Genomic DNA, 143,284 nt, shown 5'->3' with positions numbered 1-143,284 from the left:
ATCCCAGTCTGTAATTTCTCTTAGAGTGTCCTGGTCGTCATTTATATAGATATATAGATACAGTTTCATTTCAGTTTTTTTTCTTTTATAGTTTTTTCTTTTCTTATTTTTTTCTTTTTTAGTTTTTCTTTTTTAAGTTTCTTCTTTTTATTGATAATAAACCTCAAAATTTTGGGTATCTGTTTTAAGGTTTTCGAATTACCTTAATCTTTTGTCAAAATATATTGAAACATTTGTGGAAAGTTTTTTTAGTTTTTTCTTTTTTTTTAGCTGTTTAGGTTTTTTTTAGTTTTTTTTTCTTTTTAGTTTTTTACCTTTTTATTTTTTTTTACATTTTTCCTTTTTAAGTTTTTTTCTTTTTTTAATTTTTTATTTAGTTTTTTTTAGTTTTTTCTTTTTAGTTTTGTTTTTAGTTTTTTACCATTTTTGTTTTTTCGAATTACTTTAACCTATTGTCAAAATATTTCGAAATATTTATGCAATTTCCAGTTTTTACATTCTAGTTTGTTTTCTTTTATATATATAGAAGATATAATCTGGCGCAATGGACAGACAACTTATTTTTATATATATTGTCAAAATATATTGAAATATTTGTGCAATTCCCAGTTTGTTTAGTTTTTTCTTTTTTTTTAGTTTTTTAGCTTTTTTAGTTTTTTTTAGTTTTTTATCTTTTTTATTTTTTTATGTTTTTTCTTTTTGGGTTTTTTCTTTTTTTTATTTTTTCAATTTTTAATTTTTTTTTTAGTTTTTTCTTTTTAGTTTTTTTTAGTTTTTTACCATTTTTCTTTTTTCGAATTACTTTAATCTAGTTTTTACCTTTTTTAGTTTTTTTTAGTTTTTTAGATGAAAATTTTTTTTAGTTTTTTCCTTTTTTTCTTTTTAGTTTTTTATTGGTTTTTACCTTTATTTTAGCTTATTTTTCAGTTTTTTCCTTTTTTTTAGTTTTTTTTTTATTTTTATTTTTTTTAGTTTTTTACCTTTTTTTAGTTTTTTTAGTTTTTTTAGTTTTTAGCTTTTTTACTTTTTTTATTAGTTTTTAGTTTTTTTTTTGTAGTTTTTGCCTTTTTTTAGTTTTTTCAGTTTTTTTTAGTTTTTTTATTGGTTTTTACCTTTATTTTAGCTTATTTTTCAGTTTTTTCCTTTTTTTTTGTTTTTTTTAGTTTTTAGTTTTTTTAGTTTTTTACCTTTTTTTAGTTTTTTTAGTTTTTTTAGTTTTTTAGCTTTTTTATTTTTTTTATTAGTTTTAGTTTTTTTTGTAGTTTTTTCCTTTTTTTTAGTTTTTTTAGTTTTTTCTTTTTTTTAGTTTTTTTTTATTTTTTATTTTTTTTAGTTTTTTACCTTTTTTAGTTTTTTTAGTTTTTTAGCTTTTTTACTTTTTTTATTAGTTTTTAGTTTTTTTTTTGTAGTTTTTGCCTTTTTTTAGTTTTTTCAGTTTTTTTTTTAGTTTTTTATTGGTTTTTACCTTTATTTTAGCTTATTTTTCAGTTTTTTCCTTTTTTTTTAGTTTTTTTTAGTTTTTAGTTTTTTTAGTTTTTTACCTTTTTTTTAGTTTTTTTAGTTTTTTTAGTTTTTTAGCTTTTTTATTTTTTTTATTAGTTTTTAGTTTTTTTTGTAGTTTTTGCCTTTTTTTAGTTTTTTTAGTTTTTTAGCTTTTTTATTAGTTTTTAGTTTTTTTTGTAGTTTTTTGCCTTTTTTTAGTTTTTTTAGTTTTTTAGCTTTTTTATTTTTTTTATTAGTTTTTAGTTTTTTTTTGTAGTTTTTGCCTTTTTTTAGTTTTTTCAGTTTTGACGTCACCTGATCCAGTTTTTTCAGGTGACGTCACCTGATCCATCCACAGATCCACAGACAACTTATATTTATATATATAGATAGATATATATATATATATATATATCTATATATATAAAAATAAGTTGTCTGTCTGTCTGTCTGTGGATGGATCAGGTGACGTCACCTGAAAAACTGGATCAGGTGACGTCAAAACTGAAAAAACTAAAAAAAGGCAAAAACTACAAAAAAAACTAAAAACTAATAAAAAAAATAAAAAAGCTAAAAAACTAAAAAACTAAAAAAAGGCAAAAACTACAAAAAAAACTAAAAACTAATAAAAAAGCTAAAAAACTAAAAAAACTAAAAAAAGCAAAAACTACAAAAAACTAAAAACTAATAAAAAAATAAAAAAGCTAAAAAACTAAAAAAACTAAAAAAAGGTAAAAAACTAAAAAAACTAAAAACTAAAAAAAACTAAAAAAAAGGAAAAAAACTGAAAAATAAGCTAAAATAAAGGTAAAAACCAATAAAAAACTAAAAAAAAAACTGAAAAAACTAAAAAAAGGCAAAAAACTACAAAAAAACTAAAAACTAATAAAAAAAGTAAAAAGCTAAAAAACTAAAAAAACTGACAAAAGGAATGTTCGATTAGCAATCAACAAAGCACCGGGACACAGGGAGTATAAATGACGACCAGGACATAAGTAAAAAAAAAACTAACAAAACTAAAAAGAAAGTAAAAACTACAAAAAAACTAAAAAGAAAAAAACTAAAAAAAGGCAAAAACTACAAAAAAAAACTAAAAACTAATAAAAAAGCTAAAAAACTAAAAAAAACTAAAAAAAGGCAAAAACTACAAAAAAACTAAAAACTAATAAAAAAAATAAAAAGCTAAAAAACTAAAAAAACTAAAAAAACTAAAAAAAGGTAAAAAACTAAAAAAAAAACTAAAAAAAGGAAAAAACTGAAAAATAAGCTAAAATAAAGGTAAAAACCAATAAAAAACTAAAAAAAACTGAAAAAACTAAAAAAAGGCAAAAACTACAAAAAAAACTAAAAACTAATAAAAAAAGTAAAAAAGCTAAAAAACTAAAAAAAATAAAAAAACTAAAAAAAGGTAAAAAACTAAAAAAAATATAAAATAAAAAAAAACTAAAAAAAAGGAAAAAACTGAAAAATAAGCTAAAATAAAGGTAAAAACCAATAAAAAACTAAAAAAAAAGGGAAAAAACTAAAAAAAATTTTCATCTAAAAAACTAAAAAAAACTAAAAAAGGTAAAAACTAAAAGAACTAAAAAAGAAAAAAATAAATGACGAGACAAAAGGAATGTTCGATTAGCAATCAACAAAGCACCGGGACACAGGGAGTATAAATGACGACCAGGACATAAGTAAAAAAAAAACTAACAAAACTAAAAAGAAGGTAAAAACTACAAAAAAACTAAAAAGAAAAAAAAAACTAAAAACTAATAAAAAAACTAAAAAATCTAAAAATCTAAATAAACTAAAAAAGAAAAAAAAAGGAAAAAAATAAAGGAGAAAAACAAAACTAAAAAACGAATGTATATACAGACCGGGACACCGGGATACAAATGACGACCGGGACACAGGGAATATAAATGACGACCGGGACACAGGGACACAACTACAACGGGGACACCGGGGGAAACAGGGGGATATAAATGACGACCGGGACACCGGGACAGGGAATGGTCGATTAGCAATCACCATCAACAAAGCTCAAGGGCAATCATTAGAATCATGAGGTATAGATCTGAATACAGATTGTTTTCCCATGGACCATTATATGTTGCATGTTCAAGAGTCGGTAAACCTGACAATCTATTTATATGCAAAGACAATGGGACAGCAAAGAATGTTGTATATTCGCAAGTTTTACGTAGTTAAAACCATATATATATATATATATATATATATATATATATATATATATATATATATATATATATATATATATACATATATATATATATATATCTATCTATATTCACAGGTGGGACATAGGGACACAACTACAATAGCGCGTAACTATTATGGCGCGTAACGACTTACGCGCGCGGGGGGGCTTGGGGGGGGGCGCGAAGCGCCCCCACCAACTAGGTGTTGGGGTGGCGCGAAGCGCCACCCCAACAGCTAGTATATATATATAAATAAGTTGTCTGTCTGTGTGTCTGTCTGTGGATCAGGTGACGTCATTAATGGTATTTAAGACATGCGTTCACGGAAAAATGTTTAATTGTAAAATGACTGAAGAACCTACAATGGCAACAGCCGAGGAAGCTGCTCAAAGAGTCTATGCCAAAAAACTTGCTGCTGATAGAGAAAGTAAGAAAAGAAAGCGTGCCGAGGAATCACAAGAACAGCAAGAAAACAGGCTTGCAGCTGATAGAGAAAGTAAGAAAAGAAAGCGTGCCGAGGAATCACAAGAACAGCAAAAAAACAGGCTTGCGGCTAAAGAACGCAAAACCGCGCAGTTAGATGAAAATCCACCTGGAAAGCGAGAGTCAAAACATATCAAAACTGAAAATGATAGCGATGATGATTGGGTTTGGGATTTTGACTTGGATAAGGTCATCAATGCCTACCAGATTTAAGTTAAAAAACAAAGGTTCGGCGATATGTACTTCATAGTGACGCTGAAAAATAAAGAAGAAAAAAAAACTGAAAAAATGTAAAAAACTAAAAAAACTAAAAAGAAAAAACACTCAAAGATAAATTACAGACCGGGACACACAAATGACAACCGGGACACTGGGACACAGGGAATATAAATGACGACCGGGACACTCAAAGAGAAAATACAAACTGGGACACTAGGACACAAATGACGACCGGGACACAGGGAATATAAATGCTATTTATATGCACAGACAATGGGACAGCGAAGAATGTTGTATATTTGCATGTTTTACGTAGTTAAAAATATATATTTATATATATATCTCTATTCAAAGGTGGGACAGAGCTACAATGGCGCGTAACTAATATGGCGCGTAACGACTTACGCGCGCGGGGAGGCTTGGGGGGGGGGGGCGAAGCGCCCCACCAACTAGGTGTTGGGGTGGCGCGAAGCGAGTTGTGCGTATGCAAGTTTGTTTGTTTGTAAAAAGAGCGTTTGCATATGACGTCACTATTAGTACATAAGGCTTTGTATATGCACAGACATATAAATATAAATGCTATTTATATGCACAGACAATGGGACAGCGAAGAATGTTGTATATTCGCATGTTTTACGTAGTTAAAAATATATATTTATATCTATCTCTATTCACAGGTGGGACACAGGGACACAGCTACAATGGCGCGTAACTAATATGGCGCGTAACGACTTACGCGCGCGGGGGGGCTTGGGGGGGGCGCGAAGCGCCCCACCAACTAGGTGTTGGGGTGGCGCGAAGCGCCACCCCAACAGCTAGTATATATATATATATATATATATATATATATATATATATATATATATATATATATATATATATATATATATATATATATATATATATATATATATATATATATATATATATATATATATATATATATATATATAGCTGTTGGGGTGGCGCTTCGCGCCACCCTAACACCTAATTGGTGGGGCGCTTCACGCCCCCCAAGCCCCCCGCGCGCGTAAGTCGTTACGCGCCATATTAGTTACGCGCCATTGTAGTTGTGTCCCTGTGTCCCACCTGTGAATATAGATAGATTTATATATGTGTTTCAAACTACGTAAAAATTGCGAATATACAACATTCTTGGCTTTCCCATTGTCTGTGCATATACAAAGCCGTATGTACTAATAATGACGTCATATGCAAACGCTCTTTTTACAAACAAACAAACATGCATACACACAACTCGTTTTTATATAGATAGATAGATAGATAGATACAATACAAATTAACTGCGTAAAACTTGCGAATATACAACATTCTTCGCTGTCCAATTGTCGCTGCATATAAATAGATTGTCAGATTTACCGACCCTCGAACATGCAACGTAAAATTGTCCATGGGAAAAACAATCAGTATTAAGATCTATACTACATTTTTCTAATGATTGACCTTGAGCTTTGTTAATGGTGATTGCAAATGCTAATCGATTTGGGAATTGCAATCTTTTAAATTGAAAAGGCAGATCCGTTGGAATCATGGGAATGCGAGGAATAGGAACAGCCTCACCCTCAAAAGGCCCTGTCAAGATTGTGGCCTCTATTAGGTTTTCCATTGTTTTTTTTACGGCAAGTCGCGTGCCATTGCAAAGCTTTGGTGGGTTGATATTTCTTAAAAGTATTATTGGTACGCCTATTTTTAGTTGTAGCACGTGCGGTGGAAACCCTGAAGGATCTATGGAAATTAAAAATTCAGATGGATAATTAACCGCTTCACTTGGTTCCAAAACTGTGTCGACTGACTTGTAAAGGACTGCCTGGTCTCGAATCTTGGTCAAAACAATATTGTTGATTTCGTGGACGTCTATATTTTTGGGTGCGAGAATCGCTCTTTCCCTTAGCCATTTATTATTTTTATAATTTTTTTAGAATATTCGGAAATACTTTTTCAATCAATTCATTTTTGGACGTCACTAAATTACAGAAATCAGCAGGTAGTTGTATACGTCCTGAAATTGAGTCTACTGGGAGCTTTCCGTTTCCAATTGCCAGCAATTGATCTAAAAATGTTTGACCAGAGTCATCGTTTTGCAATCGGACACGCATATTTGTAGTTAATTTTAATATTTTTACGTGTGCCCATAAATTAGAATTTTTAAGGCAAGCATTCATTTCGTCTGCAGGAGTTGATCTAGGTATTATAGGTAATGTTTGCCTGAAATCTCCCGCAAGCAATATTAATGTGCTGCCAAAGGGTTTCGACTTCCCTCTCAAATCTTTCAAGCATTGATCCAGAGCCTCGAGCGATTTTTTGTGTGCCATTGTGCACTCATCCCAAATAATAAGTTTGCATTGCTGCAATACTTTACCCATCCCAGATGATTTGGAAATATTGCACGTGGGAGTTTCTGTAGAATGCAAATTCAGAGGCAATTTCAAAGCGGAATGAGCAGTTCTTCCACCAGGCAGCAATGTTGCGGCTATTCCGGACGACGCAATTGCCAACGCTACATCATTTTTTGATCGAATTGATGCCAGAATCAGTTTTATCACAAACGTTTTGCCAGTACCTCCTGGCGCATCCAAACAGAAAATTTCTCCAACGTTGTTATCGACACAATGCATTATCGTATCATAAATGTCTTTTTGTTCCGACGTTAACTTGGAAATGTTATTTTGTACATACGACAATAGATCACTCGTACTGTAACTTTGTTCACGATCCAATTCTACACATGTCGAAACAGCAGCGATACGGTTAGGTGAAGGCATTCCCAAATCCTGAAGAGGTTTGTTTGCCATACGTACGCACAAATCTTCTATAAAAACTAAAGTGTAGTTATAAATTTCTGATGTAATATCAAAAGTCATATCTGACGTCTCTAACTGTTTTCGATGGAGTATATCTTCGGACATTTTTGACTTATATTTTTCCCATAACTCCGTAGGAGCTGATGGAGAGCAAGTTGTTAAAATGATGCCAAACAATGCACGAATTTGACTTGGGGTTGACGTTTCGCACGCGTCATTGATGCAGTTATCCCAGTGTTGGTCATTCTCCAATAAATTCAGAGCTTGGCATGCACTACAGTAAGTGTCATGTATAGTACCATTTACAGTTCTCAAATACACAAAGGATGTTGGACCGGGTACATTCACCAAAAGCAGGCGTAGAAAGAAGCATTCATGTTGATTGGGGTGAACGGTGTAGAGTCTTCCTATCGTGGTATCTTTGAAGATGGTAGGTTGGCCGTCGACTGACTTACCCTGTTTTCGACGTTCAAATACTTTATTTTTAGTATTCCACGTGTAATACGAAGGCACTTCAGTATACAGCAGTTTTTTTGCAAAAGAATCATTTTTGCAAAGCGAAAAAAAAAGCTGTTAATGTTGTATCCGGTGGATTCAGGGCTCTTTGTTGCACGTTGGTTTCCGTGAAATATACACGTTGACCATTCTGTAAATGTACCGCTAAGTGAACAACAGCTGGACTACGTTCATGTTTCGGAAATGAAAGAATTCGCCAAACAGCTTCATTACTGCTTATGTATCTTCCAGCCTGATATTGTACAATTTCGTCTATATCTTTGATTTCGGACAAAAATCCAAAAACTGCCATGTCACTGCCTTTGTTGACGTATTTACATATGTATTTGATTACCTTTACGGAGTTACAGTATTCAACGTTTATGTGTGCATTAAATGTTTTTGATAATAATGGGGAATATGGAACAACCCACTGGTTATCTACTTCGATGGTGGTACCGTTACGCTTCTTTATTATTGCTGTTTTACCGCCATCTTCAGTAGATCTTCTTCTATATTGTGGGTAACCATCATTGCCAGTAATTGTGTTTGATACTAAAAGTCGAGGATATTGCTTTGTGCACCTTCCTTTGGCCATGCATGGTGAATTTTCGTTCAGTGCACCGCAAGGTCCATGTATCATATTTTTTACAATAATATCATGTAACCTCTATCGACATTTTTATCAGGTATTTCAGCGGAAATCACATCATCAATTTCGTTCGAAGTAATTTTTTTATGCAGCCAGATTAGTATATGTGCGTGTGGCAAACCTCGTTTTTGCCATTCCACTGAGTACATCCAGCATTGCACTGACCCAAACACTTCAAGTTTTACTATGTAGTTTATCAGTGAATTCAACTTTTGCCGGAAGACACGGGCCGTAATGTCATGCCTATGAACCGCCGATTGTCCTTGAAGTAAAAGCTGCAGTATCTCGTCCCAAGATTGATTACATGTAAATGTAATAAATAAATCTGGACGACCATAGAGACGAACATACGCAATAGCATCTTGAGCATATTCATGCATATGACGGGGACTGCCAGCATATGACGAAGGTAAAATTGTTATTCTTCCAACGTTTGTGGTATTACCGTCATTTATAACTGCATCTCGCAAATGAATGTATTGTTCAGAGCGGAGCTTGGTCTGATTCAGGCGGATATATAGCAAAAGTTCTGATTCAATTTTAGCATACATATCCACGACAAATTGGTGAAACAATTCACGGCATTTTAAAATATAATTTCCTTCATCCTGCCGAATCATTAGTCTATAGGAATAATAATGCATTGCACTGCATTTCTTATTCATTTCTTTGTTAGTGGCTGGATTCATCAATTTAATATTAAAGTAATAGCCGTCGGCTCCATCCCAAAAAATGATAGGATATTGTAGGGCATCGTAGCATCGATGAGTTTCAGCAATTCTTAACAACTGAGCATTTCGCTTATGAAGAATAATATCTCGAGGTAAAAACTGATCACCGACCATAACGATTGCCACTTCGTTGATAGTTGGAGCATTGTATCTACGCACATGTTGGCCAGGAGGCCTTTTGTCAGCGGAAATAACAATTTTATGCGTATCAGTAGGCATCAAATCGATGGCTGTTTTGAACAGACGCAGCAAATTATTATTTTCGTGGAAAAGATGTTGCAATTGGGAAACGATTGTCCTTTCAACGATGGGAGAAATTTCGCAACGAGCATTCAATTCAGAATTTCTATCACTGATGAAGAACAATTGTGAAAATTTATGATTCTCGCCTGAGAATGGTAGAAGGGACCCTGCTCTATGATAAATTTGCCCTTTTACTTTGAAAGTAGACATAAATTGATCTGGATTTTCGATTTGGGCTCCAAACGACGTCATTTGGAAACATGAGTTGTATTTTCTGATTTTTGACAAAAAACGCTTAGATTCTGACGTAGTTCCAGTAAAGAAAGTCTTCAATGGCTCTGGTGGTGCAGCCAATAGAGGAAGTTTAACTTTTCCTGAGGCGCAACACATTCCCATTGTTTCACCATTGAATTTCAAGGCCTTGCAATAGGGACAAATTTTAGACATTGTCCCGATTTGAACATATCTACTCAAGCTATAATCATCGACTGGGCTGTACCTGAATGCCAGGCGATAACTTTCAGGTTGCTCTGATTCCTCGGCACGCTTTCTTTTCTTACTTTCTCTATCAGCAGCAAGCCTGATTTCTTGCTGTTCTTGTGATTCCTCGGCACGCTTTCTTTTCTTTCTTTCTCTATCAGCAGCAAGCCTGATTTCTTGCTGTTCTTGTGATTCCTCGGCACGCCTTCTTTTTTCACTTTCTCTTTTAGCAGCAAGTCTGCTTTCGCGTTGCTCTGGTAGTTCCTCGGCACGCTTTCTGTTCTTTCTTTCTCTATCAGCCTCAAGCCTGTTTCCTTGCTGTTCTTTTGATTCCTCGGCACGCTTTCTGTTCTTTCTTTCTCTATCAGCCTCAAGCACGCTTTCTTTTCTGACTTTCTCTATCAGCAGCAACTTTTTTGGCATAGACTCTATGAGCATCTTCATCGGCTTTTGCTATTGTAAGTTCATCAGTCATTTTAAACTTAAACATTAATAGATTTCTACGTGAACATATATGTCTTAAATATCTTTAATGACGTCACCGTCATAGCAAAAATGACGACAACTAACTTCATGATTAAATATCTTTAATGACGTCACTGTCATAGCAAAAATGACGACAACTAACGTCATGACGTCAGTCGACACACAAACATGACGTCACCTGACAGACAGACAATTTATATATATATATATATATATATATATATATATATATATATATATATATATATATATATATATATATATATATATATATATATATATATATATATATATATACTAGCTGTTGGGGTGGCGCTTCGCGCCACCCCAACACCTAGTTGGTGGGGGCGCTTCGCGCCCCCCCAAGCTCCCCCGCGTGCGTAAGTCGTTACGCGTCATATTAGTTACGCGCCATTGTAGTTGTGTCCCTATGTCCCACCTGTGAATATAGATAGATATATATCTATCTATCTTCTTCTATTTATATAAAAATAAGTTGTCTGTGGATGTGTCTGTCTGTCGGGTGACGTCATGTTTGTGTGTTGACTGACGTCATGAAGTTAGTTGTCGTCATTTTTGTTATGACGGTGACGTCATTAAAGATATTTAAGACATGCGTTCACGTAGAAATCTATTACTGTTTAACTTTAAAATGACTGATGAACTTACAATGGCAACAGCCGAGGAAGATGCTCAAAGAGTCTATACCAAAAAACTTGCTGCTGATAGAGAAAGTAAGAAAAGAAAGCGTGCCAAGGAATCAAAAGAACAGCAAGGAAACAGGCTTGAGGCTGATAGAGAAAGTAAGAAAAGAAAGCGTGCCGAGGAATCAAAAGAACAGCAAGGGAACAGGCTTGAGGCTGATAGAGAAAGAAAGAACAGAAAGCGTGCCGAGGAACTACCAGAGCAACATGAAACCAGACTTGCTCCTAAAAGAGAAAGTGAAAAAAGAAGGCGTGCCGAGGAATCACAAGAACAGCAAGAAATCAGGCTTGCTGCTGATAGAGAAAGTAAGAAAAGAAAGCGTGCCGAGGAATCAGAGCAACCTGAAAGTTATCGCCTGGCATTCAGGTACAGCCCAGTCGATGATTATAGCTTGAGTAGATGTGTTCAAATCGAGACTATGTCTAAAATTTGTCCCTATTGCAAGGCCTTGAAATTCAATGGTGAAACAATGGGAATGTGTTGCACCTCAGGGAAAGTTAAACTTCCTCTATTGGCTGCACCAACAGAGCCATTGAAGACTTTCCTTACTGGAACTACGTCAGAATCTAAGCGTTTTTTGTCAAAAATCAGAAAATATAACTCATGTTTCCAAATGACGTCGTTTGTAGCCCAAATCGAAAATCCAGATCAATTTATGTCTACTTTCAAAGTAAAAGGGCAAATTTATCATAGAGCAGGATCCCTTCTACCATTCTCAGGCGAGAATCATAAATTTTTACAATTGTACTTCATCAGTGATAGAAATTCTGAATTGAATGCACGTTGCAAAATTTCTCCCAAAGTTGAAAGGACAATCTTTTCCCAATTGCAACATCTTTACCACGAAAATAATAATTTAGTATGTCTGTTCACAACAGCCATCGATTTGATGCCTACTGATATGCATAAAATTCTTATTTCCGCTGACAAAACGCCTCCTGGCAAACATGTGAGTAGATAGAATGCTCCAACTATCGACAAAGTGGCAATCGTTATGGTCGGTGATCAGTTTTTACCTCGAGATATTATTCTTCATAAGCGAAACGCTCAGTTGTTAAGAATTGCTGAAATTTCACCAATACGTCGTTGATATGTATGCTAAAATTGAATCAGAACGTTTGCTATATATCCACCTGAATCAGACCAAGCTCCGCTCTGAACAATACATTCATTTGCGAGATGCAGTTGTAAATGACGGTAATACCACAAACGTCGGAAGATTAACAATTTTTCCTTCATCATATGCTGGCAGTCCCCATCATATGCATGAATATGCTCAAGATGCTATTGCGTATGTTCTTCTCTATGGTCGTCCAGAATCATTTATTACATTTACATGTAATCAATCTTGGGACAAGATACAGCAGCTTTTACTTCAAGGACAATCGACGGTTCATAGACATGACATTACGGCCCGTGTCTTCTGCTAAAAGTTGAAATCACTGATAAACTACATAGTAAAACTTGAAAAGTTTTTAAGTTCGTTAAAAACATATATATATATACTAGCTGTTGGGGTGGCGCTTTGCGCCACCATGATGCATAAGCTCCTGAATTATAACTCTCTCCTTAAAATGAGCTATTTCAACTTGACCAGTCTGCCAGAGCTAGGGGGCATAGTCGGAAACTGTATCAGAAGAGAGCTGCCACTAGACTACGCAATAACTTCTTCACTTACAGAATAGTGAGTTTGAGGAATTCTCTCACTGAAAAAGTGGTCACTACCCCCAGCACTGCTGCCTTTAAAAGAGCCGTTGATGGAGAATGGTCATCAGATCCCTGGCGAACTGAGTGGGATGCCGTTGAGACGTCCAACAATCATCATCACTAACCAGCAATTCTACAGGATTTAATCCTTATTTTGCTGGATAATGCGATTTAAGGTAATAATGACTGGGGTACAAGGAAATGGGGTAAAATTTTGAGTTTACAATAAATAAGGTTCTTCTGGGTCCCATCCAATGTACCAGGCACTGAGGCAACAAGTGTCAATACCAACACAGGGTAGGGATGGGGTATGGGACTACAAAATAAATGTTTACAGTTTTGTGTTTTTGAATTGTTGTGATTCTCATTGTAACATGTTAAGTAAGTAAGTAAGTACTTATATTACCCAAAAAATCAATAAAATTACATCAGAGTATGAATGGAAAAAGAAAAAAAAATCACACTACAAACATAACCATAAGTATATACACATTATGTACACTAACAAAACTACTGACACATGATAGCTAGCCATGGGTTCGTCCTTCCCTTAGCCTTTTCCAGGAAATTTTCTATGACCTGGTTAATGCAAACTGTTGGATCAGACACTCTGTAATTACACATGATATAGAAGTTCCTCATCCATGGAGGAAGTCTCAGAAGGAACTTTGCAAATTGAAAAAACAGAACTCTTACTTTTGTACACTGGGTGGAGAAACAAACATTTCCAAAAAGGTGCTATATACAGTACATGTGGGAGGGCAATGGCATTATACCACAATGCAAGATATCTACAGCAGAACTGATGCCTGTTACGAATGATTGATCTGTAAGCAATCTTGATTTAGCCTCTACATGTCATACAAGCAACATTCCTGTAGAGTAGACGCTTTGACCAATTGGTAAACCAAGGTAGGTAATGCTCTCACATGGCTTAACAGCTGAATCACCTTATGGAATCTCTTCCTCATAATACCCACCTTGAATAACAGTATGGCCAATTTAGACATATTAAATGATAAACCTACTTTATTATATTCCCTACTAAAAAAACATCAAAATTCTTTGATAGTCAATTGGCAGACCTGTTCAAATTAAGTAGGTCATCAGCATACATTATCAACAAAATGTTGATCCCTTCTGAAACACAAGATGTGGCTATCTAGGCTTGTGCCAGCAGAACACTATTGTTATACAAACTCAGAGACATAATTGAACCTTGCCTGACCCCTTTACAAACTGGTACAACAATAGATTCAGCCGGACTTGATGGTATTTTGATTTGTGCTCTAAGGTTATTGTACAAATAATGCTCTGACAATACACAGATTTAGCCCTTGTTTGTATGCTTCAAAAAGGATCTGCATATGTACCAACAAGTCAAATGCCAGGCTTACATCAAAAGAACCAACAACTTATGGATCACCCTTTGCCTCAGAATCAGAAAAATAGCAAGAAGAGCAAACAGAGCATCAGCACAACCAAGACCTACTGTAAAGCCAAACTGGTTTGGCATTTGGCAACTGTTTCTAACATTTGACAATATTAGCATTTCAAAAAGCATACATAAAACTGGCAACACAGTAACTGGGCAAGAGGAGGAACAAGAGTTAGCTGGCTCCCCGTTTTTCAGGATGTCCTCTACAGAAAATGTTGGGCACAATACCGACTACAAATATGATCTGGTGCAATAATGTTAAAATTTCATACAAAAGACAAGTACTATTCATAAGCTGAAATGTACACAAACCATCAACTCAGCACAATTTTTTCTTTTTCCAATTGGAATTGCTTCTGATTGGTATTTGTTGCTTTGATTTGTTGTGGTTCTTGATTTTGGTTATCTTCTAACCAATGATTTCATCATAATTCATTTTCAAATCAATAAATACCAACCAAAAGCAATTTCCTTAAAATCCATGGTACATATGATAGAAATTTTACAAGAGTTGGAAGAAGTTGCTGTTTTTATTGTCATTAGCAATTGTTTTGCTGAGAGGGCTATGTCCAATCATGATTAGAGAACTACTGCAGTTAAACCCAACTGATATTTTTTTTCTATTTGTTGTCTTCTTTTTACTATAATAATATTCATCTGATAATCAGTTTTTCACATAGGTATATATATTTCCAATTCAGTTTATTAGATCTAGCCAAAAATTCTTAATTTTCCCTCTTTCTTCCAAAAGAAGCATGATTTTTCTTAAGTTGAGGTAGGGGTATGAAGTACTCAGTAGATCTAGCAAGCAGCTAGAGTGTATGAACTGTAAATAAGAAGGAACTTGGGTCAAAAGTAACTAAAAATCTGAAAAAGATGAAACCAGTTAATAGCCTATATCAATGAATTGGTTTTTACTGACTTCTAATATAAAACTTGCCAAGTTTAATGTTAGCCTATTTATTAAGAGCTAAAAGACTGAGAAAATGGCAAGCAATTATGATAAAAATAACACTATTAGATTCAACATATCAGAGAGCCTACATGTAGATGTTTTCAGCTTTTATCTACAAAATTCAAAATTTTGCATTTTTTTCCCAAAAGAAAGTCCACAGATGTACAGTTATTTGCTGTTGTTTCCCCAAGGGGTGATGGGGCAAAACTTATTGGTTCAATACCCAGGGTATTAGAGATTGAGAGGACTACAGTCCTAGAAGATTGAGAGGACTCAATCAAAGGCCCTGAAATTTGCCTACATGACAAGTCTATACCTATTGAAATTTTGACAAAACAAAATTTTACCTTAATTTTCAGTTACCAGTTGCCTTTTCTCTACCTTTAATTCTGAAAATGCAATTCCTATTATTTGAGTAGAATTCTGAGCCACATCAATGTTTTTTTTTTCAAAATTTAGGAAATGTATTTGTATATCTTTAAAACCTCATAAATTGGGATTGAGCAAAGTTGTGAAGCTGAAAACAATTATGTCATACTTCATTCAAGCAGAAGATCTATTTTGCAAGGTTTCACTTTTATAACACACATATTTTAGCCTTTAGACTCATCCCTGAAAGTTTCATTTTCCTAACCTAACCCCTTTCCAAGATAGCCAAAAGTCAATCAACTAGAATTTTACCAAAGATTGAGCTGCATGGGATAACTTTTCTTCCAAATTCAAACGTTATAAATCAGAAGTTTTCCAAAATTGTAGGCTAGTTAGCCAATCAAAACTATCCTAATTTTAACTTGCTTATTGGCCAATCCCAATTATCTAAACATATATATCTAATATTCAAGATCAGGAGCCTGTTTTCTCTGTGTAAGAACAATATTTTTAAATCAGTGTGTCTGTTCAAGATTAGACATTGGCTCAGTGGCCCACCCAGTAGTAGGGTTTACCCTACTTCCATTCTAAGCAGTCGAGACTAGATGAAGTTAAGTTTCACCAAAGTGACTTTGCCTTTGGTTACTTGATCATGACCATTAGCTTGACTGCTAATGTCCACTTAGCCTTGAGTCTAAACTTGCTAGAAATTTCTTAAAAGTATCTATTGACCATCTTCCCTTCTGATTAAAATGGCTTCCGATAAGTGAATAAACTACCTTTATTTTGGTACATCTCAAAAATGATACTAAGGCAGTACCATTTACTTTTGCAAGAGCTGGCAGTAAAATTAATCCGCTTTTAATCTATTTCTTCTTGAAATTAGAGTTGCGTTCGAATCGACTCGAAAAAGTCAACTTAAAAGTTGACTTTTTTCTCTGCTGCCGTTTTATTTAGTAAAAAGTTGACCTAGAAAGTCAACACAGAATTGCGAATCGAACGCTTCAATGGCGAAAAATTTAGAAATATGAAATTGTTTAGTCTAAAGAAAAGACAAGGAAATTGTTAATAGGCCTAGTGGAAATAATCTTAGCTTTTCAGTGACCTGTAAGTAATCTTATGCATATTCCTTAGGATTTAAAGGGTTTTTGGTGTTCTAGGCCTATCTTGCATAGGCTAAGCTTAATAAGGAATGAAAAGAAAAATTTTATGTTGTTAAAAACGTTGATTCCCAGGAAGGCAGCTATCACATTGGTGAGTTATTCTAATATTACCAAATCTAACAGGCTTAGTTTCTAAACCAACCTATAATTTTAGTTGAAAAAATTAAAAATTATAGGTTGGTTTGTAACTTTATATTATAGGTTAGTTAAAAACTAAAAATTATTGGCTTCTTTTCCCAGTAAAATTGGTGCAAACAGTATTACTGGCTTTCAAATAAAGTGAATATACCACTCCATGCCCTTTTTTATTCTCTTTATAAATATAATAATTGCTTCTACCACAAATTCAGATTTAAGCACTTTTTGACCTCTTAAAAATGACCTATATGTGGGGTCATTACAAATCTGTAATAGCTTAGAAACAAATTTGGGCTATATATTTGTACATCAAGGGGTGGGGGGTAAAGCATAGCATATATTAAATACGTAAACTAACCATTGGTGTATTTTTTTATGTTTGTGCTGTTGCACTGGTGATTTCTCTTCTCATTAAAATTCAATGTGCACAAACACATAAAAAAATATGGCAAAGATTAGTTTACTTATTTAATATATGCTATGCTTTACCCCCACCCCCCCTGATGTGCAAATATATAGCCCAAATTTGTTTCTAATCTATTACAGATTTTTTATACCCCATATTTAGGTCATTTTTAAGAGGCCAAAAATTGTTTAAATCTGAATTTGCAGTAAAAGCAATTATTATATATGTAAACAGCATTAAAACAGGCATCAAGTGGTATATTCACTTTATATGAAAGCCAGTAATACTGTTTGCACCAATTTTACCCTTTTCCCTAGTTATATAGTCTGTATTCATTGAGATTGCTGTTTAAACTAGATTTTTAACATAAAGTAGGGGCAAAATTTTACTTTGGCTACTTTTGACCATCTTTGAAAGAGGTTAGGTTAGGAAAATGAAACTTTCGGGGATGTGTCTGCAGGCTGAAGTATGTCCCAGGAAAGTATTTTGAAGTACCTACCTCCATTTCTTTTCCCTCTAAATGGTCCTGAAATTTTGGGTTATCAGTTTTTTTTTTCTCTGGCTTTAGTTCTGAAAAGACAATTCCTGTTGATTTGCCATACTGTTGTTGCCATAACACTGGGTTTTCTAAATTTAGAAATAATCTTTTATGCCACCTCACTATAGGTTAAATATTTGGCAGATATTATTTATTCTCCATGAATTTTTTTTTATTGGATTTCATATGATGTCAGTTGCTTTCTGTTAAACATACATTTATTTTTAAAAATCAAGCTTCTTTTGAGAAAAAATTTGAATTATTTTTCTCTGAAAAATATCACTGAAATATAAAGTGATATAAAATATGAGAAATATATGAGTGATATAAATATCACTGAAATTTTCTCTGAAATATCACTGAAAGGGGATAGGTTAGGAAAATGAAACTTTAAGGGATGGGTCTACAGGCTAAAGTATGTCCTGGGAAGATATTTCAAAGTACATATCTCTACTCGTTCTTGCTCTAGAGCACCCTGACCCTTGATGACCTTCAAAAATAGGCTATCTGTGTTATAAAAGTGAAACCTTACAAAATAGATCTTCTGCTGAAATGAAGTACAACAAAGTTGTTCTCAGCTTAACAACTTTGCTCAATCCCAACTTATAAGGTTTTAAAGATATGAAAAAACATTTCCTAAATTTTGAAAAAAAAAATGTTGATATGGCTCAGAATTCTACTTAAATAAAAGGAATTGAATTTTCAGAACTAAAGGCAGAGAAAAAGCAAATGGTACCTGAAAATTAAGGTAAAATGTTGTTTTGTCAAAATTTCAATAGGTATAGACCTGTCATGGAGTCAAATTTTAGGGCTCTCTAGAGGGAGAAGAAGTGGAGGTGGGTACTTTAAAATACCTTCCCAGGATATACTTTAGCCTATAGACCCATCCCTGAAAGTTTCATTTTCCTAACCTAACTTCTTTCTGAGATAGCAAGAAGTAACTCAACTAGAATTTTACCTTTTATCTGTCTGGTAAAAAACATCCTTCAAATTTTAGATATGCTCTAATTATACAGGGGCAAAAAAATTGCTTTTTAAAATTGCCATTATGAGGTAAGATATTAGCTAAAATGCCTGTATAAAGCAAACTAGCCTACCTAGGGAGTCAAAACACTTGAATTTGCTTACTGCTTCTTCAACAGTGGCAAAAGGTCTGACAATGAGTAAAGTATGGAATTTAAGTCAGAAACGCCTTTTATGCTTTTTCTATTCTCAACAAAATAAAACACAAATCCCATGTTGACTTGCACAAAAACCTCAAGATAAGTTGTAGTAATTGGTCCTTTAGCCTGATGTAGCTGCTATTTGCTGCTATGAGTGCATAGTTTATAATGGGAGCTTAAAATTGTCTTGGCAAGCTGCATGGTTGAGTATACAACCCTCTAGGCTATACTCTCTTTCTTTATGTGCATATTATTGTTTAAAAATGATCAAGCTTCACATTAATCTCCTTTCATGACCTATAGTTGAAATTTGCTAGGGAAATATTTATTCCACTAAAAACTCACCACCTATTTTTGAACTTCAATTATACAGCCCTGTTTTTTTTTTACCCCCCTTAAGCCTGTATCCAGTTTCTGATAGCCATTTAAATTTCATTTTGTCTGTTGCTCATTTCTTGTCAATATTACTGAGGGGTCACAGATAAGCACTAGAGTCCTCATTGATAAATAATATGTGCTTGTATATATATAGCTTGTTGCTACTTATTTTTCTCTGGGAATACAATGTTTGATGTGGCATAAACCAAAGAAAGGACCTGTAGGCCTAGAGAAAAATATGTTAAGAAAACCGATTTTTATAATTGCACAATAATTATAGCTTACATAATTTTACATGCAGTCCTGCTCTACTTTACCCCCAACCCTCCTAATATAGAAATATATAGATGAAGTTACATGTTACCTGTTGATTCTGCCAATCTATCCCTCAACCTTTAACTCCCTGTTAATTGAAGCAATTGCAACAAAGCAAGAATGGCAGAAAAGGTAACAGGTGACAGAATACATTGGAACTACATAATTTTGGCTATATATTTACACATTAGGTAGGTTGGAGGTAAATTATAGTATAAAGATGCATGTTTTTCCCTTTGGTATGTAGGCTAAGTAGAAGATCACTTGTACCTGATGCTGTCCCTGTTGTTTTTAATTGGATTGGAAACATCCAAAGAAAGTTTCCGAAAAGGAAAGGTGAGATTGCCCAAAAGTGAGATTGAATTTGTCAAAGCTTGGAGGTTTGCCCCTTCAGTCTGTTTAAAGGAAAATGGATTCATAATTGAAGCTTTGTTCATTTCAATCTTAAGGGTGACCAATATTTGTGACAATTCATTAAATGGTTGTAAAGGGATACTTTTGTTTATTCATTAGTCTTCTTTGTTTTCTAACAGTTTTTTTTTAATCTTTAAATTGATATCCATTTCTTACAAATTTTTATTGATACCAGAGGTCCATTTGCAAGTTTTCACCTACTTTGTAATCCCTGGTCTCACAATTACATTTAAATTTACTGAAGCTAGGACACACAGAACTCCTATCTATTTAAAGAAAATCAATGGATATAAGTAGGTTTTATTGTATTTAAGCCCTAGGGCCATGGCAATTAAAAACAAAATAAAGGAGATTAACTTTAAAATACTTGACATTAAATAAGTATAATAGCCACAAAGAAAAACAAATAACAAAATTATACTTCTGTGTTCAGTTGCCAACCTGAGCAACTGTCATAAATTTTTAAATCTTGCAGAACATTCACCCCCATTACATTCACAAGCTATCTCTCATGACCCACAAATTTGTCCATACATCCACATTTCAGGGAAATGGAAGGACCATCACACTGGTATTCTTCATTTCTACTTATATTTAATGGGTTTGCAAGAAAGTTTCCATGGCTAAGTCAGTAGGCCAGTAAAGGACCTGGTGGTCCTTTAGCCAGGTAGTGCAATAGGAAGCTAAGGACCAGCCAGCCTATTCTCTTGTATGCCCTTCCTCCTTACTGTCCCTAGATTTCCATCTGTACTCATTTAAAGTTGGGCCAATTCTAGCTGAGGTTAGTCATATCACCAACCCCTATCCAAAACCAAATAAACTCGCAATGCCAGGAATTAAACCTATACATCTTGGACAAAGCGTTCCAACCCAAAGTGCCTACCACTTAGCAAGGAACACAAATTTGACCAGAGAACAATAATTATTTGAAAAAAATTGCTATAGTTGTCCCACTACTGTTCTATAAATGCTATAGGCCCATTTTATTTACACAAATCAATTTAAGACAGGTATCAACAAAACTCCATCAGGGATTGTATTTGCTTAAAATACAATCAAGCTATGTGAATGCTCAGCTTTGTGATATTCTAGTCTTGAAATAATAAAAAAAGAGAAAATTTATATTTTCTATTTATTTTTCACCAACTCATTTGTGACAGCCAAATGCCCATGGTTGGCTTAGAACCTCTCTAAATGCTCTGCAACAGCAGGAATTAAAAAAAAATATACTAATCAGCATTAAACTGTCCCTTAAATTTGAACACGTGTATTTAATTTGAAAATGATGCTACTGCTAGTCAAGTTACTGTGCTGTTCCCACTGGCTCTACTGCAGTTAAAAAAATGGGCAGTTCCCACGCAGTAACTGCAGTTACTGAAAAACCATCAGCTGGAACACACCCATTAGCAATTATATCTGTATATTATATCAATTATATATCTTATATTATATTATTATATTATATATATATACATAAGCAATTATATCAATTATATCTGTAAAGAACATACAAAAAGGCATCAAGTAGTATATTCACTTTATTTTTAAGTCAAAATATGAAAAAAAAACAAAAAATTTACTCCCGACCTGCCTAATATGCTAATATATAGCCAAAATTTTAAATGTATTTTGCCACCTTTTAGCCTACTTATTTTTCCAGTTCTTGTTTTGCCACAGTTGCTTCAATTATCAGGTACTATGGTTGAGGTATAGATTGGCAGAATCAATAGGAAATATGCAATTTCAGCCTTAGATTTCCATATTAGGAGGGTTGGTGCTAAAGTAAAGCAGAGCTGCATACTTCTCTAGTGCTTAAGTATGACCCCTTAGCAATATTGACAAGAAATGAGTAACAGAAAAAATTCAATTTGGACTAAATGGCAATCAGGAACTGGATACAGGCTAAAGGGGGCCAAAAACAGGGCTGTATAATTGGAGTTCAAAGAACTCCAATTATACAGTGATTTAAAAAAAAATCACTGTATATAAGTGATTTTTTAGTCAACTAAACGCTTCCCTTGCTAATTTAGGACTTTAAATTGATTAGCCTACTGGAATTTACCTATCCTATGCAATTGAAATATTTTACCTTTCCAGAGCATTAAGACAATCCATCACAATAAAAAAAAAAAAAATATCAAAGGCATCTTGAATGGAATGACTAAAAGAAGACAAATGAAAATCACAATTTGCAATCTAACAATTAAACTTCTGGCCACACAAATTGTATTAGGATACCCAGCTCTGAAATAATTGCTCAAGTAGCTTTGCAGTAACTTTAACTAATATTGCAATAACTTTATAAGTTTTTTCTTAACCATTTTATTATCTACCTATCCCCCCACCCAGTAAAATATAAAACCCACCCACCCACACAAGAAAAAAGCCAGTTTTAACAAGGATAATAACATAGTTTCTAAGTCTATTTTAGTGCAACCTACCCAACAACAAAAAATCTGGCTCAATAACTCACCACACTGGTACACAAAAGTGGTGCCTTCATCCTGGATCCATCTGAACACATACTCCATGATTACCTATAATTGAAACTTTTGCCCTCTTTCCGAGTTAACTTGAGACGAACGTACAAAATGTAAAAGTTGTTAAAAGTCAACTTTTTATTAACTTTCAGTCAACTTTTACAAATCGAACGCTAAAAGTTAACTCGGAATCACAAATAAAACGTCAGAATGCTGGTTTCAGTCAACTTGGAATGTGATTCGAACGCAACTTAGCTCTGCTAAAAACACCTGAGTTGCGTTTGATTCACTTTTCAAGTTGACTGAAACCAGCATTTTAACGTTTTATTTGCGATTCTGAGTTAACTTCTAGCGTTCGATTTGTAAAAGTTGACTGAAAGTTAATGAAAAGTTGACTTTTAACAACTTTTACATTTTGTACGTTCGTCTCAAATAAACTCGGAAAGAAGGCAGAAGTTTCAATTATAGCTAATCATGGAGTATGTCTTCAGATTGATCCAAGATGTAGGCACCACTTTTGTGTACCAGTGTGGTGAGTTATTTAGCTTGATTTTATGTTGTTAGGTAGGTTGCACTAAAATAGACTTAAAAACTATGTTATTAGCCCAGTTAAAACTGGTTTTTTTCCTGTGTAGGTGGGTGGTTTTTTTCTTATACTGGGTGGGTGGGATAGGTAGATAATAAAATGGTTAAGAAAAATCTTATAAAGTTATTGCAATATTAGTTAAAGTTACTACTAAGCTACTTGAGCGATTATTTCAGAGCTGGTTATCCTAATACAATTTGTGTGGCCAGAAGTTTAATTGTTAGATTGCAGATTATGATTTTCATATGTCTTCTTTTAGTCATTCCATTCAAGATGCTTTGGATATTTTTTTATTGTGATAGATTGTCTTAATGCTCTGAAAAGGGAAAATATTTCAATTGCATAGGATAGGAAAATTTCAATAGGCTAATCAATTTAAAGTCCTAAATTAGCAAGGGAAGTGTTTACTTCACTAAAAAATAACTTGTATACAGTGATTTTTTAAGATTCACTGTATAATTGGAGTTCTTTGAACTCAAATTATACAGCCCTTTTTTTGGCCCCCTTTAGCCTGTATCCAGTTCCTGATTGCCCATTTAGCCTAAATTTCATTTTTTCTGTTACTCATTTCTTGTCAATATTACTAAGGTTTCATAGTTAAGCTCTTGAGAAGTCATTGTTAAACAACATGTGCTTATGTAGCCTATTTTTAGCTTATTGCTACTTATTCTTCTCTGGGTATACAATGCTTATGTGGTAAAAGCCAAGAGAAGGACCTGTAGGCCTATAGAAGAAAACCTGTTAAAAAAAAGGTGACTCTTTATTATTAACATAATAATTAAAGCTAATATGTTCTATATGCAACCCTGCTCTACTTTAGCCCCAACCCTCCTAATATGGAAATCTAAAGCTGAAATTATATTTCCTATTGATTCTGCAAATCCATCCCTCAACCCTAGTACCTGAGAATTGAAGCAACTGTGGCAAAAGAAAAACAAGTAGGCTAAAAGGTGGCAGAATACATTGAAAATATATAAATTAGGCTATATATTTGCAAATTAGGCAGGTTGGGAGTAATTTTTTTTTTGTTTACATTTTGACTTACAAATAAAGTGAATATACCACTTGATGCCTTTTTGTATGTTCTTTACAAGTATAATAATTGCTTATATTGCTAATTCAAACTTAAGCACTTTTTGACCTAAGCTAACAGATTTTCAAGAGCTCAAAAAGCACTTAAATTTGAACTTGCAATTGAAGCACTTGTTATGTTTGTAAAGAACACAATACAAGGCATCAAGGGGTATGTTCACTTTATAAGTCAAATATATGAACAACAAAAAAATTACCAATTATTAGCATAGAGTTGCATAATTTTCTCCTGGGTATGTAGGCTAAATGGGAGGTCACTTACACCTAATCCTGTCCCTACTGTTTTTACTTGGTTGGAAGAAAAATCCAAAGAAAGTTCCTATTGAAAAGGAAAGAGCCCAAAAGTGAGATTGAATTTGTCATAGCTTGGAGGTTTGCCCCTTCAGTCTATTTAAAGAAAACAGATTCATAACTGAAGCTTTGTTAATTTCAATCTTAAGGGTGACCTACATTTGTGACACTTCATTAAATGGTTGTAAAGGGATACTTTTATTTATTTGTCTTTTTTTCTACATGAATGCTTTTTTGAATCTTTAAATTGATATACATTTCTTACAAATTAATTAGTCACACCACAGTTCCATTTACAACTTTTGACCTACTTTGTAACCCCTGGTCTCAAAATTGCATATAAATTTATTGAAGCTAGGAAACATAGAACTCCTGTCTGTTATTCCTAAGGCAATGACTCCTGTCTGTTAACACTAAATTCCTAAGGCAATGGCAATTAAAACAAAACAGTGAAGATTAACATTAAAATACTTGATAATACATAAATATAACAATCACAAAGAAAAACCATTTGCAAAATTTTACTTTTGTGCTCAGTTGCCAACCTGAGCAATTGTCTCAAATTTTTAAACCTTGCAAAACATTCACAAGCCATTTCTTATGACCTACACTATTGTCTATACATCAACAATTCATTGAAAAGGAAGGCCCACCTTACTGGCATTCTTTCCTTTGTACTTATATTTAATGGGATTAAAAAAAAGCATCTATGGCCAAGTCAAAAGCCCAGTAAAGAACCAGGTGGTCCTTTAGCCAGGAAGCTAGGGACCAGTTATCCTATGCTTTTGCAAGCCCTTCCTGCTTACTGACCCTAGATTTCTCTAGGTAACCTTTCAAGGTTGGGCCAGTTCTGGCTCAACCTACACAGTCAAATCACTGACCATTGTCCCAAACCAAATAAACTGGTAATGCCAGGAATTAAACCTGTGCCCTTTGGACAAAGTATTCTCAACCTAGAGTGCCAGCCACTTAAGCAGGAACACAAACGTAACCAGAAAAAAAAATTATTTGAAAAAAGAAAATATTGGAAAAAAAACAACTCAAGTCATAGTTCCTACCATTTTTCACTGCTGTCCCATAAACAATATCTATTTTATTTAGACAAATTAATTTTGAGACATGTATCAACAAAACTCCCATCAGGGATTGTATTTACTTAAAATACAAATAGCAATATGAATGCTCAGTTTTGTGATATTCTAGTCTTGAGATAATAAAAAAAGAAAAATTATATGTTCTATTTGTTTTCCACCAGCTCACTTGAGCAAAATCATTTGTGACAAAAATATACCCATGGTTGGCTTAAAATCCCTTTAAAATGCTTTAAACAGAAGGAATTTTAAAAACAATTATACTGATCAGCAAGAAGAATATTAAAATAACTCTCTAAACTTGGCACTTTTTAAGACAATTTTTTAGCTGTGCAAATGCAAAACTTTAATAGTGTCCTAATGTATTCTAAAAAAAATAATATTAAAATGTGTCAGTTGTATTTTGATAGAAACTGCCTCAAAAACTTTTAGTTAAAATATATGAAATGAAGGGCCAGGCATTCCTTTACATTTTATGCAACATGTAAAAAGAAAAACAATTCAAATTTTTTATTTCACAAAAGAAGATTGATTTAAAAAAAAAATGTATTTTTAACAGAAAGCAACTGACATGAATGAAATGAAATAAAACAGAAATTCATGGAGAATAAATAATATCAGCCATATATTTAACCTACAATCAGGTGGCATAAAATATTATTTCTAAATTTAGAAAAACCCAGTGTTATTGCTTAAAGTTCTGTTAAATCAACAGGAATTGTCTTTTCAGAACCAAGGCCAGAGAGAAAGAAACTGATAACCAAAAATTGATGTAGCCAAAAATTTCAGGACCCTCTAGAGGAGAAAGAAGTGGAGGTAGGTACTTTAAATACTTTCCTGGGACATACTTTGGTTAATTTATAGCAAACAGTATTACTGGCTTTTGTATAAAGTGAATATACCACTTGATGCGTTTTTTTATGCTCTTTACAAATATAATAATTGCTTCAATTGGAAATTCAGATTCAAGCACTTTTTGACCTCTTAAAAATGACCTAAATATGGGGTATAAAAAAGGCTTAAAATATTTGTCTCAGGCTTTAAAACACTGGACTCAAACTTACCATTTCATTATGAATCCATTTTTTTAATGTTACATTATCCACAAGCAGTGATTTTCCACAATTAAATTGGATAAATAAATTTTATCAATGTTATGGTGCTTTCTTCTTCCTTGACAGCAAATTTTAAATAAAAGCATGCGTTTTGGGTTCAAATATGAAAGCTGGCTATTACAAATGACAGTTATACTGTTTGCTGTAAATTTAACTATATTAAATGCAGTAATGGTTAGTTTACATATTTAATATATGCTATGCTTTACCCCCACCCCCCTTATGTGCAAATACATAGCCCAAATCTGTTTCTAAACTATTACAGATTTGTGATTTCGAATATCTTATTATTTTGTAAAAAAAAATGACCAAAAACGCATGCTTTAATTGAAATTTCGGCAACAAGGAAGAAGAAAACACCATAATATTCAGTGCTTGTGGATAATATATCATTAAAAAAAATGGATTTATAATGAAACAGTAAGTTTGAGTTCAATGTTATAAAGTTTGAGACCAATGTTTTAAGCCTTTTTATACTCCATATTTAGGTCCTTTTTAAGAGGTCAAAAAGTGCTTAAAATATGAATTTCTGGTAGAAGCAATTATTATATTTTTAAAGAGCATAAAAAAACGCATCAAGTGGTATATTCATTTTATGCATAACCAGTAATACTGTTTGCTATAAATTTACCCATACTCTAGCCTCTAGACACATCCCTGAAAGTTTCATTTTCCTAACCTAACCTCTTTCAAAGATAGCCAAAAGTAGCTAAAGTAAAATTTTACCCCTACTTTATGTTAAAAATCCAGTTTAGACAGCAATCTCAATGAATATATACTATATAATATAGGCATTGACCTAACCATTCTAATTTTTTTCAACTAAAAATTATAGGTTGGTTTAGAAACGAGGCTTGTTTGATTTGGTAATATTTGAATAACTAACCAATGTGATAGCTGCCCTCCTAAAAACCAACATTTTTAACGACATAAAAATTTTCTTTTGGTTCCTTATTAAGTTTAGCCTATCCAAGATGGGCCTAGAACACCAAAAACCCTTTAAATCCTAAGGAATATGCATAAGATTCCTTACAGGTCACTGAAAAGCTAAGATTGTTTCCACTATTAACAGTTTCCCTGTCTTGTCTTTACGATTTCACATATCTAAATTTTTTGCTACTGAAGCGTTCGATTCGCAATTCTGTGTTGACTTTCTAGGTCGACTTCTTACTAAATAAAACGGCAGCAGAGAAAAAATTCAACTTTTAAGTTAACTTCTACGAGTCGAATCAAACGCAACTCTGTCCAACAGGCTCTCCCCGTGTTCTTTTACTTGTCCAATGGGATTTCCACTTATCGGGGTTTAACCCCTAAAAGATAACAACAAATACTTATCTGGCCAAGTGTCACTTGAAACGGCACGAATAACTACGAGAATAACCACATTTTTCGCATACAAAATAGCCTATATTATTGTTTTAATGCTATGTGAAGTTCTGACAAGGAAGAGGCTGGTGCTTCGGGCCTGTTTCAAATTTTACAGGCAAATACACCTTCAGCAATTATTTCAGAGCTGGGTAGCCTAATACAGTTTGTGTGGCCAGAAGTTTAATTGTGACCGTGTCCGAAATCTTATTTCACAAAGAATGCTGCATCGGGATGAAGGGTTAATTCTGAATACTCAGTCCGGAAGCTGTTTTCGTCATTTGTTCTATGAACCTCAAATCCCTACTCAACAGCAACTCAGTAGCAGGAGAAGAAACAGAAATCAACCATCAGATGGAAAACAGCTTCCATATAGCTCCTGACCACTTTGCTATTACTAAAGTACTGGACATTCTTTTGCTCTGTCTGATGGAGGAGGAATCTTTTCTCATACTCACTGTAACCTAGAAGTAAGTGTTTGCGCAACGGGTACAAACGATAACGTAAAACAACGAGGCACTTTCGTAATAACTAATAGAGAGTCATCTATAGTATTTTGATCCTCAAAAGTTACGGATAGCTTTATATTACCAGCTAGATTATATAAGATATCATTCCAAGTCTTGATCCATCACGATGTCTACGACTGAAAAGGATGAAGTTCAACTGGCTGCAAAGTCAAATTAGTCTCTTCTTTCGATATTATTTTGTTATTGTTGTTTTTTCAACGCTGAGGAATAGCCTTTGCTCATATGATTACTGATCGAGTTCTTCTTTGAACATAACGTTTTAAAAGCTTCGATAGGCTAACGATTTCAGCGTTTAACCGATAGCAAAGAAACAAAACCAAAGTGTTGTTATCGCAACACTTTATTCGGTGAAGCCGGACAAAGGTTGCCGCAACACTTCACGTTGCTCTGGCAACGTAGGTCTAGTTATTATAACATTGAAAAACAAGCAGAGTAGCGAAAGTTCTCGAATTTGTTGCAATTATATTTTACTAGCTGTTGGGGTGGCGCTTCGCGCCACCCCAACACCTAGTTGGTGGGGGCGCTTTGCGCTCCCCCAAGCCCCCCCGTGCGCGTAAGTCGTTACGCACCATATTAGTTACGCGCCATTGTAGTTGTGTCCCTGTGTACCACCTATGAATATAGATAGATTTATATATGTGTTTTGAACTACGTAAAACTTGCGAATATACAACATTCTTGGCTTTCCCATTGTCTGTGCATATACAAAGCTTTATGTACTTATAATGACGTCATATGCAAACGCTCTTTTTACAAACAAACAAACATGCATACACACAACTCGTTTTTATATAGATAGATAGATACAATACAAATTAACTGCGTAAAACTTGCGAATATACAACATTCTTCGCTGTCAAATTGTCTCTGCATATAAATAGATTGTCAGGTTTACCGACCCTCGAAGATGCAACGTACAATTGTCCATGGGAAAAACAATCAGTATTAAGATCTATACCACATTTTTCTAACGATTGACCTTGAGCTTTGTTGATGGTGATTGCAAATGCTAATCGACTTGGGAATTGCAATCTTTTAAACTGAAAAGGCAGATCTGTCATTGATGCAGTTACCCCAGTGTTGGTCATTCTCCAATAAATTCAGAGCTTGGCATGCACTACGGTAAGTGTCATGTATAGTACCGTTTACAGTTCTCAAATACTCAAAGGACGTCGGATCGGGTACATTCACCAAAAGCAGGAGTAGAAAGAAGCATTCATGTTGATTGGGGTGAACGGTGTAGAGTCTTCCTATCGTGGTATCTTTGAAGATGGTAGGTTGGCAGTCGACTGACTTACCCTGTTTTCGACGTTCAAATACTTTATTTTTAGTGTCCAACGTGTAATACGAAGACACTTCAGTATACAGCAGTTTTTTCGCAAAAGAATCATTTTTGCATAGCGAAAAGAAAGCAGTTAACTTTGTATCCGGTGGATTCAGGGCTCTTTGTAGCACGTTGGATTCCGAAAAATAAACACGTTGACCATTCTGTAAATGTCTTGGATATTCTTCCTTATCTCAATTTAGGGCATTTTGCCGATACACGGTCAAAATGCTGTTTAAACACGTGCTTTCATAATTTATATTTTAACCCAGTAGCGTACAGCGGTCCCTCAGCGTACATCTGGGAAATATGCAAAAAAGAAATTTTTTGAAAGCTATCTGCTTCTAGTGGAATATCAGGGAAGGCAAGTGGCTGAAACCTCTTGTTTTAGCGTTTTGTTGTTCTATTATCATCACTCTTCGAATCAATGAAACAATTGCGCCAAAATATCTACAAAAAGAAGCATGCAGTACCAGTTAACCAAAAATGTTCCCAACCGAAAAATTTCGGCGTTGCGCAGACCTAAAATTTTCCAGATGCTTTGTAGCAGGCGATCACTTCTGTTTTGCAGATGGGTCCCAAAAAATTTGCTTCTATTAAAGAAACTGTAGCTATGATATACGAAATAACATACGATGAGATAGACAATGATATGGTCATTATCTATTTAACCCCCCATAATTTCGGGGGGTGATATTCCACTAGAAGCAGATAGCTTTCAAAAAATTTCTTTTTTGCATATTTCCCAGATGGGACCACTGTACGCTACTGGGTTAAGTTATAAATTATGAAAGCACGTGTTTAAACAGCATTTTGACCGTGTATCGGCAAAATGCCCTAAATTGAGATAAGGAAGAATATCCAAGACCATCCATTTATGAAGCGAACAATATCATCACAAGAAAACGCTGTATATCTACTTAGGGTGTATTTTGAGAATATTTGTCTTATTTTTCACTGCTTAACAAGGAATTTTACAAAGAAAAAATTACCTAATTAGTTGTAATGAGAGGAATGCCCAGAATTGATCATTCAGGACTTGATTGAGTCCTGGATGTCAATAACAAAGCTGAATTTTTTTTTTGAAAATTAATTTTGCCTAGACACTGTCAATTTACTGTCGGCGAGTGTTGAAAAAAATATCATTTATTTTTGGTCAACTACCTTTACTAGTATTTTTTTTAAAAAGTTTTCTTTAACAAGAAAAAAACAATAAAATTTCTTTCAGATGCCTCAGGTCTGTCGTTTTCATCAGTTCAGGATGTTCATTCAAATTCAAATACTCTGACCATAACTTCAAGTTTGCCGTTACCCGTTGCATCTAGTTCTTACAAAGATTCGACTACAGATACACTGTTTACCAACCCCACCAAGGAAAACAAGCTGTCACTAGCGACTTTTTCCCATGATTTTGACACAAACATTGAAGTGAAACTTTCTGATCAACAAACAGAAGCATCGAGAGATGACACAAGAGCCAAGATGCGGCAGATGGAGATGATTCACCCAAACAGCAGTGTATCCTCCCCGCCTTACACTTGCATCACACCTTCCTCTGACTTCGGTTTCTCAGTGATACTAAAACAAACAAACCAACTAACATCTGGAGATATTGCGTTTTTTCTTAACGAAAGATGGAAGCCAAAGAACCAAGCCGAAGTTCCGACTTCAATACAAAGACGAAAGGGGGGTGAAGTTACTCGTAGACTTAACATTGAGCTCCTTTCCCGATTTCCCTGGCTTGCGGTGAGCCGTCACCAAGAACATGAGGGACTTTGGTGTAGTGTTTGTGTCATAATGAGAATATCCAACAGTGGCGGAGGGTGGTCGGCTCTGTCTGGGGGTGGGGGGCAAAAAATGGGTCGGCTCGTCTTAGAACCCCTGAAAGACTACTCAAATCTGACTGGAAAAGATGGTGCACTTACAAAACATGTCAATTCACAGTATCATATGAATCACCAGTGTAGAGCTGCAGTACTTTTAGCTTCGTTCAAGCAAGACCGTCAAGATATCAGGAATACCTTGGACTCTGAAAGAATAAAACAAATACACCAAAACCGTGAACTATTTACAAGCATTGTGGAAACAATTAAACTTTGTGGGGCACAGAATATACCCCTCCCTGGCCACCGGGACGATGGTAAACTCGACAATCAGGGCCCTAATGTAGTCGCAGCAGAAAATGATGGTAATTTCGGTCACCTACTTCGGTATCGTGTTCAGGGGGGCGATTCGCTGCTTCAAAGACTTGTAGAAACTGCATCTGGAAATACAAAATACAATATTAAGCAGATCAAAAATGAACTAATGAGAACGATTGGAGAACTTATAAAGTCCGAAACAGTCAGAAAAGTGAATACAGCAAGAGTTTGGTGTCTCATTGCTGACGAATCCACCGATAGACAGACAAGAGAACTCATGGTAGTAGCGGGTAGTTATGTTTACAAATCAGAAAAGGGTTACGTAATCCAAGAAGATCCTGTTGCCATATTCGACGCTTTTCAAACCTTATCGGGGCTCTCTGAAGATGAAGAGACCAACACCACCCAAAATGTTGAAGAAAGGCTAGACGGCAAAAGCCTCGGCAGGCTACTTTTGAGTGAAATCACCAAATCTGGCTTAGACATGACAAAGTGCGTCGGTCAAGGTTATGACAAAGCCGCTAGCATGTCAAGCTTGGTAAATGGAGCTGCTGGCGAAATAAAGCAGAGTTACTAACTTGTGTAAGCCATACACTTTCATTATGTAAGCCATGCCACTAATCTTTCATGCTCAAAGATAGTTTCTCTCCCAATTCTACGGAATGCACAAGATGTCGTACGAGAAACTATCTCTCATTTTAGCTCGAGTGCCAAACGAACAAGGCTTCTGAAGAAACATCTAATGTCAGACAACTGCAGAGCAGAGACCCTGATTGGTCTTTGTACCACAAGATTTATAGAGAGGCATGAGGCAATAAGTTGGTTTTGGGATTCCTTGTCGTTTATTATTTCCGCTCTGAATGAGATGGAAGGCTGGCTTGACCGGGAGGCGAGTAGTAAAGTACATCTAGTACGTTCTTGCATTGAGAAACCAGATACGTTGATCGGACTGGTCTGCTTGAATTTATTTTCATCTCTACTGAAACCATTGGCAGAATCACTTCAACAATAGGACGGCGATCTTGTGAGAGCTTTAATTAGCAGCGTCAAGACAACATTAGAGGAAATGCGAGCCCATGCAGAAACTGAGTTCCACTGTCTCTATACGGAGGTCGAGAACATGGCAAAAAAACATCGATATTGTCATGAAAGTCATCCAACCACGCATAGCCTTGCGCTCTGTGTACCGAACGGGAGTACCGAATCTGGATCCAGAAAGCCACTATAGGATGGCGGCATTCATCCCATCCATGGATGCCATTCTTCTTGATTTCTCGTTAAGATACAGCTCCCATTTTGCTCATGAGGTTAAACATTCCTCACTAATTCCAACAATTGTCCATTGCAAGAATTGGGTCGATCTGAAGGAAGGATACGAAAAGTACAAGGACCTTTTAAGTGGAACATGTACTGATTTGAAAATGGAATTCCAAATCTGGAAGAGCCACTGGTCGAACGTAGCAACGGAGAAGCGAAAAACGACTATTTCGGCTCTCAACGTCTGTCAGGAGCAAATTTTCCCGAACATCTTTGTATTGCTCACAATCCTTGCGACGCTTCCAGTTTCAATATGCGAGGCAGAAAGAATTTTCTCCAAGGTCGACATAACGTGTTCTGCACTCAGAAGCACAACATCAGAGGAAAGATTAGAGGTGCTGTTGTTTATGCAAGCATACAGGAACGAACTGCCGAAAACAGAAGATGTAATAAATTCGTTTTCGATCAGAAAAGCTCAGAGACTGAATCTGGTACTCAAGTATGGCCTTTTCTTTCTTTTATTACAATTTTTTGCACCTTGAATTTGATAAAAGAAAGGAGAATAACCCAGCTACAACTCTTCTTATCCCACGATACAAAACAAATCTACATAAACGAGACGTACAGACTAACCGAAAAATCTGTCAAGAAGAGAACCGGGTCCAAAAATAAGGAATGCTCCTAAAACTAGTAGTGATATTTAGATTAGGCGATTTAGGTGATCTAGAAAAGCATAAGTGGGACGGTATGATATAGATTATGGTACGGGGGGGCTTCTTATAAAGTTACGTTAATTGTAGGGTTTCTTATAAAGTTAAGTTGATTTATGAAGTTAAGTTGATTTATAAAGTTAAGTTGTGTATAACATGGGAGCTTTATAGTTAAGGGACATAGACTGAGAGGGTTCTGTTGACAAGTCTCTATAACTATGGAGACAAAATCATTATCATGACGTTCAGGTCTCCCGAGTTGGGCAGATTCCCTTGGGAACGATCCAGTTGACAATAGGAACTGTACCTGGTACCTTGACTCAAAGACAAACACAATTATTGACAATAATTTTATTTTCTTACTTCATATACAACTTCAGGTAAAATGACTTCAATGAGAGATAGCAATATAATGCGCATCAAAGACTGAGTGCAGAATAAAGACTGAATCAGGACTGAATTAATACTGAATATTACTCCTAGCTTTCGGTCTACCTTATATATCCAGAATCAACCCGGATTTCTAAATTAAGCACTGGGTAGACTGACTTCAGAAATGTTGCAATACAACTCTTCTTTTAATTATACAACATATGGCCTAACCTCCTTGCAAAGATTTATTACAACGAGGGTTTTCACCTCCAGTTTGTTGACCAGACCAGAAATAGAAATCTGGTTTCTAATTGGCTTTATGAATCTAATTTTGATAGTCTAAAAAGTATCATTTTTGCTTGCTGTAAAACTTATGCCAAAGTAAAAAGTATCATTTTTTGCTTGCTGTAAAACTTGTGCCAAAAGTAAAAAGTATCGTTTTTTGCTTGTTGTAAAACTTGTGCCAAAAGGCACAAATTCTATGGGATGATGAATTTACCTTTAAAATCTTTAGACATATAAGAGATTCTTATTTTAGCTTTATACAGTGAACAAAAGAGGGATTTGGTTTTGAGTTCTGTAAGGGGGAGGGGGGCTGCTGGTCCATATGTTACATATCCCAAATCCCGCTGTAGATTGACGCCCTCGTCAATCAGAACATTCCCTGTCCTTAAATTTTATCTTTCTTAAAGTTTCTTATTGTCAAAATATTTTTATTTTAATTCTCTCACCTCAAAAAAATGATTATTGAAAGAAAACGTATATATTCCTACACATTGTATTGAACCTACACCTTACACTTGAATTACATTAATACATCACTTGACATGAATAAGGTTTATACGTGAATACCTGATTCCAACTGTTTGTCTTTTATTTGAATTTTTTTCTTGTATTTATTTAGTTTTCAATTGATCCCAGGTATTCTTACAATAAAGTGTAAAATATACAACATTATATAAAAAAGAATTACCACTTGTACTTTTATTCAATTTAAACTATTAATTCACTATTTGGACATGTTAATTGTTCACTTATTTTTTTTGGAATATTATTTTTACACCAATCACAATTCTCGTGTCCTTGCCCTATTTAATGATTGAACTAATATAATGTCATTCTTTAATTTATCACCCTTAAGTGTTTTTGTTGTTTCAATATTTAGCAATTGTAAAGTCTGTCTTGTTATTACGCTTTTACAAAATGGGAAGTGCAGGACTTGGAACACCTATCCCAGCAGTTTAAGTACAAAGGTACCGCCGGTACTACGGCTCTTCCGTCCCATTCCCGCTCTCTTCTGCATTTTAAGCGTTATTCTTATTGTCTTTAATTCATCCTACTGAGGTAGTATTTAAAACCTTACTTTGTAGTTGATTCCAAAGTTTATAAAATTAGGAATTAGAATGTTCTGTTCTGAATCTTCATCTAGGTCTGTGACGTTGCTGATATTGGGTTTCCATGTTGAATTAGGTTATCATTTATGGTGTCTTCGTGGGTATGTTGTGGTTGAGTCCGCTGGCTGGAAGTTACGTCTTCTCTAGTTTACGGTATTCAGTCAGAAACATGAGAATGATTGCAGTACGATAGATGGTGCTATTTGAGGTGTCATGTGGGTGATAGCTCTCGTTGAATCAGAGGTGTTTTTGGGCATTCTTCGGCGGTTGATAAATCATGATAGGTGTTTTCCAGTTTTTGACCATGACGTATTGTCGGCCAATGTCAAGAGTATGACAAATTCTGTAATAAAAAATTTCCAGGCAGAATCATATGGTTATTAAACAGAATAGCAATAATAGTATATAATTATAAGCGAGGGTATAGAATATTGTAATTAGCATTAATAATTGTGACATTTAATTGCACTTGTTTCAAGGATGCTTGAGTATATGATAAGTATATAATTATATGATTAAACAAGTAACACTATTTAAAAGCGACAATTATTCACATGATTAATTTGGAATTTTTTTTTCTTTTGTATATTTCTAATTCTTTATACTCCCAACGCAAGACTTTGTAGAAAAGTGACGTCCTTTATAGCGTCATAGCCTTTCTATTGTCGTGTATTAGGAATATTAAGTTTAGGAACACAATATCGAAAATTACAAGAGACAACCTCCATTCTCTTGTTTATGTTAAAAAGGAACAAGTGATTTATACTTGTCAGAGGTCTAGATTTTACATTAAAATTTTCTGCCAAATATTTATATTTTGATGTAATTATGCCAAAAAGAAATACAATTAAATTGTATCTTAGCCTTTTAGCTGGATTACACCAACAATATTTATTAAGGTAGGGACGGGATATATGAATATACTGGAAAAAGACCTCGATTTTCCTGTACTGTTATATCCTTCCTTCATAATGGCTTAAATATCATCAGGAGCTGTAGGGTTCAATTGATGCATTTCTTGTGCATCAATTGCATCGTTTTGTATCTTTTTTCGTCTCAAGAGCTTTCCATAGTTTATTGTGAGTAGCGCTCTTATTGTTAGCGATATAAGAAATACCATAAATATTGTGATTATTATATTGTACCACGAATTTGGTGAGAATAATCCATATTGACTTTCCACGTACTTTAATCTTTGGTCTTCGGTCGTGAACAACGGTATTTGTAGGTCTAATGCCTCTTTTATTTTTGCTAACTGCATAGTACCCTTAATTTTTTCTATCTTGGGGCATATTGATATTTTTGATTCTTCGTTGTTCATGTTCGGTATTATATAAGACAAATTTATTCCTTAGAAATTTATTATTTTTGGGCTCATAACATTTGTGCTAGTTGTGATCAAAGGTGTTGTTGTACATATTGTACAGTTGTTTTCTTTGTTACGAGTCGGCAACCTTGTTTTATTGTTATTGTTCCAACGTCCTGTAATAGTATTTCAGTTCGATAACTGGGGTCAATCTTTTCTGTATTGTTGTAGCAGGATAGAGTTCCTACTGTCTTTTTGGGTACTATAAACAGCCATAAATCATTCCGTAAATTAATGAAGATTTCTCTTTTTGTACTTCCTACTAAAGCATCACATGAGTTAGGAATATCTTTAATCAATCAATCAATCAATTTATTAATACTAAAAGAAAACTATTACAAAAGTAAATTAGTTAATAGGCCCAAGAAGCTATGCTTGTAATGGGCCACAGAGAACAAAAATAAAACACTTATAAAAATATATACAAAAAAAAAATACTGGAACAAGACAAGGGCATTTAACAGATAGAAGATTTAGAAGGAGATTTAACATATAGCTGAAAATGATTTTAAAAGAAGAGAAGTGACATACAAATTGGGATAGAATTAAAAGAGAGACAAAAATTATTTAACTGAAAAGACCCGACGAAATAATGCCTTTGCAGAAGGAAAAAGAGGGACATCCAAAGGGATGGAGTTCCATAATAGAATTGACTGATATACAGGAGATATCTGAGCTGCTGTAGAGGATCGTTTTGGTAAAATAAATCGTCGAGAAGAATTACGCAAAGAAGAAAAGTACCTACCTGAGCCTGTCCTTGAGAAACACTACTGCAGGGTCGGTGGAAGAGTACCTAGAAAAGCAGAATGCGCTAAATAAAGAGTACTTTTACCTATAGTATGATCCAGCGGAGCTATTCCAGTATCATTATAAAGATCAGAGGAAGGGTAAAGCCGAGGGAGAAGAAAAGTAGCCTTCACTGCCCTATTTTGGGCTCTTTCAAGTGAGCAGAGAAGAGATTTATTAGTATTGCCCCAGACAGAGCAGCAATAAGAAAGGTAAGGATGAATAAAAGCATGATAAAGAGAAACCATAATATCAGGAGGAAGAAATGAATTAATCTGGTGCAACATTGAAGACTGGCGGAGGATTAAGGAACGGGTGTGAGTTATATGCGGTTTAAAGAAAGAAAACAGTCAAGATACACACCAAGAAGTTTCACCATAGTAGCTTGTGGTATAATATCATTCCCAAAAGTCAGGGTGATTGGCTCCCGTACGTCTCTCATGCGGTAAGGGGTCCTAAAGTTGACAATGGCACTCTTTCGGGTGTTAAGAGCCATACCATTTGACCAGCACCAATCCTTTAATTTATCAAGAAGATCTTGAGCTATAGAAGTGGCAGATGGCAGGTCCACCGCAGTAATGAAAAAATTACTGTCATCAGCAAAAAGAACAGGGTGAACATGGGGATGAAGACCTTCAAAAAGATCATTAATGTAGATTAGAAACAAAAGTGGTCCAAGCACAGAGCCTTGTGGGACACCTTTCAATACAGGCAAAGTAGTGGAAGAAGTATGGTTAACCAAAACATACTGAGATCCATCTGAGAGGTAGGACCTAAACCATTCTAGTGGGACTCCATGCACACCAAATAAGGATAGTTTAGACAGAAGAACATTGTGGTCAACCATATCAAAGGCCTTTGAAAAGTCAAGAAATAGACCCAAAACATACAAGCCCTTGTCCAGATTAACACGCACAATCTTTTGCTGTGATTCCTTTAGGAAGAGATCTAACATGCATGATCCGATTTTTACATTATATATAGGTAGCGTTAGTTGGCAGACTAAATTTTTCAAAGAGACGCATTCTTTTAAATCCTGTGCATTAGCTAGTGCATATTTTCTTCTGTCTTGATCAATTAGCATATATTCTGCTTCAGGCGTAATGCTCATGAAGGAGTTGGTTTTTTTTAATATTAATGGGAAAAGTAGATATTTTGTATAGATCAAATATGGACTGTTGATTAATTAGTGGGATTGTAACGACAGCAAACAGTTGTCATTAATTTCGGTGATATGCACCTTTAGTTTGGTATAATATAAAAACAAGTTAGCTACTTCTGGCTCTACCGGTAAGTGGAGACCAAAGGTTAAGTGAGTTTTTATTTCGCTTAGGATGTTCTTAAGGTCAGAGGGATCTACTAAGTCGTAAGAAAGGGATCCTCCTGTTAATTCAAATAACGCGAATTCAAATTTACTGACATCAGTGGCTAAGTTCAACAAAGACATAATAACAATGTCGAGTGACACCATTGTTAGGCTGGAATCGGAGATTACTCTGTCTACTTCATTTTTTAAATAATTCATAGTGTTGACTGTTCTTGAGATTTTCTTGGATATGGCCTCAATTTGTCTTTTCGATAGTTGGCGATACTTGCTTGTATTTTTTGTACATGGAGTGTTGTATTCATGGCTGTGTTGAGCCTTTTAACATTATCTCTTAATATATTTAAATCTTCTTCGGTTGACAAACCGAATAATCGAGACGCAAGCTTCCCTACTATTGGGATTAAACTTGTTGATCTTTTATATTTACTCCTACGGAAAAATACTTCAAATATACGTGTTGTGCTTTGTTTGAGTTTTTGAATTTCTGTATTGAATAGTTCAAATAACGCTTCCAACCTTTGTCTATATAATATGAGGAATGCCTGATAAGTCGATATTTTATGAGCATTTTCCATGGTTAATTCCGGGAGGGGTTCTAGTTCATTCTTCGCTGGTTCGTCAGCCATGGCCAGTCGTGCACAAGTTTTTTTTTACCGTCAATAGTCCAACATTCCGTCCAGTGATTTTCATCTTGGCATTTTTTTGTCCCCTTCCATGCATCCCTGTTCTGCCATAATCGGTGTCGACGAAAGGGTTTTGCCATCTAACTCGTATTCTTCCTCTTTTCGTTGACGTCCATATTAAGCTAGTTGATCGATATGGTTGCCTTACTGTTATTAAAATTTCATCATTTCTATTTGGTATTAGTACACTAGGGACCGTTTCTGTAGTAATTTCTGACATTGAGGTGTCTAACTCTATTGGTTGTGGGTTAGTAATCGGGAAGTTTGACGTGGGGAATGTTTCTTCCATTTCTGTTATTGGGGTATGTTCACTTTCGATCGTTATTGGCGTAAATTCAGATTCTGCTGTGGTTTCCTCGTTCTGAGTATCGTACTTCCAGAAGGTAGTCGTTTCATATTTCCTTGAGTTGCTTTTAGAAATTTCCATTAATTCGTTTGTGTTTTCTTCGGTATTAGAAGTAAGATGTGGAATATGGAAGGTCGTGTTTATTTTGGTAGCTTCTGTTGTAACGTTTATTATTCTACAGAAGTATTGACATTTAAATTTGTATTTCGGTTTGCTGGTACCATTATTGGAATTTGATCCTACTTCAATATTTTCTATACCCCTTATTATCTCTGGTATTTTTTTTGTTTGTGTTACAAGGTCAGATACAATGTTTGTTGTTTGGGTTTCAATTGAAGCGGTTTGTTGTGTGTTTGGGGAAATATTTTTATATCTTTCTTTTCAACTTCTGTTGGCTTTATTTCAGACAAACTTATTTCTCCTTGTACGAGTTTCTTCTCTGCGTTGATATCTTGTTTTGGTCCATTCCATAGTTCTTTGAAGAAATTCAATACTGTGGGCAATTCGTTTAATAATGCATATTGTCCATCGTAAATTTTCCTTGTCTAAGTTGGGTCTTAATTGGTTTAATTATGTTTTGGGTATCTTTATTGGTATCTGAGTTTTGGTTTTCATTTATTGATCTCTTTTTTCTTTTTTCAATGGCTTTTCCTGAGTCCTATAGCCTTATCAATTTCGGCCATTTTTGCATCAAAATCATCAACTATTTTCTTTATTTTGACTTTGGGATAGGTAGGGGATGGATAGGTAGGGGAAGGTATATCTTTCTTTTCTTTGTGGTTGCTTTTGCTTGCTTGCAGTCCCTTGTCCGATTTTAGAAATTGAAAAATTGATTCCTTTAAGTCATAGGTATTCTTCTCTAGCCGTATTACTTGTTGGAATAAAGTTTCGAATGGTTTAGGGTCTAGTTTCATAAATATTTTCCACGCGTTGTTGCTGGTCAGAAGTGAGTTTTCATGCTTGAAAATCACTCCATGTTTTATGATATCTTGTTTGTTGGAATGGACACACAGGGTCATCAATATTGTTATCAACTTCATTATTTCTAGAAAAGTTATTTCAGTGATTAGTATAAATAAGATTTTTATTTATTTTTTTTCCACGCATTGTTACTGGTTAGAAGTGAGTTTTCATGCTTGAAAATCACTCCATGTTTTATGATATCTTGTGTGTTGGAATGGATACACAGGGTCATCAATATTTTTATCAACTTCATTATTTCTAGAAAAGTTATTTCAGTGATTAGCATAAATAAGATTTTTTTTTGGGGGGGGTTTAAACTTTGTTGGAGCTGTACCACTTTAATATATATTTTTTTTTTCGTTTCTCCACCACTTCCACCAAGATTAGGTGTTAATAGCACTAGTATAACACATAAGGTAAATTAATTTTTTTATTCTTCAAAGAATTATGTTTCTAGTTATATATTAAAGTGTAGGTTTTTCTACAGATTTTTTATTCGTAATATTGAAAATTGGTCCTTCTTCACTAATTTCTTTAAATTCTGATTTTAAAGAATCTTTGGTTCTAAAAGTTATTTCTAATATATGGTCGCTGTTTTCAATATTTAAATACATAAGATAATTCACGAGACATCGTGGTATTTTAAAACTTTCTAATGTATGGTTGATGTTTAATTTTTGCATAATTGTCCGTATTTTGTCCCTACATAGTCCTTTTAAAGTTGTTTGATTAATTGTAGTGCGAATTATTTTATATTTTAGTATATTATAACCATAAGAAGGATTGACACATTCTACTATAGTTTCAGATACGATGACGTCTGTTCCCGGAAAGATCTTTGACCATAAGTTTTGTTTACTTGTGTACAAATGTACAGTTAGTTTCTTTAGTGCATCGTAATCTTCTTTATGTAAAACGGGACATCCTTCTAAAATTTCATTTTCTAAATTATTATTGACGTATTTTTCGTAAACTGAAAGAATTAAGTTTGATTTAATAGATAATTTTAAGTCTTTTTCTACTAATATTAATATCAGATGTAGAGGCCAGATAATTATGAAGCCATTCACATCACAAAAAATATCTAGACGTTCGCTAATTAGTTCTTCTATTAGGGGGTAATTTTTCTTGGTGATTTTATCAAGTATTGCTTCAAATGTTAATGATGAAAATTTTCTTATATACTCATAACCCTCCCTGACTACTTCTTGTGAAAATTGACAATTTAATATTACATTCATTACATCCCTAATTAAATAGCTTTTAAAAATGATTGGCATTCACAAAAATTTGTACTTTAGATTTATTGCTTCATCAATGATCAAGCTGTTCCAAGTTCCTTCGTGTAATTCATAATTAAATCTGTATAAATTAGGTAAACAATAGTAGTCCTCATGAGAACCAGGTCTTATTCGGTCTTGGAGGTTATATTGTGTTTCATCGTTTTTGAGATTAGGGTTACTCATTGTTCTTCTTATACGCATTTTGTTAGTTTTATTAATTCAAGCAGGATATAATCTATATTTACCTTTTATTGTGGGATGAACTTGTGGGTTATCTATAAATAGTATTATATTAATAAATTTTTTATTTTTGTTTTTGTTTTTATAAGTTAAAAAATTTAAGTTATTTTATTTCTATAGTCTTTTATTCAAAAGTTTTTAACAAAGTCTTTTATTATTTTTATTTGCATTTCCAACGAAATTTTGCTTCAAGGTGATAGTGGTCTGATCCATTTTGACTATTAGGTAATGGTCCTATTTTTAAGCAGTCCTTGTATGTTTGGAGACGAAGCCTTTCTAATAGTATTAGTTCTTGTTTTTCATGTTTGTTCAATTTTTCGTCAATATTACTGTAGAGAATATAGTCAACTAAGTTGTGACAAGTCGAATTCAAACGAACTTTTGGAAATTTATCTGAATTATAAACACTTTTAAAGGCAAATTTATGCGTTAATGTACCGGATGAAAAAATTGCTTCTTCAATGCAGTTCTTTTGTTCTAGTTCTTGTAAGTATTGACAAGAATCAGAAATATATAGCTCCTTTGGAAGAAAGGTTTTCCCAATTTTTTGTGAGCCATAGTCAGTTAGTTTTTTTTTATATTTATATGTTCATACTTAAGCCTTCCTTGGCTTAAAAAAGATAATAATTGGCTTGAAGGGGTTAAATTTAAATCACCACAAAGAATAACTGGAAAGTAGTTAGTATTTTTGCAAGCAACGCGGTTAATTTCTGCAAGAAGTATTTGGAGCTGGGCTAAACGCACGTCTTCTCTTTTACGGTTGTATAACAAATGGGTGTTTACAATGCATATCTGTTTATCCGGGTTCTTAAATGGGGTGAGAATAGAAATAAGTGCAATGTTATCTCGATTAAAGATATCTATTCCATTTTTTAGCATTTCTAAGGAATGATCTTCTTTTAGGCTAAATTTACATTTCTTAAAAAAGGTGGCACATCCATCAATCTTTCCTTGGGTTTTTTGTTTAAACACGCCATCATACCCCTGAGATTGAAATTAAGATAAGTAGGTATTATAATAATAGCCAGCCTCCACTTCCTGTAAGCATACAATATCTGCGTTTGACATTTTGAATTGGTTAAAAAGTCTTTTCTTCCTATCTGACCATTTCAAATTTTCTTCGTTACAGTTATAGTACAAATAAGGCATTGTTTCGATATACCCTTGAGCTAGCACATTATATGACATAATTGTAAAATCTAGAGATTGATTTTCTTGGTTTTCTTTTGGCCCTTGACAATTTATTGAAGTTTCCCACCTTCTGATTTCCGTCAGATTCATTTTCTTAAAAATTTTCTCTTTTTTTGAATTTTGAAGTAATAGTACCGATTTGTTTTCTGACTATTTAGGATTTCTTAGTGTTCTTAGTAATTACTTGTTATTAATTGGTATCACTATTAAGCAGTATATAAGTTTAAGGTTACCTGTTTGGCTTGGTATTCAGTTGATGATGATCTGGAAATATTATGATGTTAATTTATTTACGTCAGAAGGATTTAAGTTATTTTATTTCTATATGCATTTTTTTTTTCTTTTTCAAGAAGAAAAATTGTTTTGTGCCGCGCATTATACCCTTAGGAGAGTTTTTATACATAGCATTATTTATTTTATACACAAAATTAAGTACTTTTGCGTGATTGTTAGAAAATTTTTGCGGCGGACAATACGGTACAATATGGCGTAAGGAACAGCGCATTGAGTGTTTTTCGGACATATTTATTAAATATATAACGGTGTCTTGAACTAGTTAACATTTTTAGTGTTAACTAGATTATTAGGTAAACCCAATAGTTTCTATTTAACGAATATAAAAATGATTGCATATTTTTATTTTTTTTTCTTGAATATAAACAAAATTGTTTGTTAAGTTAATTTGTAATTTTTCTAGTTTGTATAATTTTCTATTATTATGTTGCAAAGAAAAAAAAATAAAATTATAGCGTTTTAGTTTTCCTTGAGTTGTTTGACGTAATTACCTAGCTTGCGATAATTACATAGATGAACATAAATTATTTGACAAAATAATTGGGTTTCAGATAAATATAAACCTACCACTGAGATGTAGCACTGTGATTGGTTAATTCTTTAAATGCCTCCGGGGAGCCTTCATTGTAATTGGTTAATTCAAAAGATGGGTGGTAGCTTTTCTTGACTTTGAAATCCGCTAGGCGGTCTTTTGGCTATAATTTAAAACTTTTAAAACTGCTACAGGTTTTTTACAAGTGTAATTATTCTTTACACTCTTGTTATGCAAAAAGCACTTGTTGAGTGTTTTAATTGAAGTTCATTTCTAGATCGTAAAAATCATTCTTCCATTAGCAGACGTTCCTTAAGGGTTATTTATTATACAATGCATACATTGTATGTTTTATGTGTTACGAGTCTCTTAGATAAAATGTCTATTTGTGAATTTCACTTTCGCACGTCACGGCTAGCAATTTTGCCCTTCAGAGATCTGTAATTTTGCCAGGTACCAAAAATTGTTCTATTTTTCAATGTTAGTACGCACGGATTGAGGCGTTCATATTTTAAGTTTTTAGGATGTATATTTATTACAGAATTGGCATTTTTTTTTTTTTTTTGGCAAGACGAAGCTAAAATTTGGTAAGATTAAAATTTTTGCGCTTTTATTTTTCCGTGTTACTCCCCTTTATTTTCGTTTTAAATTTACGTCTGTTTTGGTGATAAAAATTGGATTGAGCTTCAAATTGATTTCGTAAATATATATATTATTTTAAAAAAATAAGAATTTTTACGCATATACATAAAAAGGAGTTTAATTTAGAAGATACTCTAGGGTTTTCCCTGTTATAATAATTAGGTTAGTCGGTTTATTTATAGACGTATTTGGTTTGCGAAATATTTATTTTTTTACTTGTAAAAAAAATTTAATTGTATTAAAAGACACATATGGGGTAGTTATTATGCTATTAGTGACGTCAAGAGTTATTAAGGATCGAAATCGCTTTCTGCGATTTCGATCCCAAATTTCATATTTTTAAAAATAGATGTTACGGATGGTTGTAGTTTTTTCGCCATCCTTCTTAGCCTAGCGACTTTTCTGAGATTTACTAAAGTCAAATGAGGCTTCCAACATTCCTGGTTTGCGAGTTGTATTCCGGTTTTACTGACTTCTTCAGTAATTTTTTCCAAAAGAGGACTTAAGCTAGCTTTAAATTCTGTCTCATTATTTAACTGGGCATATAAAATTTGTTCAGAAAATTCTCCAACGCCTTGAAAGTCGAGTATTATTTGATTCTCGCTGAGTTCTTGTTGAAAAGTAGATATTGCCCTTGCGAAAGCATTTTTCATTAATTCGACTTCACTATTATTTTTTAGGTGGATAACTTTTAATGTAACGTGGAAAGTGCTGTCTTGAATTAGGGCCTGTGATAGGCTGGGATCGAGTTCAATCAAGTAGTTTTGTATCTCTGAGGCCTTTCTTTTTATTTGCGCGCTTTTTACTTGAATTGCGAAAAAATAATTTGGTGGATGGTTACTCATTTTTCCTTGACTTTCCTTGGCAGATATGACCCAATTTCTAAAAAAAATTAAGTTACATTAACTTACTGGTTTTTAGGTTTCTACTTTAATCCAATTTTTTGAACTTCCAATGCATAACTTGTCGAAAAGTAATACATTTTGTATCTTAGCCTTTCAATCATTATGCTTTGGAATATTTTCAACTCGGAAATAAAGTAGTAAAATTACAAGAGACGACCTCTTAGGTCTCTTGCCATAAGAAAGGGAAGGAACGAATTTTTTCTTGCTTGTCGTGGTATATTTTTTTGTTAAGAGAGATTTACATTTTCCGTAAAAGAAATTAATTTATTATTAACCTACTGTCTAAAAGTAATAGTAGTTAGATTAAATTTGAACAGGCTAATTCATGGTCATTTGGAATACTTAATATTGGCCCTTGGCTCGAAGTCCGGGTTATTTCAGATTTTAATAGGTGTGGAGTCATAAATGTCAATCAATAATCTTGGCCGCTATTTCCATGAATATCTTCTATGTGTAGTAAATACCGTTTTAGGGTTTCGGGGAGTGTTAGATTAGCCAAAGTGTAGTGAATTTCTGTTTTTTTCATCATTAAGCGTATGTTTTTTCTGCACATTTCCTTTAAACTGGGGTTATTTGGAGTAATGCAAACTCTTTTGAAAATCAGTTGTTTATGAAAACATAGCGGACTTATGCAATTTATTTTTTTTTTCATATATTAAAATGTCTTTCCCTTTTACTAGGTTTGACCCAATGTTGTCATCTATTGTATAAAACTTATTAATTAAACGTTTTAATAGTTCATACTGTCCTAGATATAAGTAATGAATCGAGTTATTAATCCAGTAATAATTTATATTGTTATTTTTGTAGATTTTAAGGAGTAGATCTTTGTTAAATAGCCTATAATCTACTCAATAAGCATTTCTAAGAATTTTAAAGGCCAAGGCAAGTCGAAATTTTCCTCTGCAAGTGGTATTAATCAACAATTTTCACATATTAGGGACGCAATTAACGGATATTTCCTTTTGGGGATTGAGCAAAGAAGTACTGTTAAATTGTATAGGGCGAATCTATGCCTGTATAGTAGTCTTTTCTCATTACCTCTGGCGAAAAAGTACTTATTAGCAATATGACCATTATTTCAATTATCAAATTGTCACTAGGGGCAATTGGAACGCGGAGTAAGGAACGAAGTAAATCGTAACGTAAATCTTTTACTGTATTTTTTCAGCTGATTCTAAGATTTTTTCGTTTGTTTCATGACTTATTTTTGAAAGATCTGGTAAGCTCTGGGTTTTAATTGGAAGCCAAAAGTCTCGTCTTGAGTGGTTTTTGACGGATTCTAGGGGTCTTAGAACATTAGGACCTGTATTGTATAAGGTTCTATTATACGACATTTCCCCCGGTTAGTATAAGCTGTTAGTTGAGTGGATTTTTACCTGATCTGGTTTCCCTCTGGTTACGGATCTAAAAAATATTAGTCGTACTTTAGAATTTAAAATTTTTGGAAGGCAAGTTGTTTTTGTATGCGTCTTTTTTAGATTGCTTAGATTTTTTTCGTTTTAAGAAGATTTTATCCCCCTTAACGGCATATTCTTGTGTAACTCGGGTCGTATAAAAATTTTGCGTAATGCAGGATTTCCTCTAATGGATGGTGTACCCCTTCATATTTAGTACAATTTTCATTTGCTTCGATTTTATAACATATTTTTGGGTTTTTGCATTTATCAATTAGAAGAAGGTCTGTTTGGGTCGGGCCCTTACAAAACCAGTAGCAGATATTAAATTTTTTCTGTAATTTTCTTATTGTTAATTGTAAACTTGTTAAGTTCTTCCCTTTTTTGCTTTTATTCGAGTATTTGTTTTTTACTTCTCCTCTTGCGGGTCAATATTTTGGGCTGTTTGCTAATTTTAGCCCAAATTTATACGTGTGAGGTTTTAATTTCGTTAAATTATAATTTAGTTACCAGCTTTCTGCGAATATTTCCTTACCATTTTCGTCTTGGACTAACATTGCAGCTGAATAGATTATATTTTCCTTTGTGTGAATAATTGAAATAAATTCTGTGTCTATAATTCCCTTGGCCATAGTTACGGAGAAAATTAGGTAAGAAAATGATATTTTAAAAACATGTTTAAGCGTGATCTTAATACCGCGGGGAGGATAAAGTAGATTTGCTGCCAAATATAAATGTCTGTTAGGTATCGCAAGTTATAGTTATATTAATGTCGTTTTTAGCTACAATTTAATTTATTCGAAGCCACTAAATTTATTTATTAGCAGGAGACGAACCAAGAATATGCCCGAAAGGAGTATGGGAATGATAAAAAAAATTGCAAAGTAAATTGGTACAAATTTGGCTTTGACCACAATTAACGAGGACGCTTGTTGTCACTTGACTATTTGTAATAATTTTTTGTTAAGGCTACTAATGAGTTTTAATTGACTATAGTTTTATGGTTATCTCTATAAGCCTTTATGTTTTGCAATATTTTAATTTTTACGTTAGGTAAGGGGACAGCGATTCCTGTAGGCCAAGTGTTAGTTATAATCTTGTTAATAAGCTTTTGTGTTAAGGAATTATTATTGCTTTAGACTATGTTAACAAAATAGTAGCACTTTTTTTGATTGTTTTTGTTTAAATAAAATAGTTCGGGACCTACTCTCAATATTTAGCGCTTTTTGATGAAGCAGGCCAATTTTTCAATTTTTGATTAGGCAGACTTCCTGAAAAGTATTTTCTTTAGAGATGCTTTATTACGGGGTTGTTTCTTAGCGAAATCATTTAACAATTAGCCAAAAAAAGATTATTTTTATTTTTATTTTTTTCCTAAGGCTGATAGATTTTTTATTAAAAATCTAATTTATCTGCTTTTTTGACAACCCGGCCGGATCTTGTTGTTATCTGTTCTTCTTTAGGCTCAGTTTTTTTCTTTGGTTTTGCTAGTGATATTAAGTCAAATTTCTTATACTGTTTCTTCAGAGATTTTTGACCCTTCAGTTGTGCTTTTTTTGCTAAGGCCGCTGCACTGGGTGGTTTTATTTCTTCCGAGTCCTTGAACTTATCTGCGTCTGATTCACTCTCAGTATCTGAGGAACTACTAGTTGTAGATTTAGTATCTGGTTCTCTTGAAGTAGAAGCTTGAGATTTAGGTGTCAACCCAGCCAGACCTTCGTAAATTTCTTCTCCTCGCGAATTAGAGAGTTTACTGATTGATTCGTCCTGTTGGTTTCTTGGCTTGGGAGAATTGAAGGATTCTGTGGAGCTTTGGGAGGATTCAAATGTCTTCTTGGGTTGCCTCCATTGCTTGAAAGCCATATCTTCCGGGGGGTGGGGGACCGTTTGCATTAAGGTTTCCTTCCAAGATACCCAGTCCTTTGGTTTTGCCTTTGAAACGGTCATATCGTGATACTGGTGTTCATCAGTAACTGGATTAGTATTAAATGTACTCCATCTAGTCTTAATTTGGTAATTAATAAGATCCATGGCTTCTCGTAACGTTTGTCTATGGGGCTGTTTGTCCCTTTGTGACTCTATGTCCCAAGTAGTCTGTATAGCCTTATCTAATTCATCGTGTAACGATAAAGGTCTGTCTATCGGTGAAACGGGGTTTACCAAATTGTCGGGGAAACGTTTTGGAGGATAAGGGGTTGAAATTTTATCTGGAAAAAATTTTGATTTTGGAGAAATCGTATAGTCCAATGCTTCTGACTCCTCACTTGAAGATGAATCGCTTTTCTTCCGTCTTCGCGTGACGGGGGTATTTTTTTTTTGGGGGGGGTAACCATATTTGTCATCGTTAGAAATTCATAAAATTTTTCTTCGTCACTACTATTCTCAAAATATCCTTGTTTAAAATTAAAAGGTTTAAGCTCACTTAGTCTATAGCGAGGTGGTTCATTTTCGTCCTCTGAGGAATTTGATGTTGAAGGTTGGGGGGTCCATGTTTCTGTAAATTTTGCCCTTTTTATACGACTAACATGCGTTTTATAGGTTTTTCCCGTTTTTGGTTTTAATAGTTTAAATGTAACATTATTATCATATCTTTTAATTACTCTTAAGGGTCCTATGTATCGATCAGAAAGCTTCTTGCCGTCTGATTTGTATTTTTTAAGTAAACGCAATCTCCTACTTGGAAATCGATTTCACCTTTAACATTTGGAGTATTTTTGGCCTCTTGTTGTCTTTTTGATTTTTCTATTTCTTGTTTTACAAGTTTATAAGTTTTTCTCATTCTATTGATAAATTCTTGCTTATAATCTCGAGAATCATTGTAATGTTGTCTCGACTCTATAATTTCATTATAAGGGATTCTCAAGTCACGTCCGAATAGTATATAAAATGGGTTATCCCGTATAACACGGGAATAAGCTGTATTAATCACATTTGTTAAATAAGGTAAGGTTTCGTGCCAATCCCTGCGATTTTCTTTCGTGTAAATGCTTAAGATATTAGAGAATAGTTTGTGTCTGTTCTCGATTTTTCCATTGGCCTGGGGGTGATAAGGGGTCGTTAACAATTTATTTATTTGAAGAAAAGACATTAAATCCTTAGTTACTTTTGATACAAAATTTGGGCCATTGTCGCTTAATACTGTATTAGGAATACCGAAATTAAGAAATATTTTAGCAAGAGCTTTCGAAGTCGCATAAGCGCTTTGATTTTTTAATGGTTTATCAAATGTGAAACCGGAAAAGTGATCGATTACTGACAGTACACAGGTGTGTCCTTCATTAGGCGTGGGTAATCCTCCGCTAGTACCATATAAATCAAATGAAACTATATCAAATGGAAACTGGGCCGTAGGCGTTCTTCCTATCGCTGGATTAGGGGAGACTTGAGGATTTTTTCTTAAATTACATGTTTCACAATTATTGACATAATTCTTTAACTTTGTTAAGGCTGAAGTAACGAAAAAATATCATTTTAATCTATGGAAAGTCTTATATATTCCCAGATGACCTCCTACTTCAGAATGAAAAAATTCAAAAGCGGGTTTTTGTAAAATTTGGGGTAAAACTGGTACGATGGAAGTTTGACTTCTGTTATTATCTGTCATTATTCTACATAGTATTTTTTCATCTATATCATAAAAATAATTATCAATTTCTTTTTTAAAAGATTTCATTTCATCAGGCAACTCTTTATCATATAAGAAATGTTCTATTAGAGCGGCACAAGTATTGTCTTTCTTTTGATATATTTTTATAGAATTTAAGGAAAGCGGGCTGTTTTTCTGTTCCTTCTCAACCGAATTATTCTCAACCGATTTTAATTTTAAACCCTTATTCTTTGGAACATGTTTTGCTTTTATTGTGTTGACTTCTTCGTTTTCATTTTCTACTGGGGTATTATCTGGAAATCTACTTAGATAATCACATGGGGCGTTTTGTTTTCCCTTAAGATGTTCAAATTCATAATCTAAATCCTGGATTTTCAGAATCCATCTCGCGAGTATTTCCGTTGGCATTTTGAAAGTCTGTAGGTATTGAAGACTTTTATGATCGGAACGTAGTTTAAATTTTCTTCCTACCAAGTAATGTTTAAATTTTTCTAAATGGTGGATAATCGATAATAATTCAAGTTGTGTCGCAGAATAATTACTTTCTCCGGGTGTAAGGGTACGGGAAGCATATGCTATAACTTTTTCTTCCCCGTTTATTATTTGGGAGAGAATCGCCCCATTCCCCTTGGTTGAGGCATCCGTTGTAACAACGAATTGTCCTGTTTGGAAGTCGGGTAAAGATAAGCTAGGTTCTGAAGTCAAAGCCTATTTTAAATGATCTAATGAATTTTGAGTTATTTTAGACCACGTAATTTTTTGGGGGTTCCCTCTAGTGAGGTCCGTGAGAGGTTTTGCTACTTGTGCGTAATTTCTTATAAATTTTCGAAAATAACTCATTAATCCTAAGATTCCTCGTAATTGTTTAATTGTTTGTGGGGGTTTTATATTTTTAACAGTTTTTATCTTTTCAGGGTCTGGGAAAATTTGTCCTTGTGTTACAACTACTCCTAAAATTTTTAATTTGGTTTGAAAAAGATTTACTTTTTTGGGTCTACATTTTAAATTGCCTTCTCTGAATTCCTCAAATACATTTGCTAGGGTTACTAAATGGTCTTCCGTATCTTTGTCCATAGCTATAACGTCATCAACAAAATGAATTATGTTATTTAGACCTCTTAATAAATGAAGGAGGGGTCTACACAATGCACTTGAACTGGTTTTTAGTCCAAACGGTACTCTTAAGTATTCACAAGAGCCACATTCTGTTGTTGAAAAAGCTGTTTTAAAAACATCGCCCTCAGCTATTTTTACTTGATGATAACCTTGTGTCGAATCTAGGGAAGTACATATTTTATATTTATTTGATATGGAATCTAGAATTTCGTCTATTCTAGATAGGGGAAATTTGTCACTTACTACCTGTTTATTTAAGGCTCTATAATCTACTACTAATCTAAGGTCATTATTCTTTTTCGGGACTAGAATGACGGGGACAGAGTATGGGCTTATGCTTGGTATTATGATTCGATTTTTTTCGAGTTCAGGTATTTTGTTTATTAGCCATTCTTTATGTTTATAAGGAATCCGGTACGGTTGTTTTGCAACTGGCGGCCTCGTAGTTTGGATTGCATGTTCATAAAATGGGATAAGTCCTATGTCGTCTTCAGATGTCGAAAAGACATCTCTATATTCCCATAATAAGTCGTATAATTTTTGTTTCAATGAAATGTCGGTTATGTGACTTAGTTCAAATTTTTCAAGAAATTGGGGTCTTGTTAGGGGGTATTCCTTGTTAATCTGAATATTGATATTATTCACTAAGTTTTTTTCCGAATTTTTCCAATTATTAATATCAGATTCCGATACTATTTGTATCTCTACTAAGCATGTACCTTTGCTTAGGGTAATTAGGTCATTTTCGTGGGTGTTCGTTACCCAAATATAACCTTCACCCTTTTCGTAATTTATAATTTGTTCTTCGCAGACTACATTTTTAGGGAGATCTTCCGACGACGAGGCCATCCAAATTTCATTTTTATCGTTAATGGGTTCTAGCATTTGACATATTTGGATCCTTTGCATTGATTTTGGGGGAATCTTAGTTTTCCGTACTACGAATCCATAATATTTTTCGTTGTGACTTTCTTTTATTGAGTTTAGGATATTATCTGTTTTTTTCCTGGGAGTTTCTATATTTGCTAGTTTTTCCGTAAATATGAAATTTCTTGAATTTGTTCCTTTCTATACTCCTTCATGTTGCCTATGTTTTTCTTTACCTTGTTTGCTTGTATGTTATTTATTTCTGATTTGGTTCTTTTCGGATAGATAAACTTTGAATTTGCTACATCTAATAATATTTTATTGGCTTTTAAAAAGTTAGCGCCTATTATCGCCTCGTATGGAAAATTCTTAAAAGCTATAAATCGAGTATAGAAATTTCTGTTATCTTTCCGTAAGGATAGGTACACAGTACCTTTCACATCCAGGTCATGTCCGGTTACGCTTGATAAATTGGGACAGATATTGCTCATTCGTCGTTTAATATAATTTGGTAATTTGTTATATACGGATGTATTTATCACATTTACGGTTGCCCCTCAATCTATAAGGGCTGAGAAATAAATATTTCCTGCATTAAAATTTTCAAATACCGGTAAAATATTATTATTATTTGCACTTAAAAATGGCATAATCACTGGTGGGGACCTATAAATTATTTTGCCACCAAATTTTGGTCCTATGAATTTTGGAGGCTTGAGTCGTTTTCCTGGGGTTCCCAGGTCTCGGGTGTGGAGTTTTCATTAGTTCTACTTTGGTTTTCTAGATCATTAATTGAAATTGAGTTGTTATATTGGTTCCGTCGGCTGATATAGTTACCTCTTGTGTTTCTATTTCAACCATTGTTAGGTTGGTTTACCCTTCCACGATATCCTCCGCGATACTGATTCGTACTGCGTTGGAAATTTTGGGTTGGGTAATTACCTCTTGTTAAAAAGGTGTTCCATCGATTGCCTCTAGGGGCGTACCATGTATAGTTTGTCCCCCTGGACAAACGGTTGCTTGATCCCCTAAAATTCGGGCGATAATTATTGTTTGTAAAACAATTTCTTGCAATATGACCTAATCGGTTACAGGCGTAGCACCTTAGTGGTTCATTATTGGTTTGTGCCCTCATCTGATTATTGGGGGCAAAGCGTATATGTCTTGGAGGTGTGGGGGTTCGAATTTGATTTCGAAGCAGTTTTGGCGATGATTCTCTGGAGAAAAATCGCGGAGAGGGATCTCTTGATTTTATAGCTGTTTTACTTTCTACCGCATTTATTGACATTTTTTGATGCTGCAGGACTATGAAATCGATTTCCACGGCTCTCTATCTCCTGAATTGCCAGTTCTAAGTCGTCAATATTTTTGGAAATTAAGTGACGATATAGTTTTGGGTTGAGTCCCTGTTTAAATGCGTTAAATATTATTCCCATTATATTTTCATACAATTCCCCTTCACCTGGACCGTATCGCGCTTCTGTTGCGATTCTAATTTTATTTAAATATTCCCTGACGTTTTGGGTCTGTTCGAATGTTACTAATCCATGTTTTAGTTTGTTCAATGAACTGGTATCGATGAATCTCTTTTGAAAAGCCTGTTGCAATAACTCTATTGAGTTAATTGTCGAGGTGGCTTCTGTTCCTACGGTATTTTCAATTTGTTTTAAAAATGTCAATGCCTGTCCTTTTAGTCTTAAGAGTAGCATATTTTTTAATACTTTTAAGTCAATTTTTGTCATTTCCACAAATTGTCCTAAATGGATGTTGAACTGATCCACATACGTATCCCCTTCATAATCAGGTAATGATTTGGCAATTTCTACCGAAGTTGCAATAATTTGTTGCGCTTTTAATAATTCATCTTGCTCCTGAGCCATATTTGTTATTTTAGTTCAGTTTTTCTTTAAGGAATTATTGAAGCTATGCGGTATATAAAAATTTACCTTTTCAATTTTTATTGATATAACATTTTAACTACTAAAGGTTCTAATCATTTTTAGATGGGGTACACACAAAAAAAAACACATAAGTAGAAATAAAATTATACTGCACTTAAATAATGTAAAATTAAATGCACTTAAAATCAAAAAATAATTTGTAAATAATCATATTTGTCTAGGATAGCAGGTAGTCATGTTGTCAGGCATATACAGTTCTTTTAATGTCTTTATTGACGACCGCGCCACTGTTACGGGGGGGGGGTTTCTTATAAAGTTACGTTAATTGTAGGGTTTCTTATAAAGTTAAGTTGATTTATGAAGTTAAGCTGATTTATAAAGTTAAGTTGCTTATAACATGGGAGCTTTATAGTTAAGGGACATAGACTGAGAGGGTTCTGTTGACAAGTCTCTGTAACTATGGGAACAAAATCATTATCATGACGTTCAGGTCTCCCGAGTTGGGCAGATTCCCTTGGGAACGATCCAGTAGACAATAGGAACTGTACCTGGTACCTTGACTCAAAGACAAACACAATTATTGACAATGATTTTATTTTCTTACTTCATATACAACTTCAGGTAAAATGACTTCAATGACAGATAGCAGTATAATGCGCATCAAAGACCGAGTACAGAATAAAGACTGAATCAGGACTGAATTAATACTGAATAATACTCCTAGCTTTTGGTCTACCTTATATATCCAGAATCAACCCGGATTTCTAAATTAAGCATTGGGTAGACTAACCTCAGAAATGTTGCAATACAACTCTTCTTTTAATTATACAACATATGGCCTAACCTCCTTGCAAAGATTTATTACAACGAGGGTTTTCACCTCCAGTTTGTTGACCAGACCAGAAATAGAAATCTGGTTTCTAATTGGCTTTATGAATTTAATTTTGATAGTCTAAAAAGTATCATCTTTGCTTGCTGTAAAACTTATGCCAAAGTAAAAAGTACCATTTTTTGCTTGCTGTAAAACTTGTGCCAAAAGTAAAAAGTATCGTTTTTTGCTTGTTGTAAAACTTGTGCCAAAAGGCAGAAATTCTATGGGATGATGAATTTACCTTTAAAATGTTTAGACATATAAGAGATTCTTATTTTAACTTTTTACAGTGAACAAATGAGGGATTTGGTTTTGAGTTCTGTAAGGGGGAGGGGGGTTGCTGGTCCATATTTTACAATTAGTACAGCTAGGATTATCTAGACTACTAGAGAGAGATCTATTACTTTGATTTTTATGTGTGGGAGAAGGGGGGGGGATGAGATAGAGAATAAGAGTAAAAAAGCATATAGTAAAAAAAATATTAGTGAATGAGCACACCCACATTAAAAATACGAACACATACAAAAACACACGCACAAATACACACTCACACACATTCACACGCAAAAAATAAAAAATTAGGCATAGCTTTATATTACCACAGAAAAAAATAGCTAAGTGTTGGGAGTTGGTTTTATTGTTAGGAGTGCGGGGGCGGTGCTGGAGAACCTTCACTATCTCCAGCATTGCATTAGAATTTATTTTCTTATAAATTCGAAGTATTTTTAAATTCTATGTATTTTTTATGGAAATTGAAAGAAATGAGACATTAAGTTTTTTGTTACAAATCATACAATGCAAGACTATTAAAGGCTAGTATTATTGGCTAGTAAGGGCTAATACCCCTTACTCTCAGGACCCACCCTTATGAGATACTAATTTTTTTGTGGTTTGCAATTCAAACAAGGAGTAAAAAATACTTTCAGGGATGGGTAAATTGATCTTCCTTCTAGTTTCCATTTCAGATGAAGAAGGGGGAGATGTACAAGGTCAAGATATTACATTAATATCATTTCATCAGAATTCTCCTGCTAAGAAAAACAAAAAACTTTTAAATGACTACTACATTGCCAGGTGTAAGATGGATGGAACATGAAATCAAATGAATTAACAAGCATTCTACAGGCGTATGATTTTCTACAGGTATATCCAGTAGAAAATGGAACCATTTTACATTACAATATTAATACTTTGTGATAATATACATGACATTTATTTCAATATGAAATATCTATTCACATTAAAATACTATATTTTTCTCATTCATTATTAGACTTGTGTGGTTTTCGAAGAAATTAAGAACTTTAAATATATTTGTGTACGAGTCCCGTGGTGGCGCAGTGGATTTGACCTTAGCTTGGTAATACGGGACCCAGAGATCAAATCACGCTGCAGGAATGCACTGCACAGCCGACGCAGGGACCTTAGTAGTCAAGAAGCGTCGTTAATTCTTAAAAAAACAATAATAATATTTATGTATGAAACCCTGCCATGTTATGGGTAGGGTTTATAATAATCATTAGAATATAAATACTTTCCTTATTGAAAAAAAATCAGCTTTGACAGCAGGGGATAGACCCATTCCATGTTTTGGTTCTGGTTCCGATTAAAGAATCCTCGAAAAAAGGAGCCCTAAACACAAGTAAAAACCAAAGATTCCATTGCTTGTCGTGGACGTCTTCAAAACATTTTCTAGCTTCCAAAGCCACATTGCAAGTGCTTCTCACATATCCCGCAGCTACCAGGCGTGCAGTTGGTTTTCAGTATATTTATAGAAAATGTTGGGACCTTGTGGCGGATCAAGGGGCTGCTTTACAATTCTCTACCTTTTGTAAAAAAAGTTGTATTTCCACACTTAGAAATTTCCCCATTAAATACTTTTTTTTATCCAACTCTAAAGAAAAAAGATCTTGTCTACTCATTCAGAAAGTCTCAAAGAAGCTATAGTAATTTATTCATCAAAGAATCTGCTCGCGTCTATTGTTAATACGCATTTTACTGCTCTAGGAATATAGTATTGGCTTTCAAAGAGGTTTTTTGTCATTTTACATCAGCACCGACCGAATTTCTCTCGAATCATATTGGCGCCCTTGGTCCAGCGGTCCCCCCCAAAGATTTTTCAATTCCCAAGATTTTTTCAATTCCCAAGGGAATTGTAGTTTTTATTTGTTTTCTCTTCTAGAGTTTTAAGTTTTCCTTTACACATTTATTTAAAAGCCTGTTGTTTGCTTCTTGCGATCATAATATAGCGTGAAGCAGCAGAGCCATCTGTACGGTAAGTACAAAATAGGTGTGCAGCTATTTGGAGGAGTGACACCAAAATCGTCTCCGCAGGAGGAAAGAGGTCTCCCAAATATCTTCGAAAGAAGATAGCTCATACTTTGTCCTCTTTATTGTAATGTATTTTTCCGGTCGTCAACGTGTTGTGCGTAGCAAAAAAAAATTTCGTCTTCCCCATAGCAAAACACTCAAAAAAATAGATATGGTACAATTTTTTATCAGTGGTACAATCCTAGGGCGTTTTGCGGTACAATTCTAGGGCGTTTTGCGGTACTTTTTCTTCCGAAGCGTTGACATGTTGACAACACTGATGCTTTTGATATTTTTTATTCTGATAAATTGTCTTAATGCTCTGAAAAGGGGAAAATGTTTCAATTGCATAGGATAGGAAAATTTCAGTAGGCTAATCAATTTAAAGTCCTAAATTAGCCAGGGAAGTGTTTTATCACTAAAAATCACCACCTTCTTTGAACTCCAATTATATAGCCCTGTTTTTAGCCCGCTTGAGCCAGTATCCAGTTCCTGATTGTCATTTACACTAAATTTCACTTTTTCTGTTAGCCTACTCTTTTCTTGTCTATATTACTAAGGGGTCATAGTTAAGCACTAGAGAAGTCATTGTTAAATAACATGTGCTTATGTATATATAGCTTTTTGCTACTTATTCTTCTCTGGTTATATAATGCTTGATGTGGTATAAGCCAAGAGAAGGACCTGTAGACCTATAGAAGAAAACCTGTTAAAAAAAGATGATTCTATATAATTTACATAATAATTATAGCTAACACATTCTACATGCAGTTCTGCTCTACTTTATCCCCAACCCTCCTAGAATGGAAATCTATAGCTGAAATTATATATTTTCTATTACTACTACTACTACTACTAATAACTCACTGCAGAACCAAGCTGCCTGAGGCCAACACAGCTACACACGCTCCTCCTCCAACCTAATCTATTTAAATCCTCCCTCTTTACACCCTCCCAAGAAGTTCCCATTTCCTTTAAATCTTTATTTATGATATCTTCCCAACCCAGACAAGGACAACCTGCTTTCCGTGTAGCCCCAGACTGTTGGCCAAAAAGGACAATCTTTGGTAATCTGTCATCCTTCATCTGTAGAACATGGCCTAGCCATCTCAACCTTTCTTTCAATATAGCCCTAGAAAGTGGGATTGAACCACATTTTTTGTACAGCCTACTGTTTGAAATGCAGTCAGTCAACTGGGTACCCAGAACAATCCATAGGCAATTTCTCTAGAAAACATCTAGTAAATTTTCATCTGCTTTTTGGAGTGCCCATGCTTTAGAGCCATATTTGACCACTGTCATCACTGTTACTTCCAATATTCTAATCTTGGTTTGCAGACTTATCTTTCTATTCTTCCGAACTTTTTTTTTAACTTTGAAAAAACACCCTGAGCCTTAGCTATTTTACTATTAACATCTTCATTGCTCCCACCATCTTTACTAATAATACTACCAAGGTAACAGAACCTCCCAACCTGATCAATCTTTTTGTTACCTAATGTCACCTGTTAGTCTTCACTTATTCCTATTCTTAGTGACTTAGTCTTCTTAACATTAATATTCAAGCCTCTTCTAGCACCCGGAACTTGCAAAATCTCTAAAAATTCATTCATTTTGCTCACACTTTCATCTAATATACTTAAGTCATCAGCATAATCTAAGTCCAGGAGCATTTTTCCTCCCCATTTGATTCCATGGTCTCAAATTGCCTTTCCTGTGCTCCCTAAGATGAAGTCTATCAAAATGATCCATATAAAAGGGGATATAACACAACCCTGCTTAACTCCTGATTTAATACAAAACCAGGTGCTAACCTCATTTCCTACCTTAACCACAGCAGTATTATTCTTGTACATGGCACAAATCACTCTAATGTATTTTTCTGGTATACCATATAACAATAAAACCTTTGTTAACACTCTTCTATCAACATAATCAAAAGCTTGCTCATAATCAATAAAACTGAGGACCAAAGGTGTTTGACAACAAATGGACTTCCCAATTATTAACCTAAGAGTGAGAACTTGGTTGACACATCCTCTACCTTTTCTGAAGCTGCATTGTTCTTCCCTTAAAACTTTGTCTACAGCATCTCTCAGTCTAAAAAGTATCATATTACTCAGTAATTTGCTACCTACAGAGACCAAACGCTTCAAGAATTACGACACTCCTCTTGTCACCTTTCTTATACAGTGGTTTAATTAAAGATTTCCTAAAATCATTGGGTACTTCCCCTTTTTCAAAAATCATGTTCATAATCTTCAGTAGCTTATTCCTAACCTCAGAGCCACCATATTTAAGAAACTCATTAATCACACTATCAGCACCTGGGACCTTATTATTTTTTAATCCTTTTAGTACTGTTGCTAATTCTTCCTCACTAAACAAATCTTCCTTCACATCCATGGTATCACAACCTTTTTCATTTTCATCTATATCTTTTCCTGCAACTGTATCTTAGTTTAGCACATTCTCAAAATGTTCCACCCATCTTTCTTTAACTGGGACTAGTCCAGATTGGCTAATCCCTTTCAATTTATGAATATGCCCGTATAATGTTTTACTATTATGCCGTCTAGCCGCTTCTTCCAGATCCTCAGCAATTTTAGCCATTGCCTCCACTTCACATCTCCTTAGTTCATATTTTAATGCTTTCTCCATATTCTTTACATTCCTTTTGTTTTCATACAACCTATCACTGAGATAATTCTTATACAAACCCCTTCTACTATTTATTAAACCTACAGCTTTTTCACTAAAATTCCTAGTTGCAGTCTTAGCACTCTTCCCTAGGACACCATCAGCAACTTCACAAATTGTTTTTCTGAAATTATTCCACCCATTTTCCATATTGTTAATTTTTAAACTCTCAAGTTTAGTATTCAACTGTTCTTGGAAGTTTTTTCTCAAATTTTCATCCTGGAGTCTACCAACATCATAACTTTCCGGGAGGGAGTTACCCTTCCGAAATTTCAGCTTTATACACTACTAGATGGTGATCTAAATCTCCTTGCAAAAACACCATATTTCTACCTGCTACCCTGTCTATTTACTCCTGTAACTGTAAGTAAAATTCATCTGAGTCACTAGTATCTCCTTCAGTTGGTTCAACAGGGGCATATACTACTATAACTGATACCCTGAACTTTTTAGTCATAAAATGAGCAATTAGTATTCTATTATTAATACCTTCCCAGCCTAAACAAGACTTAGCAGCTTCCTTATTCATCATGAGCCCTGCTCCCTGTCTATGTACCCCATCCTTCCTGCCTGAGTAAACAAATTCTATGTCACCTAATTTCATGTTTCCTACCCCTGGGATATGAGTTTCTGAAACTCCTAATAAATCCAGTTCAAACCGTCTGAATTTGTCAATCAAAATGTCGATGCGATAGTCATTTTTTAACATTGTAACATTCCAAGTTCCAATTTTCATGTTCTTTAAATCTTTGAAATTATTTTGGCCTCAGGAAAAGCAGTGATCCTGGATACCAGTGCAGGATAGAGACCAACGGATCTTCTGAAGTCTACACCAAAGCGCTTAAGCCGGCTTAGAACTGGATAGCAATAAGTCCTTGGAACCTTCAGTAAATTGGAGGCTTTGTGCAATCCTGGGCCCATCTTGGTTTTCAGCACTTGGCAATGCTCTTCTATCAACAAGAGTTGAAATTCTGCACAGACAGTCCCAAGCCTATTACCTCTGACTCATTATATATTCATGCCTACAAATATTATGCTCTTAGGGGGAATTATGCTACTAGGGGGGATATTTTTTCTATTGATTCTGCCAATCTATCCCTCAACCCTAGTACCTGTTAATTGAAGCAACTGTGGCAAAAGAAGAACTGGAAAAAACAAGTAAAAGGCGGCAGAAAACATTGGAATTATATAATTTGGGCTCTATATTTACAAATTACGCATGTTAGGGGTAAATTTTTTGTTGTTTATATTTTAACTTACAAATAAAGTGAATATACCACTTGATGCCTTTTTGTATGTTCTTTACAAATATAATAATTGCTTATATGGCTAGTTCAAGTTTAAGCACTTTTTGACCTTACTTAACCTAACAAATTTTGGCAGTGAAAAACATACATTATTTGGTCAACAGCATAATATTGTATAATTTATTAATCCAACTTAATTGTGGAAAATCAGTGCTCATAGATTATACAATATTTAAAAAATGGATTAATAATGAAACAGTAAGTTTGAGACCAATGTTTTAAGCTTTCTTATACCCAAAAACTATTTGGGTATATTTTGGTTGTTCTCAAGAGCTTAAAAACTTGCAATTGAAGCACTTATTATGTTTGTAAAGAACATAAAAAAGGCATAAAGGGGTTTGTTCACTTTATTTGTAAATTAAAAATATGAACAACAAAAAAATTACCAATTATTAATATAGCTGCATGATTTTCCCCTGGGTAGGCTAAGTGGAAGGTCACTTATACCTGATCCTGTCCCTACTGTTTTTACTTGGTTGAAAAAAATCCAAAGAAAGTTCTAATTGAAAAGGAAAGAGACCAAAAGTGAGATTGAATTTGTCATAGCTTGGAGGTTTGCCCTTTCAGTCTGTTTAAAGAAAACAGATTCATAATTCCAATCTCAGGGATGATCTGCATTTGTTAAACTTCATTAAACGGTTGTAAAGGGATACTTTTATTTATTTGTCTTGTTTGTTTCCTACATTATTTTTTTTATCTTTAAATAGATATACAGTTCTTACAAATTAATTAAATAATACCACAGTTCCATATGCAAGTTTTGACCTACTTCATAAACCTGGTCTCAAAATTGCATATAAATTTATTGAAGCTAGGAAACATAGAACTCCTCTCTGTTTGAAAGAAAATGGATGGATATAAGTAGGTTTTAATACACTAAAGTCCTAGGGCCATGGCAATTAAAACAAAACAATGAAGATTAACTTTAAAATGCTTGACATTACATAAATATGACATACACAAAGAAAAACCATTCACAAAATTTTACTTTTGTGCTCAGTTGCCAACCTGAGCAATTGCCCTAAATTTTTAAACCTTGCAAAACATTCACCAGTCACCTCTTATGACCTACACTCTTGTCTGTACATCAACAATTCATTGAAAAGGAAGGAAAATCTTAATGGCATTTCTTCCATTGTACTTAAATTTAATGGGTTTAAAAGAAAGCTTCTCTGGCTAAGTCAGAAGCCCAGTAAAGGATCTGGTGGTTCTTTAGCCAGGAAGTGCAATAAGAAGCTAGGGGCCAGTCATCCTATGCTTTTGCATGCCCTTCCTGCTTACTGATCCCAGATTTCTCTAGGTAACCTGTTAAGTTTGGGCCAATTCTGGCTGAACTTACAGTCACATCACTGACCTTTGTCCCAAACCAAATAAACTACTAATGCCAGGAATTAAACCTGTGCCTTTTGGATAAAGGATTCTCAACCTAGAGTGCCAGCCACTTAGGAAGGAACACAAATGTCACCAGAAGGAACTATGACTCAAGTCATAGTTACCACTTTTCACTGCTGTCTCACAAACAATATGTATTTTATTTAGACAAATAAATTTTAAGAAAGATATCAACAAAACTCCATCAGGGACTGTATTTACTTAAGATACAATCAGCAATATGAATACTTAGTTTTGTGATATTCTAGTCTTGAAATAATAAGAAAAGAGAAATTGTATGTTCTATTTGTTTTCCACCAGCCCATTTGAGAAAAATCATTTGTGACAACAATATACCCGTGCTTGGCTCAGAATCTCTCTAAAATGCTTTGAACAGAAGGAATTTTAAAAACAATTATACTGATCAGCAAGAAGAATATTAACATAACTCTCTAAACTTTTTAAGACAATTTTTAGCAAAGCAAATGCAAAACTTTAATGGTGTCCTATGTCATCTAAAAAAAACATTCAAATGTGTCAGATGTATTTTAATATAAAATGCCTCAAAAACTTTTAGTTGAATCTGTGAAATGAAGGGCCAGGTATTCCTTTACATTTTATACAACATGTAAAAGAAAACAGTTCAAATTTTTTCACAAAAGAAGAAGCTTGATGTAAAAAAATAAATGTATTTTTAACAGAAAGCAACTGACATCAATGAAATCAAATAAAACAAAATGGAGAATAAATAATATTAGCCATATATTTAACCTATAATGAGGTGGCATAAAAGATTATTTCTAAAATTAGAAAAAACCAGTGTTATGGCTTAAAGTTCTGCTCAATCAACAGGAGTTGTCTAAAGCCAGAATAATTAAGAACTAAGGCCAGAGAAAAAAAAATGATAACCAAAATATAAGGCACCCAAAAATTTCAGGACCCTCTAGAGGGAAAAGAAGTAGAAGTAGGTACTTCAAAATACCTTCCTGGGACATTCTTTAGCCTGTAGACACATCCTTGAAAGTTTCATTTTCATGCCTAACCTCTTTCAAAGATAGCCAAAAGTAGCTTAAGTAAAATTTTACCCCTACTTTACCTTAAAAATCCAGTTTAAATAGCAATCTCAACAAATATAGACTACATAAAAGGCTATAGGTATTGGCCTAATCATTCTAAATTTTTTTCAACTAAAAATTATAGGATGGTTTAGAAACTAGGCCTGATTGATATAGTAATATTTAACTAACTCACCAATTTGATAGCTGTCTTCCTAAGAACCAACCTTTTTAATAACCAAAAAACTTATCTTCCAACTCCTTATGAAGCTTAGCCTATGCAAGACAGGCCTAGAACACCAAAAACTCTTTAGATCCTAAGAAATATGCATAAGATTACTTACAGGTCACTAAAAAGCTAAGATTATTTCTACTATTTACAGTTTCCGCATGTTTATCCATTTAAAATAATATGTAACATTGACGTCACTTGTCCTCGATAATGTTTTTAATTCGGAGTTGCAAAGTGCAAGCCCACGGACAAGTAATCCTGAGCGTTCGAGGTGGTAATCCGAGTAACCTCTGACGTCATGTGCGTCTCATAAAACGCTTGGATTAGTCAGATAAGTAACCGGACAAGTAAAAGAACACGGGGGGTGCGTTTGTTTACTTGTCCGATTACTAATCTGATTAATCCAAGCGTTTTTTGAGACACATATGACGTCAGAGGTTAGTCGGATTATCCCCACAAACGCTCAGGATTACTTGTCCGTGGGCTAGCACTTTATAACCCCCAAATAAAAAGATTATTTGAGGATTGTGACGTCAATGCTATATCTTTTTTTAAATGGATAAACATGTGAAATCGTTAAGTCTAGAGAAAAGACAAGGAAACTGTAAATAATAGAAATAATCTTAGCTTTTCAGTGACCTGTAAGTAATATTATGCATATTCCTTAGTATCTAAAGGGTCTTTGGTGTTCTAGGCCTGTCTTGCATAGGCTAAGCTTCATAAGGAGTCAGAAGAAAAGTTTTTTTGTTATTAAAAAGGTTGATTCTTAGGGAGGCAGCTATCACATTGGTGAGTTAGTCAAATGTTATTATATCAAACAGGCCTAATTTCTAAACCATCCTATAATTATTAGTTGGAAAAAATTTAGAATGATTAGGCCAATACCTATAGCCTTTTATATAGTCTATATTTGTTGAGATTGCTATTTAAACTGGATTTTTAAGATACAGTAGGGGTAAAATTTTACTTTAGCTACTTTTGGCTAGCTTTGAAAGAGGTTAGGCTAGGAAAATGAAACTTTCAGGGATGTGTCTACAGGCTAAAGTATGTCCCAGGAAGGTACTTTGAAGTACCTACTTCTACTTCTTTTCCCTCTAAAGGGTCCTGAAATTTTTGGGTGCCTTATTTTTTGGTTATCAGTTTCTTTTTCTCTGGCCTTAGTTCTTAATTATTCTGGCCTTAGACAACTCCTGTTGATTGAGCAGAACTTTAAGCCATAACACTGTTTTTTTTCTAATTCTAGAAATAATCTTTTATGCCACCTCATTCTAGGTTCAATATATGGCTTATATTATTTATTCTCCATGAATTTTTGTTTTATTTGATTTCATTGATGTCAGTTGCTTTCTGTTAAAAATACATTTATTTTTTTTACATCAAGCTTCTTCTTTTGTGAAAAAAATTGAACTGTTTTTCTTTTTATATATTGTATAAAATGTAAAGGAATACCTGGCCCTTCATTTCACAGATTCAACTGAAAGTATTTGAGGCATCTTACATCAAAATTCATTTGACACATTTTAATGTTTTTTTTTTTAGATGACATAGGACACCATTAAAGTTTTGCATTTGCTTTGCTAAAAATTGTCTTAAAAAGTGCCAAGTTTAGAGAGTTATGTTAATATTTTTCTGGCTGATGAGTATAATTTTTTTTTTAAATTCCTTCTGTTTAAAAAATTTTAGAGAGATTCTGAGCCAACCGTGGGTATATTGTTGTTACAAATAATTTTTCTCAAATGGGCTTGTGGAAAACAAGTGGAACATATAATTTCTCTTTTTTTATTATTTCAAAACCAGAATATCACAAAACTAAGCATTAATATTGCTGATTGTACTTTAAGTAAATACAATCCCTGATGGAGTTTTGTTGATACCTGTTTAAAAATTTATTTGTCTTAATGAAATACATATTGTTTGTGGGACAGCAATGAGCAACTATGACTTGAGTTATTATTATTTTTTTTTTCAATATTTTCTTTTTTCCAAATAATTTTTGTTCTCTGGTGACATTTGTGTTCCTTCCTAAGTGGCTGGCACTCTAGGTTGAGAATCCTTTATCCAAAGGGCACAGGTTTAATTTCTGGCATTAGCAGTTTATTTGGTTTGGGACGCAGGTCAGTGATGTAACTCTGTAAGTTGAGCCAGAATTGGCCCAAACTCAACAGGTTACCTAGAGAAATCTGGGGTCAGTAAACAGGAAGGACATGCAAAAGCATAGGATGACTGGCCCCTAGCTTCCTATTGCACTTCCTGTCTAAAGGATTACCTGGTCCTTTACTAGGCTTCTGACTTAGCCATAGGAGCTTTCTTTTAAGCCCATTAAATATAAGTACAAAGGAAGAAATGTCAGTAAGGTGGTCCTTCCTTTTCAATATATTTTTGATGTACAGACAACAGTGTAGGTCATAAGAATTGGCTGGTGAATGTTTTGCAAGGTTTAAAAATTTAGGGCAATTGCTCAGGTTGGCAACTGAGCACAAAAGTAAAATTTTGTGAATGGTTTTTCTTTGTGAATGTTATATTTATGTCATGTCCAGAATTTTAAAGTTAATCTTCATTGTTTTTTTTTTAATTTCCATGGCCCTAGGACTTTAGTGTATTAAAACCTACCTATGTCCATCCATTTTCTTTTAAACAGAGAGGAGTTCTATGTTACCTAGCTTCAATAAATTTATATGCAATTTTGAGACCAGGGTTACAAAGTAGGTCAAAACTTGCAAGTGGAACTATGATATGACTAATTAATTTGTAAGAAATGTATATCAATTTAAAGATTAAAAAATTATGTAGAAAACAAACAAGACAAATAAATAAAAGTATCCCTTTACAACCATTTAATTAAGTGTAACAAATGTAGATTATCCCTAAGATTGAAATGAACAAAGCTTCAATTATGAATCTGTTTTCTTTAAACAGACTGAAGGGACAAACCTCCAAGCTATGACAAATTCAATCTCACTTTTGATCTCTTTCCTTTTCAATAGGAACTTTCTTTGGATTTTTTTTTCAACTAAGTAAAAACAGTAGGGACATGATCAGGTATAAGTGACCTTCCACTAAGCCTACATACCCAGGGGAAAATTGTGCAGCTATACTAATAATTGGTAAATTTTTTGTTGTTCATATGTTTGATTTACAAATAAAGTGAACATACTCCTTGATGCCCTTTTTTATTTTTTACAAACATAATAAGTGCTTCAAGTACAAGTTTTTGAGCTCTTGAAAATGACCAAAGTATACTCAAATAGTTTTTGGGTATAAGAAAGCTTAAAACATTGGTCTCAAACTTACTGTTTCATTATTAATCCATTTTTTACATGTTGCATAATCTATGAGCACTGATTTTCCACAATTAGGTTGGATTAATAAATTATACAATATTATGCTGTATTTCTTCTTCTTTGATGCCAAATTTTCAGTTAAGGTACGTGTTTTTGGTCATTTTTGACAAAATAATGTATGTTTTTCACTGCCAAAATTTGTTAGGTTAAGTAAGGTCAAAAAGTGCTTAAACTTGAACTAGCAAAATAAGCAATTATTGTATTTGTAAAGAACATACAAAAAGGCATCAAGTGGTATATTCACTTTATTTGTAAATCAAAATATGAACAACAAGAAATTCACCTCTAACATGCCTAATTTGCAAACATATAGCCCAAATTATATATTTCCAATGTTTTCTGCCACCTGTTACTTGTTTTTCCAGTTCTTGTTTTGCCACAGTTGCCTCAATTAACAGGTACAAGGGTTGAGGGATAGATTGGCAGAATCAATAGAAAATATGTAATTTCAGCTATAGATTTCCATATTAGGAGGGTTGGGGCTAAAGTAGAGCAGGGCTGCATGTAGAAAGCTATAATTATTATGTGAATTATAAAGAATCATCTTTTTTTAACAGGTTTTCTTCTATAGGTCTACAGGTCCTTCTCTTGGCTTATACCACATCAAGCATTATATAACCAAAGAAGAATAAGTAGCAAAAAGCTATATATACATTAGCACATGTTATTTAACAATGACTTCTCTAGTGCTTAACTATGACCCCTTAGTAATATTAACAAGAAACAAGGGTAAAACTGGTGCAAACAGTATTACTGGCTTTCATATAAAGTGAATATACCACTTGATGCCTTCTTATATGCTCTTTATAAATATAATAATTTCTTCTACTGCAAATTCAGATTTAAGCACTTTTTCACCTCTTGACCTCTTAAAAATGACCTATAAATGGAGTCATTACAAATCTGTAATAGTTTAGAAACAAATTTGGGCTATATATTTGCACATCAGGGGGGTGGGGGTAAAGCATAGCATATATTATATACATAAACTAACCATTGCTGTTTTTTTTAATGTGTTTGTGCACATCAAATTTTAATGAAAAGAGAAATCACCAGTGCAACAGCACACACATAAACAAATTCAAGCAATGGTTAGTTTACATATTTAATATATGCTACACTTTACCCCCACCCCCTGATGTGCAAATATATAGCCCAAATTTGTTTCTAAACTATTACAGATTTGTAATGACCCCATATATAGGTCATTTTTAAGAGGTCAAAAAGTGCTTAAATCTTAACTTGTGGTAGAAGCGATTATTATATTTGTAAACAGCATTACAAAAGGCATCAAGTGGTATATTCACTTTATATGAAAGCCAGTAATACTGTTTGTACCAGTTTTACCCAATGGTAAAACTGGTGCAAACATAAATAGGTAACAGAAAAAGTGAAATTTAGTGTAAATGACAATCAGGAACTGGATCAAGGGGGCCAAAAACAGGGCTATATAATTGGAGTTCAAAGAACGTGGTGATTTTTTAGTGAAAAAAAAAACACTTCCCTGGCTAATTTAGGACTTTGAATTAATTAGCCTACCAAAATTTTCCTATCCTATGCAATTGAAATAATTTTCCCTTTTCAGAGCATTAAGACAATTTATCACAATAAAAATATCCAAAGCATCTTGAATGGAATGACTTAAAAAGGCAAATGACAACCACAATTTGAAATCTTACAATTAAACTTCTGGCCACACAAATTGTATTAGGCTACCCAGCTCTGAAATAATTGCTGAAGCTGTATTTGCCTATAAAATTTGAAACAGGCCCAAAGTCCTAGCCTCTTCGTTGTCAAAACTTCACATAGCATTAAAACAATAACTACACGTGACCAATGTTGTTATTATTCGCAATTAATCTTGCCGTTTTAAGTGACACGTGGCCAGACAAGTATTTGTTGCTATCTTTTAGGGGTTAAACCTCGATTAGTAAAAATCCCATTGGACAAGTAAACAAACGCACCCGGGGTCTATTCTTTTGGGAAACAAGCTGTCACGCCAAATCTTAGCTAAATATGTAGATTCGCCAAGATGCTAAAAGCAGGTCGATCCGGTTTCGGCGAAAACCTTTGAAGCTGTGATTATTTTATTTGCAATACCGTTCCTATTCCGTAGGAGGTAATTGCTTGCAAAGTAAGCCTAATCATATGGACATGAACAAATGTTTCCTATATTTTCAATTTTAAAGGCGAATAAATTATATTTTGATCTGAACAGACAGAACATTGACTGCATGATCCGAGGCTTGGGGGATTTCAGTTCATTATCAAAACGTAACCATCCATGAATTGCCAGTGTTTTTCCAATTCTAGACCTTTTATTTAGCATGAATGTAGATCCCGACATCAAGCCGATTTATTGGTGGTTTGCCACTGATAAAAGCACGCCAGCGTAAAGGAAAAATTTTGTGGCGTGCCATCAGACTGAATGTACCTAGGCTTATGTTTTTGGAGCGGTTTATTGATTTTTCATCTGCTAAATAGTTTTATAAAAGTCTATGAGCATTAATTTCTAACCACAAAATTAGAATTAGAACTTGCAGACAAAGTTAGCAGTGGTGGCCTCCCAAAAAATTTCCTCTTTTACAGATCCTATTTTGCTTTACTAAATATGTTAAGATTATATACTTTTTTAATCTACCTTCTTGAGCCTTAATTTGTCATTTTTTCGGCCATTCCGTCCCTGTGATATAATTTCAAAAGTATTCGTTTCTAAAATTTTCTTTTTTCTTAATATCAATCTCAGGATTAAGGTTATACACTTCTTGCTTTCAAGTAACTGAGTATATCGCAAAGCCGAAAAATATTTGAAATTTAAGGGAATACAAAATGATTTTTCCGTAAGAAATTTCTTCCTCTATAAAATCACCTTACAATGTAAGGTATTAGCAAAATTTTGGACTGCTTTGATCTACAATAGTATTAAATACAAAAGAAACAAGTTTTTCTTAACAAAAGTAAAGAGCGAAAATGTCTTCAACAGAGTAAAAAAAATTGACATTCTAATAAATAATCAACTAAAAGTTAAAAAATAAACTTAATAAAAATGAAAACAATAATTAATATAAAAGTTACAAAAAAACAAACCAATATTCAACTCAAACTCAAAACGAACAGAAATTATTGAATAAGTGAACGAGAAAGTTGTCTGTCTTGTAGCCTAATTTAAATTTCTTTAAAGCAGTTATTATAAAAGTTTAAACAGCATAAGAGGCAAAACAGTTAAAAGACACGAATATTAGACAAAATGAAAAAATAAAACCGACAATGAACTCGAAATGTCTCCAAAATAAAATTGATATTCTAATCAAACTCAAAACGAACAAAAATTATTAGATATATGAATTAGGAAATTTTCCACTTGCACTCCAATTTAGCACGATTGTAATTCCCACTTTACTGAAAGCAATACGTATTTTTAGGGATTTCAAAGCGAGAGAGAAATAAAAATAGAATTTGTGTCAAGTAAAAACTCAAGGCCATATCCAGAGTAAAGTGGATTACCTGTCTGCAGCTCATTCCCACCCCCATCACCCAAAGGTTAAATTCTACACGTATAAAGGCTACAAAAATGCGAATAAACTAATGTTGATACATTTGTTAAGTTTTTTTTTAATCCTCCTTTAACAAAACACCCAAAATAATGCATGAAGGGTGATGGATTATATTACATTTCAACCCCCATCCCCTCACTCAAAGGTTAAATTTTACTCATAAAATAAAATGCATATAAATAAATTTTGACACGCTCTGTATAGTTCTTTTTAATACCCCCCCCCCCCCGATCTAAAAAAAATTACAACCTCTTTTTCAAAAATTATCCTATATATATTCATACACAATAAACTGTTCATAATGTATTATGTTTACAAGAAAATACAGTTTTGTAAAACGAAAGAGAAGCGAAAGAAAGCACCATATTTTTTGTAAAAGTTGATAAGTCCTGGGACGTCAGTTTTCTTTGTTGTCTTGTGGTTAATGTTATAACTAATTAAAACTAAATTTATTTCATAATTACTTTTTAATTAGAAACTAAAACTCCAATAGCAATCAAGACCACACCAAAGAAAATTTTCAAGTTCAAAAAAACAATTTTATGTCAATATTCTTCTTTCAATTTTATTACTTTTAGAGATAAAGAGCAATGGCTCCTCAATTATCCTTAGAAAACTAATGGTTTAATTTTTTCAAGAAATCCATTTTATTCTTTTCACTGAAGTTTGCAATAAAAAATCTATTCGGCTCTTTAATGTATTTTAAAGAAATATGTTGGGAAGGAAGAAATATTAATGGAACTTTATTGCATATCAGTCTAATGAAACTAGATTGACATTAGAAAATATAATCGCAACAAATTCGAGAAATTTTACTATTCTACTAATTTTTTAATGTTATAATAATAAAAGACAAATTAATTAAAATATTTAGTGCTTTCAGTAAAGTGCGAATAACAATTGCGCTGATTGGGGTGCAAGGGAGAAAATTTCCCACTTCACATATCTAGTAATATTAGTTTATAGTTTATATCTATATATATAAAAATAAGTTGTTTGTCTGTGGGTCTGTCGAGTGACGTCATGTCATCATGTCGTCATGAAGTTAGTTGTCGTCATGTTTGTTATGACGATGACGCCATTAAAGGTATTTAAGACATTCGTTCACGGAAAAATGTTTAATTGTAAAATGACTGAAGAACCTACAATGGCAACAGCCGAGGAAGCTGCTCAAAGAGTCTATGCCAAAAAACTTGCTGCTGATAGAGAAAGTAAGAAAAGAAAGCGTGCCGAGGAATCACAAGAACAGCAAGAAAACAGGCTTGCGGCTGATAGAGAAAGTAAGAACAGAAAGCGTGCTGAGGAACTACCAGAGCAACGTGAAACCAGACTTGCTACTAAAAGAGAAAGTGAAAAAAGAAGGCTTGCCGAGGAATCACAAGAACAGCAAGAAAACAGGCTTGCGGCTGATAGAGAAAGTAAGAAAAGAAAGCGTGCCGAGGAATCACAACAACAGCGTGAAATTAGGCTTGCGTCTCAAAGAGAAATCACCAAAAGAAAGTGTGCCGAGGAATAACAAGAGCAACCTGGGATCAGTGGCTACACCAACTAGCAAAAGTTACCAACCCCTCTTCACTAAAGATAATTGTAGCCTAACAGACGATTATTACTTACAAGTCCCTTACATGTCTTAGCACTGGAACCAACTCGGTCTTATCATCAAATACACTGGACACATATAATAGGTACACCAAATAGCAAAATTTGCAAGCCCCTCACTGCCAAAAATGATTATGAGCTAACAGCCGACCTTTCCTTACAAGTTACTTATATGTCTCACAATTGGTATCGGCTTATTTTTGGTTTCAGTGTGTACCCTACTACTGAAGTTGTCAACCCCTTGAAACTTTCAAACTAGTATATCTCATGAAGAAATTTTGTATCAAAAAATGGATGACATATACTTTGATCAGCTCATCAAGAGCTATCGAGTGCCGTCGAAATTTTTTTTTTTATCTGTCTTAGTTCAAAAGTTGATTTTTTTGCCATATGCCAACTTTCTAACGTCAACACTTAGAAAGGAGCAAAGGATAAGCTGCAATTTCTTTAGCAATGACAGAACTTTTAAAGTTTAAGTTTTAAAGTTTAAACTTTAGAGGTACATCTGATAACATTTCTCTACCTCAATCCCAAGTCCGAAAAAAACAAATGATAAACCCAGCCAAAATCACGGCAGCACTTTCGGACCCGTGGGAAAATGCCGCTTCTTTGCTTCTGCAAATTTTTCTATTTATCACTCAAAGAAGATATATTGGCTGTGGGGCCGGGTAACTGCAACATATACATAACACTTATAGATTTTAGTCCATCTTCAATTTGAAAGTGGTGCCTGCCTGCTAGAACGGAGCTTTCCACTCAAAGGCAGAATCATGGTTTGATGAAACGAAAGCTTGGCTGCACAACTTCAGATTCTCCTGTCTGACATAGGCTACATAACTCCACTTCAATTCGCACACCATAGGCTCTGGCTCGTGGACAAGCAAAACCATCCTTTTTGGCCCCAGGCAAGAGTTCTGCGGAGCTTTTCAAAATGTAATGCCATATTCATCAATCCGGCCTGAGGTCCACACTTTCCCTAAAAGCCGCACAGGTTAGACCCATACCAGTTTCCAGGAATAAGCCGACATCGGCGACATAGGAAAAAAAAACCGGGACAAAACCAAAGTGTTTCTCTCGCAACACCATAAAAGACAAATTACTTAAAATTTATTTTGCTTCCAGTAAAGTACGAATAACAATCACGCTGATTGGGGTGCAATGGGGAAAATTTGCCACTTCATATATCTAGTCATTTATGTTCGTTTTGAGCTTGATTAGAATATCAATTTTCTTTTGGGTACATTTTAAGTTATTTATTGGTTTTATTTTTTTTTATTACGTCCAATATCTATTTCCTTTAGCTGCTTTATGTCTTATATTGTTTAAACTCTTATAATAACTGTTTGAAAAAAATATAATTGGGGTACAAGACAGATAACTTCCTCGTTCAATTACTTAGTAATTTCTGTTCGTTTTGAGTTGAATATTAGTTTTATTCTTTAGTAGCTTATAAGTTCATTAATTGTTTCATTTTTATCAAGTTATTTCTTTTAACTTTTAGCTAATCAAACATATTTATTTCTGAATCTTCTAATATGGCCATTATTTAAATAAGACTACTTCTAATAAGGCCATATGTAAATTAGCCATGCATTTTTATTACTAAAACAAAAGTAGTTTTTACAATCCTAAAGAATATATTTATTTCTGAATTTTTCAAATATAGTCATATCCAATTTTTTTCGGGGCATTAGGCATGATTGGTTTGTGAGAAGGGGGATTTTTCCGTGAACTAAAGCTCCCGAAGACCCTAATTGAATGAGCCATTAATATTATCCTATTTCTAAGGGACCAACTTTAAAAATAATTTTGCATTGGATCAAGGAACTTTTGGAGAATTTTTCCGCTATCTTCGTTGAACAAAAATAAAAGTCTTCATCTCTCAGTAACTAAACTTAGTAAACTGTGGTCATTTTCAGTGGCAAATATTTCCGAGGTTCAAAATTTCTCTATCAGAAAAATTAAGGAAATGTATACTTGGGTTTAAATAGTCTGTAAAGGATGCTATCGAAGCGAGACTATTATTAAACCTATCAATCAAGATTATAGGCCTATATGCCATTAAAAAACTAAAAAAAAATTATTACCGGAAAACTGAAAGAATTCTGAAGCGTGCATGCTCCTATTCTACAATTAATGCATAACCACGCCGATAATCCCTGAAGTCGGTAGCTTGTACCACTCAAAAGGATTGCTTAAAAATAAACTAAATGATACCTAAGTTACTACATACATGGTGAATATCATAATATTCCTTGCCTTTGTTTCTTTTTATTTTCACCTTGATCTTCACAAAGTAAGCCAGTGAGATAACATAAGTTTTTTTTCAGAACAACTAAGCATATGCAATCTATAAAAGTTTTAAAACTCGTTTGAAAAAAATTGACTTTCCTTAATATTCCTAAAATCCTTGCCGATCGACCCAGACAACCCGAGGACCTAGATTTTAAAATAAGTTACCCCAAAAAGTTACAATCCCCTAAAATAGCGTGATTTCCCTAGAAGTCGAAGCCTAGCAACTGTCTTTTGCCGGTGTAAAAAACGATCAAAATAGTCCAGGACTTTGAGGAAATTCGTTTCCCTCTCCCAAGACCCTTGATTTTTTCCATAAATCGTCCGCTGAGTAAGATTAGATAAAACTAAACACAGATACTTGGAAAAGATGGCATTGGGGTAGTATAGTGAAAATCTTATCTGAACGAATAGACACCTATACTTTTTGGACAGATAATGACTATAATCAGAGGCTAACAGGAAAGTTATTTATTTGTGAAACCGTGCTTGTGCTAATAAGGGAATCAAATCAACGCTTAAACTGTAGTAGTAGAGGACAGAGCTTTTTTTGATAATAGAACGATAGTTTTTCATAAATCTCTTTCGCAAGACAACTTTTATTTCATTCAGCAAACTATACTACTTGTTTATAACGACAAATTATTCTATACTATCAACAAAACCATTGACTTGTAATTTAAACCTTATAAAGGAGATTACAATTTAATCTTGTCTCCTGGTACTATAAAAACAATAGTAAAAAAAGATACATTTGATAGATAAAAAAGTTATGTAATTATAAAAAGGAAGAACTTGCATTACGGTTGTAGCCTGGTAAAGAGCGAACGGCGGCCCATAGTAACCAAAAGACGTTTCGAAAATAAATTTCGAAGAGTCCAAAACTCCACAGTAATGGTGTCAGGCCGAAGAGAAAATTACACCATTGAATCATCAGGGTAAAAAATACCATATCAGAGAATAACAGTTCCATATCTTAAACGACAAGAACGATCATTTATTCGTGTGGGAAGCACTCATGTCTCTTTTTTGCATAGTGTAGATTTTCGACTTTTCCCGTGTAATTAAAATTTGACTCCTAGCGTACGACTATGCTTTTAACACAATTCTTATCTCACTTTGTGGACTGGATGTCCTTTGCACAGCCGCAACCACATTTTTTTCTTTCAATTTAGTGGTTGAAAGTACTGTACGACCAGTCATACCCCAGAAGTAGAGCCTACCGGGTGATACTAGGGTTGATTTCCTAACACGAAGAACTAAGTCTAAAAAACAAGCGAATAAGTATAGAGAAAATATAGAGAAGTTTCAACAGTCATAAATAAATTTAGACGTCTTCTCCCTCCTCCCCGTATGTACGTGACGGTTAAAACATATATAAAATAGTTATATATATATATATATATATATATATATATATATATATATATATATATATATATATATATAGTCAACCCAGAAATCTCGATCATCCCTAAAGTTCTATGACTATTTACCTCAGTTCTACTTCAAGATGGATGGATGGATGAAAAGGATTATGCAAGCTGTGCCTCTCACTCAGACTGTCTGTCTTGGCTTTTTCTCCAATTAACCATAGATTGATGGTACCTTCATTATGATTCTATATATGTACATACTTCAAATTACCAAAATGTCATTTTAGAAACACTTATATTTATGACAAGATAAATGGATGCCAAGTAATTAAATGGACAAAGAATAATCAAAAAGATAAATCAAATGAAGAAAACATTCTCAGATAATCGTCTCAAACACCAAAAGAGATACATCATCACTTGGGAAAAGATTAAGAGTAAACTATTGGCTTATAATAGTCTATATTGTAATCTTCTCGGTGGCCTTCTCAGCAACAGCTCCTTCAGCGCCTTCGTCACGCTTGTCTTTCTTGCCTTCTGGAAAAAAAAAAATATTCATTAAGTACAATAAAATAGCCGTCAATGATTTAAATTCTTCGTCTTCTTGTTCGGATTCTTATGGAAACGCTATCGCATAATCTCATAACAGAAATTTGATTCCCGACCCTATAGCAGGTCGCTAAAGCTAAGTTCGAACTTCGGATTCCGCATTACCAATCTGAGATCAATTTTACTTCACCACTACAGTACATGATTTAAATTAAACAAAGCTACAAACCTTTTTATTTTCAAAAAAATAAACTTTATCCTCATATATCGTGAATGGTATTTTTCATCCAGAAAATTTTCGTAAAAACAATAACCTACACATAATACTTCAAACTAGGTTCCCCAGAAATATTTACTTTTTGAGAAACCCACAAAAAAAAACCCACAAAAACTCAGGTTCCTGGAAAAAAAGTTGAATAGTATTCTGAACTCTCCAATTTAATATTCTGCCATTGGTATGGTACGTGAAAATCTATATTTTCCATAAAGGTTCTATATTCCCTGCATTAAGATACATTAACTTATCCAATAATAAAAGCATTATCTGAGGATGTTTACTATACAATAGATTTCACTATAAAAGTTTACAATAAGGATTTTTTATTATAGCATATTATACACCTCTTCGGGACTGACTGGTATTACAGGCCCAGGCAGAACAGAAGCTGATTTTGGTACCTCAGAGTAAAAAATAACGAAATATACATAAAATAACAATATTAAACAATAATAAAATCTACAATATTAAAATAAGTATCACTTGTTCTTGCGTATACTCTGATCCAGTGGTCGCCAATCTTTGGACATTCATGGATCACTTAATGTATAATTTTCTTTAATTTGGTGGACCACTTATATGGATTTGGAAAAGAAAGGTGCTGTGAATACAATCATGTGTGATAATCAGAAAAGTTTCAATATAATTAATAGCGTATATACTATTAACTGTGTTAAACTAACTAATTATATATGCATATGCTTTTGTATATTTAACATCATGATGTGGAGATTCAGTTTCAATGATGTTACTCCCAAGACGAAAAGCTGTATCGTTCTCAAGCCGAGAGTGGTCACAGATGAAAAGCTTTTTTCATATAAATATGTAATGGAAAATTGAATCAAAATCTTCATAGGGTTCTCCCTCACAAATGAGTAATAATTTTTGAGAGACCATAAATGAGGTTTAAACTTCCCTTGGGCAATACAAATCAAAATATTATGCCAGTGATTGTAAGTGCTGTTTAATAGTCATGGATACCCCATGACGGATGAGATCCTTCTCTTCCATATATTCATCAGTATTTATAAAAATTCGTAGATGTTTACTTGCCAGCCACGCTTGCCACAGTGATTTTCTTTCGAAAATAGTCTATCTTTCCTCGTAATGTAAACACGTCCTTGCAAAGATACGTTGAGTTTATTTAGCAAAGAAAAAAATATCTGCCAAGAATGCCAGCTTGGCTAACCCCTCATTGTCGGACAAGAGCCCTTGAAATTTCTCATTATAATGCTGCTAAAAGATAATCAAATTTCTTAGTCGGCTCAGTATTGTGCCCATCGATAGCCATCTTACCACAGCGTGAAGTAGGTGAGTATACTATGTACCCATTTCTTTAGAGCATTTTAAACACATTTTAAACATCCAAGAATTCATAGCTTTATTTCATCGACAAGTCTCATACCCCTGATAGTACTTCGTTTATTTATGGGGATCATCTTCTTTCTTTTTTTTTTTTTTTTTTACAAGAAGCTGCTCACGATGTCTGGGTGACAAACAGTTTTCACTCTTGCAACAACTCCTCAGCAATGTCTAGTCATGTTTGTAACACCATCTGCACAAATGCCAATACATTTTTCCCACTCAATTTGGTGCTTCAGGAAATAACTATCAAGTGTTTTAAAAATCTCGAAGCTAGTTACTCTGCCCTGAAAATTCAGCAGGAATAATAGTCTTCTTGTAATTCTCCTTGAAACTTCTTCCTTACAACACAAAGGACAAGTGCTTTGCTACTGACGTCTACAGATTCATCAAGTTGAATTGAATAAAACGGTTTACTTTTTCCTATTTTTATAAATTGATTCTGCTTACCAATTCTGCCCCTGAAAGTGTTAGCAGGCTTAAGAAATAAATCAAATGCAAGATTTGATTTAGTCTTCTCCAATCGTATATGGCTTTTTATAATGTACAATTTGGAGTGCTATCAAGCAGGAAGCTATTAATAGGGACTTATCTCTCCAGCAACCTTATTTTCTAAAGCCCCTAGCTTGTTTTTCAAACGCTCTTTGAAAAAATTCAAGAGGTTTGTCAACTAAATCTGGGTGTTCTGATTGCAAGTGAATTTTAAGTTTTGACGGTTTTATGGCAGCATTAGATTAGCTTTCATAATAAATAACACAAAGAACCCATGGGTCCTGCTCACTACCAAGTTCTTGAATAAATCCAAATTTCCGATAGCCTGAATGATATTTTCTTGATATTCTGCAGTTTTTCTTTTCGCCTCTTTTTTGAATGTTTTCTGTAATGTCGTCAAACAGTTCGTGGTAACAAACTGTAGTAAGGAGCGACCTGGCTCAATAGTAACCAAAACTCTAAATAATTGATTTAGATACCAATAGCTATATCAAAAGAATCGCATTTTAATGGTGATTTTAAATATATAAGTTTCATCAAGTTTAGTCTTTCCCATCAAAAGCTAAGAGCGTGAGAAAATTTGCCTTATTTTAGAAAACAGGGAGAAACACCCTTTAAAAGTCGTAGAATCTTAACGAAAATCACACCATCAGATTCAGCGTATCAGAGAACCCTATAGTAGAAGTTTCAAGCTCCTATCTACAAAAATGTGGAATTTTGTATTTTTTTTTGTTAGAAGGCAAAATCACGGATGCGTGTTTATTTTACTTTTATTTTTTTCCAGGGGTGATCGTATCGACCCAGTGGTCCTAAAATGTTGCGAGAGGACTCATTCTAACGGAAATGAAAAGTTCTAGTGCCCTTTTTAAGTAGCCAAATAAATTGGAGGGCATCTAGGCCCCCTCCCACGCTAATTATTTTCCCAAAGTCAACAGATCAAAATTCTGAGATAGCCATTTTTTCAGCGTAGTCGAAAAACCTTATAACTATGTCTTTGGGAACGACTTACTTCCCCCCAGTCTCCATGGGAGGGGCTACAAGTTACAAACTTTGACCAGTGCATATATAAAGTAATGGGTGTTGGGAAGTGTACGGATGTATTCAAAGGGATTTTTTGGGTAGGGGAGGGGTTGAGAAGAGGGGGATATGTTGGGAGAACTTTCCATCGAGAAACTTGTCATGGGGGAGCAAATTTCCATGAAGGGAGCGCAGGATTTTCTTGCATTACTTGAAAAAAACAATGGAAAATAAATATGAAAAAAAAAAATTCAACTGGAAGTAGCTGCATTAAAATTTAAAACGAACAGAAATAATTACGCTTATGAGGGGCTCACCTCCTCCTAATACCTCGCTTTTTACGCTAAAGTATTTTTAGTAATTTCAACCATTTATTCTCCGGCTTTTGTGATTCAGGGGTCATTCTTAACGAATTGGGACAAAATCAAGCTCCTATCTACAAAAATGTGGAATTTTGTATTTTTTTGTCAGAAGGCAGATCACGGATGCGTGTTTATTATACTTTTATTTTTTTTCCAGGGGTGACCGTATCGACCCAGTGGTCCTAAAATGTTGCGAGAGGGCTCATTCTAACGGAAATGAAAAGTTTAAGTGCCCTTTTTAAGTAGCCAAAAAATTGGAGGGCATCTAGGCCCCCTCCCACGCTAATTATTTTCCCAAAGTCAACAGATCAAAATTCTGAGTTAGCCATTTTTTCAGCGTAGTCGAAAAACCTTATAACTATGTCTTTGGGGACGACTTACTCCCCCACAGTCTCCGTGGGAGGGGCTGGAAATAGTTGCATTAAAATTTAAAACGAACAGAAATTATTACGCTTATGAGGGGCTCACCTCCTCCAATACATCGCTCTTTACGCTAAAGTATTTTCAGTAATTTCAACCATTTATTCTACGGCTTTTGTGATTCAGGGGTCATTCTTAACGAATTGGGACAAAATCAAGCTCCTATCTACAAAAATGTGGAACTTTGTATTTTTTTTGTCAGAAGGCAGAAATTTCAGAAGCGTAATAATTTCAACCATTTATTCTACGGCTTTTGTGATTCAGGGGTCATTCTTAACGAATTGGGACAAAATTTAAGCTTTAGTGTAGAGAGCGAGGTACTGACGAGGGGGTGAACTCCCTCATATATGTAATAAAAACATGAGAATACAAAAGTTCGTTACGTAAGCTAATTTATAAGTTACGTATACCTTTTACTAAAAAAAGCATTCGTAAAAAATTATAAGTTCTAGTTGCCTTTTAAGTAACCAAAAAACCGGAAGGCAACTAGGCTTTCCCCCCCCCCCCGCTCAAAACTATGAGAAAGCCATTTAGCCAAAAAAATAAACATGCATTGATTCAAAAACGTTCAGAAATTAAATAAAAAAACAAGTTTTTTTTAACTGAAAGTAAGGAGCGACATTAAAACTTAAAACGAACAGATATTACTTCGTATATGAAAGGGGCTGCTTCCTCATCAACGCCCCACTCTTTACGCTAAAGTTTTTTACTGTTTAAGAAGTAGAGTTAAGAGGAAGAGTCAAAATTTAGTGTAAAGAGCGGGGCGTTGATGAGGAAGCAGCCCTTTTCATATACGAAGTAATTTCTGTTCGTTTTAAGTTTTAATGTCGCTCCTTACTTTCAGTTAAAATAACTTGTTTTTTTTTATTTAATCTGACAAGGACTGGGGATGCTCTGGTAAGTCTAATTTACTCATCATATGACTATTATTACTATTTTCATCACTCTTTCTTTAATTTTTCCTAAGAAGTGTAAAATGTTCCTTTGCCTCACTCAATAGTTTCACGAAAGTCCATTGATTAAATATTTTTCAAACTGATAGCTGTGCACTACATATTTAGTGTGTTTACTTACTTACTTTGTTTATTAGTTTACTTTCAAAGAGCTTATTAAAGTCACAGAAAATCAGAAACGTATGGATCTCATATGAACAAAACTTGCACTAAAGATTGGATTGAAAATTGAAACAAAATGACACTTTTTTGCAGAAATACAAAGGCAAAAGGAAATGCATCCAGTCATACACGTATGCTGAATTGAGAATGTGCAGCTACAGAAATCGTTAATGTGGCAACAAAAACCCATGTCAATTATTTTAGACTTTTTCAGTCGCAATAAGACTTAAACGTAACTTTTAAATTTTTAATCCATGATAAGTTTTCTTAATCCCATGTCAATTATTTTAAACTTTTTCAGTCGCAATAAGCCTTAAACTTAACTTTAAAAATTTTAATCTATGGTAAGTTTTCTTAATTTTTCCTTTTTTTATGTTAATGAAATACAAAAAAAGGACATTGTTCAATAATGATCCCTTTTCTTCGTGGACCACCTTAACATTTTTAATGGACCACCAGTAGTTCATGGACTAAAGGTTGGCGGCCATTGCCCTAATCTACACTTAGGAAACAGAAGGTGAATGGCCTCAATACATGTAGAAAAAAAATTCAGGAATCAAATAACAAACTTACTCACAATTTTCAACAGGGAACAGCAACTTATTTAGGGGGAAAATACGTTTTCATAATAATCAACAGTTCAATCAATTTACAGTATTTTGGGTCTTCCTGGAAATTACAAGCCTACCTCAATCCCTATAGGAAAGTCTTTGTTGAAAGATCACCTTTGCAACATTCACTGCGATGTTAAAAAGGTGATCACAGCTCCGCTCCCCTACCAAACAAATCCCTTTTTTTAATTAGAACCACGGATTTCATGCTGTTTTGTATCATCCAGAGACTATAGAATAAGCCTTATGAGTGACTGGACGATTACTGATAAATTCTTGTTAGCCAGTCATAATAATTTAAAAAGTCAAATTTCATTTAGTTCTAAAATTCACAACATGATTACTGCCGTAGAAGTTCAGTGAAGGTTTAGCAGTTTATTGGCAGTTATCCAATGAATTAGCTAAATTACGATGAAATAGTTACCATCGTATAAACAGAAATTATAACCATCCAAGTGTTTCCATTACTGTCGCCTTGGTTAATGCGTGTTACAATGAGTAATAATAATAAACAAGAGCTAAGAGCTCATATGGCACTTGTAACGAGTTCGGAAGAGGCAAGAGCCAAGAGCTCATATGGTATGAACTCTAGCAAAATTCTAAGAGTCAATAGATTGCTTTAAAAGGAAAATCAGAGGCTTTATGCATGTAGGGATTTAAAATAAGAGCTCTGAGTCACAAGGTCCATCAAAATATTAAAATTCATTAATATCCGATTACCCACTCGTAAGTTAAAAATACCTCAATTTTTCCTCTCCCTTCAGCCCCTCAGATGGTCGAATCGGGGAAAACGATTTTATCAAGTCAATTTGTGTCGCTCCCTGACACGCCTACCAATTTTCATCGTCCTTGCACGTCCAGAAGCACCAAACTCGCCAAAGCACTGAACCCCACCCCCTAACTCCTCCAAAGAGAGCGGATTCAGTCCGGTTATGTCAATCACGTACCTACAACATTTATATGCGTTTTCCAAGATTTCCGGTTTCCCCTCCAACTCTCCCCAATGTCAACAGATCTGGTCGGGATTTGAAATAAGAGCTCTGAGACATGCGTTTCTTCTAAATATCAAATTTCATTAAGATTCAGTAACCCATTCTTAAGTTAAATATAGCTCAATTTCCAAAATAACAACCCCCAGCTCCCCCAAAGAGAATGGATCCGTTCCAATTATGTCAATTTCGAATCTATAACTTGTGCTTATTTTTCCAATCAAGTTTCATCCCGATCTCTCCACTCTAAGCGTTTTCCAAGATTTCCTGTTTCCTAGATTTCCAGTCCCCCCCTCCAGCCCTCTATGTCCTCGAATCTGATTCGAATTGAAAATAGAGCATCTGAGACAAAAAATTCTTCTATATATCAAGATTCATTAATATCTAATGACCCATTCGTCAGACACCTCGATTTTCACGTTTTCCAAGAATTCTGGTTTCTCCCTCCAACTCCCCTCAATGTCACCAGATCTGGTTGGGATTTAAAATGAGCGTTCTAAAGCACAAGATCCTTCTAAATATTAAATTTCACTAAGATCTGGTCACCCGTTCGTAAGTTACAAATACCTTATTTTTTCTATTTTTCCGAATTACTCCCCCCCCCCCAACTCCACCAAAGAAAGCGGACCCGTTCCGGTTATGTCAGTCACGTATCTTTGACTTGTTTTTATTCTTCCCACCAAGTTTCATCCCGATCCCTCCACTCTAAGCGTTTTCCAAGATTTTAGGTTCCCCCCAAAGTCACCAGGTTCGGTCGTGATATAAAATAAGAGCTCTGAGACAAGATATCCTTCCAAACATCAAATTCATTAAGTTCCTATCACGCCTTCGTAAGTTAAAAATAACCCATTTTTTCTATTTTTTTTTTCAGAATTAACCACATATCTAGGCAATGTGCTTATTTTTCCCAACAAGTTTCATCCCGATCCCTCCACTCTAAGCGTTTCCCACGATTTTAGGTCCCCCCCACAACTCCCCCAACGTCACCAGATCCAGTCGGGATTTAAAATAAGAACTCTGAAACATGATATCCTTCCAAACATAAAATTTCATTAAGATCCGATCACCCGTTCATAAGTTAAAAATAGATAATTTTTTCTCATTTTTTCGATTTAACCGTCCGAATAACCAACGAATTTCGGTCAGTACAATGCTTTCTGACAGATATTTGTGTTCTAAAGTCGAAGCCGACTGCCACTTCGTTAACATTACCACCATAACCACAAGGGGAACCGGGTAAAAACTGATCAATGGACAATTTTTGGGAAATTCTGGTTTGGGAAATTTCAGTTCAGTTTGGAAAATTTTTTGGGAACATTCACAAATATCACAGATTGATGGAATTACAGGTCTAACAGAGATTATAAAAAAAAAAAAAAAAAAAAAATCATTATATGTTGCCCAATGAAATGGCATGTAAATAATTTCTTGGACCACACTGCATTTACATTTTTAACTAAATCAAAACAAAATTATAGAAAACGGGTAAACAAAATATATCAAGAAAAAGAGGAAAAACAATGTAGAAAAAGTGAAAACAAAAGAAAGGAAAAAACTTGCTTAAGAGTGATTGATATTCACCTTTGTTTGCCAGAAATCAAACAAACATGTCTTGTTTAGAGCTAGCTGCAAAAGATGACAGTGGCAGACAAAAAAGAAGGGAGCATATCAAAAATGAAAGAAGGAAAACAAAAACAGTATCTTAAAAAATAGACAATAAAAATGAAATAAAATTAGGGGACAGAGGAAGGGATAGTCAACAAAAGAAAGATAAGCATACCAGCAGATGTCTCTTCAGCATCTCCAGCTGATTCGCGCCTCCTTTTACGATTTCCATAGCCTCCTCGGCCTCCCTTCTGCTTAGCTGGAGCCGGAAGCTGTTCCATATCAAGTACTTTGTAAACTTGACGGAAAGCAAACAAACGTAGAGCATGCTAAATGAATATAATATTAAAAACCGAAATTAATAGATTCACGACTATAATATTCTTACTTATTGTCCAAATTCCGCGTTGTATTATCTTCGCTTTATCATCCATATAGACTAAAAATCAATTTTAATTTTAAAAATTAATTTAAATAATCAATAAAAAGAAAAGAAATAATTTATCCTACTATACTGGTAATTTAAGCCTTTTTAATCTTGCTGATTTAGAAACGACAATCTATTTTCTGCCAAAAATGAATAAAATATTATTCATTATTATTATTATTATTATTTTTTTTAGCGGACGATGGCATTTGGCACAAAGAAAGACAGTTAGTTTTTCTACTCAATATATATTCAAGCAGTGTATTGAATATATTGGAGTGCACGAAAAGAGACAAGGGAACCCTCCTGGGTTCCAGTGAAGGAAAATTCCCTAAATTTTCCTATGAAGCAGTTCAAAATTTTTTCCAAATCTGTCATTTCCAACTAATTTACAACTTGCATCGCAAATCCATCATGATTAAGAGTTTCCATCCTCCAACTACATCCATTACTTGAACTTCTAGTAGCCGAACTTCTGCTTTTCAATAATAGTTTGTAGTTCTACAAATTTAAGTCCTAATAGTAGTTTGAAAACTTTGGCTTTCATTTTCGTAGCCATGACTCCAGCTTCTAAAATTTTGGGTCCACACTCCTCTTATTCAAAAATCCAAAGATTTGTGATAGAAAAGCTTTTAAGCGGTAGATACGATTCGTATCTACGCAGATACAAGCAGTTTCCACTTCAGACAGTCAAGTAGTGGGTTGAAAAAATGACAGTAATCTAAGGATTGTAATAAGTAATCTAAGTAAAGTAATAATAAGTAATATAATAATTAATCTAAGCAATAACAAGTAATGTAATGACAGTAATCTAAGGACAGTAATAAGGATTTGGAATCTAAGGATAGCGTTGGATTAATTTCAAAGTAAATGTTCATTAGCCATTAAATGAAACATTAAAAATTAATTTTCTAGTTTTTTTTTGCATTATGGCATCTTTGGTGTCTTATACTCTTTTTTTGGCCTGAAGGCCACTGAAAAACATTGGGCTTATGATCGTAAGAAACGCTCTTTTTACAAGAGCGTCTGGCAATCTTTCAACTCTCGAATCATAGCCTTTATAAAATATGCCACATTTGAATTTTAAACGAAAAAAAGCGTGTTTATCACTTTAAAATTTTTAATGATATTTTCAGAACTTATTTAAAAAGCATCTGAGAATCAATAAAATACTAGAATTACCTAGGATAATACCAGTTATCTGAAACGTCATGTTTTATAGAAATATTATTAATTGAAGTATATAAATATTTTATAGAGTATATTAATTAATTTTTAATTGGAAATGAGCAACACCCTATAACCAAACATTCTGATACTAGTCTAAAAAAAAAGAAGCTACACCTTATGCAGATTTAAAGTTATTAATTCATTTTAGACCTAAAAACGGTGTCTGTCGTTTCCCCCTCCTCGGAAATGCAAACCCCTATGCCAAGGTCGTATCTAGGGGTGGCTGGGTTAGGGGGTTCGACCCCCCCCCCCTTCAAGTGTTTGTCTGACTCGTAAAAACTTAACATAAATGAATATAAACAAATTTTTATTGTGTTTTAAAAAAAAATTGTAACCCCCCCCCCCGCGCTGGAAAACATTCTTCGGCAACATCTGATATCCATTTTGAAAACATATTTCTGGGGTCTTGTTTTTATTGACATAAAAAGATGACATTATTTATGTATTTAAAACGAGCAGATTTTATTCCAGGATTTTAAGAAATTGATAGAATTTTTTAGCAAGACTGGGCTTGGATTGTTAAATTTCGACTCATACTTGATTTGATTGGTACCACTAACCCTTTGAAACAGATTGCTAGGTTCCTAACACTTACACTACGGCTAGAACTGGGAAAACAGATAAATAAATCACAGTTGTAAAAACTGATTATTGCGACTGAAGCAAAGCATTTAAAAGGAGCTGAGAACAAAATCAGTTGGTATATTAACAGCCTTGACAAGTTTAAACGAGCCTTTCATTGTTAAAAACTGAACTGAAAGTGAAATTTACCAAATATTGACTTTAGAAATGTTAAAACACGCGTGATGAGTCAAAAAACGTCATCCGTTTATACAGACCTTGGCAGATTTTTTTTCCTCAAAGCCTTTTCTATGCCCCATCAATACCCCGTTAGGCCTATAAATATACCAATTTTCCCTCAGTGCATTTAAAAAGCGAAATTTATTTCGGACGAAGAACTAGTTATTCCTAATCGTCAACCTTGTCTAGTTTATCATTTAATTCCTGGTTTCAAACGTACATTCTATTTAGTTGATTATTTATTCACTAACATTCTTCTGCATGACTCTACTGCCGAATTCTTATTCCAGAGTACTTTTGTCTTTCAACTGACATTTTCACCAACTTTTTCCATCATATTTTTAAATAATATAATCGAAGAAGAAAAAAGTATAAATAAACATAAAATAAAATACCTGAGCGTAAGCGGTTATATCAAGCCTTTCTTGATTCGTTAAATTTCCTGCAGCATCCGTTGGCTCTTTCTCACATGGGTCAAGTAGACCTGGGCCACCTGAATCAGATAATATTTTAGCATTCGAGTTCACACACGAAATTTCATAGCTTCTGTTTCCAATCAATTCACAATATCATATAATCGAAAAGTGTCACATGATTGGCTATCATAATTGGTGAGTGTCGGTAACTAACCAATCAATAATCTTGATAAGAACGATCACATATCTCCCTGGAACTAAACTTGTATCTTGGACCCTGTTTTATATTAAGACATATGTAAAGATTTTTGGCAAACTAATGAAACTTAAATAACTAATATATGTCTGTTTCTTTCTTGGACAATATACCAAGTACAGTGCTTATAGCTTCAAGATTAAAAAAGGTATGAGGTTTTTTTGTTTCCTTTAAAAAAAAAACATGGTTTTGAGATACAAAGTCAGCATGCAAGACTGTATTTGAATAGCCCCTTACACTCAGTAAAGTAAAAACACATTTGGTTTATTATAAAATCACAGAATCAAGTTGCTTCAATGTTTACAATCAGATCACTGAATCAATCTCTTTTGTTTACAATCAAAGTATACACATGTTTGGTTTACATTCAAATCTCAAAATCAACTTGCTTCAATGCTTATAGTCATATCACAGAATCAATCTCTTTTATTTACAATAAAATGGATCCAAAATCAATGACGTGGCATTTTACAACGGCTATGTGCAGCCAAGCGAATATTTTTCGCGATACAAACAACCAGTAGGTGTAATTAAGCTGGTGATGAATTGAGTCTAGCTTGCTTCGAGTAGAGAGACTTTCAGGAGACGTTTATTTTTTGGGGAGGGAGGGGGGTAAAGGGACTTAAAAATTTTGCATAGGAGAGGGAGACAACATATTTTTCTCGATCCTCACAAATGACTTTAAGCTATTTTTTTTTACGCTTCTCTTGCGACAGGTTTTACGACTACTTAAAAAAAAAGCTATCATATTAAGAATTGGATTTGAAAAGCAAAAAAGAAGTTTCTATAAAAAGAAACCCACGAGAAAATAGGAATAATTTTAAACACAAAAGCAAAATTAAATATTCTTTTCGAGGAAAATCATGATAAGGTAGAGAAAGAAGAAGAAAAAAACCCCTGAAAAATCCTTACCTTCGAGAAGAAATCCAGATGCAATAGCCTCTAGTATTCTTCTTAGAGCCGCACCGGGACTAAGTGGCGCACCAGCACTAAACAAAACCTTTTCTGCAATCAATTCCAGAGCCTAAACAAAAAGAAAAGAATATAAAAAGCCTGACACCACCTCCAGCGAGAAATAATTAAGAGTTCTTAAATAAATCGATACTCGGAAAATTAAAAAGAGATTTAAAAGTCATGCGAAACGAAACTATAAGTCATTTAGAAATATTTCCCAAAAGGGGAAATATAATCCTAAACAGGTTTTCGAACTGGTTGGTATCACTTTGTCAAAAGATCTACGTGCATAATCGAAAAGTGCCTGAAACTCCCAGTCAATTATAACTATTCAGCTTCATCAGCTGAAGTATACTGATGTTATTTCTCCGTGATATCCAAAGAACGTCATACCGTTCAAGAATTGAATATTCATTTACGATGTCAATAATGAATGCAAGATAATGACCAAGCCCAAGAAAACTAAGTAGTTGTTGAAAAAATAGGTTCAATTATAGAAAATCTATTTTCGACATAGCCAGCTGTTGAATCAAAAGCAGACAAACAAGACTTCCTATTACTAATAGCAAATGCCTAAAAATATTTAAATGGGATGGAAAAGAAGTATATTGGAACAAAGAATCGTCGATTGCAAGTCGTTGATTGAATTCACAACGCGAAGTATATGGCTCATTCAGGATGCTTTCATCTGCGGTTCTTCTCTGTCATGTGAAGGACGCAACAAGTTCTGAAGATCTCCTTACTGCGAATGATATTCGTTATTTTATGTAAAAAAAAAAAGCTTGCCTAGCTCCTGGCTTCACATTCAATTATTAACAGTAGGTAGATAGTTTCGAAAAATCAGTACTGTTAAGATGTCATTTGTAAAGTGAACCCTTCGTTTGGGTTTTGTTTTTGGATGGCCTGCAGATCCCAAAGGTCTCTGGAAAAATTCAAAAACCAGTTGAATGTAGATGTTATTCTGCAAGAGTGACGAAATAATACATGTAAGGATGTTGCAATCGAACATGCTTATCGTTTTATTGCATTCAAGTTAAATACGAACGCAACAGAATGTCAAAATTTCAGTTTCTTGATGGAGCCATACGGTATGGACGCCATTGACATTTGCCAAGATGACCGAAACATGGACGTTCTAAATTCTGATGAGTCAGCTGCAGCTAGAGAACACATGCATCAGCTTCTCCAAAGAAAACAATAAATTTGCAAACAGTGTTTTCCGTGCAGCCAGTTATTCTAACTAGCTCAGATTGATTGTTTTCTTATGAATGTAGCACCGATGTTACCACAACAAGTTGTACAGAATATGGATCAGCTGTTACGATCTACTAAAAATCCAAATTTGCAATTTAGAGGGTAAGTTTTAGTCCCTGGGGGTGATTCCCGTCAGTTCTTACCTGTTCTACTACGAAGCGACCGTAGTCAAACACATAATTTGTCGAAAAAAAAAAAAATCTCTGAAAGTGTTCCGAAAATCTTTCTTTGATAAAAATATGCGTGTTGATCCTGAATAGGAAGCATTTGCAAAGGATATATCCCGAGACTCAGAAATGGAAGACTCCAAAAAAAAAAATGAATGAAATTAATCTACCAGAGAATATAATTCTCGTTGGTAATTTAATTGATAAGGCATTTGGAAATTGCCTCGCAAATCAAAATAACGATAGAACGAGGAAGGAACGCGTTATTATAACACAGTTCAACAAAGAAGTAAGTAGAATTAATGATGGGACTGTCGATCGTATCTCAGAAGAATACGTATTCAATAAAAGTTACAATTCTGTCAATATTAATGATGTATATTAATGTAAGTAATTTATAAATTAATGTAATTCAATGTAAGTAAATTGATGTAAATTAATGCAAGTAAAATTAACAATATGACTGTCGATCGTCTCTCAGAAGAATAAAGATCCTATAAAAGTTACAATTCTGTCAATATGTCCATATTAAAGTCTAAAAGAAACTCTCATAAGCAGGTTTAAATAGAATTTAATATTATATAAAACCTATAAGGTGGGCAAAGTAGGATCTGAATAAACACAATAATTATGCAAGTAAAAAAAAATATTCAATCCTGCTTTCTAGGGCTATAATTAGAGAAAGGCAGATATGGTTAGAGCAATTTCTGCGGATGAAGGATGACAGATCTCCAGAAACTGTCTTTATCAGGTAACAATATAGAGCCAAACAAAAAGCAGGTCGTTTCCGAATGGAATAGGAGAAGGTCATAAGGGAAGATTCAAGGGAAATTGGAACTTCCTGGGAGGATGTAAAGACGGAGGCGTTGAGCAGATTGGGATGGAGGAAGAGCTTTTGCAGCCGTAGTTCCGCAGTGGTTCTGCAGTTAGTTGCTAGTAGTAGAAGTAATTTCGATATTTCTGAGGGTATCTGCAAAGGAATACACCTAGCAGTTACTGAATTATATGTAACAACGTAATTAAAGTAAACAAGTTATGCTCGGCTCCAGTCATGGTCAGCTTGGATTTACCGAACAAGGATATCAATATCCCCTTCAAACAGCGTTTGCAATGACTCTACATTCATAACAAGGACAATCTTTCGAATTTGTCTTTAACCTGTCTTTAATCATGGTATGTTGTACGTATCCTTGTTACATGTTAAACGATGAAATAGCTTCTGAGTTCTGCTACCACCCGAAAGAACGTTGGACCTAATATGTCATGCGAAAGGAAGCATTCAACGCTCCTCACGAAACTTCCATTATTAATTGTTAATAGAGACAGAAACGATACTTACTTTAACGGTATGATAATTTTATAGCTAGATAATATTTATTCGTACCAGTATGTTATTACGAGAATAATGAGAATTATCTTCTCTTAGTTAGCGAAAACTAATCTATTAGGGCATTAGGATACTTGAAAGTCTATATCATGAACAGGCAAATGCATTATGCTCCTGAATCTAATCTACCGTCAAGAAAATAAAAAAAAATATTTAAGACATGCAAAGGTGGTGTATCCAAAAAGGATTTTTGGTAAGAAAATTTCATTCCCAGACGAGGAATGACAAAATATTCCAAACAGTTTTATAAGTACAGAACAAGCTTCATTATGGTCTTTTTTGTCATTTTTTTTTGTAGCCCCTTTTGTATTTTTTTTTGGTAGCCCTGATTAACCGTTATATCGCCTAGTCCATGCCTCGAACGATATGACCCTTTGTTTATCTAAGATCTAAATTGCGATAGTGTCCAAGTGACAACGTATTGTCAGAAATACAGATTTACCGTTGTATCTCTTAGTCAATACCTCGAACGATATGACCCTTTGTATACGTAGAATCTAAATTACGATAGTGTTCAAATGATAACATATTGTCAGAAATACAGATTTACTGTTATATCGCTTAGTCCATGCCTTGAACGATATGACCCTTTGTATAAGATATAATTGTGATAGTGTCCAAGTGACAAAGTATTGTCAGAAATACGGACTTACCGTTACATCGCTTAGTCTATGCCTCGATTGATATGACCCTTTGTATCTTTGTATTTGTATCTTTGGATCTAAATTGCGATAGTGTTCAAATGATAACGTATTGGAGGAAGCGCTGAGGGAAATGAGCATATTTGGTACTTCATCGATTCCCGGATATTTCGAGGTTTATCCGAATTATTTCGATAGAAAATTAATTTCTCCAAAATCACCTTGAAAACCAAGTCTCATAAATCGCAAACTGTAACTCCACATGTAATGGTTAATTTTTGAAGAGATTTCGCAGACAGTCTATGCGCCGTAGCTCCAAGGGAGGTCTAACGTCTTTAAGTCTAATTTTCTTCGTCGGAATTTAGATGGAAAAAATGTTAGGAGGTGGATAATGTTATGGTCGTAGTCCATTTTTATGGTAGAAACAATGACATTAACCGATATCTTTCTTGAATGTTGCACCACCATGAAGCATTTTTTCATGAATTCGTTATTGTTTACGACTCGCAACCTTCAAAAAAAAAAAAAAAAAAAAAAAAAAAAAAAAAAAAAAAAAAAAAAAAAAAAAAAGAAAGACAGAAGCATGTTAAGAAAATTGAATTAAGCAAAAGCGATTAAGTACTGCCACTATCGATGCTGTTTGTGAAGAGGTTGAAATCGGCTTTATCTGACTCCCTTGGAAACAAGATGACGCAATGTTACCATGGACTACGTACTGAAATTCCTATGGTCAGATTTTTCCTATTTTTACATTAAATTCTTCGTTTTCCTCTCCCCACCCCATCGGTGCCCATGAGGATGCATAAATTAGTACTTTCAAATTCGGGTTACTTATATACTAACTCGATCATTTGACGTTGATCAGTAGGTTCCCTAGTACTCGCAAGAACACGTCCGCCATGGGTTTTTTTCTTTGTTAGGTCTGTCGTGCGACAGGCTCTGATATTTGATGATTTTACAATTTAACTTGTTACAAATAAAAGGAATACAGTTTTAACCATGAGAATTGATTTTTAATTTAACTGGTCTTTTTTAGTTTTCGGTTACTACGGGCCAGGTTCTCTCTTTACTTGATTGCAACAACATCACTATCTGATTTTTCTACTAGCGGATTTAAAAAGAAAAAAAAAAAAAACTAAATCAATTTAGGTGCGGCTTTTCATCAAATTCTTCCTCCCTACCGAGGCAAATTGGAGACTAAAAACCAATTAGACTAACAAGAAAGAATTTAAGTAGGCTATTACTTCAAGAGAAATTAACTTCAGCAATAGAAAAACATTCTACTTCCTTTGTGCATCATTTTACATCTTCATACATAAACTTTTCAACTTTTTTATCTATTTCTTATTTTCAGTATTACCGTTTTTACAGCTCCTGCATTTTTTAATTATGTTTTCTAATAATGACAAGCTGATCTTAGCTTAAACCAGTGAAAGACATTCAATTCTAATATATCAAAAGCAAAATTCTTCCAATATTTTCCAGTGGTATTGTAAAAAAAAAACCTGTACATCTAAAACTAGCGAAGGAAATCGTCAGAAATAATGGTTCATAACTCAGTTGCAATCGCAAGGACAAGCAACAATCAGTTCTTATAAAAGCACCTAATTCAACTGTGGTTATTCTATTTTTCTACGATTTGTGCATGGACTAACAATTGCATATACCAATTTGACCTTTCCTTTTTTAAAATCTTTTATTTCTTTTTTTAAAGTTATCCAGGATTTGGATTCTTCCTTTGTCAACCTGAGGACACCCTGTTGGATACAGGCAAAATATTTGCGAGATTCGTCTTCTTTTCCGTCCAACTTGCCTCAGACACACAAGTTTCAAATTTTTCGTTTTTGGCTACGTCATGGTAAGCCATTTCGGCTTTATATCTTTTACTTGTCTAGTTATCCAAAAAGGATACTTAAAGTTCATTTTCAATAGTGCAACAACAGGAAACTTATTGTTTAATTTCAAAGACGAATGTGCCAGTCAGGGAAGCGAATGTTGCAGCTCAAAACCAAAGCAGACGCAAACCAAAGATTTGCTCACAGGAAGACATTCGCAAGGAGATATAAAACCTAAAAAATAATCATCTCTAAACCTGTCAAAATAGTAAATTCTACCAACAACCTCCTCCTTGTAAGTAAGCATGTATCTGCAATACTTCATTTAACACGTAAAATCTATCTATCTATCAGGAGGGGGTCAAATTACACTATACGTTCCGTCTATATTTATTCCTTCTCGTGACAGGCGGCAAGAAAGAGAGGGGATAGCTTGCACAACAAATGGTATAGTTCCGTTAAGTTTCTAAGTTCTTTTAGGGAGTGGGGTTCTTCTGACAAATACAACTCCCCCTCATGAAGTAAGATTTATTTACCTGCCAAAGCATAATTAGGCTTCAGTCAGAACCCAACTTTAGCCCCAGACTTTCAATTAGCTAAACCTCAAACACTGAATATACATGAAAAAAAAAAAAAAAAAAACCTACCCAGTGCTTCAAGGGGCGAAGAGCAGGGATACGCATCGACATGTCTCGAAGAACTCTTAGGACCAAAACGCAGAAGGGCAGACCAACAGCTCTAGCCTAAAACCAGTAAAATGATCAAAAGACATAGATAAGTAAAAAAAAGCAAAGAGAATGACATGATAAGAACACAAAGCTACGGCACTCCGTATAATCTTGTGGTCGTACCACGCCACTAACATGGCGTTCTTCGAGGGTGACACAACTAAAAAGCTCCGTAACACAACTTTGACATTGTATCGCAACTAACAGTGATCCAATATAGAAAAAAAAAAATAACAAGAAAGAGAAGCAGAAAGCAAGCAAATAAATTGTATTTGATGGAGCTTCAAAAATAATGACGTCACCCTCAAAAATAATGACGTACAAAATTTCGGTACCAAGAAATACGCAGTTAGAATTCGTTAAAATAGAGTGAATAAAAATGAGGACAGAATAATATACTTGACTTCAAAGTAAATATTTCAAACGTACAACATTTTTTAAAAGGGAGAAACTATTTTTTCGTATGATAGTACCTGACCATTTAATCTCAGTCATCCCATAAGCACTGCCAGCCTTACCCTTGATTTCTAAAGAGGTAATCTATTCATATAGCTAACAGGATACTATTTTCAAAAGGGAATCAAAGCTATTTCATAACTGAATAAATGGTTATTTTAATAAAAAAATACGAGACTTGGAGGCAAAAAGCTCATCTATTGAGCTATTATTTATCAGAAGCATGAACTCTAAAATCAAATAATACCGACTTCGTGTCTCAAACCAACAGAATCTAAAGGTACTAACCTCATTCTGTGTATAAGCAGCCAATGATCTAAATTCAGATCAAAATGACGCCAATATTTTGTCTCATAACTAAAAACATGACGGAAAAATGTTACCAAGAAGCTGCCATAAGACTAGGGAACTAAATAGAAGTCCCATATCAGATTGTATTTGTGATTAGAAATAGCTCAATAAAACCACGCAGGAGCAGTGCTTATATGATGATTATGTGTATTGGCTTGATCTACAAAACCCCTAGTACGACCACTTTCGAAACCCCTCGAATTCAAACATTAATATTATCTAACCTAGGACTAGCTTAGTACCGAACATTTATACGACATGTGAGTTAAACTAGCTTAAATAGGAACTAGGTCTAAATTCCGTAGGGTCGCACCTGAAACCATTTAGTATGACGAAGCGAAGCCAATGCTTCCAAACAGGATTGGCGATCAAGTGCGCCCTTGACGTTCACAGCTGGTGTCTTAGCTTGGCTCGTATTATTAGTTCCTTCTTTTTCAGCTGGAATTGAGAGATGAGGCATTAGTGTCTGTGATATTAAAGCTGCTATGTTTATAGATCAACTCCAGGAGAACTCATATGCGTAGTTTGTCATTACAAACTTCCCTCTGTGATCCCGTATTATAGATCAAATTTATTCCTAGAAATGAGGACTTTTTGTACTAGCAGAGATATGGAAACTGATCCAGAGAATTATTTCGGCTATTTAACCAATGTACGTAATCAGCAAAAATAAAATAACTAATTAAAACCGATTAAACTATCAGTTAAAAAATTATTTAAAGAAAATTAAGACTCAAAACTACCACCCTAAAGGAAGTTCACGGAAGCTTAATGAGAATTAAAGGATATTTAATAAGACTTAATATCACCACCTTAGCCGAAGTTGAGCTGAATTACATGGGATTGGTGATATTAAGGCTCTTTTATTTTCGTTTGTAATCAAGAGTATTTTCTATGATTTTTATTTAGTTATTTCCTTTTTCGCTGAGGATGGATATCGATTACATATCCGAAATATTCAACCAGATTAATTTGCATATCCCTATTACCAGAGAAAAAGCCCCCATTTCTTTGGCATATTTATCTCAGACACGATAATTATCCCAATTTGTGTGACTTTAATTCATCATTGAAATCCAAACAATTTTATGCGCCATTTAGTTTCGTTTTTTTTTCGGGTGCCAAAATTCTATCCATTGTCAAGTGATTTTTAGCGCCGTTGAATGATGAGAATTCAAGTGGTTGACAATTGAAAAAGAAACATATTCTACAAAAATTGAAACTCATACCCCATATAGAGCATTGAAAAAAATATGTTACAATAATAAGTTTTATTACTGATTCTTTGAATAAATTAGGCAAGTTCGGTGACTTCAATATTTTCTTAAGGGGGATCCAACCAGGAAAATTATGCACTGAATTAATTTATACAATCAATTATACACTGGATGTAATTTGAGGCACATACCCTGGAGCCAATTAACAGAATTTAACTTTGAAAAAAATAAAGAGACAAAACCAAAAGCAGTAAAAAAAGGGAAAAGTTTAAGGAAAGAAGGTTTTATCCTACTTTTTTTGGGTAGTGATTAAAAACCTAGCAGTTGATCCACAGACACTATTGCCTAACAATGGTAAAGGAGAGGACAGCCAACCACACAACAGGGTTGGTTGGCCGTCCGAATTCCAACACCTAAAAAGAAACAAGAAAAATGTTTACACATAACAAAAAGCATGATTATATACATATGTACAAGTTGAAAGATTTCTCTAACAAGAATACTAAAAGCTTTGAAAAAGGAGGGAAAATTTTGTAACAAAGACTATAGATTAAATGGTTATTTTTGACATACAGTGACTCCCATTTTTGACATGATCAATTTTTTATCACATTTTGATACGCTCATCCCTAGATTTTAACAGCTATTTAACTTAGTTCTGTCCTAAGATGGGATGGATGGATGGATGATAAAGACTATCTATCAACAAGGGAAAATGACATCATTTATATACATTCTTGAAAAAGGCTTATGTCAACTTGGCCTCTCACTCAGAATATCAACTGTCTTGGTGTTTTCTCCAATAAGCCATGGATCAATGGCAACTTGATTTTCAGTAATCCCTTTCCCATTACAAACGAGTCTGTTATTCTAATAGTCCAATTCTCAACGAGCCTCGAAAATTTTCTCGAGACATTTCATCTGTTTTAAAAGATAGTGATTTAAATTAATGAACATTTGTAAAATTCTCTATAATATTCAACCACCATGATCTCACTTTCAAGCAATCTGGCTAGTAGTTCGATTTTTTTTTTTCTCTCCTTTCTTTTTTATCACAACAGTTTCAGATGAACAGAACACAAATAAAAGCTAGGTCGCAGTACATTGACTCCTTAAAGTCAGACAATACTAATTTGACAAAACCCTTACAGAAGAAAACGAAAGAAGGGTAATAATTATTCAGGAAAATGCCGAATTCAAGAAGGGGGTGGACAAAAAAAAATGCATTTTAAAAACCTTTTCATGAGACAGACACCTTTTGGATCAATGATAGGAGTGGTGACCCCTCCCTCCCCGAATTGTAGGCATGACATACTCTGAAGTGTTGTCATTGCTGAAAGTACCGCAGCATACCCCAAATACCTTTATAAGATCTTTAACGCAAGGGAAAAAAAGTGAATGCACATAACAAAAATATTACTAAATATCTCTTACAGAGTATCTATTTAGAAAACATAAAATGATATCTTAGAATCCTTCTGAGAACGCTATTTCTAAGGAAGAATGATCGTGCACAATATCATTTTATATTCAATCCACTTCTAAAACTTTTGTTCTGGATATGCAGTTCTCCTGTTCTAACTACGAATGACAAATCATTCTACAGGGTAGTTAAGAATCAGTTTCGATTTTTTAACTCAACTATACCGCCACTGATCTCGCCAGGTGTGATAAGTTTTAAATAAACTTTTAAATATTTCTTAGGAGAAATAAAGAGCACTTAAGATACTTAAGAATCAGGTCTACTGCTTATCGAATTACTTAACTCAATTATATAAGACTTATATCACCAGGAGTAATAAGTTCTCAATGGTCTCTAAATGTAAAAAGATTAAGAAAATTTAGTGGTTGTTAAACTTCAAATAATTTACATTTTTTGGACTTTTAACTTCTCTTGACCAGTGGATTTTAAGGATGTTCTTTTTTTTTAATAACACATAATACGGCTGCTACCTACAGGCCTCGTGTAATGGAGAAATCAAATTGTTCAGGAGAAGGAAAAACTAATTTGATGGAGCAATTGTTTAGATAAAAATACCTAATATTTCGACATGAGTCGATTTTTTTTTTTTTTTTTTTTTAGATTAGAGATACGACATATTACGAGTTATTACAATGTGTAATTTATATCTCTGATACAGAATTATAGAGATAATACGAGCCGCGTTTTTCTTGTTTTTCCACGTACGGTACTAGAGGTGGAATTTTTCATCGTCACCAGATAACGAAGCATAAAAAACTGCATCCGACACATATAAATTCATTTTCGGTAAAAATTGATTAGACGAGGTGTGCACGCAGCAGCCGCGATAAATCGGGTTGCAATGGACTTCAGTTCCACATTTTACAGCATTTATTTCTTTTTATACAATCTTTAAAATTTCTCTATTTCAATTCTTCACTTCAATCCTTGTTTCTACATTATTCATATCTCAGCATTCTTAAAAAAAAAAAAAAAAAAAAAAAAAAAAAAAAAAAAAAAAAAAAAAAAAAAAAAAAAAAAAAAAGATTTATCTCACAACTTAGATACTTGTGTTAGGGTGGCATTTAGTACTATGAGTATTACACAAACGGACGGAAGAAAGCCTAAATGAAAATAGGGGAGGGGAGGACACTCAACTCTATAACAATTAGCCTGAGCAAAATGATTCAAGCCCAGAAATTGACATGTTACTGGAATTAAAATCTAAAATGCTTTCGGCCTTACCTCCATTTTGTTTAACAAAAAGACGATAAACATTCATAGTAAACTACAGAAAGGAAACTGAAAGTAAAGGAACTTTTTTCAGCTGAAAGTAAGGAGCAACATCAAAACTTTGAACCGACAGAAATTACTACGTATTTGGGTTGGCCTTTATATTTATGTCTCTCTCCTCCTCGAGGGATAATTACTATTTTAAGTATACGAGAGGCGTTGTCCCCTCCTCAATGCTACAGACAGGAAAAGTTACAGCTTGGAAAATACAAAGCCAATCAAAGATCCTCCATTAGACCTTTGGTGTTAATATTAACTTTAATATTTTTTTTCTAGTGCAACGGGAATATAAACCTTTTATAAACTAACCATGCACCTGGATCACGATGGGCACACCTCAGAAACTGTTGGTTCACCTCAGAAATTCCAGAAACTAATAGACCTGGGCTACAATTTGTCACCACAGAAAATATGATGCACAGAAAGTAAAAACCAGTGGTTTTATCATTGATGAATGCATTCAATATTTTACTCCTTTATTTATTTTTATACTGATCTAGATGCTTTAATATTGTAGATTTGTAGATCGATATTGTTGGTTTTTGCAGGTTGTTGCTTTTGTAGATTTGTATATATAATCCAATTATAAAAGATTCTTTTAACTCAACATTCTTCCCTAAGGCATAAGAAACATCGGATCGACCGGTTTGGGAGGGAAAAAAATCAACGCCTTTCAAAAGAAATTGCATTTTGAAAAATAAGAAGGAACGAGGACATGTAATCAATAAGCTAATCGAATTCCCAACTCTATTGCTAGAAAGTGGTATAAAATAGAAATAGATTAAAGCCACGTGGGTTGTTTTACACATACCACCTTGTCCCTCACGAAGAACTGGCGAAGTCAAAGTAAGACGAACAGATACAACGTATTCCGGTGATTCTCTGGTTATAACCAAAGCAGCTGTCCTAGGATCACTCTTAACTGAGTACTTTCCATCGGGATCCACGGCCTAAAAATACACAAGAGAATTATATGAAACGAAAAATTTTCATACAGAATTTTCAAATTTCCTTAAGTTTCTAGAATCTCTCCGTTATTTCGGGAATTTTTTCCTCTTATCTTAAGCATTTAACAATGATCTAATCTTAAACATTAAATCAATAGCAATCGAGATATTAAAAAAACAACAACTAATAAATACTAAACGAAGATCCAAAACACACTAAACATTTTAAAATAAAAAATAAAACAAACCCTAAGTCATAGTAACCGAGAAGATTTTTCTATAAATAGTACAAAATACCTCATCTAAATTAATCAGGTACGTGGGACAGACTTCGGAGGCAGGGAAAACATTCCGAAAGAAGTTCCTAAATAGATAAATTATACGAGAAATATAAAAAATTACAGGACATTATAGGATTATTTTTCTTTTACATATTGATATGTAGCACGTTTTAATGATATGGCTAAAATTTAAGTTTCTGAATTAAACCCTTTTATTTATATTGCCCTCAAATATCGGCAGTCAGTTTTCTCTCATTAGTTAATCACTCGTGTCAATATTGTTTCCAATTTGATAGAGGCATTCTCTTACTATTAATGCGTCCAATTATCAGTGGTATCGAATCGTGGAGATTTAGAAGGGAGAGGGGGGGGGGGAATTTGTCATTTTTTCTGTAAAAAATATCTGAGAAGGCATAATGAATGAAAATATCAAAAAAGTAAACTGTCTCTCCCCTCCCTCCCCCAATCAATGCCACTGCCAATTGTAGACGTATAATGTTCACTATAAGTAATCCTACACATCATATTAGTATTATAAATCTAAAATGGGCTTGTACAAAAAAAGATGCTAGAGTGATATAGTTGTCTATTGTTGTTGATGAGAATATTTCTTAAAAAATGTACTTGAAAAATTTGTCTTTAAATTACCAGAAACTTTTTTTTTCCGTCATATATTTTTTCACTCTTATTCATCATACTGTACAGCTTTGGGCTTCAAATTTTCTTAAAAACTACCAATTTGGAAAGGTAGTAGTTTAAGGTAAAGATAAAAAAAAAGTTAAAGAAACGACATTGGACTCTCCAGTGCCTACCGGTGGTATTGACCTCCGTTTCATGCCCCTTCTGCCAGGAAGTGCAATATAGAGTTGGGGATCAGACATCCTGTGCTTTCGTACACCCTGCATGTTAAGTTCCCCAAATTTCTCCAGGTACACATTTAAAACTGAGTCGACTCTGGCTCAGCTTACAGTCAAGGAACTGACCCCGTTCCAAGCTAAATATCCAGTGACACCAAGATTCGAACAAAAAGGTGACAGGTTTCCAGACTTAACGAATAAGTCAAAAATAGATGGTCAGGCCATTAGACTCATGTTGATTGAGACTGCCTTTCAGCAAGCGACAATACTGAAAATTACGCATGTCAATGCAAATTCCAACGGTAATTTTCCGCTTTCATTATAGGTAGATACTGAAAGTTACCGTTTCCAGCCCCTTTAAATAGTCAATGGAGGGGTTTCGGCCATCAAAAAGTGATGCTACTCGAGGCCATGGTTTCGGGCAAAAATGCTGTATCCACCAGTTGCGTAATTTCGCCAAAACCTAAGGGGAGGGGGGACAAGTTGGAGCCAATTTTCCCAAGTCACGTGAAAATAACAGTAAAAATGATCTGTTTCTGTGGACGACTTTTTTTTTCTGCCAATGCTTTTATGCATGATGCTTATTTTATTTATCGAGCACAATCTTTCTAAAGACATTTCAGTTTTCTTTAAAATAGTTGTCTTATTTGCATCCAGTTTGTCTTTACAGTTCCGATTCCATTTTAGGTTCCCCCCCCCCAACTCCCCAGATCCGGTCGGCATTTAAAATAAGAGCTCTGAGACACGATATCCTCCTAAATATCAAATTTCATTAAGATCCGATTACCCCTTGGTAAGTTAAAAAACCTTATTTTTTTTTTCGATTTAACCGTTCTCCCACTCCCCCCTAGATGGTCAAATCGGGGAAACGACAATTTCTAATTTAATCTGGTCTGGTTCCTGATACGCCTGCCAAATTTCATCGTCCTAGCTTACCTGGAAGTGCCTAGACTAGCAAAACCAGGACAGACAGACCGACAAAATTTGCGATCGCTTTATGTCACTTGGTAGATACCAAGTGCCATAAAAACATGAATTACCTTCAAGTGTGGCCACACAGCAGTGTTAAGACACTGCAAGAGTTGCATAGTTAAAAAGCATGAATTACCTTCAAGCGTGGCTTCATAGCAGCGTTGAGACGTTAACAACATGAATTACTTTCATGTGTGGCTGTACAGAAGTGTTAAGACATTGCAACAGTTGCATAAAAACATGAATTACCTTCAAGTTTGGCCACACCGGAGTGGTAAGACGTTGCATGAGTTGCGTAGTTAAATAGTGCAAATTACCTTCAACCGAGGTCGCATAAGCGTTAAAACGTTACAAGCGTTGAATATTTGAAAAAGGTGAATTACCTTAAAGTGTGACTATACAGAAGCATTAAGACATTGCAAGAGTAGCATAATTAAAAATCACGAATTACCTTCAAGTGCGGCTGCACAGAAGCGTTAAGACGTTGCATAATTAAAAAAACACGAATTACCTTCAAGTGCGGCTGCACAGAAGCGTTAAGACATTGCATAATTAAAAAAGACAAATTACCTTCAAGTGCGGCTGCATAGAAGCGTTAAGACGTTGCAAGAGGAGCATAATTAAAAAAACACGAATTACCTTCAAGTGCGGCTGCACAGAAGCGTTAAGACATTGCATAATTAAAAAAAGACAAATTAACTTCAAGTGCGACTACAAAGAAGCGTTAAGACGTTGCAAGAGTAACATAATTAAAAATCACGGATTACCTTCAAGTGCGGCTGCACAGAAGCGTTAAGACGTTGCATAATCAAAAAATGTAAATTACCTTCAAGTGCGGCTGCACAGAACCATTAAGAATTGCAAGCGTTACATACTTAAAAAAACACGAATTACCTTCAAGTGCGGCTGCACAAAAGCGTTAAGACGTTGCAAGAATAGCATAATTAAAAAACACGAATTACCTTCAAGTGCGGCTGCACAGAAGCGTTAAGACGTTGCAAGAGTTGTATAGTAGGAACATTGGCACAAAATACGATGAGACGAACATCACGATTGCCTTTGAGAATTAAACCTTTAGCAAGGCGGCCAACTCTCATAACACCCTTGAGAATCCTATTAGATGCTTGAGGTTTGTCCTTCTTTTCTCCCCTGCAATAAAAAAAACTTTTTTTTCCATTTTTTGGTTTATAACACCATGAACTTAATATTAAAATTTTTTTTTTTAAGGATCAAGAAATAGACTATTTAGACTGAAAAAAAAAATTGATTTCATATTTTAATTCATTCAGAATATACACCTACATTATAAACTCGATCCGAACAAATTAACCATTTCTAACAATTTCAAACACCAAAATTTCTGAACAGAAAAGCAAACTCAAGAACTTGTTACGCCATACCGTTTGCCTTGACATAGTTGGTGTAAATTTATTTAAATCAAATTAGACATTTAAAGGTAGAATGGCATTATTCATGGCTTCTCTTTTATATAAATCGAAATTAAAAACAAGATGTATACTTTAATGAGAGACAGGAATATGATACTGTATATCATCCTCCACACAGTAAATGAAGCCACTACCAACATACAGAGAGGGGAGACCGTTCCCCCTAAGATTAGCCAGAAGGACCCCCTGAAACAATCAAAAATTAGTAGCTAAAAAAATGTTTTTTTTCATTTATTCTCCCCGTGTCTGCCATTCAAATTTTATTGCAGAACAATTGTCAATTTAATTACAGAAACGTAAGTGTCTTTATTTCTTACTATCAGCGGTTAAGCATGACCCATGAAAGAATCGAAAATTCGTAAGTTAGTAACTAGCAAATTTGTCTTTTTGCAAAATTGACCTCCTGTTTCCATCGTCTCAAATTATTGCGGACGATTTTCAGTACAATTATAGCATATTTAAATGTTCTTATTTAATTAATATCAGGCACTAAGCATGCAGCGCTCCATAATTTAAATATCATTAGTTGTCTTTAACCCAACTAAAATTGAAAGGGATTACAAATGGATATCAAATAATTGAAAACGATTAAAATTCTGATAATTAACGTACTCTTTCTTTTCTGTCTCAAGTCCTGGAAGAGATTCCTTTTCGATTTTTGGCTTATCAGCCTTTGATGCAGCCACAGCTTCAGTCTTTGGAGGTTCAGTCACCTCAGTCTTTGGTGAAGCAGCAGCCTCAGCCTTTGCCTTCACCTCGTCTTCTGTAGTAAACTGATCTGAGACTAATTTCAAAGCCTTTTCAATCATAGTAACCGTTTTTTGCATATACTCCATTTCCTTCTCCTATGAAAAAATACATTGTTAGAAATGATCAGAGGTATTTTAATACTTGTAAAGAAGGGGCATTTTAATACTTGCAAAGAAGGGACATAAATAGTCAAATTTATTTTAATTTATCTGTTATTCGAATTTACTTAAGGTAAAAGCTTTCTGATTTTTTTTTTCCTGCAGCATACTTTATCTGCTTTCCGTTTCTTTTTGAATCTTTTTTAATTTATATATTTTTTAATTTAGTTAAAGCAAGAGATCCCTGATTATTTTTTCTTGCAGCATACTTTATCCGCTTTCGTTTCTTTTTTAATTTATGTTTTTAGAATTTAGTTAAGGTAAAAGCTTTCTGATTATTTTTTTTTTCTTGCAGCATACATTATCTGCTTTCCGTTTCTTTTTTAATCTTTCTTAATTTATATGTTTTTAGAATTTAGTCAAGGTAAAAGCTTTCTGATTTTTTTTCTTGCAGCATACTTTATCTGCTTTCCGTTTTTTTTTAATCTTTTTTAATTTATATGTTTTTTTGAATTTAGTTAAGGCCAGAGCTTTCTGATTTTTTTGTCCTTGCAGCAAACTTTATCCACTTTCGTTTCTTTTTTAATTTATGTTTTTAGAATTTAGTTAAGGTAAAAGCTTTCTGATTATTTTTTTTCTTGCAGCATACATTATCTGCTTTCCGTTTCTTTTTTAATCTTTCTTAATTTATATGTTTTTAGAATTTAGTCAAGGTAAAAGCTTTCTGATTTTTTTTCTTGCAGCATACCTTATCTGCTTTCCGTTTCTTTTTTAATCTTTTTAAATTTATATGTTTTTTAATTTAGTTAAGGTCAGAGCTTTCTGATTTTTTTTTCCTTGCAGTAAACTTTATCCGCTTTCGTTTCTTTTTTAATTTATGTTTTTAGAATTTAGTTAAGGTAAAAGCTTTCTGATTATTTTTTTTTTCTTGCAGCATACATTATCTGCTTTCCGTTTCGAAAGTAAAACAGTTCAAAATAGGGATGATACCTTTTTATTGACAGTGAAATATAAAATTATTTAACTGGATATTTCGAACACATATACAGTGTTCATCATCAGCAGTAAAACTAAAAGACATGAATAAAAATAAACAAAATTTATACCTAATAAACTAATTACATATAGTTTATTGCTCTTATTTTTTTCAATGCAACAGCCGAGGCAAATCTCCTTGACCTTTTCGGTTCCGGTTCATTAGATTTAACTGACGTATTACGTGGACAGAGGTCATAGCTCTTAGGTGAAGTGATATTTACTTTATTTGACCTCAGTAAATTATCATAAATTGAGTTCAATCCAAATTCACCTGTATCTCTGTTTATGGAATAATTCTTGAATATAATTTTTTTAATTTCGATTGTTTCCCTGAAAGTTTGCTTTAAACCTTGGTCCCTAGAAATCAGGGAAGATTACACCTCAACTTTTCTACAAATTCTTACCAAGAGGTTCTTTGTGCCCTAAATTATATGGACTTCCAAAGATACATAAGCCAAATCTGCCATTACGACCAATTGTTGCGAGTAACAAGTCACCAACAAGTGCTCTGAGTAAGTGGCTAGTGTCATTGTGTAAACCACTCATGTCTACACAAATTTCTTACATTAAGAATTCGTCAGAACTTGTAAAAAAACTAAAAGAAGTTGAGATTTCTTCAAATTCTATAATTTCAAGTTTCGACATAGTGTCAATGTATACGAGTATTGATGTAAAAGCCGCAGAAATTTTTCTTGAGAGAAAGATACTAAGAAATTTGGACTTAATTGGTGGTGAAACAGTTTTGGAGGTCGGTGTAATTATGAGTTTAGTTAGGTTGTGCAATATGTTCTCTTATTTTTTTCAATTCAGAGGGGGTTTTTTCGAACAAGTAAATGGTTTACCCATGGGGGCCCCTTTAAGTCCTTTATTAGCTAATTGTTTTGTAGAAAATATTGAAACAATAGCGTTAGATTCATATTTTTTAAAACATAAATTTTGGGGGAGATATATGGATGACATAATTTCAGTATGGAATTATGGGGTGGAGGAATTAAAAAGTTTTTTAGAACATCTTAATTTTTGGGGAGGGGATTTAAAATTTACAATAGAATTAGAAGAGGATAATAAACTTCCTTTTCTGGACGTCCTTCTTTTAAAAAATGAAAATAGTCTGGATTTTAAGATTTACAGAAAACCTACTAACAATAACAGATTTTTTTCATTTTTCTCCGGTCATGCCCGCCAAGTAAAAATTAGTTTAATCATATCTTTAAGTGACCGCATTTTTAGAATTTGTTCTCCAAAATTCATTGAGGAGGAATTATTATTGCTAAAAGACATTTTAATAAGTAACCATTATTTGGGTTAGTTAATTGACCAGACTTTTTCGAAAAGAAGGAAAAAATTTCTAGAATGTTCTGACGATATTCTGGAAACAACAGAAAAGAAAGATATTTTTTGTTCTCTACCATATGTTCCAGGTTTGAGTGAAAAACTTAAAAGAATTTTAAAATAATGGTTTAAAGGTAGCTTCAAGAGGTAGTAATACTTTGGCTAGTTTTTTAAATTCTGGAAAGGATCGGACTTCCGTAGAGCAACAAAGTGGGGTTTATAAAATTCCATGTACTTGTGGAAGCTCTTATGTACTAACCAGAATTTAAGAACGAGATTGCTACAACATCATAATTCCATTTCATCGTCTTTAAAGCAAAATACCAAACCTGAAGATTTCACGTCGGCCCTCTCGGAGCATATCTTTAATTTTCCAAATCATTTTATTTTGTTTGAAAATGTTTCTTTGATTTCTAGGGACCAAGGTTTAAAGCAAACTTTCAGGGAAACAATCGAAATTAAAAAAAATTATATTCAAGAATAATTCCATAAACAGAGATAAAGGTGAATTTGGATTGAACTCAATTTATAATAATTTACTGAGGTCAAATAAAGTAAATATCACTTCACCTAAGAGCTATGACCTCTGTCCACGTAATACGTCAGTTAAATCTAATGAACCGGAACCGAAAAGGTCAAGGAGATTTGCCTCGGCTGTTGCATTGAGAAAAATAAGAGCAATAAACTATATGTAATTAATTTATTAGGTATAAATTTTGTTTATTTTTATTCATGTCTTTTAGTTTTACTGCTGATGATGAACACTGTATATGTGTTCGAAATATCCAGTTAAATAATTTTATATTTCACTGTCAATAAAAAGGTATCATCCCTATTTTGAACTGTTTTACTTTCGTCATAGAAAGGCAGCGTGGTCTTCGAAGTTATCTGCTTTCCGTTTCTTTTTTAATCTTTTTTAATTTATATGTTTTTCAAATTTAGTTAAGATAAAAGATTTCTGCTCTTTTTCTGCTGCAGAATACTTTATAACATTTATACATTTTTACTTACTTGTAGTTGCAGCAGAATCAGAAGTTTTCTACCTCAACTAATATCTGAAATTCAGATATTACATGGGAATTCCTTTAACTGTAGGCTTACGGGACCCACGACTCCTGAGCTTGCAGACTCGAATCACTAACCCCCACACCAAACCAAAGAATTGGATGCATTTAGAATCGAACCCTCGTCCCAAAGGACATAGAATTAATTACAAGTCCAGCGTGCCATCCACTAGGCTGGCCCATCCAGGGGCACAGAACGTATTTATACATCCTGTTATATAGAAGAGTGTGCCTCATTCTTAACTAGTTCCCTTCTAGTCACCGAAAGAATGACGTTGCTATGAACCAAAGAGGATGAGTAACTTGCAAGAGTGGAAACTGGCGCTAGTGTCGACAAAAAACATCAACACCGTCAAACATTTAGCGTTTCTTTGCATCTTTTTAGTACAGTAAAATTGTTTTACTTCATTGGAGCAATTGGTGTAGTAATAATTGTCTGATCTCAGTTTCTGATAGAAAAACAATTATTAATCTTGAAAAAATGTCCAGAAACGCCAGAAGCTAGATGGCAACGCTTATTTTACTGTCGACATAATAGCGCTAGTTTTCACTTTGTAACTTGCCCATATTCTTTGACTTCGAAGAAGGAGCAAAAGCTAGCAGTTGCTGCAGGAATAAACAACTCTATCTTCTTCTTCTTCTTCTCTGAATTTGTTCCTTCATCTTCTTTAAGAACTTCTTTCAAGAGAAATTAGTTAAATTCATTGCAACTCAGCAGGCTGCTTCCTCTAGCTTAAATTCAATTCTAGATTGATTCTAGCAAGCATTGTGAACATATTGACTGATTCGAATATAGCCGAACAGAATTTTTTTTGTTCACCATATCCAAAAACAGGACTTATTCTTTTAACTAGTTTGTGTGACTAAAATTTTAATATCTAAACTTAACTTAAAAAAGTGTTTTATTTTTATGGCTGAAGTAACTAAAGATGAATTCGTTCAATATTCAGATTTGACAAGATTTGACGAGATTTTTTTTTTTTTACAACATTAAAGAGATTATGCTTTATTCTTTAAAATAAAAATAGCTCCAACAAAAGATAACAGTCGCTATAGCGATGAACAAAGCTTACTCTTTCATCATGTTCAAATCTCCACAGGGCAAATTTCATAAATTAGTAGAGGTTATAAATAAGATTGGGAAAACAAATTAGTAGACATAATATACTCCAAGCCCCCAGGGCACAGAGGAAGATCATTCTAACCCTTGTTTCCCTCTCTAGGGATTTCCACAACTCTTCCCAAATTAACATATTTATTTCCAAGTACTTGCTTGGCCTATTCGTAACTTTTATTTAAGTTGAGCCCCCCCCCCCTGAATATTCTCCCTTCACACACAATAAACATCATGCTAACTTTCTTAGCACTTTTCAAATATATGCTGACAGTTAATAATATTAAAGCTAAGAGTATGGAAAATTTTTAAGTGGAAACTAGTACTAATGTCGACAAAAAATACTACAAAGCCCATCTAGCATTTGGAAACACTCGGCATTTTTAAAGTTCTCTAATCACTTTACTGTCATGAACTAAGATCAGACACTTATTACTACCCTAATTTTACCCATTACACACATTATTCTTATTATTACACTAAGATGGCAAGTTTTACCAAATATTAGATGACATCAATAGTCTTTTTTTGCCAAAAATAGTGCCAATTTCAACTCTCATAAGTTACCATTCACTTGTATTAATTTACTGATATGACAGTCTTTCAGGTAATTTGCGTACAACTAAGCCCATTGATATTGATAACCTTTAAGAATCCTGTCAGAGTGATTTCAGCTACGTTACACAACTTATTTATTTTCAGTTGTCTATAGTTTTTTTTTGTATCTCGAAAGAAAGAAAAACAGTTGACATAGCTGTTGCTCACCTTCTCAGTGACCTTGATAGCTAACTCGATAATTCAATACCTTATCAACCTTAGGTTATAGTTAACAAAGGTAGATAGAATAGAACAAGTTTCAAGAAAAAAGGCCACTAAACTATTGCAAAACCAAAGAACATAACGGAAAATTATATATAATTATTATTATATAATTTATTATATATATATATATATATATATATATATATATATATATATATATATATATATATATATATATATATATATATATATATATAATAAAAGAAAACATATTATATAAATAAGAAAAGGAACGGAAACATAAACATTATTCGATTTGCTTCAACAAAATTGAAGTAATATAAATATTTTAACTGAAAAGTAATGAAGGATGGTTAAAAGCTTTTAGGGTTTACGCAATATTTCTATAAATATAATTTTCTTCTTTTATTTTCTAGACAACCATTTTAGAAAAGAAAGCGTACGCTAACCCTTACACGCAAGTTATTCTAAAGGTAAGTTAAAACGTAAGTTAGCGATTATTAAAATACTCGCTTTTAGTTATAAGGGATAAAACATTTCCAATGACGACTTAACAAGATAACAACAGCGACAGCTCGGAAAACACTATCAGGTTGGTATTCAAAATATAATGTCATTTGCTAAATGGACCAGACAATTTTAAGTCCTCATAACAAATTGCAACTTTGTCATTCATTAAAATTGGTTACAGAACTTTTTAAGCTACTTTGGAATTTTGACTTCGTAAACTGGTCTATCGCAGGATTGTTGCCATGGTAGTTAAAGCCAAGAATTTATGAGTATAAACTAACCTCTGGAAAGAGTGACTGATGCTTAGCATTGACATGTCTGTCATCATATGACTGTGGAAAAACAGGTGGCATACCAACCATACCCATCGGCGGCATCATACCCATTGGAGGAGGTCCCATTCCAACTGGCATACGAGGTCCCATTTGTGGTCCTCTAAAACCAGGACCGTACTGGCGGCACCATTCCATATATTCTATGTAATTGACCTCATCTTCATGGCGTCGAAACTGGTCCCACATTGCTCCTTCGTCTTCTTGCATATTGGCAACCCTGGAATTATTATTGTACATGGAATTATACAATGTATTATTGGGTATGTATATATAGAATTATACAAATTCAAGCACTGATTCTGAAGACTTCTACAATTTTTACGCCCATCAGAAAAAAAAATGTATTCTGATAGTAATCAATTTGTTTTTATTTCTTTGACAATTACAAAATTGATAATGGAGAAGATATAAAAAAAAAAAAAAAAACACATAGAAATTTCACACAAAAACGCATAAAATACACAAAACTTCCAGAATAATTTTTTTCGATTAATGAAATTTTTTGTGCAGAAAAAATTGTCATAATTTCGTTCTAGAGCTGTTAATTTTAATCTGTGATGTGGTTATCTAATCTGAGCTCTACGAGATTAAATATAAAAAAAAAACAAGTTTTTTTGACTGACAGAAAGCAGCGACAATAAAACTTAAAACGTACAGAAATTACTCCGTATATGAAAGGCGCTGTTCCCTCCTCAACGCCCCCCTCTTTACGCTAAAGTTCGGCTCTTTCTCTCAACTCTACTTTTTCAAACAGTAAAAAACTTTAGCGTAAAGAGCTTGGTGTTGAGAAGGGAACAGCCCCTTTCATATATGGAGTAATTTCTGTTCGTTTTAAGTTTTGATGTCGCTCCTTACTTTCAGTAAAAAAAAAACTTTTTTTTTTAATTTAATTTCTGAATGTTTCTGGATTAATGCATGTTTTGATTTTGGCTCTCCGCACATGAATAATTAAAACGAAAATTGCAAATTAATTTATTTTTTTGGTCTTGGTCTTGATACTTAGTTTTGATCGGACGATTTTGAGAAAAAAAGGAGCGGGGGAGTAGGCCTAGTTACCCTCCAATTTTTTGGTTACTTAAAAAGGTAACTAGAACTTTTAATTTTTCGAACGTTTTTATTAGTAAAAAATATACATAATTTACGATTTAACTTACGTAACGAACTTCTAAATTCGTAAGTTTTCATTACGTATATGAGAGGGTTCGCCCTCTCATCAATACCTCGCTTTTTAGACTAAAGCTTAAACTCTGTCCATATTCGTTAAGAATGACCCCTGAACCAGAAAGGCCGTAGAATAAATAGTTGAAATTAATAAAATTACTTTAGCGTAAAAAGCGAGGTATAAGGAGGAGGTGAATCCCTCATATGCGTAATAATTTCTGTTCGTTTTAAGTTTTAATGTTGCTCCTTACTTTCAGTTGAAGAAACTTTTTCATATTTATTTTTTCATTGCTCTATAAAAAAAAATCCTGCACCCATTCATAAAATTCTCTTCCTTCATGTAAAATTCCTCCATAGAAAGTTCCCCCACATAACCCCCTCCCCCAAACCAAAAAAATCCCCCTGAAAGTGTCTTTACACTTCCCAATAACCATAGCTGTGTGTAAACACTGGTCAAAGTTTGTAACTTGCCGCCCCCCCCCCCCACATGGACTGTTGAGGAGTAAGTCGTCACCAAAGACATAGGTTTTTAGGTTTTTTTACTATGCTGAATAAAATGGCTATCTCAGAATTTTGATCCGGTGACTTTGGGAAAAAATGAGCGTGGGAGGGGGCCTAGGTGCCCTCTAATTTTTCTCTAGTCATTTAAAAAGGGAACTAGAACTTTTAATTTACATTAGAATGAGACCTCTCGCGACATTCTAGGACCACTAGGTCGATACGATCACCCTTGAAAAAAAAAAAAAAAAAAACGCATCCGTTATCTGTCTTGTGGCAAAAATTTCAAAATTCCATATTTTTGTAGATAGGAGCTTGAAGCTTCTACTATAAGGTTCTCCGATACGCTGAATCTGATGGTGTAATTTTCGTTAAGATTCTATGACTTTTAAGGGGCGTTTCCCCCTATTTTCTAAAATTAGGCAAATTTTTTCTGGCTCGTAACTTTTGATGGGTAAGACTAAGCTTGATGAAACTTATATATTTAAAATCGGCATTAAAATGCGAGTCTTTTGATTTAACTATTGGTATCAAAATTCATTTTTTTAGAGTTTCGGTTACTATTGAGCCGGGTCGCTCCTTACTGCAGTTCGTTACCACGAGCTGTTTGATATATAATATACCCTGTTCCTTACAAGCTTATCTTCACCAAACTAGTGCAACACGTACCCCTCCAAAATTCAACTTGTACGGTGTGGGACAAGGTACCACAGTTTGGGGATATATAGTTGCATTACTCGGGTAGAAAACACTAATCATCAAGTTTTTATTGGCTCATTGTAAAATACTTATTTTTTACTTGTACATATTGTGTGTCTACGTTGAGTGAAGAGGGGGGAATGTTAAGCCCAGTACCCAGTCAGGGTTTGTTCAAGTGTCCTAGCAAAGCCATTAATAGCAATGACGTCCTAGTAACTGTTACATTAGTAACAATACTATTTACTTGCCCCCTCCCGATTAGAAACCAGGGCCTAAAACTGTCATATTTAATCCTCGGGTAAAAGATACAAAAATGTTGGGGTCAATTTTTTTTATCCCCCCCCCCCCCTCCCCCAAGAAAAGAATATTTAATAAGGGATTAAATATGGGATTTGCCGTGTTTCGCAGTAAAAATTCATCATAGTCATTTCACAGTTCTTGTTTTCTTAAAAGAAAATCCATTCCTTTCTTACCATCTGTAAAAACTTGTAACTGAAAATAAGAATCATATATTTACATTTCTTCTCTGCGTTTTCTCATGGCCTCTTCCTTGAGTCTCTGGCGGCGTTCTCTTTCTGACTCAGCCTTTTGGCGGCGAGACGATGGTTTCATTTCAACACTCAAAGTTGGATCAACCTAGAGTAATAATAAATATAGTCATAGAACGATCATATATTGAAAGAAAATAGATTGGCCCATAATACAATCCGGGTATGGCTGGGAATAACTCTTGGTACTGACTCCACCCGCAGAGCTTCCTGTGGTAGATCCCGTTAAGTACCAATCTAGTTTCTAGGGCTATAATATAAGAAAGGTTTAGATGGCTATAAAACGTATTACGGATGAAGAATGACATATTACCAAAGATGATCCTTTTCTGCCAACCATTTAGGGCCCAACGAAAACCAGTTCACCTCCAAGTGATGTTGGATGTCGTAAGGAAAGATTTATGGGAAACTGGAATTTTTTGGGTGGCTATAAAGAGAGAGGCCCTGAATACATTGGATTAGAAGAGCGCGCGTAGCTATGTTGGCCTCAAGTGGCTTGGTTCTGCGGCGAGTGGTTAGTAGTGGTTCAGAGCTTTGCTACCAAGTGTCAAACTGAATCTTTCTGATGGTCGAAGAGACTAGAACTAACACTTAGACTGCGGTGCAGAAGGCAACTGTCATGAATAATTATTTGTTTTTACTTTTGTAAAAATTTAAACTAATAATTAATTTAGATAATGTGGTTAAAACCGAGAAAATACTTCTGAGTTAAAAATAGTATAAAAATAATAGTACAATAATGTAATAGTGTATAACACTAATTAATAATAACACATGATAATAATATAAAAAGTAATAGTATTAAAAAACAGTTTCGTAAGAATAGCTAATATTTCGCTATTCCACACATACCATGTCCCAATTCAAAAAAAAGAATAGATAGCAGGTGCTCTTACCTTCTTCTTGTAAGCTAAACGATGGCGACGCCCTTTCATATGCATATCCTTGGCATTAGGATCAGTGAAGCGACAATCACATAACTTGCAATGATAGTTTACCACACGTCCTTCGTCCGTCTTCACTTCTTCCACAAATTCTTGTCCTATTGGTTGAACATTCTTTTCTTCTTCAAGGATACGAACAGCATTAGCAACTTCACTGGCTACTTTGTCATCTTTAACAGCAGAGGCTGTAGGAGAGACATCTTTGACAGCAGCAGGAGTGGCAGCAGTTGAAGCTCCTTTGCCAGCTGGAAAACAAGTTAAATAAGTAAGTAATCGGATAAAAGACGCTTCTTGACTATTAGGATCCCTGCGTCGGCCCTGCAGTTTGTTGCTACGGCCGGGTTCAATCTCTGGGCCCTGTATTACCAAGCTGAGGTCAAACCCACTGCACCACCACAAGAAACACAATATTATGTAAGTAAGTAATCGGATTAACGACGCTTCTTGACTACTAACGTCCTTGCGCCGGCCCTGTACTGTGTTGCTACAGTCGGGTTCTATCTCTGGGTCCCGTATTACCCGGCTAAGGTCAAACCGACTCAGCCACCATAGGACCAGGAAAACAGGTTATTTTTACCAATCAAAATGATCCAGTGGACATGGTCCGTCACGCGCCAACCCAAAATCAGTCCAATCTTTCATCACTTAGTTCTACCCCAGGAATGACGCACGGACGGATGATAGATAGACTTACACATCAACAAATCAAATGACGTTATGTTTATGCAATCCTAAAAACGGCTTATCCTAGGTTTGCCTCTCACTCATTCGGAGTATCTGTCTTGGTTCTTTCTACAATTACCAATGGTTTGGTGCCTGCAACTAAATGATTTTAATTCAAATTAAAATTGAGCCATCTACCATGAACTTTTTTTGCAACAAATTGAATATGAGGCTGCCACAAAATCAAAGATTTGGTTTCACCCCTTCACAGTGTGGCACCACTCACCCTTCATTATAATAAATTAAGAGCCAGTGAAATATCTTAATTCTCAGGCGAATTGATTTCTATTGATATCAAAGTATTGATATCTATAATTCAACTGCAAGCAGTGGGCTTATGAGGGCAGTAGCTTCCCTTGAATCTTGTATAGGTCTAGGCAGGATCTGAAACGATCAGAAATTAACTTCAAAAAAAGCAACAAGTTATATTTATTCAAATGAAAGTAAGGAACGATATTTAAACTTAAAACGAACATAAATTGTTCAGTAGACAAGGGATGATTCCCCCTCCTGTGCTCCCTTACAATAAATAAAAGTCACCCTAAAACATTATTGCTTCACAGATAGGCACACTATACTTCATTTGAGGGACTTGTTGTTGAATAGAGCACAAAATAATGTCTTTCTTTACCTTTCGTTTTTTTATTAGGCTATTTTATTCACTTTGTTCTTAGTCACTACTTTGATGTTGTTGATAATATAATTCGTCAATAAAATCTCGTGCTGCTCTAAACCGTTTTGCAAATTATCATCGTAACTTCTATTGCTTAAGAACTGTAACTGTCAATCCTCGGATAAACTGAAGGATCAGAATTTACATTCAAGTGTTTTTTTATCCTAAGTATACAAATTTACAAACTTGGATATTTTCATTTTAAACAGTGGCCCATTGCACAAGAATTTTTCTCACCTTAAACAGTGACCGATTGCACCAGTAAACTAGAACTGATTTAACAGACATCAAACCCCCATTACAAAGGGCAATATAATTACGCCACAAAGGGTACTCAAAGCGTTTTTTTATTGTTTTAAATCTATAGATTTAGATTTTTCTCACCTTAAACAGTGACCGATTGCACCAGTAAACTACAAATGATTTAACAGAAATCTACCCTCCAATACAAAGGGCAATACAGTTACGCCACAAAGGGTACTCAAAGCGTTATTTTATGGTTTTAAATCTATAGATTTGGATTTTTCTCACCTTAAACAGTGACCGATTGCACCAGTAAACTACAAATGATTTAACAGACATCTACCCTCCAATACAAAGGGCAATACAGTTACGCCACAAAGGGTACTCAAAGCGTTTTTTATGGTTTTAAATCTATAGATTTGGATTTTTCTCACCTTAAACAGTGACCGATTGCACCAGTACACTACAAATGATTTAACAGACATCTACCCTCCAATACAAAGGGCAATACAGTTACACCACAAAGGGTACTCAAAGCGTTTTTTATGGTTTTAAATCTATAGATTTGGATTTTTCTCACCTTAAACAGTGACCAATTGCACCAGTAAACTACAAATGATTTAACAGACATCTACCCTCCAATACAAAGGGCAATACACTTACGCCACAAAGGGTACTCAAAGCGTTTTTTATGGTTTTAAATCTATAGATTTGGATTTTTCTCACCTTAAACAGTGACCGATTGCACCAGTAAACTAAAAACGATTGAACAGACATCTACCCTCCAATACAAAGGGCAGTACAGTTACGCCACAAAGGGTACTCAAAACGTTTTTTATGGTTTTAAATCTATAGATTTGGATTTTTCTCACCTTAAACAGTGACCGATTGCACCAGTAAACTACAAATGATTTAACAGAAATCTACCCTCCAATACAAAGGGCAATACAGTTACGCCACAAAGGGTACTCAAAGCGTTTTTTATGGTTTTAAATCTATAGATTTGGATTTTTCTCACCTTAAACAGTGACCGATTGCACCAGTACACTACAAATGATTTAACAGACATCTACCCTCCAATACAAAGGGCAATACAGTTACGCCAAAAAGGGTACTCAAAGCCTTTTTTTTTTGTTTTAAATCTATAGATTTGGATTTTTCTCACCTTAAACAGCGACCAATTGCACCAGTAAACAACAAATGATTTGACAAACATCTACCCTCCAATACAAAGGGCAATACAGTTACGCCACAAAGGGTACTCAAAGCGTTTTTTAAGGTTTTAAATCTATAGATTTGGATTTTTCTCACCTTAAACAGTGACCGATTGCACCAGTAAACTAGAACTGATTTAACAGACATCTACCCTCCAAAACAAAGGGCAACACAGTTACACCACAAAGGGTACTCAAAGCGTTTTTTATGGTTTTAAATCTATAGATTTGGATTTTTCTCACCTTAAACAGTGACCAATTGCACCAGTAAACTACAAATGATTTAACAGACATCTACCCTCCAATACAAAGGGCAATACAGTTACGCCACAAAGGGTACTCAAAGCGTTATTTTATGGTTTTAAATCTATAGATTTGGATTTTTCTCACCTTAAACAGTGACCGATTGCACCAGTAAACTACAAATGATTTAACAGACATCGACCCTCCAATACAAAGGGCAATACAGTTACGCCACAAAGGGTACTCAAAGCGTTTTTTATGGTTTTAAATCTATAGATTTGGATTTTTCTCACCTTAAACAGTGACCAATTGCACCAGTAAACTACATATGATTTAACAGACATCTACCCTCCAATACAAAGGGCAATACACTTACGCCACAAAGGGTACTCAAAGCGTTTTTTATGGTTTTAAATCTATAGATTTGGATTTTTCTCACCTTAAACAGTGACCGATTGCACCAGTAAACTACAAACGATTTAACAGACATCTACCCTCCAATACAAAGGGCAGTACAGTTACGCCACAAAGGGTACTCAAAGCGTTTTTTATGGTTTTAAATCTATAGATTTGGATTTTTCTCACCTTAAACAGTGACCGATTGCACCAGTAAACTACAAATGATTTAACAGACATCTACCCTCCAATACAAAGGGCAATAGAGTTACGCCACAAAGGGTACTCAAAGCGTTTTTTATGGTTTTAAATCTATAGATTTGGATTTTTCTCACCTTAAACAGTGACCGATTGCACCAGTACACTACAAATGATTTAACAGACATCTACCCTCCAATACAAAGGGCAATACACTTACGCCACAAAGGGTACTCAAAGCGTTTTTTATGGTTTTAAATCTATAGATTTGGATTTTTCTCACCTTAAACAGTGACCGATTGCAACAGTACACAACAAATGATTTAACAGACATCTACCCTCCAATACAAAGGGCAATACAGTTACGCCACAAAGGGTACTCAAAGCGTTTTTTTTTTTTGGTTTTAAATCTATAGATCTGGATTTTTCTCACCTTAAACAGTGACCAATTGCACCAGTAAACTACAAATGATTTAACAAACATCTACCCTCCAATACCAAGGGCAATACAGTTACGCCACAAAGGGTACTCAAAGCGTTTTTTATGGTTTTAAATCTATAGATTTGGATTTTTCTCACCTTAAACAGTGACCGATTGCACCAGTAAACTACAAATGATTTAACAGACATCTACCCTCCAATACAAAGGGCAGTACAGTTACGCCACAAAGGGTACTCAAAGCGTTTTTTATGGTTTTAAATCTATAGATTTGGATTTTTCTCACCTTAAACAGTGACCGATTGCACCAGTAAACTACAAATGATTTAACAGACATTTACCCTCCAATACAAAGGGCAATACAGTTACACCACAAAGGGTACTCAAAGCTTTTTTTATGGTTTTAAATCTATAGATTTGGATTTTTCTCACCTTAAACAGTGACCGATTGCACCAGTAAACTACAAATGATTTAACAGACATTTACCCTCCAATACAAAGGGCAATACAGTTACGCCACAAAGGGTACTCAAAGCGTTTTTTATGGTTTTAAATCTATAGATTTGGATTTTTCTCACCTTAAACAGTGACCGATTGCACCAGTAAACTACAAATGATTTAACAGACATCTACCCTCCAATACAAAGGGCAATACAGTTACGCCACAAAGGGTACTCAAAGCTTTTTTTATGGTTTTAAATCTATAGATTTGGATTTTTCTCACCTTAAATAGTGACCGATTGCACAAATAAACTAGAATTGATTTAATAGACATCTACCCTCCAATACAAAGGGCGCTCAAAGTGGTAATTTATGGTTAAAATCTAAAAATTCCGATTTTTTTTTTCAGCTTTAACAGTAACCAATGGCACAAACTAAAATTAATTAAACAGATATCTACTCTTCAGTACTTATTTTCTTTTTATTTATTTTGTATTTTATCAGCTTCAAGCACACAAAGAGATGGTAATATAATTCATCACCCTTCCGTTAAATATAATTTTATCTTTGATTTTCAACAACGAACAATTGCCCAGGCATTACACTATTGCTTAAATTAAGGAAGCTCCGATTTATGTCTATAACTTTCAAACGATTCACTCGTCAAGTTTTAATTAGAGCACAAGCCAAGAAATCTTGTATTTAACAGAAAAGAATATATATAAATATTTGATTTCTTACCATGAATTTTACATTCCGTGGATTTTTTTAAAAAACTTCTTTACAAATATGAATGATCATAGTTACGTGTTATTAACTTCACACTCAAATAGGATATAACAAATATAGCCACTAAAAAGGCTGAAATATATAGAGGAGGCTAACATTACAGTCCTTTCTGAACTTACTATGGTTGTCAGACTCTTTTGTTACCCTTTACCCTGTACCATCCCGAGGTTCTCAACTATCTCACCTCAATAAGATCTATTTGCCACGTCAACCCATTAGCCTTAGGGACGGTAATAAAAAAAATAATGGCAATGGTTATGGAAGCAGAATAAAGTATACTAAGAGGAAACTTACCAACAAAACTTATTTTGGGTGGAGCGGCTCTAACTGCACCAGTTGAAGAAGTAGTTGATGTTGGAGCAGCCGTCGTTGTCGTAGTTGAAACATTGCCAGTGGTGGCTGCTACAGCAGATGATGGTACAATTGCACCACTGCTTGTAATCAACTGTGGTTCATCAGAGGGTATGGGCTTACCAAGTCTTGTATGAAGTTTAACAACCTTTTGATGTTTAGCCCCTCGAATGTGGGCAGCATACGCATCTGATCCAGTACAGGCAACATCGCAGAGCTCACAACGAAGAGCTGCCGCATTTTTGGGTACAGCAATAGCAGTTTGGCCAGCTTTTGCTAATGCCTCTTTCTTCTTGTGCTTCTGTCCATCCAAGTGCTCTTTATAAGTCTAAAGAAAAAAAAAATAGAATATTTTAAGTCAGCCTCATATCAGGCCTTTTTCATTTATGTTTATAATAAGTACAACATTGCAGAAAAAAAAAATATTAACCCCCAAATCTAAAATTAGTATTTGAAGACCTTTTGAGCTATAAAACAATTGGGATTTTTTCACTGTTTTTAGTACTCAACCTCACACCACTCACCATAATGTTTTTTGCCGACAATGAGCTAACTTGGAAAGTATCCTTCATTTTATAATTAAATTATGAGGATTTAATAAAAAAAGAAGGTTTTTCCACTGATAACAGGGAGCTATATTGAAAAATAAAACAAAAATAAATTATTTCGTACCTGAGGGGGCTGCCTCATCGCTCTTTAAGTTGAAGTTTCACTTTGCGTCAAAATTATTTGAGCAACTACTGAAACACAGGGGCCATGAATTGGGATAAGAAGCGTTTTTAAAACACTAAAACACTTTAGCGTAATGAAAGAGGGATTGAGCAGGCAACCTCCCTCATGTATGGTAGAATATATTTTCGTTTTCTTTTAATGTTGCTCCTTCCTTTCGATTGAAAGAACTTGTTTTTCTCAGATAGTCTTTCAAATCATACCTAGATATCCCCCCCCCCCTGCATTGAAAATTTCCTCTGCGAAATTCAACAATACCATGAAAAACTCTCGAAATTTTTTCCCTGTGTAAAATTATCTTGAAAAATTCCCTCCTAGATAATTCAATTGATCCCCCCCCCCAAAAAATCATATATTTTAAAATAAAAACCCTATCTGTGAACAGTAGTCCAGTTGCGTAACTTACAGCCCTTTCCCCAGGAACTATGGAGGGCCATGTCCTTCCCAAAGGCGTTGTTATTCAACCTTTTAATAATGCTGAACCAAACTGCTATCTCAAAATTTTGACCAGACGTCTTTGATAAAAGGAGGGCCGTGGAGGTGGGGGGACTAGTTGCCTGTCCATCCTTTTGTTTACTTAAAAAGGGCACTTAGAACTTTTGATTTCCCCTTGAATGAACCCTCTCCTGATCTTGATGGACCACCAGTTCAAAACGATCACCCCTGGGGAGAACTAATAGAGCAGGTACCCATGATCTTTCTTCTGGCAAAGAAACTACAAATTTCTAAGATTTCATTTTTGTAGATAGGAGTTTGAAACCTCTATAGTGGGGTTTTCTGATATGCTGAATTTGATGATGTGGTTTTAATTAAGATAACCTGACTTTTGGGGGATGCTCCCCTCGAAAATCAAGCAGTTTTTCAAACTCATAGCTTGTGATGGGTAATATTAAACTCAATGAATTTATATATTTAGAATCAACATAAAATCGTCTCCTTACTTATAGTTTGCAACCATCAACTGTTCAATATGCCAAAAAGTAGAAAAACTGATACACAAGAAACTGACATTTTAATATAGGTTTAATGGTAATTTAAAAGGCCAAGGACGGTTAAACAGAAATCTGAATGGACTAGAAGGGAACTTAACAATACACGCAAAAAAAATTTACTGCCAAATTAAAAAAAAAAACTTGGTGCTGCCGTCTTTTAGAGGTGAAGTTGTCCTTGGGAACCAACAGGATATGAATTTATATGAAAAAAAATATTGTTAAACTAAACTAATTCGTTTCGCTTATCTAATTTCATGGTTCGAAGTGACAACACTGATGAAAATGTGAGACTGTCCTAAAATCTTCATAATTTTGAAGGAAAAAAATACAAGAGAAACATTAAAAAGAAATAACTCAATGGCAACAACATGGCTCGGAGTTGCTTTCGAAGAGTACATTTATTTGCAGACAAATACTGAACAACTAGGATTCATTGAAAAAACACTCACTTGGGGCCCAGCACAGCTAATTTTGCAAACATCACAGTACATCAACTGCTGTGGCTTTGGTGGTGGCCTTGGAGTAGTATACCCTAGTTTTTGCAACTGAGATCGATCTTGGTATGGTTTCTGATGTCCTTGGTAAGGTTTCTTAGCAGTAGTCCATCCAGTAGTGATAGGAGCCCCCGTTTTCTTAACTTCTTGGCTCTTTTGAGCAAGAAGAGAAGTTGCAGCATTATAAAGTGCAGCCTCATAGCCACTGTAAGGCTTAGGAGTAGCTGCAGCTTGAGCAGTCTGAGATGTATATGTTGCACTTGGGTTTGCTGATACAGTAGTTGACGAATAACTAGTTGAGTAGGTCACAGAAGGTGTTGAATATGACTGACTTTTTGACTGTATTGTATTATACGATCCATAATGAGTTTTGATGGCGTTATCATATGCACTAGTGTTACTTGCAGCTGTTACAGCAGTTCCAACAGCTGTATTGGCTGCAGCTCGTGCATATGCACTGTAGTCATATGATGGAGTTATTGAAGTCACACCTATGAGAAAATAAAATAATTAGCCAGACCAAGAGGCAAAACTTGCTCAACTTTTCTATTATTATTATATAATCTATTATAATATCTATCTATCGATACAAATATCTATTATTGAACAATATTTCAATTTATTGAAATATTGTTTATTTATCGAATTCATTGTCTATTTATTAAATTTATTGTCTATTCACTAGTAATTTATGGAATTATTGAAATTATTATCTATTATTGAACAATATTATTAATTCACAATATTTACACAATAATATTAGTCTGTGCTATAACTTATAAAAAAATGAGCCTTATGAATCATGCAAATGAAAATCATCATATAATAAACGTAATACAAAACAAAATTATATTACGTAAAATATTACATGAGTACTTGCTAATTATACAGAACATTATGCAAATACATAGCCCAAATTATATAAGTTAAATACATTCTGTCACCCGTCATTTGTTTTTGTGGCTAGGAAACCAGTTTAACACACCCAAATTCTTGATCTGAAAGTAAGATCTGAGAAAACTGGTTGCCCACACACAAAATGTGTGCATACAAAATGTGTTAGCTGCAATTATTCTGCATATTGTGAAGTAAGAATTGCTTTCTAACTTCACACTGTCCAAGTACTTTGAGTGAGTTATGAATAATTAACAAGCACCATTATTTGTTATGTAGTATACCATAACATTAGTAATTAATCTTCAATTAGTGTTCATTTTGCTTCTATTCAAATACAGCTTGATGGCCGATGTTTCATTTTTGTTTCATTACACATGCTCAGCAAGATTGTACAGCACAGCAGTCTTAGTCTCAAATAGCTAGAAAAGATTCAAACCAGGGGAGGCCCAGAGGAACTTCCTGGACCACTTGCTGGCAGCATCTTATGGAAAGATGCTGCCATGTATTAAAGGTAAGATAGCTGGATATTTTCTATTGCTTTTACAAATTTTTAAATATTCAGATCTCATGACCAAGTTACAGATAACCGGCATCAAATAGACCAAGTTTTGTTCTCAATGTCTGACAGCATTTTTTTTTTTGTGTAATTTAAGACAGTCAGACAAAGTCTGAATAAACAAAAAAGATTCTAAACCAAAAGAGTGATCCAAATGAACTTTCAGGTAATATATGCAAAGATGCTGCCTCATATTAACTTGATGTTTTTACTGTTTTCCAGGTAACACCCCCTATGGCCAAGTTACTGACAAAATCAGGCTTAGTTTTTTTGTGTCTGACAGCATTTTTTTTTGTGTAATTTAAGACAGTCAGACAAGGTCTGAATAAACAAAAAAGGATTTTAAACCAGAAGAGTGATCCAAATGAACTTTCAGGTAATATATGCAAAGATGCTGCCTCATATTAGCTTGATGTTTTTACTGTTTTCCAGGTAACATTGTTTTTCTCCATTAATTTTCCATAACATTATGGCCAAGTTACTGACAAAAACAGACTTAGTTTTTCTGTCTGATAGAATCTTTTCCTCGCGTGTATTTTTAGAAAATCAGTTTTTTTTTTCTGGGGAGATGGGGGAAGAAGTTTTTTTATTCATTTTCTATTGTCTAACTGGGAAACAAATGACAGCTGAATAATTTTTAACGACAAGTCATAGATGGGTTTGGAGTTGAATCAGCAAAAATCAATGACTTTAGGGCCAAAGCATTTCAAAATACGAACAGGTCTTTATTTTTGTCTTTTTAATTGCCTGATGGAAGGAAATTGATTGAGGCAGTTATAACTAAAATTAGGCAAAGCGTCACAGTAGGATATACTTGTAGTTTTTATAGAAAGAAAGGAGTCAGGTACATAAGTGCTTCAGTGTAGCCTTCAAACCATTGGCAGCACTTCGAAAACAAGAAAACTCTTGCGCGTAAAAGAAAAAACAAATACTTGCCGGCAATACAAGAATAAACATATGTTATCTCCTAAAATTCAAACAGGACTTTTTTTTTATAATATCTTTATTGTTATTTCTTTTCATCATTTTCTTGGCTATCTTGATTTATTTTCTTTGTAAAAATACCGGACATACATTAAGATGTTAAATAGCACTTGATATTTTAAGACAATAGTATATTTAAGACCTTCTCTTGAGTATGCATGCCCTGCTTGGCATCCGGGATTGACAAGAGTTCAAACAGATAAACTTGAGACGATACAAAAAAAGAGCTGTAAAAATTATACTTGGACAAAACTATTCAACTTACGAGGATACACTGAAACAACTCAATTTGGACTCGCTTGATAGTCGTAGACATGGCTTGACATATAGATTTGGACTAAATTGTTTGAATTCCCAAACTCATTGTCGTCTACTACCCAGCCTTGAGAGCCCCCCCCCCCCAACTGAAGGACCAGTTACTAGACTCCGACAAATAAAAAAGAATTGTCCACAGTTACTGACTTGCTCAGCCTATAGTACTGAGAGATATCGTAAATCATTTGTTCCATATTTTACCCGTCATTTTGATAATATTGACGCGACTAATAGTTAATGTTTGATGAATATGTGTTTGATTAATATAATGTTTGTTTAAATTTTCCTGTGAGTGTTTTTGAAGGTATAAATTATTTTTGTCATGACATGCTAATGCTAGCTCCGGCTATTGTAGTGAATAAATATATTCTATTTTATTCTATTCTATTTAAATTCAAATTTAACAGATTAACAATTCACTCTCATCAAAATTCCAAAATAAATACCTCCATATGCGTTTGGAAATCCAGAAGTATTTCCATATCCAGTTGATGTGAAACTAGAAGGATCATATCCAGGTCTGGGCTGTGCTGCTGCAGCAGCATAAGCGGTAGCAGCTACATAATTAGTTGCTGCTGTTGGATATGCTGTACTTTGAGCACTAAAATTAACAAGAAATTAGCATTTTCTCTATAAAGCTAACTGTGGATAGGTAATATGGCTATGAAATGTAAATCTTGTAGGAAGAAAAACTGTTTACTCTAGGTAATATTTATGCAGAAATAAATAAACGTATAATCTAAAAAGGCTTAGAGCATCAATACTTAGGACTTCAACTAGATCTTGAGTCTCATAAAATTTACCATATCAACTACAGCAACAATGCAATGGTCCAAATCCATGACTCAAGAAAACCTTTGTGATCCTCTCAATTTAATTGTGGGTACCTATAATTTCCCCTAACCATGACCAACCTAAAACGAGCAGCTAAGACCACAAAGAAGAGCAGGGTTAAAGCCCCGTTTACCTTCTAAAGACCAGAATGTAATTTGAGCTTTTTACTTCACACAAATATATTTCAAGCAGGGTTATACCATTTAGATTATGGAATAGATTTTCAAACAGCAAGTGTAATCCACACTACAAGACTTCGACTAGATCTTGAGCCTCATTAAATCTAACTGATTAACTACAGCAACAATACAAGGGCTCAAATCCACATCTCAAGAGATCTTTGTGATCCTGTCAATGGAATATTGAGTGCTTATAATTTCCTATAACCATGACCAACTTAAAACGAGCAGAAAAGACCACAAAGAGGAGCAGGGTTAAAGCCACGTTTGCCTTCTAAAGACCAGAATGTAATTTGCGCTTTACTTCACACAAAATATATTTAAAGCAGGGTTATGCCATTTAGATGTCATTTAGACTATGGAATAAATTTTCAAACAGTAAGTGTAATCCACACCACAATACTTTGACTATATCTTGAGTCTCGTGAAATCTAACAGATCAACTACAGCAACAATGCAAGGGTCCAAATCCACATCTCAAGAAACTTTTGTGATCCTCTCAATTGAATTTTCGGTGCTTATAATTTCCCATAGCCATGACCAACTTAAAACGAGCAGAAAAGACCTCAAAGAGGAACAGGGTTAAAGCCGCGTTTGCCTTCTAAGGACTAGAATGTAATTTGTGCTTTACTTCACACAAAATATATTTAAAGCAGGGTTATGCCATTTAGGTAAGTCATTTAGATTATGGAATGAATTTTCAAACAGCTAGTGTGATCCATACCTCAAGACTTTAACTAGATCTTGAGTCTCATGAAATTTACCAGATCAACCACAGCAACAATGCAAGGGTCCAAATCCACATCTCAAGAGATCTTTGTGATCCTCTCAATTGAATTCTGGGTGCTTATAATTTCCCATAACCATGACCAACTTAAAACCAGCAGAAAAGACCACAAAGAGGAGCAGGGTTAAAGCCTGGTTTGTCTTCTAAAGACCAGAATGTAATTCTACAGCAACAATCAACTACACAATAATCAACTACAGCAACAATGCAAGGGTCCAAATCCACACCTCAAGAAACTCTTTGTGATTGTCTCAATTGAATTTTGGGTGCTTATAATTTCCTGGACTACAACTCCTTTCCAGTTGAAAAAAATATCAAAATTTAGATAATAAAAAGAAAATCTACCTCCTCTCAAATCCATCTACCTCCTCAAAGACGAAAAATTTGAAGCTTAGTTGATATTTTTTCTATTATTATATATTGGATATTTCTTTTTGTGCCAGTCATGGCTGATGCCCAGCTGCCACCATTGGGTAGATACACTTTATATAGAAGCCAAAAAGTTGCATTCTTAGCCCCCTCCCTCAATACTGAAGACCAATCTATTAAATTATGTTTTCTGGTTTTGAGAGATTGGGAACATTATTGTACCAGTCATAGCCAATCCCAAGTTATTTACCATTGGACAGACATTACTCTGTACATGCAAATAGGTGACATTTCATTGTCTAGGTTTTCAAAATTCCTTAGAGACTGTACTGACCAGCCTTGGAGATATTTTACTGCAATTTTAATATGCCTGCAACACTTGTAAAAGACCTCTGTCCCTCTTTTTTGTACTCCGAGTGTCTATGAACATCTTTGCCTTTGACAATTTTGCCCTCTTTTGGTCATATAAAGCAATGTAGCCTGGCAAAATATACATATCATCTGATTAGTCTGTTTTGATGAAATGAAAGAGATTGACTAACCTAAGGACAGGGTTGCAAAGAGCACCTTGTGCAAGATTTATTAATCCCATTTATAGGCTTCCCTATATAAAGGCTAAATGAATTTCAAGTTCAATTATTTAATTCAATGATCATATCCAAGCAGTTGAAAACTATGTGATTCTGATTATTTAAAAACACATTAGGAGCCCCTTCAGCCTTTGGCTGTACCAAAACACCAATGAATACCATTTCTAACACATGGACACAAACAAGGTGATGTGATAACAGAATACAAGCTTCTAAACGCTGAGGATACCATTCCTGCCCTTTTCCAACCAGACAATTCAAAGACAACTTGTGGTCACCCTCATAAGCTTTTCCAGAAATGAGCAAACACCAGACTAAGGAACAAATTCTTTTCAGATAGTCAATGAACTTCCTCAGTGAAAAACAGTGACATCTACCAGCATGGATGTGTTCAATTAATCAGTACATAGGAAGTGCCTCAATAAACCATGGACCACTGCTTGGGACCCCACACAGGACTATCTATCATCATTGAAGCTGGTGGACATATGATTCATCCTATTGGTAGCAAGTACAATTTAAAATAATAACAGATTTTTTGTCCTTGGGGGGGGGGGTAAATTCAAAGAATGTAATACAGTATAAATTTATAAACTAGTCCTTTGGTGGTAAAGTGGATTTGACCTTTGCTTGTTACAATAGGACCCAGAGCTTGAACTTGGCAGTAGCAACACACTCCAGGGCCAATACAAGGACCTTAGTAGTCAAGAAGCATTGCTAATCCAAACAAATAGTTAAAACTACTACTACTACTAAAAACTCTGCAGCATCAAGCTGACTGAAGCCATCACAGCTATGAACAATCCTCCTCTTGTCATAAGTATTCAAAGGCTTTCTCTTTACAGCCTCCTAGGAAGTTCTTTTCCCTTGTACCTTCACTTACATCACCCTCCCACCCCATTTGCAGATGATCTTCTTTTCATTCGACCCAAAACGGTTGATCTACAAGGATAATCTTTGGCATTATCCTTCAACCAAAGACCATGTCTTAGCCATCTCATCGTTTCTCTCATTATAGTCCTAGAAAGCTGGATTGAACCAAATTTTTCATATAGCCAACTGTTTAAGATTCAGTTGGGTACCCAAAACAGTTCATAGGCAATTTCTCTGGAAAATCCCTCCTCTGTTTTTATGGAGTGCACATGTCTCACAACCATAATTGATAACTGTCATTGCGGTAGCTTGCAATATCCTGATCTTGATTTAGAGACTTTGGTTCCTATTCTTTCAACCTTTTTTCAAACTGTGAAAAAAACATCCTGTGCCTTGGCTATTCTACTTTTAGAATGTTCACTGTAGACACCATCTTTACTAATACTACTACCTAGGTAACTGAAGCTGTCTACTTGATCGATCTTTTTGCTATGCAACATCACTTTCATTTTCAGTTATTTCTACTTTTAATATCTTTGTCTTCTTAACATTAACTTTTGAACCTATTCTTGCACCCAAACCTTGAAAAACATCTAAAATTTCTTTCATCTTGCATCTTTCATCTAGGATGAAACATTTTCATCTAGGATGCTTAAATCATCAGCATAATCTAAGTCTAGGAGAGTTTTACTTCCCCATTCGATTCCATTTTCCCCATTGCCTTTACAGTGCTGCTTAGGACAAAGTCCCTCAAAATGATCCAAATAAATGGGGTAGGATGCAACCCCACTTAACAGCTTAAAACCTAGTACTAGCCTCATTTTATACCTTAACTACAACAGTTATTCTTGTAAACAGCACTATTCACTGCATTGTATTTAACTGGCATACCATACCAGGGATGTACTTACACTGTTGCTCTCCCCCACATTGCACCCTTTTGGAAGATTCTTACTAATGCTGACAAATTGAAACTACACTCCAATTTTTTTCTGTTTTGCAAAATACCTACTGAGATACCAATTTGGACATACAATTCAGGACTCATCAATAGTCTTTGCATAACATGTCCTATTATAGCTGTTGCTTAACTTGTTTTCTTTGTAGTTCTCTCATTTTCTTTTTGTCTGAAGACAGGTTTTTTACAAATGATAATAATGGGATCTTTGCTAAAGCTTGGACAGAGGACTAAAGGGGTATGATGACCCAGGCATTTCTCAATTGTTAATCTAAGAGTGAAAACTTGGTCAATGTGTTCTCTCAAAATTTCACCTACAGCATCTCCAAGTCCAAAAGTAGCATCACACAAAGTAACTAGCTTCCTAAAGAAACCAGGCTCATGCTTCTAGAATTACTAGAGTTGGTTGATATTTTGATTCAACAACATATCTATATTTTTACTTTTGATATTTGATATTTCTGATTAATTTTTGCTCAGATTAACTTCAGGATTTGACAAAATTCAATAACTGAATAAAATACAGACTCCAATTCCATGAATGAGCATTACAAAAACCAATTACATTACAAAAGATTGGAATTACTTGGGCTAAGGATAAAGCAAAATAAGCTTCTGGCTATTTTTGGATGTTCAAATCAGCAACATGTCAATACTTTCCCCTGAGAATTTGATCAGTCTTTCAGTGATTAAAGAAAAAAAAAATTAACTAAAAGCAAGGAGCAACATTAAAAGAGCATAAATTTTCCTGTATATAAGGAAAAACCCCTCAATATCTTGTTCTTCACACCAAAGTTCCTTTGTGTATTTCAAAATCTCCTGACTCAAATTAAATGGCTCTTGCATTTCAGGAGTTGCTTTAAAATAATTGGGACGTTAAAATTAGCATAAAGAGCAAGGTATTGAGGAGGAGGATACACTCTCATATACAGGATAATTTCTTATTGTTTTATTGCTGCTCATTGCTTTTAGTTGAAGTTAGTTTATTTTTTTTATTTTTTTCTGACTGTCTTTATAATGCTGGAAAAATACCTTTTTTCTGTGGACAACCCCCCCCCCCCAAGAAAATTCCTCCTTGGAAAGCATAAGATCTCATTTCTCCAGACAATTCTATCCCTCCTATAAATTTCCAATAAAAAAAAAACTTCTTGCAGACAACTCCACACAGATAATTATTTTAGTCTATTTTGTTGAAAAAAAAACTTCTTTTTTTATATTCAAATCATGCCAGAAATCCTCCCTCTGCCAAAAATTTTTCCTGAGAATTCTCCCCTCCTAATGTCTCAATGGAAGTTTTCTCCTGCATGAAATATCCCCATGGAGAATCTCTCCTGTGGAAAATCACCCCTCTCCCCATGGCAAATATCTTCAAATGTTGAATTGGCAGAGAAAGTAGGTCAAACAAAATGAATTATGCATGAGAATTCTGGTAAATTCCCCCATACATAGTTTCCCTAAAAAAGTTAATCCCTGGAAACTTCCCTGCCCATGGTAAATTCTTCTGTTGGAAAATCCTCCTGCAGAAAATTTCCCCCATAGAAAATTCATCCTTTCCCAAAAATGTCTTTACTTCACAATGATAAATACTATATGTAAACAAAGGATAAATTCTAAACTTACAGCCCTTTCCCCAGGGTCTTTCAGGGCCATGACATCTCCAGAGGCATGCTTACTTAACCTTTCAACTATGCTGATCAAAGTGGTTATCTCAAATTATTGATTTGATGACTTTAGGAAAAAGGAGCCAGGGAGGGAGGGGGAATTTAGTACCCTCCAATTGTTTTGGTCACAAAATAGAGAAGTAGAACTGTTATATCCATTTGAACAAGACCTCTCCAATCTTATATGACCATTGGTTCAATATAATCACCCTTGCACAAAAAAAAAAAACAGAACTAATAAACACTCATTCATGATCTTACTTCTTGCAAAAATTAAGGTTTTGGCAGATGGGAGCTAGAAACCCTCACATTATGATTTTCTGATATGACAAATCCAATGGTGTGACTTTTATTAAGATGCTTTGGCTTTCCCAGTCTTAAAAAACAAATTCTATCCAAATTTTCTCAGGGTTGTAGCTTTGGATGGGTACATAAAACTTGCTGAATTTTATATATCTGGCACCTTATCTATGTCTAAAAACTTTTTCCTATAATTCTATCATAGTTTAGCAAATTCTCAAAATATTCGGTTCATCTCTCTTCAACATTTTTCCTTATCCCTATTTGTACCCTGTTCATCTGACTAGCCCAGATTGACCATTCCCTCTCAATTTTTCAGGACTCAGGCAATTTCACCCATAGCCTCCACTTCACATTTCTTTAATTTATTTTCTAATACTTTCTCTGTATTTTTCTAGTCTTGATTGTATCACACATATAATTCTAGTCAAATCCCCTCCTTCTCTCTATTAAACAAACCAACTTCACTAATATTCCTTAAAACAACACCAGCAACTTCACAAACTATTTTCCAAAAATGCTTACATCCACCTACCACATTATCAAACTTTGGACTCTCCAGTTTAGTATTCAACTGTTCATCAAATATATATATATATATATATATATATATATATATATATATATATATATATATATATATATATGGATTTTGAAGTTAATAGATTTAACTGTTTAATTCCCTTGAGAAATACCATGTTTTTGTTTATTGTTTCCATTACACATTTCCATTACATGTTTGCACAGTATTGCAAACATTGTCTTTTTTGCCAGCCATAGAATAAGTGAACCAAGCTATTTTTGTTTTCTTTTGGAGATAGCTTGAGGAGAGAGAAATAATGGACAGCATTGGTACCAGCTCAATATTAATCTTCAAACTGCTGGGGAAAGGCAATAAAGTACTTGAACATCCCACAGGCTCCACACAGGAGATAAAAACACAAAATTTAAATGTGATAACCACCATGACAGGTTTAAGGAAACACAAAAACATAGTAAGATATTGGACTGGGATGGTTATGATTGACAATGAAGATGTTATTATAGTTGATTAGAAACTAAACCCAAAGATGTTTTCAAACCATGTTTCAATAGTTAATCCACCCAGACAATATATTCTAGACCTAATGAGAGAAAATGGTAAAAAAAAATATCCAGATACAAGCAAAAAAGCAAACCTCTTAAACTCCAACTTAAATATAAACTTTTCACCCTATCCACAACCAGGTATGGAATAAGTTCCAAAACTGCTAGTAGTAAAACTCAACAGAATTCCAAAAGCTCTTAACACTTTAGCAGCACAACTTGTGTTTTGACAGCTTTTCTTTGAGCAAAAAGTATTTCTTATATGTAAAAATGGTAATTTCAGACAAAATCTAACAGAATAAACTTTCTGAACACACACCTATTGCAGAATCTGTTGACATTTTCAAATCAAGACTGGATGCTGAGTGGTCCTCTTGAGTGTAAACTCAACATGGAAGCTACTGATCACCCAACTGCAGCTGGTCATTAAATAACATAGAATACAACTTCAACTCAAGAGCTTCACAAGGGGAATTCCTTAGATCTACAATTTAAGTTACCTTGTTTTTGGTCAATTTGGAGACCTATTTATTACCCAAATTCACACTTTGGGGTAAAATAAGGTCTAATTCTCAATCTGTTTGGCTCTGTAAAGACGGGTTATGACTGTGTTTATAACCCAGTGGCACACCTTTCAACTAGAAGAGTACAATGATACATGCAATTCAAGTCCACTTGGTAATAGTGACCACCAACAGGTACAATCAAGGAACCATTAATCTGTTGTTTAGAGTACACACTGCTACACATGGTCAGTTTCTAATATAGTATGCAACACCTATTTGAATTCTACATAATTCTTTAATTTTCAGTTTCTTTGAAAAAGAGATTTTCTAAAAACATGACTTACTAGCTTAGTTCTGCCCTATGATCAACAATTCAAATGAGATCATTTTTATACAATTCTGAAAAAGGCTTATGCCAGCTTTGTCTCTCACTCAGACTATGTCTTGGCTTTATCTCTAATTAGCCATAGTTTGATGACAACTTTATTTTATTCAAAAATAGACTGAACATCTATCTAAAGAGTCAACTAAAACGCCTTATAGTTTTGGAAATATAAATTGTGTTATTTGAGTAGAATTGTAAGCCATATCACATTACAAATATGATATGGTAATTGTAGAAAAAAATGAATATGATGTTAATATTGATTAAAATCAATATGAATATGATATTGATGTTAGTAGTATGGAAGATGCTAGGCTTGAAATGAAAAGGGTTTTAATTAAAGCAACAGAAAAACATACAGCAATTTCCTAAGAAAGAAAGCCCAAATTCCACTTCTGATGTCAAGCAAGCTGTGCATAAAAAGAAAAGTATTGGGGCAAATACAAAAGTAATCCCTCCCATGAGAACTATGAAAAATTTAAACAAACCAGAAATAAAGTTAGGTATCTCATGAGAAAACTGAGGGATTATGAAGAGGGATTTGCATTTGATTCAAAGTCTAACCCTAAGAGATTTAGGCAGTATGCTTCAGCTCCAAAACCAGGGAGACACTCAGTTACAGAACTACTAATGAATGCCAATACAGTTAGTACCCCAAAAGATTTAGCAGCTGAGTTGAGCAGTCTATTGAAGTTAGTGTTCACATCTCTATGCCCTTACTAGAAGCACCAGAATATTCTATTGAGGAACCAATGTAAAAGATAGCAGTGGTTGCATTTGATGTGGAGAGTCAACTAATGCTACTTAATCCTAACAAATCTGCTGGCACTGATGAAGTTCACTCATGAGTATTGAAAGAAGCTCATGTGGAAGTAGCACTTCCCCTTACAAACATGTTTCAGAAGTCTCTTGATGCTAAGCCGATTCCTCAAGATTGGCGGAATGCTAACATTACACCTGTACAGCTGCAACAGCATTCCCAATTATCAACCCATTAGTCTTACATCTGTAGCTGCTAAAATCTTAGAAGGAAATGTGAATACTCACATTGTTAGATAGCTGACCATCAATAAGCTGCTCAGTGATAATCAGCATGGCTTCAGACATGGATGCTTAGTTGAGATTAATTTGATTGATGCATATGATCATATTACTGAGCATCTAGATCAAGCAATCCCTGTCAACTTGATTCTATTGGATTTTGCAAAAGCCTTCAATAAAGTATGTCATCATCAACTAAGGAGCAATTTATTGCAATTGGAATACACAATAAAGTCAAAGAATGGGTGTGTTAGTTTCTTTCTAGGAGAAAGCAAAGGGTGGAAATATTTGGAAAAAATGAACAGGTATTCTTTTCAGAAGAGGTGAAAATATTAAATGGAGTGTGCCAGGGAACCATCTTGGGACCAACACTATTTAATATTTATATTAATGACACATCAACCAAAGTCAAAAATTAAATAAGTTTTTATGCAGATGATGCAAAACTCATTGGATCTATTGATACACCTGATAAGAGAACCTCTATGCAGAATGAGCTATGTGTACTTTCCCAGAGGGCAACTTTGTGGAGGCTTTAATTCAATGTTAATAAATGTAAAGCAATCCATTTGAAAAAAAAATGAGAAATACCCTTAGCATATGTTAGGGATGGATGGATAAAGACAGACTATCATCTTGTCTGAAGTGGAGAGATACTTGGGGGTCATAGTTGATAAAGAATTAAAATTCACTATAAACACGTATACAGCTATAGTCAAAGCACTCCAAATCCTTGGCATTATAGAAAGAACAATCACTAGTGGGTCACCTATGGTGATGACTAAACTATATAAGGCATTGGTCAGGCTTAATTTGGAGTTTGGCATGTTCTGCTTGCCCCCTCAACAAAGGTGACCAGCAGAAGTTAGAATCAGTCCAGAGATGGGCTGTGAAAGCAATTGACAGATGCAAATACTTAAACTACTCATCTTGTTTGAAGAAACTGAAACTCCCTACTCGTGTCAACAGACATAAAAGAGGTGATATGATTAGGACACACAAGTTATTGAATTCTAACTTTCTATTAAATAAGCCATTTCTACTTGACCAATCTGCCAGAACTAGGGGGTACAGTTGGAAACTATGTCAGAAGAGAGCTGCCACAAGACTATGCAATAACTTCTTTATTAACAGAATAGTGAGTTTATGGAATTCACTGACAAAAAAGTGATCACTACACCCAGTACTGCTGCCTTTTGAGAGCTATTGATGGGGAATGGTCATCAAAGTTATGGCAAACTGAGTGAGATGCCATTGAGACATTCAACCATCAGCATCACTAACAAGCAATTCTACAGGATTTACAACAGCAAATCCTTATGTGTTTGTGCAGTGCAACAGCACAAACACATAAAAAAAATACAGCAATGGTTAGTTTACCTATTTAATATATACTCTATGCTTTACCCCCAACCCCCCTGATGTGCAAATATATAGCCCAAATTTGTTTCTACACTATTACAGATTTGTAATGAACTCATATATAGGTCATTTTTAAGAGGTCAAAAAGTGCTTAAATCTGAATTTCCAGTAGAAGCAATTATTACATTTGTAAAGAGCATAAAAAAGGCATCAAGTGGTATATTCACTTTATATGAAAGCCAGTAATACTGCTAGCTCCAATTTTACCAGGAGATTTGAGGGTAAAGTACATTGTAACTGTAGTCTATATGTGTTCATTAGCTATAATTATTCTGCTTATTAGGATAGCCTACAGAAAGAATTGCCTTTTTAGTTGTTTCCTTCTCAAGAATCCTAATTTTAGGCTTTTACTTGGGCAAAATACTGCTGTGCAATTGAACAAAATTAGGCTATGTAGGCTATGGGCTAACTCAGACCCTCACATCTTGTTACAAAACAGGAATTGTGAAGATGTAAATGAATAGCTGCAGATCTAAAATATACATCAATTTGGTTATTATTATAACTCCCGAGTGTTTTGAGCTTTACCCTTCCCCCCCCCCAAAAAAAAATGACAATTTTATGGGCCTACTAAAAAATGCACTGTCAGGACATTTATCATCACCAGGAACTCTGCCACATATTAGTACACTAAAGGTATAGTTGTACCCTTATGTAATCGTGCAGTAGGTTAAATTAAGTCCATCAACTCACACATATTTATTATTTCCTGTAAATCCGAAGTAGTTACTCATTTTTCCAGGGATGCCGTCAACTGATGAAAGAGAAGTATTTCTATTTGGCAACAAGGAAACGGCCTAATTTTTTGTCTGCCATCTTTAAAGGTAATACAGCATCTACATTTAACAATTAAAATTATCCTCTGACTGCAGCGCTTTATTTATTTATTAATACCAAATACATTAAGGTTTCTAGCTTGTGGCAATAAACATAATAAATAGAAGTTATGACAATACTGACAACATAATACACACATACAAATCAATGAAAATAACGACTACAACAAACACTGATGAGTAATACTATAAATTATTTGAAAATGGTTTACTTTGAAAATTTGTTTCTGCTAGTTTTGAATCTGTTTATGTCATCTGTTAGAAATGTTTTAGGTGGAAGGTCATTCCATGGCTTCCACACCCTGCTGTAAAATGAATGTTGGCCTATTTTTCTTTTTGAAAGTGAGGGGTACAATTCATGTGGGTGATAACAGGTCCTGTTAGTGTCATTAAATGTGAAGAACTGTGATGTACTTATATGATCAATGCCTTTGATTATACGGAATGTGTTAATTATGTCTGCCCTATCCCCTCGGAATTGAAGACTTGACAATCCTAGCCTGGGCAGTTTTTTTTTCATACAGCAAATGTTTCAAATCAGGTACAAGCTTAGTTGCTCTTTGCTGTATTTTTTTCAACCCTTGCTCTGTCATTTTTATTCAATGGATACCATACTGACGAATTGTATTTGAGTATCGGTCGAACTGTTGATTTATAAATGGCAATGAATGAACGGAGATTAAACTTACGGAAATTCCGTCTAAGACATGATAGCTGATAGTTTGCCTTACGAGTTAAATCAGAGACATGCTTGTCAAACCTAAGACTAGAATCAAAATGAACACCAAGGTCACGGACATTTTCAACAGGTAAGATTGAATTTCCAGCAAGATGGTATTGGTAACTTTGTTCTACTTTGCCGAAGTAATGGACAACCCTACACTTATTTTCGTTGACAAACATGGAGTTTGCAATACACCAATTGTGCACTGCATCCAAGTCTTTTTAAAGCTACAAAGCTTCATCTGAATTTGTCAAGGAGCGGTAGAGCTTTACATCATCTGCGAACATTTTAATTGTGGAATGGTAGACAACAAGAGACAAGTCATTGATGAAAAGGCAGAAAAGTGCTGGACCAAGGCAACTACCTTGTGGAACGCCAGTTAAAACTATCTCAGCAGAGAACAAAGCATCACCTACAATCCCTTTCTGCATCCTGCCTGTTAGATAATCACCAATCCAATTCAACGTTCTGGCACCAAGGTGATATACCTCACACTTTCTAAGTAAAAGCGGAATGGAAATTTTATCAAACGCCTTAGAAAAATCTATATAAATGCAATCAAACCTGAGACCTTCATCTGCCATCCTATGGAAGTCAGTAATTACTTCCAAAAGATGTGCATTACAAGAACGTTTTTTATGGAAACCATGTTGAGATGGATGCCAAAGAAGATTTGATTCAAAGTAATTTTGTATTCTCTTGACAATTAGTTTTTCCATAACTCTTGAAAAAATTGCGTAAAAAGCGTAAATGACACATCAACCAAAGTCAAAAATTAAATAAGTTTTTATGCAGATGATGCCAAACTCATTGGATCTATTGATACACCTGATAAGAAAACCTCTATGCAGAATGAGCTATGTGTACTTTCCCAGAGGGCAACTTTGTGGAGGCTTTAATTCAATGTTAATAAATGTAAAGCAATCCATTTGAAAAAAAAAATGAGAAATACCCTTAGCATATGTTAGGGATGGATGGATAAAGACAGACTATCATCTTGTCTGAAGTGGAGAGATACTTGGGGGTCATAGTTGATAAAGAATTAAAATTCACTATAAACACGTATACAGCTATAGTCAAAGCACTCCAAATCCTTGGCATTATAGAAAGAACAATCACTAGTGGGTCACCTATGGTGATGACTAAACTATATAAGGCATTGGTCAGGCTTAATTTGGAGTTTGGCATGTTCTGCTTGCCCCCTCAACAAAGGTGACCAGCAGAAGTTAGAATCAGTCCAGAGATGGGCTGTGAAAGCAATTGACAGATGCAAATACTTAAACTACTCATCTTGTTTGAAGAAACTGAAACTCCCCACTCATGTCAACAGACATAAAAGAGGTGATATGATTAGGATGCACAAGTTATTGAATTCTAACTTTCTATTAAATAAGCCATTTCTACTTGACCAATCTGCCAGAACTAGGGGGTACAGTTGGAAACTATGTCAGAAGAGAGCTGCCACAAGACTATGCAATAACTTCTTTATTAACAGAATAGTGAGTTTGTGGAATTCACTGACAAAAAAGTGATCACTACCCCCAGTACTGCTGCCTTTTGAGAGCTATTGATGGGGAATGGTCATCAAAGTTATGGCAAACTGAGTGAGATGCCATTGAGACATTCAACCATCAGCATCACTAACAAGCAATTCTACAGGATTTACAACAGCAAATCCTTATGTGTTTGTGCAGTGCAACAGCACAAACACATAAAAAAAATACAGCAATGGTTAGTTTACCTATTTAATATATACTCTATGCTTTACCCCCAACCCCCCTGATGTGCAAATATATAGCCCAAATTTGTTTCTACACTATTACAGATTTGTAATGAACTCATATATAGGTCATTTTTAAGAGGTCAAAAAGTGCTTAAATCTGAATTTCCAGTAGAAGCAATTATTACATTTGTAGAGAGCATAAAAAAGGCATCAAGTGGTATATTCACTTTATATGAAAGCCAGTAATACTGCTAGCTCCAATTTTACCAGGAGATTTGAGGGTAAAGTACATTGTAACTGTAGTCTATATGTGTTCATTAGCTATAATTATTCTGCTTATTAGGATAGCCTATAGGCCTACAGTAAGAATTGCCTTTTTAGTTGTTTCCTTCTCAAGAATCCTAATTTTAGGCTTTTACTTGGGCAAAATACTGCTGTGCAATTGAACAAAATTAGGCTATGTAGGCTATGGGCTAACTCAGACCCTCACATCTTGTTACAAAACAGGAATTGTGAAGATGTAAATGAATAGCTGCAGATCTAAAATATACATCAATTTGGTTATTATTATAACTCCCGAGTGTTTTGAGCTTTACCCTTCCCCCCCCCCCCCCCAAAAAAATGACAATTTTATGGGCCTACTAAGAAATGCACTGTCAGGACATTTATCATCACCAGGAACTCTGCCACATATTAGTACACTAAAGGTATAGTTGTACCCTTATGTAATCGTGCAGTAGGTTAAATTAAGTCCATCAACTCACACATATTGATTATTTCCTGTAAATCCGAAGTAGTTACTCATTTTTCCAGGGATGCCGTCAACTGATGAAAGAGAAGTATTTCTATTTGGCAACAAGGAAACGGCCTAATTTTTTGTCTGCCATCTTTAAAGGTAATACAGCATCTACATTTAACAATTAAAATTATCCTCTGACTGCAGCGCTTTATTTATTTATTAATACCAAATACATTAAGGTTTCTAGCTTGTGGCAATAAACATAATAAATAGAAGTTATGACAATACTGACAACATAATACACACATACAAATCAATGAAAATAACGACTACAACAAACACTGACGAGTAATACTATAAATTATTTGAAAATGGTTTACTTTGAAAATTTGTTTCTGCTAGTTTTGTTTTGAATCTGTTTATGTCATCTGTTAGAAATGTTTTAGGTGGAAGGTCATTCCATGGCTTCCACACCCTGCTGTAAAATGAATGTTGGCCTATTTTTCTTTTTGAAAGTGAGGGGTACAATTCATGTGGGTGATAACGGGTCCTGTTAGTGTCATTAAATGTGAAGAACTGTGATGTACTTATATGATCAATGCCTTTGATTATACGGAATGTGTTAATTATGTCTGCCCTATCCCCTCGGAATTGAAGACTTGACAATCCTAGCAAGTGCAGTTTTTTTTTTCATACAGCAAATGTTTCAAATCAGGTACAAGCTTAGTTGCTCTTTGCTGTATTTTTTTCAACCCTTGCTCTGTCATTTTTATTCAATGGATACCATACTGACGAATTGTATTCGAGTATCGGTCGAACTGTTGATTTATAAATGGCAATGAATGAACGGAGATTAAACTTACGGAAATTCCGTCTAAGACATGATAGCTGATAGTTTGCCTTACGAGTTAAATCAGAGACATGCTTGTCAAACCTAAGACTAGAATCAAAATGAACACCAAGGTCACGGACATTTTCAACAGGTAAGATTGAATTTCCAGCAAGATGGTATTGGTAACTTTGTTCTACTTTGCCGAAGTAATGGACGACCCTACACTTATTTTCGTTGACAAACATGGAGTTAGCAATACACCAATTGTGCACTGCATCCAAGTCTTTTTAAAGCTACGAAGCTTCATCTGAATTTGTCAAGGAGCGGTAGAGCTTTACATCATCTGCGAACATTTTAATTGTGGAATGGTAGACAACAAGAGTCAAGTCATTGATGAAAAGGCAGAAAAGTGCTGGACCAAGGCAACTACCTTGTGGAACGCCAGTTAAAACTATCTCAGCAGAGAACAAAGCATCACCTACAATCACTTTCTGCGTCTTGCCTGTTAGATAATC

General features: G+C 34.3%; 2 protein-coding genes across 8 annotated transcripts; one reads left to right on the top strand and one right to left on the bottom strand.

Moving 5' to 3' along the window:
• Positions 1 to 22,912: 22,912 nt before the first annotated feature.
• On the top strand, positions 22,913 to 101,385 carry LOC136030566 (uncharacterized). Of its 5 annotated transcripts, XR_010618340.1 has the most exons (4): positions 22,913 to 23,004; positions 26,263 to 26,348; positions 95,241 to 95,384; positions 101,145 to 101,385. XR_010618340.1 is itself a non-coding variant. In XM_065709633.1 (3 exons), exon 3 carries the CDS (start codon positions 31,349 to 31,351, stop codon positions 32,582 to 32,584), a length of 1,236 nt encoding a protein of 411 aa, XP_065565705.1. In that variant the 5' UTR covers positions 22,913 to 23,004; positions 26,263 to 26,348; positions 31,095 to 31,348; the 3' UTR covers positions 32,585 to 33,819. The 5 variants fall into 5 exon arrangements, 1 of the variants encoding a protein (XP_065565705.1); XR_010618341.1 differs by lacking the exon at positions 95,241 to 95,384; XR_010618343.1 differs by lacking the exons at positions 95,241 to 95,384; positions 101,145 to 101,385 and adding an exon at positions 42,513 to 44,537.
• On the bottom strand, positions 77,473 to 142,052 carry LOC136030564 (zinc finger RNA-binding protein-like). 3 transcript variants are annotated; one of them, XM_065709626.1, is made up of 16 exons: positions 141,963 to 142,052; positions 127,371 to 127,525; positions 124,128 to 124,663; positions 121,901 to 122,285; positions 116,200 to 116,492; positions 115,273 to 115,391; positions 112,344 to 112,614; positions 105,986 to 106,218; positions 104,888 to 105,074; positions 101,680 to 101,818; positions 97,210 to 97,334; positions 96,009 to 96,104; positions 90,036 to 90,147; positions 88,847 to 88,944; positions 86,169 to 86,322; positions 77,473 to 77,731 (listed from the first exon to the last, which is right to left on the bottom strand). In XM_065709626.1, exons 1-16 carry the CDS (start codon positions 142,001 to 142,003, stop codon positions 77,655 to 77,657), a joined length of 3,021 nt encoding a protein of 1,006 aa, XP_065565698.1. In that variant the 5' UTR covers positions 142,004 to 142,052; the 3' UTR covers positions 77,473 to 77,654. The 3 variants fall into 3 exon arrangements, with proteins under 3 accessions (XP_065565698.1, XP_065565700.1, XP_065565699.1); XM_065709628.1 differs by having other exon boundaries at positions 77,473 to 77,728; XM_065709627.1 differs by lacking the exon at positions 141,963 to 142,052 and adding an exon at positions 138,609 to 138,664.
• Between the last annotated feature and the right edge of the window lie 1,232 nt (positions 142,053 to 143,284).

Source organism: Artemia franciscana, chromosome 8, assembly GCF_032884065.1.
Source record: "Artemia franciscana chromosome 8, ASM3288406v1, whole genome shotgun sequence".
Classification (NCBI taxonomy): domain Eukaryota; kingdom Metazoa; phylum Arthropoda; class Branchiopoda; order Anostraca; family Artemiidae; genus Artemia; species Artemia franciscana.
This window is presented reverse-complemented; position numbering and strand designations above follow the sequence as displayed.

Coding starts and splice junctions, on each gene's coding strand:
- LOC136030566 (XM_065709633.1), top strand. CDS start 31,349: ATGCGGCAGATGGAGATGATTCACCCAAACAGCAGTGTATCCTCCCCG.
- LOC136030564 (XM_065709626.1), bottom strand. CDS start 142,003: ATGAGTAACTACTTCGGATTTACAGGAAATAATCAATATGT. Junction 122,286..124,127: donor TTAGCTGTGCTGGGCCCCAA/GTGAGTGTTTTT, acceptor TTTTTTCTTTAG/ACTTATAAAGAGCACTTGGA. Junction 97,335..101,679: donor TCTTCGTGAGGGACAAGGTG/GTATGTGTAAAA, acceptor TCTCAATTCCAG/CTGAAAAAGAAGGAACTAAT.